The sequence below is a fragment of the Neomonachus schauinslandi genome, chromosome 7, assembly GCF_002201575.2.
Source record: "Neomonachus schauinslandi chromosome 7, ASM220157v2, whole genome shotgun sequence".
Lineage (NCBI taxonomy): Eukaryota > Metazoa > Chordata > Mammalia > Carnivora > Phocidae > Neomonachus > Neomonachus schauinslandi.
In genome coordinates this window covers 90,071,642-90,215,820 of record NC_058409.1, presented here as the reverse complement: position 1 = coordinate 90,215,820, position 144,179 = coordinate 90,071,642, and the positions used below count along the sequence as shown (strand labels likewise).

The 144,179-nt window shown below is 42.9% G+C and overlaps 3 protein-coding genes and 1 non-coding gene across 4 annotated transcripts in view; 2 read left to right on the top strand and 2 right to left on the bottom strand.

Annotated features, from left to right (window-relative positions):
- STK10 (serine/threonine kinase 10) overlaps positions 1–44,852 on the bottom strand; it is a 119,894-nt gene extending 75,042 nt beyond the window's left edge. Inside the window, exons 1-2 of the mRNA XM_021698333.1 lie at positions 44,572–44,852; positions 19,787–19,951 (exon numbers count right to left, since the gene is read on the bottom strand). Coding sequence (XP_021554008.1) covers positions 19,787–19,951; positions 44,572–44,727 — 321 coding nt within the window. The 5' untranslated portion in view covers positions 44,728–44,852. The remainder of the gene's footprint in view (positions 1–19,786; positions 19,952–44,571) is intronic.
- A 10,523-nt stretch (positions 44,853–55,375) lies between these two features.
- On the top strand, positions 55,376–60,669 carry EFCAB9 (EF-hand calcium binding domain 9). Its single transcript, XM_021698345.1, has 4 exons — positions 55,376–55,538; positions 57,853–58,001; positions 59,014–59,190; positions 60,451–60,669. The coding sequence occupies exons 1-4, from the start codon at positions 55,391–55,393 to the stop codon at positions 60,634–60,636; spliced, it is 660 nt and encodes a 219-aa protein (XP_021554020.1). The 5' UTR covers positions 55,376–55,390; the 3' UTR covers positions 60,637–60,669.
- Positions 60,670–67,394: 6,725 nt separating this feature from the next.
- Positions 67,395–127,260, bottom strand: UBTD2 (ubiquitin domain containing 2). Its single transcript, XM_021698355.2, has 3 exons — positions 127,004–127,260; positions 81,288–81,524; positions 67,395–68,240 (listed from the first exon to the last, which is right to left on the bottom strand). Exons 1-3 carry the CDS (start codon positions 127,071–127,073, stop codon positions 67,843–67,845), a joined length of 705 nt encoding a protein of 234 aa, XP_021554030.1. The 5' UTR covers positions 127,074–127,260; the 3' UTR covers positions 67,395–67,842.
- LOC123325354 lies at positions 87,361–87,464 on the top strand. The gene has a single exon (XR_006540373.1). It is a non-coding gene; the product is annotated as a U6 spliceosomal RNA (small nuclear RNA).
- Positions 127,261–144,179: the final 16,919 nt, after the last annotated feature.

The following is a 144,179-nucleotide window of genomic DNA, read 5'->3' as shown; positions in this document are numbered from 1 at the left end:
AACTATAAAACATTGCTGAAAGAAGTTAAAGAAGGCACAAGTAAATGGAAAGACATCCCATGTTGGTGGACTGGAAGACTTTTTTTTTAAAGATTTTATTTATTTATTCAAGAGAGAGCAAGAGAGAGAGAGAGCATGGGCAGGGGGAAGGGGCAAAGGGAGAGGGAGAAGCAGACTCCCCACGGGAGCCCAAAGCAGGACTCAAGGGATAATGACCTGAGTCAAAAGGCAGGCACTTAACCAACTGAGCCACCCAGGCACCCAGGAAGACTCAATATTGTTAAGATGTCAATATTACCCCATCTACAGATTCAGTGCAAGCCCTATCAAATCCTAATGGCATCTTTTGTAAAAATTGAAAAATCCATCCTAAAATTCATATGGAATCTCACACTTCCTGACTTCAAAACTTACTACAAAGCTACAGTAATCAAAACACCTTGGTACTGGAGAATGACTGACATATACATCAATGGAAAGATAGCCCAGAAATAAACCCTTACATATATGGACAAATGATTTTCAACAAGGATGTCAAGACCATTCAAGGGGGAAAGGACAGTCTTTTCAACAAATGGTGTTGGGAAAACTAAACATCCATATGCAAAAGAATGAAGATGGTAGACCCTTACACCTTATACCATATATAAAAATTCACTCAAAATGGATCAAAGACCAAAACATAAGAGCTGAAACTATAAAACTCTTACAAGAAAACACACGGAAAAAGCTTCCTGACATTGTATTTGACAATGATTTCTTGGATATGCTGAAAGCACTGGCAACAAAAGAAAAAATAAACGTATTGGACTTCATCCAAATTTAAAACTTTTGTGCATCAAAGGACACTATCAACAGACTGAAAAAGCAACCCACAGGATGGGAGAAACTATGTGTAAATCATGTGTCTGATAAGGGACTGATATCCATAATACAGAAAGAACTCCTACAACTACATAACGAAAAAGCAAACTAACAAAATTGGGCAAAGACTCGAATTGACATTTTTTCAAAAATATACAAATAGCCAATAAACACATAAAAAGATGCTTAACATCACTAACTAGGGAAATGCAAATCAAAATTACAATGAGATGTCACTTCACACCTAGTAAGGTGGCTATTTAAAAAAAAAAAAAGGAGGGGCGCCTGGGTGGCACAGGTGGTTATAGGCATCCGACTCTTGGTGTCGGCTCAGGTAGTGAGTGATCTTGGGGTTGTGAGACGGAGCCCTACAACGGGCTCCACCCTCAGTGGGGAGTCCGCTTATTTACCCTCTGCCCCTCCCACTTGTGCTTTCTCTCTCTCTCTCTCTCGAATAGATAAATCTTTAAAAAAAAGAACAAGTGTTGGCACAGATGTATAGAAATGGGAATGCTTGTGCATTTCTAGCGGGAATGTGAAATGGTGTAGCCATTGTGGAAGACAGTACAGCAGTTCCTCAAAAAATTAAAAATAGAATTTAAAGTATTAAAAATGGAAATGCTTTATGATCTGGCAACTCCACTTCTGGATATATACCCAAAAGTTGAAAGGAGGATATTCAACAGGTATTTGTATACCAATGTTCACAGCAGCATTATTCACGATAGCTAAAAGGTAGAAACCACCCAAACGTCCATCAACAGATGAATGGAAAAACAAAATACGGTATATACATACCACATGTATACAATGGAATATCATTCAGCCTTAAAAAGAAAAAAGGAAATTCTAACACGTGTTACAGCATGGATGAACCTCAAAGACAATATGCTAAGTAAAATAAGCCAGCCACAAAGTACAAGCATGATCCCTCTTATGTGAGGTAGCTTGAGTAGTCAAATTCACAGAAATAGAGAGTAGAAAGGTGACTGCCAGTGGATGGGGGGGGAGAGGAGAATGGGGAGTTGGTGTTTAATGGTACACAGTTTGGGGCACCTGAGTGGCTCAGTTGGTTAAGCACCTGACTCAGCTCAGGTCCTGATCTTAGGGTCATGAGTTCAAGGCCTACATTGGGCTCCACGCTGGGCATGGAGCCTACAAAATAATTAATTAATTAATTAAAAATAATGGTACACCGTGGGGCGCCTGGGTGGCTCAGTCATTAAGTGCCTGCCTTCGGCTCAGGTCATGATCCCGGGGTCCTGGGATCAAGCCCCGCATCGGGCTCCCTGCTCCGCGGGAGGCCTGCTTCTCCCCCTCCCACTCCCCCTGCTTGTGTTCCCTCTCTCGCTGTGTCTTCTCTCTGTCAAATAAGTAAATAAAATCTTTAAAAAATAATAAAATAAAAATAATGGTACACCGTTCCAGTTCAGGAAGATGAAAAAGTTCTGGAGATGGATGGTGGGGATGGTTGCACAACATTGTGAACTTAGGAATGCCACTGAATTGTACTCTTAAACATGATTAAAATGGCAAATTTTTTTTTTGAAGATTTTAATTATTTATTTGTCAGAGAGACAGAGAGAGAGAGCACAAGCAGGGGGAGTGGGAGAGGGAGAAGCAGGCTCCCCGCCGAGCAAGGAACCCAATGCAGGACTCGATCCCAGGACCCTGGGATCATGACCTGGGCGAAGGCAGACTCTTAACCAACTAAGCCACCCAGGCGTCCCGGCAAATGTTTTATTATACATATTTTACCATAATAAAAAACCATGAATCCACACCAAAACTTGTACACAAATGTCCACAGCAGCATTTTTCACAATAGCCAAAAAGTGGAAATGACTCACATAAATGTCTATCAACTAATGAACAGAGAAACAAAATGTGGCCCTTATCCACACAATGGAACATGATGCGGTCACACAAAGGCATGAAGCACTGACACATCCCACAATACGATGAACCTTGAAAACCTTACACCAAGTGAAAGAAGTCAGATTACAAAAGGCCACGTATTATAGGATTCCGTGTATATGGAATGCCCAGAACGGGCAAATCCATAGAGACAGAGATTAGTGGTTATGAGGGACTAGGGGGAGGGAGGGAGCACGTGCAGGGATAGGCTCCCAGACCAAGACACTGCATGGCTCTTAAAATGTGACCCAAGTGCGGGGCACCTGGGTGGCTCAGTCGGTTAAGCGTCCGACTCTTGGTTTCAGCTCAGGGTCCTGGGATCCAGCCCCGCGTCAGGCTCTGTGCTGGGCGTGGAGTCTGCTGCAGGATTCTCTCTCTCCCTCTCCCTCGGCCCCTCTCCCCGTTTGCGTGCTCTCTCTCTAAAATAAAATCTCTAAAAAAAAAAAAAACATAACCCAAGTGCCCTTCAGCTCAGGAAACTACAGACATTATGTCCTGTCCCAGGCCCTTCAGGGCTCTTATTCACAGTCTCTCATTTTACCCACACACGGGTCCGTAAGGTAAACACTGTTATTATTCCCATTCTACAGATCCAGGGTTAGCACACTTTCTCCGTAAAGGGCCAGACAATAAATGTTTTCAGGTTGCAGCCAGATGGTCTTTTGCAGCCGGGAGCAGCCAGAGGTACCTGAACAGAGGGCACAGCTGTGTGCCCACAAACCTTCATCTACAAACACAAGGGACAGGCCAGATTTGACACACAGGCTGTTGTTCGTCATCCCGTATTCCAGATGAGAAAACGGAGGCACAGAGAGAGTCGGTAACTTGCCACGGTCCCCAACCACTAAGAGATGAGGGCAGGATTTGAACCAGGTGTTTTGACTAAAGAGCTCATATCCCATTCCCTGGGCTCCGCTTTTTCCCCAACCTGCTGGGAAGGCCTACAATATATCAAACATCTTCCCTGCTGGCATCTGAGTCTCTTTTTTTTTTTTTTTAAAGATTTTATTTATTTGCGAGAGAGAAAATGAGAGACAGAGAGCATGAGAGGGAGGAGGGTCAGAGGGAGAAGCAGACTCCCCGCCGAGCAGGGAGCCCGATGCGGGACTCGATCCCGGGACTCCAGGATCATGACCTGAGCCGAAGGCAGTCGCTTAACCAACTGAGCCACCCAGGCGCCCCTGAGTCTCTTTATTTTAAGGTTTCAACTCAACCTGTAAGAAGGAAGCCCCTCCCGCCCCACCCTGGACCCCACGGCCGGTGCAGGCAGGGCTGGGCTTTGAACCTGGCCCACGGGAGCCAAGCTGCTCACAACAGCTGCCCTGTGTTAAGAAGGCGGCTCTGCCTGAGCTTGGATACAGGTAGCACATTCTGGTAAGAGAGGCGCTTGCTTTTTCCAGGCCCTCTTCCCAGAGGAGTACCCTCACCGTGACTATTCCCCCTCCTCAGCACTCAAGAGCTTCCTTTCCCTGGAGACGCCAGCCCATACACGTGCTCAGAGGGTGCCTGATGGGGGACAGCAGGCACTTGCTGGCTTCTTCTCTGGCTGAGGGCCAAAGGAAACTGGAAACCTGTGTTTGCCTCCCCATCAGTTTAGATTAAGCAGCTGTCAGGGAACAGCGTAAGGGTCATGGCCTTGTTACATGATCTTGGCAGGTCACATCACCTCTCCCGTCACTCATGCATTCATTGATTCGCCCATTCATGGATTCATCAGGCACCTACCCTGTCCCTCTACTATGTTAGCCACTGGGAATATGGCAGTGAAAAACAGGCCTTGTGCTCTCAGAGTTCTCATTCAGAAAACCAATCTCTGCATCTGGGAGACGAGGCCCCCTGGCAGGGGGTCCGGGCAGGTGTGCACCCAGGACTGTACCTGCACAGCTCAATTAATGAAGTATCTCCTCCTTTTTCAGCCTGGGGATGCTCACTGCATCAACTTCTTCAGAGCCATGCAAATGAATCAACTCAATACTCCTTAAGACCGACAGAGCCAGAATTTAAAATCTCTCCTCTCGGGGCGCCTGGGTGCTCAAGTCGGTTAAGCATCTGCCTTCGGCTCAGGTCATGATCCCAGAGTCCTGGGATCGAGCCCCTGCATCGGGCTCCCTGCTCAGCGGGAAGCCTGCTTCTCCCTCTCCCACTCTCCCTGCTTGTGTTCCCTCTCTCGCTGTGTCTCTCCCTGTCAAATAAATAAATTAAAAATCTAAAAAAAAAAATCTCTCCTCTCTACCAGATCCACCTTTCCCCAACCTGCTGGGAAGGCCTACAATATATCAAACATCTGGGCTAAACATCAACACCAAGGTGATTTCTGCCCTTGTAAGTAACACACCAAGAAAACCCCAGATATGGAGCCGTTTACCTACACGGTCTCACTCTGTGCCCTCAACCTCCTCAACAGGTAAGTGCCTGCCAGGTCAGTGACCTGGGGTCAGCCTCAGTTTCCCCATCCGTGACATTTAATTGGAATCAAGAGCTTATTCTGTGCCAGGCCCTGTGCCACGTGCTTTGCGTGGATTATCTTCCACTCACGATTTGAAGCAGATACCCTAAAAAATGCCTATACTTCCTGGGGCTTATTGTGAGGATAAAATAGGATAATGTATGCCAGGCCCTGAAAACATGACCTGGCACACAGTAAGTCAATGCTCAGTAAGTGTTACCAACTGTTATTAGCATTTAGTGATATTTTATTCCCATTTTACATATGGGGAAACTGAGGCTCAGAGAGATTAAGGTCTCTCTGATTCAGTGGGGTTTTTTTTTTCTTTTTTTAATAAAAGCAAACAAACTAAAACCGTAAGAAAAAACCCAGTAGAAGATTTTCATTGCGTCAACACTGAATGGAATTAAACCCAATTCCGAGTAAAGAGAAAGACAGGGAGGCTGCAGAAGAGGCCATGACAATCCATACCGGAAAGGGACTACCGAGTGCACAGAAGCTTTTGTGACAGCACAACTGGTCCCTTCCCAGCCAGGGAGGACCCGCCACACCTCTCAGGGCTGTGAACAGATGAAACGAGTAGTGGCAAAGCCCGGACCTGAACTGGGACCGACCTGGGTGCCAAGTCTGGGCTCTGCTCATCTCCCCAGTGGAAGAGACCTAGTGACCCCATCCTCCCTTCCTCATGCCTCAAGGAAGAAGCCACAAAAAACTTGAGTTCAGCCCCTGGGTGGGTAGGGGAAAGGGCCCCTCTCTCTCTTCCTGCTCCAGCCCTCACTGGGCCCCACCGGTCCGCTCACACATGCCAAGTGAGCTTGCTCACCGGGAGATAAAGGAGCTAGGATGTCCCAGCCCAGATAAGACAAAGCTTGGACCACCCACAGGGTTTAGACATTAACTTTTACAGCCCACAGGCAGCAGGCCGAGCAGCAGGATCCGGGGGCCGGCACCACCACAGCCCGGCAGTCCCCGCGGGACAACTGAGGCACTCGAAAGCCAGAGACGAGGCATCAACACTCTGCTCTGGGCCCAGGGCCCCTCACCTCCCTGGCCTTCCCTGAAGTCAATAAGAGCACTGAGTACACACAAGGTGCTCAAAAAATAAATGTTGGCAACATTCCTGGAACTAAAGTTAAGTAAGCCAGAGCCAGGAGGTCTCTGGACATAGTCCCAGTTCTGCCACTGTCCTTCCGGGGGGCTGACAAAACCCCTTTCCTTCTCTAGTCCTCAGTTTCCACACCTGGAAAATGAAGCTTTGAACAGCTGTAGGTCATTTGCAACACTGGCATTTTAGGGCTCAAGGCGAGGAACTAAAGTCACTTTATCATTGAATAAGTAGTTTATACTTGTAAAAGTCCATCCATATCATCCGTTAGCAGAGCCTCAAGCTCGCACTTGATCATTAAGTGTTTACCAGATACACGAATGAATGATTATAAGTGAAACATTTCAGTGGCCTTAAGATGCCCAGAAATCAGGGCAGAACAGCCAAAGGCTGACTAACCTAGCTGACAGCTAGATGCGGCAAAGCCAGCCAGAAGCCAGGCCCTCCCAATTCTGCCACCCAAGACAGGAGAGCTGATGGCTGCCATGAATGAGCACCTAATGCATACTGGCACGGTGCTAAGCACTCCTTTACTGGGAGCAGTTATACTTATCTTCTTTTACAGGTGGGGAAACAGGTTTGGTGAGGAAAGGGCTTCCCCAAAGCCACTCAGCACATAAGGGACAGAACCAGGACATAAACCCAGTCTGTCTGACTCCAAGACACAAAGGCGGCTGAAGCATGGAGCCCTGAGCAAGCCCTTTGCCTCTCTGGGCTTGTTTCTTCCTGGGGAAGCAGACAGGTACTACAGTCATCCAGGCCTCCCTGCCCCTGGGCAGGGGGACACCCCATCAGCATGCAAGGCAAGAGGCTTCTGGTTACTCAACAGAGGTCTGTGGAAGGAAGTCCACGGGGCAGCCACCAAACACAAAACAGTCGACATAAAAATGTCTCCCGCTTCTCAGCAGCCTTGTCCCTGTAGGTGGAGTCCCAAAACCTCGGCACCTCTGAGCTCCAGGCCAAACAATGTGGCCATTGAGTGGGGCAGCCCACGCCCACAAGGCCTCCCTGGAACGCTGTGCCTCCTTCCTCCACCCCCAGCTGCGCGCCTGCCACATCCACAGAAAGCCTGCGGGAGGAACCCTGTGAACTGAGTGGCCTCAATGGGCAGGAAGGGCACCCGGAGCACAGGGGGTGACCTTGGGGCTCAGGGGGTAGAGGGGCAGTTCTGCCAAAGCAGAGGGGAGAAGGGATGATCCGGCGAGCTTCTGGGCCTGTCTAGTACATTCTAAGGCCCCTTTGCCACAGTCCCTGGGGTGGGATCAACAGATGAGGAGACGGAGGTGGTGCCGCGTCCTAACGTGCTGACCCAAGTCCCTGGGCAGCTCTGGGGTGCTACTGAGGTGATTCGAATCCGGGAGTGCCTTACCCCTTCTGGTACTGTCCAGCCCAGAAGTCAGGAACATTGGATGCAGGACCAAAGTCCCCTGAGCCCGAGTCCAAAGGCTGCTGCTATTGGGTGACTGCAGGCCTCCATTTCCTCATCTGTAAAATGGGGCAACACATTCCTACCCTGATGCGGACTCGGGAGATTAAATGAGATCGCACACGTAAGAATAACAAACACAGTGCCTTGCACCTAGCCGGAACGTGACAAACGACAGTCCTTGTCATCATTAGGATGGTCATTGCCATTACCACTATCCTCATCACACCATCTTTCAGCAAAGGCCAAGTTCGGGCTTGGAATCGGACTCCGGGGCAGATGCAAACTGAACTCACAGTCCCTGGGGAGAGACACGGGAAGTTGTGTGTCTGCACAGACATTTTCGCTCTATCAGACCATCTGCCTGCCCAGCCCCCATTCCCTAAAGCCAGCTGTGCCAGGGCCCCTGCAGAGACAGAGAAGAAGGAGCCAGGGCTTGCCCCTGCCCTGTGGGAAGGGACCAGAGGGGAGGGGTCAGATGGCCTCACGAATCCTTAAGACGTGGAATGAGCAGGGTCATAGGCAATGGCTGCCTGGTAGGAGACACCATTTTCAACCAAATTTGTTAAACATCTGTGGCATTTTGAGATGGTCCTTAAGGGACACATAGCATTTGAAACAAAGGGGTAGGGGTGGCCATGTGGCCCAGTAGGCAGAGCCAGCAACACGGTGCGGGGTGGGCACGTGCGTCTTACTGCACCCCCAAGATAAGCCCCGGCCTTCCTCAACTCACTGCCCGAGGGACACAAGTCTCCAGGGAACCAACGCGCCTGCACAAACCAACATGAACACAGGGACTCAGCACTGGAGTCCCACTCAGCTGGGGGCTAGTGCCGGCTCGGACGCCGACTAACAGAACGACCCGGGGGGCAAGTTCAGGGATCGGAGCCTGGGTTGCTCATCTGTCAAGTTGGGGAACCTGGAGGAGCCGCCTCCTCGGTGGTGATGCACCAGGGGGCCGTGAGGAAGGCGTGCGATGCATTCGGCCAGTGCACAACCATCGTGACAGCAGAGGCTGATGCACAAATGTGCAGCCCGCCAGCGCGCGCCCTGCGACAGCGCCAAGGAGCCATTCCAGAGCAGCGGGGCGCAGGGAGAAAACAGGGGGTGTCCCAGGCAAGTCCAAGCGCCCATGCGTTCATGGCACACATCACCATCTGACACTCTGGGGGCCCACGCCACTGCCCCTAGAATGTAATTTCCCGAGGGCAGGGCTCTGTGTCCGTGCCCTCACCACCGCGACAGTGCCTGGCCCACAGCTGGTGCTCCATAAACATGCACTGGGAGCGGGGGGGGCAGGGGGGGTGCACAGGCAGACAGGGCAGCAGGTGCCCACCTACGGGCCAGCTACACTCAGGCGGCTCACAGACGCCACGCAGAAATACGGGCCCATGGAGCCAGAGCTGCTGATCCTTCCAGCAAAGCCAGATGCCCGGATTCTTAAGGGAAAGATGTCCATTATAAAGGTTCGTGCTATTTCAAAAAACTGGAAAAGCCTGCCCTCTATGCAGCCTGGGGGCTTGGTTTACGCACTTATCTGCCCATCTAGACCTTGAGCAACACCCCTGACCTATTAGCTAAGTGCCTGGCACAGGGCTCCTACTGTCCGCCAACTGGGATATGCTGGGTTTCTAACCCTGGACAAAGTGCTGTGAAGTCATCACCCTCCGTGTTCACATGAGGGAACTGAGCCTCTGAAGCGTGAAAAGACCTGTCTCGGGTCACAAGGCAGGAGAGGGGGCAGTCAGATTCCAACCCAGGTCTGGGTGACCCCACAGCCCATGCCTGATGGACGGAAGGGATGTGAGGGGTACGGGAGGGCCGAGGGGATGACAGCCGGCTGACGGGGTCAGATGGCAAACAAAACCCACGAGGACATGCTTGGGAACCAGGCAAATCTCTAGACCAGAGTCACCCTGGCTCCTGTGAACATGACACACAGAACCCCAGGCGGGCCATGCCAACAGAATTCCAGGCAGCCCCAGGTCACACCTCCTGTCCATCCACAGGTTCAGCTACAGGACTCCACCTGGGCCCAGCCAGGGGACACCAGCAGCGCCAGGAGGATCCACTGGGCCTGAGGTAGAAGCTGGGTGGATCCCCTGGCCACAGGCCCCCCTCTCCACCAGGCACTGTCAAGGAACACTCTGCTGGACAATGGGCTCCCCAGGTGGAGGGCACGGAGTCACACACTGCATTCTTTGATCTGCTCCCAGGGGTGCCCAGGGCTGGCACCCAGGCAGGGGCACTGCAAGGGAGAGGAGACAAGGTTCTGGAGCCCGGCTGATCTGGGTTGGAACCTGGCTGTGAGTCAAGACAAGTCACTCTCTCTCTCTCTGACCCTCGGTCTTCACATCTGTAAAATGGAAATGACTGCATCTCTACCCCATAGATTTGTGATAATTCGGTGAGATAATCATGAAAGAGCCCAGCGAAAGCCAGGTATTTTGCTGACTCTTCCTTCTCACCACCCCTCCCCACCACCTCTTGATTCACCCTCTAGTCCAAGAAGGTGCAAGCCTCCTCCCCTGCTCTCCCTCCCCAAGCTCAAGGCACCCCATCTGTATAAGGGGAATGGCAAAAAAGCAGTAACACATCTGCCTCAAAGGGCTGAGACGCCTGTGCAGACTTCCAGGGGTTTTAACAAAGCGCTACTGTGGACGTGTGTGTGTCCCAACAAGTGGGTGCTCCACAGCCCCAATCCAGAGGGAGAGGAGAGGCTTGGGAATGCCAGGCGGCCCCAGGGGGACCACGACCCTGCAGCCCATGGAAAGGGGGCCTGGCCCACATTACTGCTGCCCGTGGAGCAGAGAAACATGGGTCAGGACGAAATGAGCCAACTTAAGTGGAAAGACCTCCTTGAGATCAACCCTTCCAAGTCCCTCACATCGCAGACCAGGAAGCAGAGGCACGGTTATATGGCGCTCGGTTACAGTCACACGGCGAGTGGGTCTCAGATCCAGGAAGCTCTCAGGCTCCGGCCACACTGAGCGACCTTCTAGATGTACACAGAGCTGCTAGCTACTTTCTACCATCAACTTCTCTTTATAGCTCTGGCTTGTTTAAGGCCAGATATGCAATCTCTGTCAGCGACCAACAGTTGCCCTCCTAGCACAAGGCGACAAGCCGCAGAAACCCTGGCTGGGGAAATGTGGTCATATGGTCAAGTGTGGACAGGGGGCCCCTCCCATCCACACCCTGCTCTGTGACCCTGGGACCTGCACTTCCTCTTTGCAGAATGTTTACTTTCAGACGAGAAGCTACCCTCTAAAAAGCCCCAGTCACTCCTTCGGGGATGGACGGACGGATGGACGGACACACACACACACACACACACACACACACATCGGTATACACGTTCAGGAAGCTCACAGAGCCCTCACAAGCCTATTTTTAGACTCCCTAGGCCAGGAGTCCTGGCTTCAGAGCCCACCAGGTCTGGGTAGCTAACTTATGGGGCAAAGGAAGCTGCCTATATGAAAAAATATGCTCTCACACACTTTTCTAGGAGCACGATCCTCTTGGTTATCCTTACTCTCCTCAGTTTTGATAGAGATGTGAGATAAGAAATATTTCCTCTCAGTTCTACTTGAAGTTAAACAGTGGCACACTGCCATGACAAACAGGCCTCGGTACCGGGACTGCATCAGGGAGTGGTGAGGTCTGAGGCCCATGGGAGAGCATGTCCCTGTCGGTGGGGCCCCTCACACTTGCTGCCAGGCAGAAAGGCGGCCTATATAGCCACATCTCTAAGAATGTTCAAGGCCAGAATCTGACAAAATGCTAGCAACACGTCTCGCATGCCAAACAGAAAGTGTCTGGAGGCCCAATCTGGCCTGAGATCATCAGTCTGCAGCTTACTCCAAGGGCCAACACACAGGTGAGGGGCCATGGCTCAGAGCCTGTCTGGCATGGTTGATACCCTCTCACCCCAACAGCAAAAGGCTGAATGATAAAGGCCCGCAGTTTACAATGGGGGTGAGTCTGCAGGCCCCCAGGATATTTGGCAACATCTGGAGACATTTTTGGTTGTCAAACTGAGCAGGGAGGTGGGAGGTTCTACTGGCATCTAGTGGGTAGAGACAGGGATGTTGCTAAACATTCTACAATGTCCAGGGCAGCCCCCCTCCCCCAACACACACACAGAGAATGATCCAAACCCTGGTGTAGACCCTGGTGTCCACGGGGCTACTCGGGGGGCCACCTTGGCAGTGGGGAGTCAGTACTACTTTGCTGAAGAGGCCCACTGTGACAACTTCCTTTTAGCAAGGCTGAAGCCTGGCAGTGCCCAGACTGAAGGCTTTGGCAGGCAAAGGGACCGGGTTAGAATTTAACAGAACTGGTTTATTTTCTTTTATTTCTGCTTAGGGCAAGTGGGTCCTAGTTTTCCATTTAGGGCAGTGCGATGAAAGTTTCTTTTTAAATATGCGTACTCAATTTCTAGAAAGTGAGCCACTTTAAAAAAAGGAAAGGTTAACTATTATAGAGGTAGCAGAATGAATGAAGAGTGGAAGAGGCAGTCCAGCAAGAGTATCGTATCAATACTGCAGAGATTCAGCACTGAGAACAGTTAGTTCATACCCAGAGGAAACCCAGGAAGACTCCGTGATTCTGCAGACCTCCCATGCCAAGCAGGGGGTCACTGCTCTGATCAGTACTCAGCAAGGGGACTGCTGGGCAAATAAACTCACTGCAAAACTTTCCGAAAACCCGGGGGCACAGGGACTTCTGAACAGGATGGCCAGGCCTGCTGTGTGCACAGGAAGGCCTTTCCTCACTCTGCTGGTGTTGTCATCCACCCTCACGTTACCTTCCTTACTGTTCTGGGGGGACATGATCACATCAAAGCCTCAGGAAGTAGAAGGCAGAGAAGTCAGAAGAGAGAGAGATGCAGGAAACTCGGGGTAGAAGGAGCTGGAAGGCATCCAGGGAATGAGAATAAAGGGCTGGGAGAGGAGAGGAGAGAGGGACAATGGCATTAACTAAGCATCCACTTTGTGCCAGACGCTGCTGCCCACATCTGACCTGCACACTTAATCCTCATCACATGATAGGTTGTGTCACCATCATCTTCCCTTGTGCTGAAAAGACAGAACCCCAAAGGAAAAAGCCTGAGCAAGACCTGTGGTCAGGAACGGATCCGAAGAGGCTTCAGAATCCTCACCATGTGCAAAAGCAGGACCCCAGCCACCCTCACCTCCCTTTGATTCCACACAAGGAAAAGTTTAGAGGAATGAAGATTCCTTCCCTCCTTTCTACAGCTACCACTCGCTAGGAAACTGCTTCTTTCAAAAACAAGGCCAAAGTTGGCCTCAGGACATGCTCTGTGGGACTTCAGTCTCCCCGGAGCAGGGTGTGCCCCAAACAGCCTCAGCTCTCTAGAGGGGACCAGCCTGGACTTCCACTCCTTCCCTTGCACTGGACCAGCCCTGGCTGAGAATGGAGGCAGGGTCTAGTCTCCCAGAGGTGACACCAAGACTGGTAACTACTAAAATGTACGTGGTAGGAGAGAGAACAAATGGAGCAGAGAGGAAAGGAAAAGAAGGTAAATTCCACCTAGAGGTCTGGGGAAGTGAAAGGCCTCATGGAGGCAGTGATGCTCTTGTTGACTGCAGATGACATCGGAAGGGCAGGCCTGGGACAGGGCACTAGGTGAACAAACATCTGGAGGAGCTGCCTCCAAGCAGCTTAGAAGAACTGGAGAAGAGATCTGGGAAAGCATCCACAGATGGCAGACAGACAAGAGCCTGTGTCCTGGGTGTGGAATATATTCTGGGGAGCCAGGGAAGGGCTTTTTATAAGGCAGTGTAACATGAGTAGGTTCTCTCATCCACGGTCCTTGAAGACTTCTGCATGTCTGGCCTTGTGATTAATATGCTGTGTGACCTTGGGTAAATCCCAGACCCTCTCTGGTCTGCAGTTGTCTCATCTTCAAATGAGCAGATGGCTGTGTGACACCCAGCTGCAGTGCTCTGTGGTTTAGTCAACACACCTCTGGTCTGGCTCCCGTGGCGTGCTGGAGCTAGCTAGCGTTCACTGGCTTGGGAAACTGATGGTGAAATTTCCAGGAATTTCTGTAAGCCGGCTGTTAAACACAACCATGATTAAAAATCAAGTTACATAACTCTATAAATATTTTTTTAATGCTATTAAAAACAAAGATTACAAACACTCAAAACTCATCCTTTCCCTAATTCTTTTACCACATTCTACTGTCATCTATACTCTGGATGTCATTTACATCTACCGTATGGGTAAGGCATGAGTGCTACTGCAAACCTCTTTCCAGCGCTCTCAAGTGACACGGTGTTTTTAGCCTGAAATTAACCAAAGTGGGAATGTTTACACCACAGAAACTGGCAGATGCTATACACCAGGGCTGCTCTCCTCGGGGAGGTGACTTAAATATTTCCCACCGTCCCACTCGCTCCCACTCCCACAACGCCTGTTGGAAAACGGACCCAACCCCTGCAAGACCTTCCCAGAGACCAGAATCTGGCTCAGGGCTGGGGGTGGGGGCGGGAGGGATATTGGTGGGGAGGGGCCATTATAAACTAAAGAAAATTCAAGAGGGCAGCCCAGGGTTTCGTGCACTCATTTTTGGACCCTGGGTCTACATCCAGAGCTGCACCGTCTGTACTGTCCAATCCAGCAGCTACCGACCACACTTGAAATGTGCCTAGTGTAGAACTAAATTTATGACCTCATTCACTTTTAATTAATTTAAATTTAAAAACCGACACTCAATTCCGTTACTAGGAAACGTTTAAGAATGTTGAGACAACTTTGCATCTGCTTTGTCAACTGTAAATTTTATGACTTCTAAATATAGATTTCTGGTGAAAATTTAGCTCCTGAATTGAGATGTGCTCTCAGTGTAGAACACACGTTGGAGCTGAAGGCTTACAATGAAAAATGTAGTAAAATATCTCATTAATAATTTTTATATTGATTACATGTCAAAATACTACTTTTGATATAGTAGGTTTAAAAAAATTGTATTATTTAAATTAACGTCACCTGTTTCTTTTTTTTTTTTTTAAATACAGCTATTAGAAAATTTTAAGTCACATATGTGGCTTACATTACATTTCTACTGGACAGTGTTGGTCTAGAATATTCTGGGTTGTTTTTCCCCCACTTGCTCCATTTTATATTTAAAAGCAGAAGTGGGCCTAAGAAACTACGAAAGACTTTTGCTAAGATTACAAAATCTGGAAGAAAATGAGCTCATCTTGTCAGATTGTAGGTGGGGTGGTTTGGTGAATGTCCACCGCCCCAATCAGGGGGAAGGTCTGTCCCTGGATGCCATCGCTGGGGAAAGGGTCCAGAGCAGTTGCGCAGGAGCCAGTTTCTCATCCCAAAGCCCAAGCCCTGAGAGCAGACCCCAGGTCCAGTATGGGTTTTGTCAAAGACACCACCATGGAAAGATGGCCCCTGGAGCCACACGGGAGGCCTGGGTCCGAGACCCATCACGCAGCAGGAGACACCAAAAAGTCCGTGCACCTTCCAACCCTGTATCTCAGAACAAGACTTCTCTCTCCCATACTTTTGTGCATGCTGTCTCTCTCTCTTCCAACTGGTCTTCCTTCTCCCATCCCTCTGGAGAACTCCCATGCATCCTTTAAGATACAGCTCAAATGTCCCTCTGGCAGCCCTTGCTGACCCCATAATGTCCCCACCCCACAGCCTTTTCTTACTGCTTTCTGGTTGACCTCGAAGCTTTCACTCTTGCCCCCTCAAACCCTGACTTCTTTCTAAAACACAAAATGTCTCTCCCCTGTGGAAAACTGCCACTGAGTCCCCCTTACGTTAAACAGTTCTCAAAGCTAAACAAGCATCAGAGACACCTAGAAGGCTCCTTACAACAGACTGCTGGGCCCCACCCAGAGTTTCTGATTGAGCAGGTCTGTCTGGGCTGGGACCTGATAGCATTTCTCACAAGGTCCCAGGGGCTGCAGCTGCTGGTCTGAGGGCGGTACTCTGAGAACCGCTGATCTAAAACGTTAAGTGCAGGGAATGCCGGGTGGCTCAGTCGGTTAAGCGTCTGCTCAGGTCATCATCTCAGGGAGCATCGGGCTCCCAGCTCAGCAGGCTCCCAGCTCAGCAGGCGAGTCTGCTTCTCCCTCTCCCTCTGCCTCTGCCTCCTCCCCTGCTCATGCTCTCTCTCTCTCTCAAATTTTTTTTAAAAATAATAAAATGTTAAGTGCAAACTCTTCACCTTGGCACTGGAAGCCCTGCACACAACATGGCCTCCAGTTACTTACTGCCCTCCTCTTTCCACGTGCTGCCCTGATCCTCGACCACCCATTATCCAAATGCCACAACTTTCATGCTTCTGCACCACTGCCCCTTCTGCGGGAGACCCTTTGCCCATCACCCACCTAGTTCCAGCACCTTCTACCTTGATTTCACAATGTCTAAAACTCAAATCCTCAAAAATGAGGACATGGCACGTTTAAGAGTCTATAAAACAACAAATGCAGGCTGTAGGGGCAGCTACAGAAGAGGAGGGTGAGAAATGGTTTTGGCCACAGCAGCAGCCCTGGGTAAGAAAGTACCAGCCTACAGGCAACTCTGGGTCAGAACACTCTCATGTATCTATTTAAACAACCTCATGACAGTCACAGCCCAGTTACAAACTGTCCTTCTCTATCTGGTTTTCCAACTCTGCCACTTTCTAGCTGCGTGGCCTTGGGTGGGAACTTACTTAACCTCTTTGTTTCTTATTTTCATCTGTAAAATGGGGAAAAAGCAACTACCTCATAGAATGAAAAGTAAATGACATAATCCCAGTAAAACTCACAGCTAAAAGGCCTCGAACACAGTAAGCCCTCAGTAAATGTTAGCTGTGGCTGGTATTATCTTTGGACCTGGGAAAGTCATGAACTTTCTACCTGGCCACAATCAATAATGGGGACAGACATATAAAAGATGTTTTTCTTAATGAGTACATAATCAGCAGTCCAATAAAGGTTGTATGGATGGACAGATAAGCAGATGAATGTTGGGTAGGTGTCGTGCGTGGGCAGGTAGGTGGGAAAACTCCTTTGTATAATATGAAAAGTGGCTCTGTGAGGCTGGTTTAGCAACAGACACTTCAGATGCTTAAAAATTTTCCTAAAGAGGTTCACAGGCAAGCATACAAACATTCAAAGAGGTCCATCACACCTTTGTTTCTAAAAGAAAAAAAAGGAAGCGGTGTAAATGCCTAACAATAGAGAATGGCACAGTCAGAAGATGGAATTCTACTGAATAATCAAATATGAAGGTGCTTCCCCACTGACATGAAAAGTGGTTTGTTTTTTTTAAAAGATTTTTGTTTATTTATTTGGCACAGAGAGAGAGGGAACACAATAGGGGGAGTGGGAGAGGGAGAAACAGGCTTCCTGCCGAGCCGTGAGCCCAACATGGGGTCTATCCCAGGACCCTGGGTATCATGACCTGAGCCGAAGGCAGACGCCCAACGACTGAGCCACCCAGGCGCCCCATGAAAAGTGGTTCTTAACAGAATTAAGTAAATGGGGGATCTGGCTGGCTCAGTTGGCAGAGCATGCCACTCTTGATGTCAGGATGGTGAGTTCAAGCCCCACGCTGGGTGTAGAGATTATTTAAAAAAAAATAGATTTTAAATAAAAAGAGTAAAAAATAGTAAGTATGGCATCAATTCTTCTTTTTAAAAAACCTGTGGGTATGGGTATATATGTGTATATTTTTTTTTAAAAAAAAGCCTAGAAAAATATATCCTAAATGTGGTTATCTCTGGTACAAATATTTGAATGGTTTTAATCTTTTTTTCTTTTGTTTTTCCTTACACTCTCATTTTTCTATGTTAACTATATAAATAATATTTGTTCAATTTCTAAAAAGAGAGAGCTTTTTAAAAAGCAGCTCCAGGGGCGCCTGGGTGGCTCAGTCGTTAAGCGTCTGCCTTCGGCTCAGGTCATGATCCCAGGGTCCTGGGATCGAGTCCTGCATCAGGCTCCCTGCTCGGTGGGAAGCCTGCTTCTCCCTCTCCCACTCCCCCTGCTTGTGTTCCCTCTCTCGCTGTGTCTCTCTCTGTCAAATAAATAAAATCTTTTAAAAAATAAATAAATAAATAAATAATAAAAAGCAGCTCCATGAATCAGGACAGAGGAAACACGTAGGTGCAGGTGTGTGACCATGAGCAAGAGGGCGTGCCCTTTCTGTGCCTGGGTCCCTGTCCTGCTCACCACCTCCTGAAGCACCTGGAGCCAGTAGATGAGGAAGGGTTTTAGAATCTGCAGCTGGCAGTCAGGGGGTGGTTTTATCCCCTCAGTGACATCCCGGAGGCTCCCCAAGGAGATTCTCAGAGAGGCGAAGGAGAGTTGGCTTCTGTGCAGGACTGGAAGGGGAGGCAGGGTCAGCAGACAGAGCTCTGGGCGGGGCTGGGGGGCCCACATGCCTGCTCCCCTCAGATACCGGCTTCCTTCACCTCTGGGAAATGAGAGGATCAACTCTGACGGTGGTTTCTCAACTCTCCTTTGGTTTTCTTAAATAGCAGGATTCTTTTCACAAATGAAACACAGATTTCCCCATCAAGCATCAATAGTCTGCTCCTAAAAATCAGGCATCCTGTGCAAAAGTAAAAAATAAAGCCAACCTGGAACCTATTTCCCCTTATTTTAAAGATTTTTTTTTTTTAATTCATTTGAGACAGAGAGATACAGAGAGAGAGAGAGCATGAGCAAGGGGAGCGGGAGAGGGAGAAGCAGGCTCTCCGCTGAGCAGGGAGCCGATGTGGGGCTCAGTCCCCAGACTCTGGGATCATAACCTGAGCCGAAGGCAGAGGCTTAACCATCTGAGCCACCCAGGCGCCCTCCCCTTATTTTAAATGGGAAAAATCATAAAGCACTACTTGTCAACTCCTAACTTCCCATTAATTTCCTAAAATGTAACTAAAGCATAGTAATACTCTCTCTACACATAATAAACTACCATGATAAGGGGTTAAATGTTACAACACCCCCCCTGCTGACCACCATATCATGCTTAACCTTGCTGTGTGCAAGCAACATGGACCTGGGCCGGCTCTCCCAGCTCCAGCACCACCAGGGACGCCCAGGACTGCCGGCCCTCGGCTCCCTCTGCAAAACATCTACACGTGGTTCTGACAGTCTCCCAACTGCATCTATAATTCACGTGACACTTGTCCTGCACGTGATTTTGTGACAAATGTTGTACTGAGTTTTGGGGACATAAAAATGTTGCTTGACATATAAAACACTTGCCGAAAAATAGTCTGAAGAGACACATATGTTCTAGGAAGTCTGGGTTTTATAAACTGAGAGGCATTCATACTAGACGAGCGTCCACTGGACAAGCATTGTGCAGGGTGGACGCGCCCTGTGCAAACCGGGGGCACTGCGGAATTACTCTAGAGAAGCTGGGGGTGATGCTGGGTTTGGAAGGTGGGCTTGAAGATGCATCTGCAATGTGCACATCACGCTAAGGCTGCTGACGGAGAATGGGGGCTGCTAAGGGGCCCCCTTCTTTAGCGCCACCATTGAAAAGAATCCCCATGCAGAAGCTATGGCCAATAATGATGCCACTATTACAAATAATAAAAGAGCCACAGTCACTGAACTCTCACACCTGCCAGGTACACTTCTAAACACTGATCATGAATTAATTTCTTTAATCCTTGTAATAACCATATGAGCTAGGCACCATTATTACTCCCATCTTACAGCTGGAAAAACTGAGGCAGAGAGCTTAAGAACTTGCCCACGGTTCTCCAACTTGTGAGTGGCAGAGCTGGGATCTGAGGCCTGGCAGTAGAACTGTACACTTCTTCCTGCTCTAAACCAGTGTCCCCGCCCCCAAAAGCGGGGAGGCTCTGCAGAAAGGGAAGGATGGGGGACCTCGAGACCCCCTGCTTCACTTTCTTCTCACCCCAGCCCTTGCCCTCAAAGCAGACACTGAGAAAGAGCTGAGGACCTCTGAACCAGGCTAGTTCAGCCTGCCAGGCCACAAGGACCCAGAGGGGGCAGTAGGCGGCCCTTACCCACAGCTTCCCGTCATAGTAGTAGGCTCCCAGGAGCTTCACAATGTAGGGGTGGTCACAGGTGGCCAGGATGTCGATCTCCACTGTGTAGTCCTCAAGCTCCTCCTCACTCTTGGTCTCAATTACCTTGGCGGCAGCCAAAGCACCTGTCTCCTTGTTCTTGGCCTGCAAAGTGGAGACAAAGAAGGTCAACGAGGACTGCCTGGCAGGAAACGGAGCCCAGGAAGCCAGCTAGGAGAGGCCCACAGGAGTGGGCCAGCAGAGCCCGGGGGTCCGCATGGGAACAGTGAGGCCGGACCAGGAGATCCGCTGTTCTTAACAATGGCCAGTGCTGCTCAGTATGTCAGTGCAGGGGGCATGCATGAGAAACAACGTTTGGCATTTCATAATAACCGTATTTTTTAAAGTACAGCACACCCATACTATGAGATAAGTAAAAACACAAGAATGGCTTAGCTCTACAAATACCAACATGGAAAGACTGTTGTTCAGTAAGAGATCCAAGTCACTGAACAATAAAGTGGTACGACACTTTTTGTTTTTAAAGATTTTATTTATTTGACAGAGAGAGAGCACAAGCAGGGTGGGTAGGAGAAGGAGAAGCAGGCTCCCCACTGAGCAGGGAGCCCATCATGGGACTCGATCCCAGGACCCTGGAATCAGGACCTGAGCCGAAGGCAGAGGCTTAACTGACTGAGCCACCCGGGCACCCTGGTATGACACTTTTTATATAAAAAATGGAAAACTGGGGGCACCTGGGTGGCTCAGTCGGTTGGGCACTGACTTGGACTCGGGTTGTGATCTCGGTCAGGGTCCTGGGATTGAGCCCCACATCAGGCGCCCTGCTTCTCCCTCTCCCTACCACTCCCCACTTGTACTCTCTCGTGCTCTCTCTCTCTGTCAAATAAATATATAAAATCTTTTGAAAAATAAAAAATAAATAAAAATGAAAAATAAGCGTTGGTGAGAATGTGGAAAAATTGGAACCTTTGTGCATGGCTGGTGGGAAGGTAGAATGGTGTACTCACCAGGGACAAGAGTTTGGGGGTTTCTTAAAAGGTTAAACATAGAATTCCCACAGCCCGGCAGTTTCACTATGGGGGATAAATGCAAAAGAACTGAACACAGGGATCTGAGCAGGTATCTGTCCACCCACGTTCACAGCAGCACTATCCACAAAAGCCAAAAGGTGCGAACAAGCCAAACGTCCATCTGCAGGTGGATGGAGAAACGAAAAGGGGTACACGCGTTCAATGGAATATTATTCAGCCTTAAAAAGGAAGGAAATGCAGGGGCGCCTGGGTGGCTCAGTTGGTTAAGCGTCTGCCTTCAGCTCAGGTCACGATCCCAGGGTCCTGGGATTGAACCCCGTGACGAGCTGCTTCTCCCTCTCTTTCTAATAAGATAAAATCTTTAAAAAAAAAAAAAAAGGGAAGGAAATTCTGACACCTGCTACAATATGGATGACCCTTTGCTAAGTGAAAAAAAGCCAGTCACAAAAGAACAAATATCATATGCCCCCACTTATGTGAGATCCCTACAGGAGTGAAATTCAGAGACAGAAGGTCTAACAGAAGCCACTAGAGGGGATGGACAGATAGTGTTTAATGGGGACAGAGTTTCTGTTTGGGAGAATGAAAAAGTTCTGGACACGGATAGTGGGGAAGGCTGGACATTGTGAATGTACTTAAGGCCGCTAAATTGTACACTTAAGAAATGGCGAAAAATGGTCAGTTCTTTTTTTTTTTTAGATTTTATTTATTTATTTATTAGAGAGCGAGCGAGAGAGAAACAGCATGAGAGAGGAGAGGGTCAGAGGGAGAAGCAGGCTCCCCGCTGAGCCGGGAGCCCGATGTGGGACTCGATCCCAGGACCCTGGGATCATGACCTGAGCCGAAGGCAGTCGCTTAACCAACTGAGCCACCCAGGCGCCCAAAAAATGGTCAGTTCTATGTTATGCATATTTCACCACAATTTTAAGAAGTGAGAGCAAGAGAGAAATGACCACGTAAGTGGTACAAGCGACTGCAGGCACGAGGAGCCGGCGTCTAGGAGAAGGGAGCAGAACCCACACGCCCTCAGGCGGCCCGTGAGCCACGGGGCTGCCGCGGGGAGCACTCCCTCACTGTGTGCACAAGGGAGCACACTTGCCTACAACACGAGCCCAAAAAGCAAGCCACTGGGGTCTGGAGCCTCTGAATCGCGATGTGTGGGAAAGCATGGGGGGAACGAGCTGCCCTGGAGCCCACGAGCAGCCTGGTCGGTCTCCACTGTGGTGCCTTCCTGAGGACAGCGTCACACGCCATTCACCTCAGAGAACAGCTCTGCAACCCGACCCACTGCAAACGGTGATGGCCCAGCTGCTCCCACACGCCTAGCGCCCCAGGAAGGACAATGGGCATTCGTATCGCCTCACATGACACGACAGCACCCAGCAGCTCAGTGTCCCCACTCTACAGGCTTAGAGGGGGGACATGGCTGGGCCTAGGGTAGTGGCACCAGAATTTGAATCTGGGTCCTCTCACTTCCAAGACTCTGTGCACTTTCCACTACCAAACAGAGTCTCCCTATCATCCCCAGAACTCAGAAGCCTCTAAGACCAGATGACGACAGACACCTACGAGCACTCCCAGGCCAGCCCTGCACAGGGCACCCTCCATGCAGAGACTGAGCAGGGGCACCTGGGTGACTCAGTCGGTCACGCAGAGACACAGCAACGCTGCCCCTGGCCTCAAGGTCCTCTACCGCCAGTGACTAGACTGCATGTTATGGGGGGAGGGGAACCGAGAGGGGGTGTCGACCCTTGCCAGGGAACCTTCCAGAAGGGAGTGATGCCAGTAGGCAATTTTTATATTCATTTGTAAATTTATTCTGTTTAGGTAACTGTTTCTGTTAACTCAGCTGCAAAGTCCCCAGGCCCCCACACAGTGACAACGATGGTCTCCCACTGATCAAGGTCACTGGACTACACTTCAACATGTGCTAATTCACTTATCTCCTCAACCACCCTACGATGTTGGTGCTATTACTATCTCATGCACATGGACCCGGGCTCCCAAGTCTGCACTCTTTGGCAGGCTCACCCTTCCTCCGCATGGTCGCTTCCACATGTGGCCCAGGAGCCCGGTGCGGGGGAGGGAATTTCATGTGGGGTCATTCCCCAAGGTCAGTCCTGGTGCTGGAACTCACCTGCTCACTCGCCCTACCTGAGTGGGGGTCTCTCCCCTAAACTCCTCCTAAACTTGATAGCTTGTTGAGAACACCTGAGAAACTCATGAATTCAGCCATTGGGTGCTTGTGCTCTCGTGCTCTCTCTCTCTCACCTGATTGTGTACCCGCCCTTTCATTTCTGGTAATGCTGATTTTCAAGTGTCCCATGAGAGGACCACCAAAGTACCCTTACACATTGCACAACACTCACGCTCCTTCTCTCCAAACCCAGAAGAGGAGGTGAGGCCTGCAAAAGGAGAGCTCAGGGGGATGGCCAGAGCTACGGCCGGGTGAGCACAGCGACCACCTTGACCATGCTCTCCTAACCCCCAGCCAGAGCAGCATGGGGGAGAGCTGAGTGGGCATAAGCCGCCCCCCCCCACCCCGCAATCATTCACCTTTCACTCCTGAGAGGTGGTAAAAGGAGGCTGCATGTCATCTCTTCCTGGGTTTCCTGAAAAGAGTATTTTCTCCCTGAAGTGGGGGAGGCCCAGGCAGGGACTGTTTCCATGATGCACAAAACTTGCCTTGCCCATCACCCTGAAAGGCAGCATTGACCACGGGGCTGGGCCTCCAGCTGGGCGCCAGTGTCAACACGGAGGGACACCCGCTGCCCAGCACCTCGCTCAGATTACAGAGACCAGAGCCCGCCAGAAAGGGATTAGTTGGCAACAGTCGTGGCACCTAAAGTGACTTGGCCAAAATTAAATTCTTGAAAAGCCTGGTTGAGGCAGCAATCTGCTCACCCCGATGTCAGAGGACGGAATAATAATAGCTGATGATAAACACAGCTAACATTGCCTGAGTACTCACCGTGTGCCAGGACAGACCTTAAATGGAATTTCTCACTTCATCCTCCATCCAACCCTTGGAGACAAGTATTAGTAGTCCCAAATTACAGATGAGAAAACTGAGATTTCGAGAGGCACGGTGATTTGCCTCAGGTCACACAGCAAGTAAGGGGTAAAAGCAGATCCAAATGCAAGCCTGTCTTGCTCAAAGAGCCTAAATTCCAAAATCTCTTCCCAAGCAGCCCCTCTTGGCAAGTACCCAGGGTTCCCTGCTCCATCTACCATTGCTAAAGATAAAGGAAGACCACGTAGGAACAACCGTTAAGCCATTAAGGCAGGTGTTAGCCATCATGCCCATTTCCCAGATTAGCAGACTAAGGCTCAAAGGGGTATCAGGACCCACCCAAGACTGTGAGCTGTTGTGGTCTCCTGACCCCCAGGCCAGTGTTCTCTTCACCACACTAGACTGCCAGGAATCCACCTCTTCCCTCCCTATTCATTCATTCAACCATTATTTACTGAGCTCACGTTATAGGTGAGACACTTTTCTAGTGAACGAGACAGCTTCTGCCTAGACGGAGCATTGGTGGGAGGAATCACTGCCCTCCCGTGACATAATTCACCCTTCTTGATTTTTCTTCAGTGGAGCTAACCTGCCCACATTCCCAGTCCCCAAAATACAACGGAGCAGAATCCACCTCCATCTCTAGAAGTGGGTGTGTGACTCGTCCTGGTCAATCAGAACACGACTGGCTCAGGGAGAATAATGGGATCACGTTAGCCAGTGAGATGCAAGCTCGGAACACTAGCAGAGGCGGCTAAGGTTGCCCCACGCCCCGCTTCGCCCGAGCCTCCTTCACTGAGGCACCAGGCCTGGAGCTGCTGGGACATGTGCCTGTAAGCAGAGCTTAAAAATGAAACTAGCCGAAGCAACAGGGCCTAGAGAGGGCACAGAGGACACTGTTTGATCCCTGGGATTAATTTTTACACTGGGGAGGTACTATTGAGAGCCTCATTTTATATACAAGAAAACTGATGCTCAGAGAGGTGAAGTCACTTGCTCGAGGACACACAGCAGGTAAATAACAGGGCTGGGAGTTGAATTCAGGCCCATGTGGCTTCGGCGTCCATGTGCTGACCTCTTTGCTCGAGGTCAAATTCTGCAAGGGTGCTGTGTGGGCCTCAGTTTCCCCCTCGTAGAAGGGTGAGGAAATGATGCCCAAGCTCCCTCCGTGGTCAGACGTGAGGGCATCTTGGAGAGTGGGTGGGTCTTGGAAAGCTAAGGGTGGTCCAAGTGGATGGGGCACCTGTGGGAGTTGACAGGCAAGGAGTCACATAAAGAACAAGTGGATTCCTGTGGCCTCTGACGTCCGTCTCTCCCACTGGCTGAGCAAGGCTGGGGTCCAGCAAAGGATGGGGGAGCCCCCACCCAGCCCTCCACTGCTGGCTGGCAGTGACTAACGCCTCAGCCCACACCCTTGAGAGCAGACACACAGTGGCCACTTGTGTTTACTGGCCGGGGCACCTCCGTGGGAACAATCTTCCCTTGTGCAGCTCTCGGGGCCCAGCCTGCAGGAGGTGGGGACAACTCTCCCAGCAGGGAGCCCTGCCCCACCCAAGGGGCCCCGGCCAGTCCAGTCAGGGGCCGGGGGCTTCCTAAAAGTCAACCACAAAGCAGCAGCTGGTGGAGACAACCCACCCCCTTCCCTCCTGGCTGCAGGCTGATCACTGTGTCCCTCCCTCCTCCTCTAGGGAAAGAGCTGGTATCACAGAACTCAGATCAGAAAGAACGTTAACCACCACTCCCACACCCCAACTCCCCGACCTCCCCTGCAGAGGAAGAAACAGAGTCCACAAAAGTGAAGGCAGTGACCAAGGTCCGATCTGGGACAGCTGCCTTATCCCCCTTGCAGATTCACAACTCTCCTTTCCCTTGGCAACTGCTCTCCCTCTTGGTGCCAGGGGTTCATAAGCAGCTGAGCCCACCGGGTCCCAGGGCACAGCCCAGGCCCAGCCACTCATTCCTGGCCCTCTCAGCCATAGCCAGTGGTTCACACTTGCACAAGTGACCCAAGGCAGGCCAACAGGGTTGTATCTGGGTGGTTCTGGGTCAGTTTGGGGTTTTTTGGTTTTTTGGTTATCAGGAAAGCGGCTTTTTTCTTTCTCTGGAGTTGCTAAACTGGTAGAATGAAAGGCTGGAGAATCCATAGCCCATGTGGCCAATCCTTCAGAGAGCCTGCCTGGGGATGAAGCCCTGACAAAGGAAACAGGGCCCACAAATGGAGAAGGGCAGATGATGAGGCCTGTGGACACCTGGAGCCAGCTGTTCCTGAAGACGGGGTCTGCCCTTAGACTTTTCAGTTACATGAGCCGATCAACTCCCTTCTGGACTTCTGTCATTTGCCACCAAAGAGTAAGTAAGTTTGCCGTCTCTGGGGGTATTCCAGCAGAGATCACACATCCATGGAGGTACCTTACCACACCACACACGTGTAATAAGGGCCACCTTCAAAAGGGTCACCAAGACCTACCAAGTGACCTTCACTGAGGCCTCTCACAGGACCTAACTGATAATCCAGGACACAAAGACCCAAGTAGAAAACATGGTTACTAAGGGGCCACAGGCAACAGAAACCAGGGGATTCTTCTGCCGGAAGAATTTTCCTCCAAAAAAGTAGAGATGCATATTTATTAAATTACCAGAAACAAGGAATAATGGGAACCTCCAGTTGGCAACAAAACAGGTGGTAAAATGGGTATGCTCATTACTGACAAAAACAGATTCCATCTTCTAAAGACAACAACTGCAATAGGTTTTTAAAGCCTATTAACCCTCATTCCTAAGAATTTAAGGCCAGGAAGTTATTCAAATAACAACAACAAAAGAAAGGTACTAGGATCGGGCGCCTGGGTGGCTCAGTTGGTTAAGCCTCTGCCTTCGGCTCAGGTCACGATCCCAGGGTCCTGGGATCGAGTCCCGCATCGGGCTCCCTGCTCAGCGGGAAGCCTGCTTCTCCCTCTCCCACTCCCCCTGCTTGTGTTCCCTCTCTCACTGTGTCTCTCTCTGTCAAATAAATAAAATCTTAAAAAAAAAAAAAAGGTACTAGGATCATGTTCACAGTAGTCCATAAAGATGGCAAAAAAATGCAAATAAGCTAAATGTTCAACAGTAAGACAAGAGTTAACTTAGTGAGGTATTAAGCAAACCTTTAAAATGATAAATAAGAGGACAATACAGTAATGAGAGGAAATAATTAAGCCATAATAGTCAGTCAACAAGGCAGGATAATAAAGTTGTAGCTAAGGCAGAACTTTGGGGAAATTCTGGGCATCTACAAATGAGGAGGACCTGAAAACAGGGCATAAGGAATACAAGTGGTTTATGAAAATTAATTTCACTCAATGACATCTGACAATTATCCACAGGGGTCCCAGCAAGGACAGACTGGGGATGGTGCCCAGAAGTGACCACTTTATCTTGACCTTGTCTTGAATATATCCAGGGATGGGCACCCTCGTCCATCCAATATGGTGGCTACGAGCCACACGTGGCTGCCACGCTGAACAGAGCAGAAAACAGACTATTCCCATCACTGCAGAAAGTTCTAGTAGGCAGCTTTGCACATAAGGCTGCACTTGGCAGAAAATACTTTCTCACAAAGGTGAGGGGGCATCTAAAACTCACTTCCATGTTCCAGACCCAGCCTCAGAAACATGTATTTCTTTTTCTAGGAAGAAACGAAGGAAGTGCAAAGAGCGGGCAGAAGCAGCTCAGGTGGTGATCACTCGCTAGTGAGGTCTCCTAGCAACCTGGCTGGGCAGCAGGCGTGAGGGAAGGCTCCCAGCCGGCCTGTCGGATGAGCAGCCCGGGCGCGTGGGTCAGAGCCAAAGAGTGGAGTAGACAAGGCTAAAGCTTCTATTTTCCCCATCCTCTTGACTCCGGATGGCTGTGTCAAATACGGTTCAGGCCGCTGGAACCGGGGAGGGGCTTGGTCTGTGTCCTACAGTGTACAGCTGTGGAGTCCCTGCCCGAAAACATTTTCTCTGCACGGTGAGGTCTGTTACTCATCACAGGAAAGGCTTCGACTCTATTACCGAGGGAGGAAATCTAGGCCTGGAAGGTCACAGCAGGACCAGCTACGTGCAGGGGAAGGGCCCAACATAAAGGCAGGCAGGGTGTTCTGAGGGCACCAGACATAGAGCCAGGATAGGCAGCCAAGGTGGCCTTGGGTTCGGACTTCCACCCATGCCCCGGGCTGGCAGGCATGAGTCAGCTGAGGAGCGGAGCCTGAGCACCACAGCCCAGCCCTCCAGAGGCTTGGGTCTTGTGGGCCTCAGGAAGACGGCGGCCTGCCTAGGCCTCCTGTACGGTCTCTGGAGGCCGGATAAGCATCACCCCACCGGAATCCAGCATGGGTCCACGAGGTATGCAGAAGTACTGCTGCCCGCTCCTGTTAAGAGAAAAGGAAGGCCCCTGTCCCAGGTCACCCAGCTAGGAAGTGCCGTCAGGACTTGACGCAGGCCCAGCTTTCCCCTCAGAAGCCCCCTAGAGGAAACATCTCCAGGGGCTCCCACCCAGTTTCCCGGTGTGCCAGGCCTCCTTCCCCAGCTCTTCCCTCACAGCCTTCAGCCAGAAACCCTCTTTGGGCAAATGTCAATGGCTCCCTGCTGCCTGACCCAAAGCTTGGACACCCTGGCCTGGCACGAGGGGCCCTGGTGACCTGCCCCGTCTACTTTTCCAGGATTCCACCACCACCACCCCCATACACACCCCCCTGCTACGGCCAGTGCCCTCCTGCTTCCTTTCCTACTTTCATGCCTTTCCTTCTGCTCTTTCCTCCACCTGGAGCGCCTTCCCCATACTGTGCTTATCCCACAAAGTCTAACTCAACCACAGCCTGTTCCGTGAAATGCTCTGGGAACCCCAGCTCCCCGACTACTATTTCACACCTTATCAGGCCTTTCTCCACAGACCTCCTGGTTCCCCAGTCATTTGTGTTCAAAGATTCTCTCTCTAACTTGGCTGTGAGCTCTGAAAGGCTAAGTCCATGTCCGATTCATTTTAGTCTGCCCCATCGAGCCCAGCCCAAAACAGCCAGTGGATAAAGAGGAACATGGGAGCGGGGGTAAATGGGAAGATGGGAGAATGGGTGGGCGGGCACATGAACGGGAGGGAGAGTGGGTGGATGGATGAATGGAAGGGAGGGGGGTATGAAAGGACGGGTGTGTGGGAGGATGGACAGATGGGAGCGTGAGCGAGCAGGAGCATGAATGGGCAGATGGGAGAACAGGTAGATCTGAGAGAGGAACAAAGGAATGCAAAGTAGGGCTAGGCAGTAAACAATCATTAAGTCTTCTTCTTTCCCAAAAGGCACTTGAGCCTACCTTGTTGTTGACTTCTACGGACACCAGACTCTCTCCTTCCCTCAACACTATAGCCGAGAGTTATTTCTACAGGTACCTAACCTACTGCATCTCACCCATGTCCCCACCTTGTCCAACCTAGAAATGGGCAAATTTCCACCAAGTGATTTGTAGAATGGAAACAGCACAGGACCTAGGTTCAAATTCCTACTCTACGCCTTACCAGCTAAGTGCCCTTCAGGAAAGCAAGGAACCAGGCTGTCGTTTTCTGATAGCCAGGTGGACAATTCCAGAGACACAGGAGAAAGTTTGGAAGCCACCGTGGGTTAATCAGTCAACTACTGGCTGTTACAGTCCTCGCTTAGGACTGTGAGTTTTTGATTTTCAAAAGCCTCAGAGCATGTTTACCTTGTTCACCAATATTATCTACTATTATTATGTTCAGCCACAGGATACACCAAGTATTTTAAAATAATGGGTGGATGAACTGGTGTTCGTATCTGTGTGCAAACAGAAAGAAATGATGCCCTCCACATAAGGACAGAAAGGAAAGTGACAAGAAGTCCATTTTCTCCTCAATATATTTATATTCCTGAATCTCGCTGGTCTCTGGTTTTGAACGCAGTCTCCTCTCTAGCTCGGAGAAGCCAAAGCCTTTGACTAGGCAGGATATATGCAGCTACTGAGTCCTGCCAAGTGGAGAGAAACCACTTCCCTATCAATAATCACTGGGCCAAGTTTCAGCTCACGACAAATGAGACAGCCAAGTTTCAGAACAAGAGACACTTAAGGATGGCAAAGATTGTGAGGCGCAAAGCAGAGGAGGGGCACGGCTTCCAAAGCCAGCCATTTAATACCCTCTCCCTCGGGGAAGGGAAGCCTGGCGAGCCATCCCGGCCCAGCAGGGAAATGCTGAGCCTCCAAATCCTTCTGGGCTAGCAAATAAAAAAACCAAAACCCAACAGGATTGGCCTCAAAGATACCACGCCACGGCTTGACCAAAAACCCAGGCAACCTGTGCAACTTGGCCAGGGATGTGGGAGCCTTCAGATCTCAGCTCTTCAAAAGTGATGGGGATCCAACCCCACCTACTGCTGATGAAGGAGGTGAGAAGGTGATACAGGGCCACTGCCCCCACCTCTCCCAAGCTCCCTCTCGCTGGAGGAGGGCCCAGAGAGGAATGGGTGCTGAGTCACGGCAGGAGGGCAGCCTGGGGTCAAGAGCCGAGAGGAGGGAGAGAAGAGGGAAGGAGCTCTAGCCAGCACGTCTTCCGCGACCCACCTTCCTGCACACACCGTGCAGGGCTTACCTCCTCACTCCATCTTCACCACAACCTTGGGGGACGTGTGCTCTCTTACCAGCCCCACCTTCCAGGCAGTTCCAAACCTCAGAGGTGAAAACTGCTCCATGTTTTCAATCAACAGCACTTTTTGGGGTGCCTGGGTGGCTCAATTGGTTAAGCAGCTGCCTTCGGCTCAGGTCATAAGCCCAGGGTCCTGGGATCGAGCCCCGCATCGGGCTCCCTGCTCGGCGGGGAGCCTGCTTCTCCCTCTCCCTGCCTCTCTGCCTACTTGTTCTCTCTCTCTATCTCTCTGTCAAATAAATAAATAAAATCTAAAAAAAAAAAAAAAAAACAACCAGCACTTTTTGTGCTGTTTTTTATTATTTTAAAAATCAACACACACTCATTAAAGAGCATCTTCTAAATATAATATTACAAAGAAGACAAAGCACCCATAATCCCTTGAGCGGACCTAGAAGGTATTATGCTAAGTGAAACAAAGGAAACAGGAAGACAAATACCCTGTGATTTCAGTTATATGTGGAATCTAAAAAACAAACAAATGAACAAACAAACAAACAGACTCTTAAATACAGAGGACTGGTGGTTGCCAGAGGTGGGCGGGGGGGGGGAGGGGATTTGAAATAAAGGGGATTAAGAGGTACAAACTTGGGGCACCTGGGTGGCTTAGTCTGCCCTCAGCTCAGGTCATGATCTCGGGGCCTGGGATCGAGTCCCGTGTCAGGCTCCTTGCTCCTGGGGAGCCTGCTTCTCCCTCTGCCTGCCCCTCCTCCCTGCTTATGCTCTCTCTGTCAAATAAAAAACATCTTAAAAAAAAAAAAAAAAGAGGTATAAACTTCCAGTTATAAAATACGTAAGTCATGGAGATAACAATACAAAACAGTCAATAACACTGTAACAATGTTGTTCGGTGACAGATGGGGACTATACTTGTGGTGAGCCCGGAGTATCACCCAGGATTCCTGAATCATCACGTGGTACACCTGACGCATTCTGGAGCACCTCCAGGGTGCCGTGGTGGGGGCCATACCCACCTTAACACTTCCCAGCTGGGTGACCCCAGGGGACTTACGTGACCTCTCTGTCCCTCACTTTCCGCCTTCGTCCAATAAAGATGTTCTTAGTTCCTGCCTCCCAGGCTGTTGTGAGCATTCGGTGAGTTAATGTGTGAAAGACGCTGACTTAGAACAGAGCTGGGCCACAGGGAGCATCCCACAAACATTTGCTCCTTATTCTCCGCAAGTATATGCTTCCCCACTTTATAAAAGTGGGGTTCAACTGTGCACACTGATCGGTCGTTTCGCTGAACAGTATGCTTCTGCATTGTCTGCAGTGACTGTCATGCCATTTAACCATATGGCGTCACAAACAGCCCTCTGGATCACAGAACACTCTTCCACAGCCTCGCCTCCCAGAGCTACCGACTGTTCCAGCGACTGGCAGGGCCAGCACAGACCGGACATACTGTCAGGCCACCCGCCCCAACCCAGGGTGCTGCACCCAAAGGCCCGAGACTCGATTCCGGATGCCAGACGGCTCTCCAAGTGGCTGGGCCACCGCAGGCCTCGGGGTCGCACAGGCGGGCAGCCCGCCCCCGTGCCCTGGCTAGCTCTAGACCCAAAACGTGAGGAGCTGTGCTCAGGGCAGTCCTGCTGGCCCCTGGCTGTGTGTCCCCGGGGACTGGCCTCATAAGCCTGCAGGTATAAAGACAGAACTGCTGAGTCATTATGTGCCACAGCTGAAACTCACACGACACTGTACATTAATTACACTTCAATTTAAAAAAAAGCCACCTACAATCCCAGAGATAACTGCCGCTAGCACTGGGGAGTACCTCCTGCCAGTATCCCATGGCGCAGGACAAGAAGTATGTCGCACTTGTGAGAGAGCTGGTACCATGCCCATTTCTGCAGAAAAGGAAACTGAGGCAACGTCACTTGCCCCAAGTCACACAGTACAGGCAGTGGCCGAGCTGGGCCTTGCGAGGTGAAGGGCACCACCACATCAGGGGCCTCAGAGGCGGGGCTCGGGCGGGAGGCGTGGGGTGCTCCACAGGTCTTCTGGGGATCACCTTGCCGGCCTCGGCGGACAGCATGCAAACGGAGCAGAGGCTCGGCACCCAGCTGGCTCTGCCTCCTCACTAACGCAGCCCCCAGTCCCCCTCCCCTCCTTGGCCCACAGAAGCAGCAGGAGGTTTCCCGTCACCTCAGAGTGGGCTGGGCTGGAGGGCACTGGAGGAAGGAGGCTTGAAAAAGAGCTGGGGCACCAGAGCCCACCAAGACGCACAACAAAGGTAGAAAGACTCAAGACCAAACAGGGAAGCGGGCCAGCTCTGACGGGGTCATTGCCTCAGGGTGACAGAGCCAGCTTTGATGGTGGCAACAGCCTCCGAGGCCAAGAATTGGGCCTGGGCTCCCAGACAAAACAGGCTGGAGCTTTCCAGGAAGGAGGGCAAAGTCAGGCGCGCCCTTCAGGGCGTGAATGTTGCTCTTCCACCAAACGGGGTGGCCTCAGCCACCCCCGACCGACTGGCCACGGGCACGGAGCTGAGACTGTGAAGCCGGAGCCTCTTTATCACTGAATCGTGTTCATCGTCATAACACGGCAGGCGAGAGAGAAATAAGCTTTAGGCTGACCTCCAGGAACCCATCACACCAGCGTCTACGCAAGAAGCAGCCTCCTGCATGACAAACAAGGGGAGGTGGTCCAGGGAGTCTGCCCGTCAATCCTCAGGAAGCCAGTCTGGTCCATCAGCCTCAAGAATCCTCAGCATGCTGACGGCAGCCACCTTCCCTTCTCCCTCCATTCTGAGCACTGTGTGAAGGACTGGCCATGACTCAATCTTCACAAGTTCTCCCAGGGAAGCACTATTTTGATCCTCCAGTTTACAGCTCAAGATACTGAGGCTCAGAGAGGTGAGGTGACTTTCCCAAGGTCACAGAGCAAGTAGACAGGGAAACTAGGAGAAAGCTCAGCACTGATCCCCATGCCTACATTCACAGTCACAGTGCTGGGCCTGCCCACAGAGGGAGGAAGCGGGGGCTGGCATTTACTCATTCACTGTTCACTCATTCAGCAAAAATTTACTAAGCATCTGCCATGAGCATCTACTATGTTAGGCACAAAAAAAATCTCCCTGCCTTCAGGGACCTTACATCTTCCAGAGAGGAAAGAAAATAAACAAGGAGACACACAAAAGAAATCTAGTCTGTGACTGGAGCTCTGAAGGAAATCAGCAGAGAGCTGTCACCTTGGTCAGGGAGGGGTGGTCAGGGCAGGCCTCTCTGAGAGGGGACATGTGAATTGAGACCCAGAGGATGAGCAGGAGCCCTGGCTGCGCAGAGTAGTAGGAAGAGAGTGGGAGGCAGAGAGAACAGCGAGTGCAAAGGTCCTGAGACAGAAAAGGGATATACCTTCAACTCCTCTCAGTGGCTCCATCCCCCCACCCTCCAGACAGAGGCTGGCTAGAGTTAACTCTTCAGTCACCAGCATGTGGTTAAACCTCTTGAGTATCAGGGACTGAATTCTGGCTCTGGTATCGCCTGTTAGTAAGAAAACAAAATAAGCGGGCGCCTGAGTGGCTCAGTTGGTTAAGTGACTGCCTTCGGCTCAGGTCATGATCCTGGAGTCCCTGGATCGAGTCCGGCATCGGCCTCCCTGCTCGGCAAGGAGTCTGCTTCTCCCTCTGACCCTCCCCCCTCTCATGTGCTCTCATTCTCTCTCTCTCTCAAATAAATAAATAAAATCTTTAAAAAAAAAAAAGAAAACAAAATAAGCAAGCTATGGGGAAAGGAAGGAAAAAATGTAGCAAAGGGGAAAACAGGGGAAAAGGGGAAGAGGGAAAAGAATGAGTGAAGAGGAAGGGGAGTATGGTGGAGGGAGGGAGAAGGGGTGGGGAGAAAGGGGAAGGGGAGCACCCAGGAGCACCCCGAGCGAGCGTTAAGATGCTGTAGCACCAGCCGGCCCACACCCACCAGAGCGCTCCAGGAGGAGGCCAGGAGCACCCAGCTTCCCCACCCTGACGCTCGCCCACTTCCCCTGCCACTTCCTCTGTGAGCCGGAGCCCTGCCTACACCCGTCACCACTTCCTCTGTGTGAGAGGCCACCACCACCATCTCGGGGCTCAGACCCAGCTGAGGCTGAGGCAGGCCCAGGAAGGAGGGTGTAGAAACACGAAGGCCCCAGGGAGACCCCACACTGAAGGCACTCTGGGCCCTCTCCTCACGCCCCTCGTCTTTCCCTCCATACTGTCCAGGAGAAAAGGCATAGGCTCCTAGCCAGAGACATCCAGGGTCAAGTCCAGCCTGGCCATGGAAAATCCGTGTGAGCCTAAGCAAATCAACCAATGGGCCTCTGCTTCACCAGGTGTGGAGTGAGGATGCTAACCCCTGCCTTTCATGGGGCTAGCAGAAGCATAAATGATGAACAGATAAGAAGAGCAACTCCCCACTCACCTACCTTGTTCACCTTGGAACCCACAGTGCCTGGCACACAGAAGGTGCTCAGTTAATCATTCTAATGGCTAACACTTATTTGAGCTTTTCTGAGGTCCTGAGCCAAGTGGTTTCCATGGGTTATTTCACCCTCCAACCCCCCCCATGAGGTAGTCTCATTCCCAGCGCCACTTTGCAGCTGAAGACACAGAGGCACGCTTAAGTACCTTTCTCAGGATCCTACAACCCACAAGAGGTAGAGAGCCAGGCTTTAACTCCAGAAACTCCAGAAACTCATCCAAGTTCCTGTGCCAGCTCTGATCCCCGGCAATCATGAGCTTCCCTTCCCTCCTCACCCTCTCTGCTTTCTTGCCTCCTCCTCATGACCATCCCTTGCTCTCTAGAATCTTCCTGCCTCCCCTCCATGTACATCTCATTCTTGGGCTGGTTGCCTTCCATCAGTTACTTCCTCTCCCTGGGCTCTGACCGGGGCCCCAACCACAGTGCTGGCCTTCCCTCCTACCCCCACCTGCTGGAGCCACCAGGGTGTGGCCACTCTGTCCCAGCCTTCACTCATCGGTGGCCAGCCCGGCCTTGGGCAGCCAGGAAACCTGGCTCTGGCATCCCCTAACTCCCCTACTCTGGTGACCCTCCAAAAAGAGCTCCTCTCTAGGGGCGCCTGGGTGGCTCAGTCGTTGAGCGTCTGCCTTCAGCTCAGGTCATGATCCCAGGGTCCTGGGATCGAGTCCCGCATCGGGCTCCCTGCTCTGCGGGGAGCCTGCTTCTCCCTCTCCCACTCCCCCTGCTTGTGTTCCCTCTGTCGCTGTGTCTCTCTGTCAAATAAATAAATAAAATCTTAAAAAAAAGAGCTCCTCTCTAACACTGCACAAGGCTGACCCGGTCAGGCCCTAGGGACTCAGGGCAAGCAGGACATTAGCTGAGCTCAAAAGCATCACAACCAAGTTCCTCAGCTTGGCATTCAAGGCCTTCTTGACCTGGCCCCAAATAGTATTCTTGATCTGGCCCTGCCCTGGCCAGCCCCTCCAGCCAAGCCCAGCTCCCAAACCCACTGACCACCTGGACTCAAGGAGGCAACTGAAATGTATAGAAGGGGCCAAGAGGAGGACACAAGGTGGGGGTGAACATCAGAGGCCGGATCCACACTGTGCAGTATAACAGCCACATGTCGCCACTGGGCACCTAGAACATGGCTAGTCCAGACTGAGATGTGCTGTAAACACGAAACACAAACCCATTTCAAAGACCTAGTATGGAATAAGAGTATTAAAAATCTCTTTCGGGGCATCTGGCTACACGGTCAGTAGAGTGTGCAACTCCTGATCTTGGGGTTGCGAGTTCGAGCCCCACGTTGGGTGTAGAGATTACTTAAAAATAATTTTTTTTTAAAAAAACAAATCAGTAAGTAACTTTTTTACTCTATATTGATTATTGAATGCTGCAAATGATACTTTGGATATATTAGATTAAATAAAATATACTATTAAACAGGCGGCCAACAGACTCATGAAAAGATGCTCATCAACATTCATCATCAGGGAGATGCAAAGCAAAACCATAAAGAGATAATCACCTCACACCTGTCAGAATCTCTTATATCAAATACACAAGAATCTACAAGTATTGGTGAGGATGTGGAGAAAAGAGAAGCCTCGTGCACTGCTGGTGGGAATGTAAACCACTGCAGCCACTGTGGAGAAGAGTATGGAGGTTCCTCAAGCAATTAAAAACAGAGATACCGGGGGAGCCTGAGTGGCGCTGTCCATTAAGCGTCCCACTCTTGATTTCGGCTCAGGTCATGATCTCAGGGTTGTGAGATCGAGCCCCGCAGTGGGCTCCACGCTCAGAAGGGAGTCTGTTTGAGGTTCTCTCTCTCAGTCTTCCTCTGCCCTGTCCCCCCTTACCCTGCACGCACGCATGCACACACTCTCTCTAAATAAATATTTTTTTAAAAAAATAGAGATACCATACAACCCAGTATTTCCAATACTAGGTATTTTTACCCAAAGAAAGCGAAACACTCATTCAAAAACACCTCTGCACCCCTATGGTTACTGCAACATTATTTACAATAGCCAAAATATGGAAGCAACTCATGTGTCCACTAATGGATGAATGGATAAAGAAGATGCGGTGTAATGTATTACTATTAGTCAGTCATAAAAAAGGCTTAGATCTTGCCGTTTGAGACAACATGGATGGGCCTAACGGGTATCACGCTAAGTGAAGTCAGTCAGAGAAAGACAAATGCCATATGATTTCATTTATATGTGGAATCTAGAAAACAAAACAAACAACCAACCAAAAACAGACTCCTAAATACAGAGAATACACTGGTGGTAGCCAGAGGGAAGGGGGCTTTTATGTGAAATATGATTTCATAATGCTGGCCAGAACTTCAAATTTGGTTCAGCCACCGTGGGAGCCACACAAATCAGGCCACAGGCCACACGAGCCTCCAGGGCCACCGACTGGCAACCTCAGGCCTCACTATATGGCCTCTCTCCTGGGCCAGGCTGCTCTCCAGCTTGCCATTACCACTCCACCTGCCCTGCCTGGTGGCAGCCTTCCCCTTTTCCTAGGAGCCCTGCCTCTGTCCTGCAACAGCTCACTCAACCCAGCAGAACCCCCTCTTTCTCCCCCCACCCGGGCACCCAGCAGCAGGGGAGGCCGCTGGCCACATCGAGCACCTCCTAGGAGCCAAATGCTGTGCCCTTCCTGGGCGGCGACTCCTCGTCTCAGCCCCACCCTACACAGGAGGAAACAGGCTCAGAGACCAGCCACTCGCCTGAGATCACACAGCCGCTAAGTGGGAAGGCCAGGATTCAGACCCCGGTCCATCAGGCTGCAAGGCTTGAGTCTCTCATCATATACTCTGGGACTTGACACACAGACGTGAATTAATACTGTTTGCCAAACCGAATTGAGCCAGTTCACTTCCACGAGGCAGTGGTGCTCAGCTGGAGCAATTTTGCCCCCCAGGGGACATGTGGCAATGCCTGGAGACATTTCTGGCCGTCGCAACTAGGGGACAGAGGGGGAGGAAGTACCGGAACTGGGGATACTTCTAATGAATAGAAGCTAAGGATACTGCGAACGTCCTATCATGCGTGGGACAACCCCTCCCACAAAGAATTCCCACCCAAACGTCAACAGTGCCAAGGTGGGGAAGCCCTGGTAGAAGAGGCAAGCTACCTTCACCAGCTAGACCCCAAGACCTGACCTCTACTGCTCAGCTGCTTGCCCACGCCCACCTTTGTCCCTCCTTTTTCCTTAGGCTCTTCTTTCCAGCTTATCTCTTCCCTCCGGCAAAAGACACGGGGGACACAGCCTCCCGTGATGGGAACCGAAACATCAGCAATGATGACAGCCAGCACAAAGAGCTCCAGCGGCCCAGACCACCCAGACGAGTTGGAGCTCACCCCAACTCATACCTGTGCGGCTGGACCACCGAGGGACCCAGGGAGTGACGGACAGTGACCTTCCCCTCATTAGAATACGAAAATCTCCGCCCAAGGAAGAGCACAAGCCTCCTGAACACAACATACAACATATGTACAGGCTTGTTTCCTGGAGGTGCATGAGCAACCTTGCGTCCGTCTCTACATACAGAGACAAGGCTCCCCTTTCTCAATATTCATCCTAACCCTAGACGAAAGGAGCCCATTCACTCTTGCTCAGGGAGTCTCAGCCTTGGAAGTTAATCCCGAGATTTCCTTATTTGCTGCAAGTTTCCTTTGTGCAACAAGTTCACCTGGTGTAGTCTCTACCTTGTGACTCACCAAGAAGCCAACTCACACTGGTTGGGTCTCACGACAAATACTCTTTCTTCTTTGTCCCCTAGGAAGCGGCAGTTACTCGCCAGGACCTTCTCTTTTTGCTACCACAAGCGTCAACAATAACAAAGTATCTTCCTTTCTTGCCCATCTCCTGAGTGGGGATCAGGTGCCAAAGTGCATCATCACACCTCCTCAGCTCCTTCAGCCCTCCTCTCCTCCAAATTATCATGTCCCTTTACAGACAAGAGCCTGAAGCTCAGAGTGCGAGGTCACTGGTTCTGCTTGAAACCCAGACCCCACGGAGCCCCAAATTTCTTCCCTTACCCACCCTGTCCTACTGCCCTCGGGACCAGCCGAGAACCGGGAGTGACCATGCAGGACTGTTTTCTGGGGTCTGTGAGGCGGGCAGCCCCTGGAGTTGTCCCTGGCCTGGGTAATGTCAGGAGGCCAGAGGACCCCACATGGAAGTCCCCACTTGGGGATCTGCTTAGTTGTTGAGCTCACGTCGCCAGGGCCTGCTCTGGAGCCAGCCAGAAACAGTCCCAGTGTTAAATCAGCTGCTCAAGCGGACCCCCTGAGGTCGGCAACACCCCAGGAAGCTCGGGGCCCCTGGAGTTTAGGACCAAGCCAGGAACCCACTCACAATAGCATGGACTGCTATTTAAAAACACTAGGCTGAGCGGAAATAAGGTTACTGCCTGGGGGCAGATCTCTTTCCGGAGGAGGAGGGGAGGGGCACAGGCCGAGCCCGGGCAGCCCCAGAGGAAGCGGAAACCCAGGCCTTAAAACTATGGGCAGGAGAGGAGGTGAAAGCAGGGCCCCGGCCGGGAGGGGCGGAAGGCCTGACAGCTGGCTCCCACCTCACTGAACCTCTGCTTTGTCTGAACCGGCAACGCAGGGCAGGATGTGGCACTTGAAGGGTGAAGGTTAACAATGGATCTCTGGGCTGGAGGGCACCTGAGGTCCCCAAGGAGGGCAGACCCGTCCGGGGCCCCAAAGGACTCGGGGACTGGCCCTTGGCCAGAGTAAGGGAAGAAAGGGAGCCTCTACTAACTTCTCTCAATTTCTTTTAAAAATCCTCCCTCAAATAGGCATACCCTTCCACCCAGTAAATCCCTTCTGAGCATCGAGCCTAAAACAGGATTTAAAACACAAAAAGAACTTTACTAGCAAACCTGCTCATCAACATATAGCTCTGCTCTAAGGCTCACTTTGGAAACGCCAATGGCCCAACACCATTAATATATCACGGATCAATTTCATCAAAACACTAAATTCGCATTTGCTTGTGTGCAGTTTTCTGGACCAGAAACACTAGGTGAACACAGAACACCGCACCCAGCCGAACCAAGTGGCGAGGAAATGCCCACATTGCACAGGGATGCACCTCGAACATGTGTCAGGGGCCCGTGGCCCACACCACATCTGGGGTCCCACTTAGCACCCGTCTTCAGATAACCCTCCTCCCGCCGCTTCCCCTGCAGCCACAGGTCCTGCCCCCACGGCCACAGCGCCCAGCGCGTGGTTTTCACCTTATGGTGCTGTATTTAGTGTAAGATGTTTGTATTTCTTATCTATAAATTTGTGTACAACTACAACCGGTTTTTTAGGTTCCTCTTTTTTTTTTTTTTTTAATGGGCTCCTGCTGCAGGCTGCAGTTTTAGGTGTTCTGCTCTTAGCACCATGTCTTATAAGGTGCGGTTCTTACTGATTTTACTCAGCATCAAGATCTTTTGGGGAAGGCATATTTACATTACAGCAGAACTGACTATGTTATGTAAAGTGCTTAGCACAGCGCCTGGCACATAAATAATAAGCATTTAATCAACTGTGACTTGCTGGGAAAAAAAAAAAAGCTAGGGGCGCCTGAATAGCTTAGTCAGTTAAGCTTCTGACTCTTGGTTTCGGCTCAGGTCATGATCTCAGGTGGTGGGATCGAGTCCCACGTGGGGCTCCATGCTCAGCGCAGTCTGCTGGAGATTCTCTCTCTCCCTCTCCTTCTGCCCCTCCCTCCCCGCCCACACACAGTCTCTAAAATAAATAAAATCTTTTTTTAAAAAAGTGAAATATCCAATAAGATTAAGACCAAGGCAGCACTGAGCCATCCCAGAAAGTATGTAGGAAGCATTTAGAATAATACAGAAAGAGGTTTAAGAATGAAAGATGGTATAAAACACTGCAGGTATGTAAGATTACAACCCTGCGTTAAAACATTTTTTTTGCCATAAAAAAATGGTAAAGTCGGTAAGGAAATATATCAAAATGTCAAGAGCAATTGATGGGACTTAGGGTGATGTTTTCCCTTTTACCTAAAAAAAATTTTCTTTGTATATTCCCTATTTTGCAAAAGCATACACCTCTTAACAGCTTAAAGGTAACATAAGATCAAAACCAAAGTAATTTTCAAGAAGCAGAAAAATGGAGCACCTGGCTGGCTCCGTCGGTGGAGCGGGCAACTCTTGGTCTCAGGGTTGTGAATTCAAGCCCCATGTTGGGTGTAGAGATTACTTAAAAATAAAATCTTTAAGAAGGAGGGGAAAAAAGGCAGAAAAATAATCTCAGCCTGCTAACCCAACTCCTGATGTCTGCTCACTCTGTGCTTAGCACGTGAGTACCCACCCTGCCCCTGTAACAGAAAGCCCATCCTGCTTGAAGGCAACTTTGTTCCACTCAACATATCAAACACTTCTCTCCTTTCTACCTTGTCTTCAGAATAAAGAGGATTTTTAAGAAGCATTCTGAAATGATACAGGACAAGAATTTTGAAACCATATAAATACTGTAACATTTGCTTTGTATCAAGTAATGAGATAGAAATGATTTTCTTTTGAAGTCAATTTGCATGGCATAAGGATTAGGGGAGAATGACCTTGATTCTGCCCAGAATGAATCCTACCCTCCTTTTTCTCTCCTGAGGCCAACTGTTCATAGGTATATCAGGGAGAATAGGAGAAAGGGGACTCCTATCTTGAGGTTGCGATTGTTTTCGGTTTTGAGCTTCTGCAAGACGGTCGTCAGGAAATCTGTAGTCAGAGTCCTGTCCTAACAAGCATGTGACAAATTGAGATTTCTAAGGCTGCATACACCAGGGAAGTCCTCAGGGCTGACTTCCCCACGCCGGCTGCCAGGAGAACAGAGAGAAGAGATGGTGCTCCCCAGTTCACAGCCAGCTAGCTGCTCAGGCACTGTGTCAACATGTAAGTTCTGGTCCCAGCCATAAAATCTAGATGGAACTTCTGGCCTTTGCTGCCCCGGTGGCCATGCCAGGGGACAATGAAGTGGAAAGGAGTTATGGTCACTGATGAGTCTGTAGTAAAGTATTACCGGATTCAACTTCAAGGAGCTGAGCAAGCAGCTCTTCAGAGGAGGAGGCATGGGTGACAGGGATCTTCAATCCAGGGTGGGTCTTCCATAGTGGGTAACTAAGGAAAGTGTTAAAGTGAAGCTCAGAGCCTTGGGTTCTAGTCCCTTCTTCTCCAGGGGCCCCAGTATCCCCACATATAACATGAGGTTGAGTTGGATGAGCGGGTTACACCCCAAGGCCAGGCAACTGATGTAGTATGTCACTCAGGTGTATCAGCCATCGCACAGCTCTCTAGCTCTAGCTCCCTCGTCTTAACTATGAGAAAATCATGGATTCTGAGGTGGTGGGGAGGGAGCTGTGGTGCAGCCAGCTCACAGCTCTGGGAACTAGATTCACTTAAAAAGGGTGCACTTGCCCTGGACAACCGGGGGACAAAATAACTTGTGAATCAGATAGCTCCTTTGTATGAAACTTCCAGAGCAGCAGGGGGGTTTTACAGGGCTGGAGCCAGCGGAAATGACAAGTGAAACTGACAAGGGGAAATCTTACCAGCATAAAAGTAAAGTTCTGCATTTAGGCTTAAAAGAAAATGAGGGGCACCTGGGTGGCTCAGTGTTTTGAGTGACTGACTCTTGGTTTCAGCTCAGGTCATGATCTCAGGGTCGTGAGATTCAGCCCTGCTTGGGCTCTGTCCTCAGCACAGAGTCTCCTTGAGATTCTCTCCCTCCCCCTCTGCCAGCCCCCGCCCCGCCCCCCACCGCCAATGCTCCCGTGCTCTCTCTCGCTCTCTAAAATAAACAAATAAATAAAATCTTTAAAAAAGAAAGAGAAAATGAACCATTTGGAGCCAGGATACACTGGGAGAGAGGACAAGACTGCAAGTGAAAGCCAGCCCCTATCAGAGAAAAAATATTAGTGCGAGCCAACAATATGCACTGAAAACACCAACTGAACCTTCTGGAGGAAGTAGGATGTAGCAAGCTGACCAAGGGTCCAGCTGCCTTCATGATGGCCAGGGCACATCTGGAAGGACAGGGTCTGTCTGGAGAAGGCAAGGACCCTGGCCGCGTGTCCAGTGGGGGTGCGGCAAGCCTGAGGACAGTCTCCTAGGGCCGCTAGGAGGAAGAAGCCACCCTGAGAAGGGTAAAGAAAGATGTGCCGCCTGTCCTCAGACACATGCAGAGCCCTCAAGAAGAGAAGGGCAGCAAATCAAGGCAGCCAGAAAAGCGCAGGTGTGAGCAATACAGAGGCCTGCTTCTCCAACCACAGGACCTCTGCTCCAGCGGGGGTTCCACCCTGTAACAGGACGTGCGGGCTCCGAGGGGAGGTGGTAAGGTAACAAACAGGCACCCAGATGGGCCTCGTTGGCCTCCAAACTGCCTCTAGGAGCAGCACTTCTCAAAAGTTCTGTGCTTAGCCATCACCTGAGCATCTTGTTAAAAGGCAGACTCTAACCTAGCAGGGCTGGGGTGGACCCGCCATTCTGCATTTCTAAGGCACTCCCAGGTGATGCTAACGCTGATCCTCCAGGGACTACACTTGCGTAATTGGCTCTAGACCCCCTGCAAGGCGGAGAGCAAGTCCCAACCAGGTAGGCCTAGAGAAGCCTCCTCTGTGGTCCAGCACTCCTGAGGTGAGAGTGGTGTACAAGCTACGGGAGCCCCAAGGAGGGTGCCCGCGTCTTAGGAAGGAAAGATCCCTCCTGGAGTTACACAACAAAGTAACATGGGGCCATTCGCTCAGTAAATGTTGCCTGGGGGAGAGGAGAAAAGAGAAAGGGTGGCGTCAAGCCCTATGTGTTTGCGTCCCCAATACAACTCAGCATTGGTTCACAGGAGCAGGAACCAGACAATGACCTGCTGCAAACGTGTCTGGAATTAATCAGCTCTGCCCCACCCATGCCTCCACAAAAGCCCTCTGCCCCCTTATTCCTGCAGGGAAAGGTGATTGAGCACTGGAAGGCTCCCCGGCTGTGACTCACACACACACACACACACACAATCAAATCCGATCCCCGCAGCGCAATATTCCCAGGGCCCTGACCTCCCCTTGCTGCTGCCCAGTCCGAGCCCACCTTTCCAAGCCTAATCCCTCACTCTAGAGCCACCCTTTTTCCCGGCTCTGGCTCATTTTCAGGTGTGTCCCCAACTCCACCGATCCCAACCCTTCCAGACTCGGCCGAGTTTCTCTGTCTCCACGCCTCGGCATGCTCACAGCATCTGTGTGGCCTGTCTTAAAAAGTATGCCTAAGAATCAGTTTTACGGCGGATGTGTCGTCTCGAATGCCAAGGTCCTATAAGCGCCCCTTTGTCTCCCCCTGCGGCGCCGAGCGCGGTGCGGGACGCACAGGAAGTACTCAGAAACGGAGCTGGGGGCGGCGGCCGTGCCCAGAGGGGGTGCCCAGCACGCAGGGACCAGCCGAGCCGCGTGAGGGTCCCCAAGGCGGAGCGCGGGACCCCGAGTTCAAGCCCCACAGCCCGTCTGCGCCCTCCCGAGCCGTTGGCCAGGGCTGATCGGGGCCGGCGCCCCTTCCTTCCGGAGCTGTTCCACGCGCCCGGGGCCACCCACCCCCAGCGCCCTTACCTTGTAAACCTTTCCGAAGGCGCCGTCGCCCAGCTCGCCCACGATCTCCCACACCTCGTTGGGGTCCACGTCCCGGCGGACGTGCTCATATTCGCGGGACTTTCTCTTCTCGAAGGTAGACAGGCGCAGGATGCGGCGGAAATTGGCGAAAGCCATGGCTGGGGGCGCGCGAGCCGGGGGGCGAGGTGGCGCCGGCTCCGGCTCGGGCTCGGGCTGTGGCTCCGGCGGCCGCGAGGAGGAGGGGCTGGAGGACGCCGCGGCGCTCGGGGGTTCTCCCCAGACCCGCCCTTCCCCGCAGCCCGACCCCGGTCAAGTGCGCCCCGGGCTGCGCGCGGCGGGAGCACCCGGAACCGCGCAGGCGGCGAGCGGTCCCCGCCCCCGCTCGGTCCCGTCCCCGGGGCCGCCTCCCGCCTGCCCGCGCCGCTCACGCCGCACTCCGGCCCAGCCAGCGAGCCCCGGACGCGTTCCCGGGACCTGGCCCCGCGCCCACCCACGGCCCGGCTCCACCTGCCGCTCCCCGGCAGCACCCGGAGACCCCTTAATTGGCTGCGGGCGCTCCCCGGCTCCGCCCGTCGCCGCAGGGCACTCTGGAAACTGTAGTCCCCCGCGCGCCGCGCGTCCGCGAGCCACGGCAGGGCTTTAGGAGAGCTTAGGGCATCCCTCGGCGGCACCGGCCCGGGTCTGCGAGGCCGGCCGCGCCGCGTGGCTCGCTAAAGGTTTGTGGAAGCGAGGGGGGAAGCAGACTGGCTTTCGCGAACGCCCACTGATGGTCGCCCAAAGGCCAAGGAGGTGAAGGGCTTTAATCACTGAATCTGCCCCGCCACTACCCCGCAAGCCTGCTTTGCTCGCGCCTACTTTTCAGGTAGGGGACGCCCGGCGGGCAAAGGCTCCAGCCAGCCCCCAGGCTGCACATCCTGCTGGAGGATCCCGTGCGGTTTCCTCGGCGTGGTGCTGCCTCCTAGTGCACGAAATGCTGCGCCCCTTGCGGCCGCCGCCAGTCCCCGGAGGCCGGGGCTTCCCGGCTCGTTTCCTGCTTCCCAGGGGCTCTCCCGCACCAGGATCCACAAACTGGCCAGCATGAGAGGGCCGGGAGAAAGAGCTCCTTGGGGACTTTTTAATCACATGCTTCATGATGGATCTTAAGATATGTTTGCATATTTAGTAAAAACTTTCTTAGTCTTAATTTCCCAATTTTAAAAACTGAGCTCATTACAGACAGGAGTGAAGTTTTCTTTGACCTGCATCATCCTTGATCCTGGCTATTTGATTTGCTCCACTGCCCCTGTAGCAGCAACTGTTCACTGTCTATAGGACAATTATACTTTTATCTAACTCTACAAAGTGGTTCTGTGAAAATTGATAAAAAGGAAACCTCACTAAAGTGGAGTTCAGAGCTAAAAAGGGGAGTCGGGAGCACTTGATGTCAATTACAGGAAAATTGTCAATTGCAGACTCCAGCGTAAGAATACTCAACAGGAACATCATCAATTACAGGGCGCAACAGGGAAAGATGCACATTACAACTCCGGGAAGAAATCCACTACTCTGGTAACTCAGCCAATGGAAAACCATTATCACCCTGAACTCTTGCTTTTCTCCAGTACGGTTTCCTTCAAAACAATTCCTCCCAACTTCCTCCTTCTCCATAAAATAAAGTTCCTCTCCTTTGTTTGTTGGACTTGCCTATGGTTTTTCCTTGGCTTGCGTGTCCTGAATTGCAATTTTCTTTTATTCTCGTATAAACCCATTTTGCTGGTAAAATAACTGGCTGTTTTATTTTTTAGGTTACATTTCCAAGTAGAGCATGCTGAGGGGTGCGCAGCCTGAAAAGGTTATTATGGTTACTCTACCTAATAATCAAATGGAATGTCAGCGAATATCACACTCCAGGAATCGCCACCCCTATGGAGAATGTGAATGTTGAGATGTTTTCAGCCCTTCCTGAGCAGTGTGCAAATTCGAAATGTTACAGAAGCCTGGGATGCTGGTGGTGGTCTGCACAAAGGGTGCCCCGGGAGTAAAGGCTGCCAAGAGGTTTGAAAGGTCCCACACCTTACTGAGCAATTAGAATTGTAGAGGGTCTTTATCACTAAAAGAAGGAAAACTCTTCACTGAGTAAGCCCATGTTTAAACCTCCCCCAACTAGCTGAAAGGCAGGTCTTTTCAATAGTTTCCGTCAGTTTGACCAACTCGGTGAAGAGATGGGGTAACAAAGGGAAAGGCTTTCCCACTGGGAGGCAGAGGCTGTGGCTTCACAGAAACTGTAAGTCTGAGGGGACGCAGGTCAGAGCCTCAGCTCATCCCCAAGCCTGTGCCAAGCCACCCAGGGCTCTGTGACTGGCTCTGTGATCTCTCCAGAAAAAAAACGAGAAACAAAAATGGAGAGGTTCACTCAAAAACATTGTTAAGTGGAAGAAGCCAGACACAAAAGACTACGTATTATATGATTTCACTGATATGAAATGTCTAGAAGAGACAAAAGACCACATATTTTATGATTCCATTTTTATGAAATATCTAGAAAAGGGAAATCCATATAGACAGAAAGTAAATTAATGGTTGCCTGGGCTGTAAAATGGGAATTAGCTGTGAATAGACATGAGGAATCTTACTAGGGTGATGAAAATGTTCTTCATATAGATATAGATTTATTTAATTATTAGAGAGCATGCAGGGGGTAGGGGCAGAGGGAGAGAGAAACCCAAGCTGACTCTGTGCTCAGCACAGAGTCATGGGGCTCCATCTCATGACCCTGAGCCAAAACTAAGAGTCAGAAGCTTAACCTACTGTGCCACCCAGGTGCCCCTGATGAAAATGTTCTAAAGTTAGATTATGGTGATGATTTCACAACTCAGTAAATTTTCTGAAAATCACTGAATTATATACTTGAAATGGGTGAATTTTATGATATATAAACTATACTTCAATAAAGTTGTAAAAAATCAGAGAGGTTCAACAAATCTAAAGCTACATCTCAGAAATAGATAGTAGACAACAAGACTGGTCAAAGAAAAAAAAATTTAAAAGAGAGAAAGGAAAAATATGCACCAGAGACAATGAAAAGAGGGATATACTGTATTATAAAGATTTTTAAATCACAAAATGATATTTTAAACAAATTTACGTAAATACATTTTTAAAAAAAATTTTAAGTAATCTCTCCATCCAACATGGGGCTTGAACTCATGACCTCGAGATCAAGAGTCACATGCTGTACGACTGAATCAACCAGGCACCCCAATATGAGTAAATTTTAATCTACATGAAATGGGTAATCATTTGCAAGAAAATATAAATGATATAAATAAATAATATATAAATGATATATGGATACATAATTTTAATAAAAAACAAAAGCCTAAATAAACTAATAACCAATAAAGAAATGAATCAAGAATCAAAAGTCTGCTCCTACTGAAAGACATCAGGGATTCTACTTATTTTATGAGACGAGATTTACTGCAACTAGATAAAGATAGTAAAATAAAATTATAGACTAATTTCACTTATGAATTAAAGAGAGAAAAATAAATAAAATGCTAGCAAGAAGAAACCAGAGGTGAATAAAAAATCAGGACCAAGAAAGGTTTATTCAGGAATAAAAGAATGGTTTTACATCAGAAAAGCCATCAATGTAAGACATCGCATTGACAAAGGAAAGAAGAAAATCACAGTCACAATAGTCACAGAAAAAGCATTCTTAGGTTGGATTCCCCCAAAGGGAAGGATCAGGATTTGAGTGCAAGTACTTTATTTGGGAGGTGATGCTAGGAGGCACCAATAGGAAGTAGGAGGCATGAAGCAAGTAAAGGATGCACTTTTGAGCTGATAACTGCTGAGGCCACCTGGGGCTAAATCCTAGTGGGGAATTCTGGGGATCAGGATACACTTCAGAGTCAACCCACCTGAGAGGCAAGGAAATGGGAATTTTTCCTCCAAGTCCCATCTGTCCTTGGCCAAGGGCTGCTCCCTAAGGTAACACTTCCAGCCTGCTCTGCTTGAGGGACAAGAAAACACCCCTAACTTGAGAGATGTCACAAGGCTTTGTAGAACTACTAACAGTCCTTACATTTCTTATTTCTTTTCCTTTCCTATAGCATTTGCTAGAATCTCTAGCTATATGTTAAATAGCAACAGTGAAAATGGAAATTCTTGTCTTGGTCCAACATTTAATGGGAAAGGGTTTAAAGTTTCTCCTCTAGGTATGGTGTTTATGAAAGGATGGTGGCAAATGACCTGTACACAGAAAGAAGTTTCCTGATATTCCTAATTTGCTAATAACTGTTTATCATATCCTATCATATCATTGTTATACCATCTACTATAAAGTAGAACATCATAAAATATTTTTATGCATTTATCATATAAGTTAATCATAATATTAATCATATGATTTTTCTCCTCTAGCCTAAAAACATGGTGAATTTCACTGATTAAAATATTCTTGCATTCCTGGAAAGTAAATATTTTGCCTGGCAAATCTTACATTTAGGATTTTCATATCTATTCACAAGTCAAATGGGCCCATACTTTGTACTGTCTTTAACTGGTTTTAAAATCAGGATACTGTTAAAATAAAAAACAAATGCAGACCAGGCTTGAAAATTCCCCAGGCAGACAAAACAATTTTAGTCATACAAACAAAGCTTAATTTAGCTTATTTTGCAAGACTAACTTGACCTGGGTCATTTCTTGCATATGCCTCTTGAAATCACAAGCAAAACTTGAACTATTTCCCAAGGTTGATATAAGGTAACCACTAACCAGTTCCTTATCATTTAAGAAAATTCTGATAACCAACCACTGTGAGAAATAGACAGTCACTGCTTTCTCACTATATAAACTGTTTTATAACAATATACCCCTGAGCCTCATTCCAGGTTTCGGTTTGAGTGTTCTTGGTCTGCAAAATGTCTTCTTGGTGTGTATACCATAAACTTTTCTAATCACTACATAAGTGATTTGTTGGTTTTACTACTATTATTTCTGAACTTTTTTTTTTAAGATTTTACTTTTAAGTAATCTCTACACCCAATGTGGAACTTGAACTCACAACCCCAAGATCAAGAGTTACATGCTCTACCAATTGAGCCAGCCAGGTGCCCCTCCTGTCTCAATTTCTGATTGCAGTTGTTTTTGTTTTTGTTTTTTTAAGATTTTATTTATTTATTTGCCAGAGAGAGAGCACAAGCAGGGAGAGCATCAGGCAGAGGGAAAAGCAGGTTCCCTGCTGAGCAAGGAGCCAGACACAGGACTTGATCCCAAGACTCTAGGATCGTGACCTGAGCTGAAGGCAGACACTTAACCAACTGAGCCACCCAGGCATCCCTTGATTGCAGTTTCTTTTCTTTAATTTATTTTTTAAAAGATTTTATTTATTTATTTGAGAGAGAGAGAGCGAGCATGAGGGCGGGGAGGGACAGAGGGAGAAGCAGACTGCCTCCTGAGCAAGGAGCCTAATGTGGGACTTGATCCTGGGACTTCAGGATCATGACCTGAGCTGAAGGCAGTTGCTTAACCAACTGAGCCACCCAGGCACCCCTAATTGCAGTTTCTTATTGGGTTTAGATATTGCAAATATCTTTCTGATTTATCATCCCTCTGTTAACTTTGCAAACAGTGTCTTCTGTTGAACAAAAATGCTTAATTCTGATTTAATAGAACTATTTTTGTTTTATTTTTGTAAGTTTTAAAAATCAACTCAATTACTTTGAGGTTTAATTTACGTTCAGTAAAAATGCACCCAGTGAAAGCATACAGTTCAATGAGTTTTGACAAATGTAGATACACATGTAACCATCACCATAGTCCAGGTATAGAACTTTTCCAACATCTGAGAAACTTACTTCTGCTTCTTCACAAGTCAATCCCCATTGACACTCCTCGCCCCAAGCAACCAGTCATCTGCTTTCTGCCACCATGTATTGGAATTGTCTTTCCTAATTTACCATATAAGTGGAATCATACAGTATGTGCTCTTTTATTTTTTATTTTTTAAAAGATTTTATTTATTTGACAGAGAGAGCAAAAGCAGGGGGAGCGGCAAGCAGAGGGAGAGGGAGAAGCAGGCTCCCCCCTGAGCAGGGAGCCCAATGAGGAGCTCGATCCCAGGACCCTGGGACCATGACCTGAGCTGAAGGCAGATGCCTAACTGACTGAGCCACCCAGGTGCCCCAGTATGTGCTCTTTTAAATCTGGCTTCTTTTCATTCAGCATAATGTTTGTTGAGATTCATCATGTTGTTGCATATATTTGTGGTCCATTCTTTTGATTACTGAATAGTGTTCATTGTATGGATATACCATAATTTGTGATTCCATTCAGCTGTTAATGGACGTTTGAGATGTTTCCAGTCTTCAGTTATTAGGAATAAAGCTGCCATGAACATTTGTGTGTAAGTCTTTGCATAGACATACATTTTCATTTTTCTTGGGTGCCCCTAAGAGAGCAATTGCTGGATCCTATACTAAGTATATGATTAACTTTATGAGAAACTATCTGAGGGGTGCCTGGGTGGCTCAGTCGGTAAGTGTCTGCCTTCTGCTCAGGTCATGATCTCAGGGTCCCGGGATCGAGCCCCACATTGGGCTCACTGCTCAGTGGGAAGTCTGTTTCTCCTTCTGCCCCTCCCCCCACTCGTGCAAGCTCTCTCTCTCTCTCAAATAACTAAATAAATAAAATCTTTAAAAGAAAAAGAAACTATCCAAGTATTTTACACAGTGGTTGTTATCACTTTACATTCCCACAAGTGATATTACTCCAAACACATTATCATCATTAATTCTAGCCATTCTTGTAAGTACATGCATACTGGCTTTTGCCCTGAAGACATTTGCCCAAATCCTGAACTACAGAGCTTAGGGAAGGAAGACACAAAATACAAGAGAAAGCCAATAGGCTCACAGGCTAAAAAGCTAAGCTGAGCCCAGATGTGGTCTCCAAATACAATTTTCCATGAAATGAGTCTATGGCTCCTTGGGGAAGTGCTTTCTAGATCTAAGACAGGAAGTGTCTGTCCTCGCATCAATATCTGTGTCAAGGTTTGAAACAGAATAGAGAATGTATATAGATGGTAAATATGCACATGTAAAGATGCTCAATGTCGTCAGTCATCAGGGAAATGCATATAAAAACCACTGGATCAGTTTGGATAGTTTAGGTTATGCTACAATAAAAACAAAACCCCCAACGCCTTGATAGTTTACAACAAAGATTGATTTCTTACTGTTTAGTAAGCTACAAAGAATGTCGCATCTATCTTAGAAAAAAAATGGATGATCTACAAAATTATAACTTTTCTTGAGAATCTCAGAGAACTGAGGTCCCAAGGCAACCAAGTGACCTGAGTTCCAAAAAGGACAGATAGGGCACAACACAGTTCACTTTGGCAGAATGTGGCTGAAAATGGTGGCCACCATACAAGTGGTGGAGAGAAAAGCAACTAAGGTTTTGGCAAAGGATTAAAGGCAAAATGTGGGCTACCATGTCGGTGTGGAATAGCTGGAGTTCCCGGGCACAAGAGGTGGTCCCACGCCCTCATAAGCTCCTTCCCACAGGTGAGAGAAATCGGGGGTAGGGCAGCAGACTGAAGAGTGCCACTTCTTGCCAAGGCAGGAGTAAAGGAGGTGGTTGATGGCCGCCAGGAGATGAATATAAGGCCTCAACTACTTCCCTGGGGAAGTAGCAAAACCAACTGCCTTCAAAGCAGAAGCTTTGTGCTGTTGGGAGAGGGGAACAAAACCCCTCCCTCCCAGGGCCCGGGTAAAGATCTCCTGCTCCTACCCTAGGACAAGGACAGGAAAGATCCTTCGTCTTTCTGTGTAGTTACTCAGGGACTTAGGCTGACAGAGCACCAGCATCTTGAGTGTTACCAATTACCATGGCATTGGGAAAGAGAGTTCTGATATTCTGGGAGTTGTTACAGTAGTTAGCAGCACTCACTCTAACTGCTACACTGGGAAAATGCCCTTAAATAGGACAAGTGTTCTTCTCCCTCCCCTCAGCACCAGTGGATCTTTCCCTTTGTGGCTCCTGGTGAGTTCTGAGGGCACCTGCACCTAAATTCCTCATATGACATTATTTTTAATGTTGTATACAGTTAATACTCATTTAGGTTTACTCACACATTTTCAATTTCTGGTGCTCTTCTTTCCTTCCTGAATTTCTGTATTTCTGTATGGGATTGTTTTTCTGTGCCTGAAGAAGTCCCTTATGGGTGTTATTTTTCACAGTTTTTGTGTGTTTGGATTTAGTTTGCTAATGTTTTATTTAGAATTATTGCATTTATGTTCACGAGTGAGATTTGTAACTTGCCTTTCTTATACTGATCTTGCCATGTGTTGATATCAAGATTATGTTAGACACATAAAATGAGTTCGAGAGTTTCCTCTCTTTACGATTCTCTAGAAGAATAATAAAGCATGCTGTATACTTTTTTTTTCTAAGTAAACTGTATGCCCAACGTGGGACTGGAACTCACAACCCTAAGATCAAGAATCATGCACTTTACCGACTGAGCCAGCCAGGCACCATGCATGTTGTACATTTTAAATGTACATAATGTTGTATGTCAATTATATCTCAATAAAGCTGGAAAAAGAATTGTAAAATAACTAATTTAAAAAATATATTGATTACAAATTGAAATGATAACATTTCAGACACAGGGTTAAATGTTATCAAAATTAATTTCACTTCGGTGCACCTGAGTGGCTCAGTCAGTTAAGCATCATACTCTTGGTTTCAGCTCAGGTCATGATCTCGGGCTCATGAGATTTTGAGATCAAGCCACTCGATGGGCTCTGCGCTGGGCTCAGAGTCTGTTTGGGATTCTCTGCCTCTCCTCTGTCCCTCCCCTTGTGCATGTTCTCTAAACAAACAAATAGATAAAATCTTTAAAAATAATATTTTCACTTCTTTCTTTTCTTTTCTTCTTTCTTTAAGTAGGCTCCACTCTATGGAGCCCAACACCAGGCTTGAACTCATGACCCTGAGATCAAGACCTGAGCTGAAATCAAGAGTCCCACACTTAGCTGACTGAATCACCCAGGTGCCCCCCTTTTTACTTTTTTTTTTTAAATGTGGCTACTAGAAAATTTCAAATTACATATGTGACTCATATCTGTGGCTCACAGTGTATATTTATTGGACAGACCTAATTTAGCTTTTTTTTTTAAAGATTTTATTTTCAAGTAATTTCTACACCCAATGTGGGACCAAACCCACAATCCCAAGATCAAGAGTCACGTGCTCTGCCAACTGAGCCAGCCAGGCACCCAGAGAGTTGTGTATGGTACTCTTATATGTATTTTAATCTCTTCCCTATCAGTAATTGTCTCCTTCCTCGTTCTCAATTTTAAAACTCTTTCTCCCTTATCACACTTGCCAAAAGTTTTATCTGTTTTTTATTGGTCTTTTCCTAAAACCTGCTTTCACACTAGCTCTAACTACAAGTTTATAGAAAATATGGGAGACAGAGGGACGTGTTAACACATTGGAGATAAAATCTGCAAAAACCAGAATGTTTTCCTCTACATGACAATCTGGATTATTCAACAAATAAATTGCAAGAAAAAGAAAGAAAGGACGAACCTGAAGATATTAAGAAACAGTCTAAATGTAACACTTAGATCTGTTTGGTTTCCTGACAAATAATCTATTAAAAATTTAAAGAAACAATCAGGGAGGGCGCCTGGGTGGCTCAGTCGTTAAGTGTCTGCCTTTGGCTCAGGTCATGATCCCAGGATCCTGGGATCGAGCCCCACGTCGGGCTCCCTGCTCCACGGGAAGCCTGCTTCCCCCTCTCCCACTCCCCCTGCTTGTGTTCCCTCTCTCGCTGTGTCTCTCTCTGTCAAATAAATAAATAAAATCTTAAAAAAAAAAAAAGAAAGAAAAGAAAGAATCAGGGAAATTTGAATGCTGAGTGAATATTTAATGACATTAAGGCATGATATTGAGTTTTAGGTAAAGTATTGGTAGGTAATCATGTTAAAAAGGCTATTTTAGTACTTTTTCATATATTTTTCAATTTTTCTTGTTTTCTAATAAATGCATTTAGGTTATAAATACTTCTCTGAGAAGCACTTTGGCCACATAACACAGGTTTCATGTGTAAGGAGAGAGTGTTCTCACATTCATTTCTTTCTTTTTTTTTTTAAAGATTTTATTTATTTATTTGAGAGAGAGAGCATGAGCAGGGGGAAGAGACAGAGGGAGAGGGAGCAGCAGACTCCCCGCTGAGCAGGGAGCCCGACGCGGGACGCGATCCCAGGACCCTGAGACCACGACCTGAGCCGAAGGCAGACGCCCAACCGACCGAGCCACCCAGGCGCCCCTCACATTCATTTCTAAACGGTCTGTGAGTTCGGTTTAGAACTGGTTACATTGTAGCGGCAGGGGAATAATCAAGCTAACAAGAGACTTAAGACAACAAATCCTGATGGGGTGCCTAAGTGGCTCAGTTGGTTAAGCGTCTGACTCTTGGTTTCAGCTCAGCTCAGGATCTCAGTGTTGTGAGATGGAGTCCCATATTGGGCCCTGTGCTCAGCGGGGAGTCTGCTTGAGATTCTCTCTCTCCCTCTGGCCTACCCCTGCTCATGCATGCTCTCTCTCTCAGTAAATTAAAAAAAAAAAAAAAAAGACAACAGATCCTGACAGCAAGGCCAGAGGACTGGGAGGAAGCAATTTCAGTTTCTCACTGGCTACTTCCCATGATGTTGCTGCCTAGGGAGGCCTTTGCTACCTGAGCCTCTCTGTGTCCAACATTCTAGTTCCAAGGCAGAACTCTCTTCTGTTCCAGGTCGCCAGAGCCTTCAGCCTAATGAGCGCCACGATGAAACTGAAGCAAGGATCGTTTCTGTGGTACCTCTATCTGGACAAGCTGTACTGCCTGTTATCCGTGAGGAACGTGAAGGCCTTGCTGGAGTATTTTCACCTTCTTGACGTCCACCACAACAACACCTTGAATGGTCAGTGAGTTCAGCAGGGCTTCCTCTGAGTTGTTACCTGGCTTTTAACTAATGTGCAGGGAAACTCGCAGAACCAGAAACTGCCTTACTAACAAATATGTATTTTATCTTCTAAATGAAGCTAGAGAAATCGCGCAGTTGAGTGAGAAGGGGAAGGCCACTAGGCTCGGGGGGTGGGGGGGAGCCCTGCTGCCCTTTGGTGATTTGGAGAGTGTGTCATCATCCTCTTTAAGGGTCATTTTCCTCATCCATAAATGAAGCTTCTCATAATAGAGCCCACCTCATGGTTGGGGGGAAAAAAAAGATAATGAAATAAGATAATGTGTAGAAAATGGTTAACACAATGCCTGGCACATGGTAAGAACTTACTAGGTGTTTGTTATTATTATAATTATTTCTGGAGGCTGAGCCCCATTCAGGCATTAACCCTTGAAGACCCCCTAACAAGATTTCTCATCTGTCAAGTGGGAGGTTTGAATCAATGATCCACAGGATCCCTTCTAATTTTTGGTACTTGAGAGTAACCAAAAAGTGTTCATCATCTTGACTCTGCCTTTGAATGCACAAACTAATGGAAGACCAATTAAAATACTTTAGGCTTTTTTGGGTTTGTTTTGTTTTGAAGGACTGGGTATAAATAAAGAATCCTATCCATTCATTGTGATCTGAAGGAAATAAGTGTCATTTGTGAATAAGGTGTGTCTTCCATAAAGATTCTTTTTTAAAGATTTATTTGAGAGAGAGAGAGAGAAAGAAGGAGAGAAGGAGCGGGGAGGGGGGGCAGAGGGAGAGGGAGAGAGAGAATCTCAGGCAGAATCCCCGCTGAGCATGGAGCCAGATGTGGGGCTTGAGTGGGGCTTGATCACAAGACCCTGAGATCACGACCGGAGCCAAAATCAAGAGTTGGACACTCAACCGACTGCGCTCCCCAGGCACCCCTTCCGTAAAGATTTTTGAGAGCCTTTGCAATCTTTACAAAATGATAAAAGACACCTTTGTTTTCTCACAATTTCATGCCTCAGTTTTTCTCTTTACATATAGATTCACACACAATGTCACCAAATCTTTGCAATAGCACAGACCTAGATGAGGCAACTGTAAGGGCACCTGGCTGTTAACAGAAAAGCTGGGACAAACCCGGGGCTTCCTGACTCCAAAGCCTACACTCATGGTCTCACCAGAATGTTTGCTGAGAAGTCTGGTCTCCGTAGTAACTAAATCACGCTGCGATGATGCAAAGCCTGAGAGGTAAAGTCATGCTCCTGTGTTCTGGTCACCAAGGGACTGGGTAGTGCCATGAGAGAGTGAAGACACAGCCTTAAGTTTTGCCTTCAAGGAGGCAGTGACTTAAGGCTTTGGAAACTTGAGTGGGCCAGAACCAGCAGTATTTGCTAAGTAGCTACTAAGTCCCATACTGCAACATTTCTCAAGGAGCAACTACACAAAGGTCACTGTTATATATAATGTGTTGTTCCCACGTGTTCATAACTAGTGGGGCATAGGGAAGGAAAGACTGTGTCAGACGGACATCTGAATCCCAGCTCTGCCACTTCCAGTGGGGTCCACCAGCCAGCAGCAGCGATGTCCACAACATCGCAAGGAGCTTGTGAGAAATGTAGACTCAGTCTGACACCAGGTTTCATGAATCAGAATCTGTATTTTTACAAGATTCTCAAGTGAATGGTATGCCCATTACAGTCAGAGAAGCACTGAAATAGACCAGTTACTATCTGAGGCTTAGTATAAAAGGGTGTGATGCCACTTTCCCTGGAGGGGTGTCAGGGTTCAGTGAAACGCGGCAGCTAAAGCACCTAGCCCCTAAAGCGCTCCATGATTGCTCCTTTCCCCCATCGCCAAATGCATGTGCTTCACATAAGCATGAGGAATAGTGATACTTTTATAGGAATGATTTTTAAATTTCTCCTGTTTTCATGATCTCAAGTGAAAGACCCAGGTGAGATTCAGCTTCTCCAAGAAAGTGTCCAAGGTCCCCAGTGAGAACTCAGCTCTTCCATGTCTGAGGAGTACTCCGTGCCTGTTATTGCTTAAGGACACACCTCTGTGTCAATAACCGAGCCCAACCCACAGTCTCATCCTCCACAGATCTGGGCCCAGGGCCTTGTCACACGGCTCCAGGGCAAGTAAGGTTTGAGGAATTGTGGAAGGGATGGTGACGAAGTGAGAGACCAAGTGTTACCATGGCTATTTCGGCTCAGCAAGCTTCTGGCACTGCTGCCGTTGATGTGGCCCCTGCTTGTTCGGCATCTGGAACGGTCTCAGAATAATCCATCTCTTCGCCTCCCCACCTTAACAGATGTGCTGTTCTATCACTTCCTTCACCACGTGACCAGCTGGAAACGGACACAGATCATGACTGTGTTTAACATGCTGGACTGGAATGCTATGGGCGAGATCGGTTTTGACCAGTTCTACATGTTGGTCTGCATCCTGCTAGCACAACAGGCGAGTAACAAGTCAGGACCTGGGGCAGAGGAGGCAGAGTGTGGCTGCCGCCACCATCCTGCTAAAGGTAGCCGTGAACTAAGACAGCATCAGAGTTGTCTTCCTTTCACTCAAAACAGGAAGGAAAGAAAATGGGGAGAGAACTACCTGTGGCTCCTAAACGGTCTGTCTATAACCTAGAAATTTGCAGGCCACCCAGCCTCACTCCCCCTGCTGCCCATCTTCAGCCCTCCCGCATCCTCTTTCTGTAGATCTCACCCCATTGCTTTCCTCCTTGGCATGCCCTTCCTTGCCCTTCTTAAAGAGCCACCAGGAATCCCAAGTGCCTCCCTCTCTCAGTGATCACTTTTCTCAGAGAATTTTCTGAAGGGGATGGAGGATGGAGATGAGAAACTTTCCTCTTTGGGTTCCTACCTTACCCTATGCACACTTCATTGTGTATTTGCCTACTTCCCACTTGGAAAGGAAGCTTGTCTTCAGGATCTTATCACCTTACCATGATGTTTCACAAGTAGATTCTCACCAAATATAAGGAAATGTGTTCTAGTGACAGGGTTCTGTCTAGCAGAATTGATCACAACAGGTGGCTTAAGTTCCCCTCAAATACAGATGCTGAAGCAGGACTTGATACATTAACCATAGAAGGCTTTCAACCCTGAGCTTCTAGGATTTTGCCTTTTGCTTTTAGCTCTCTAGGAAATGGATGTGAATATACTAGTCTTGATGCAGCCCAAGTTTTTTAAATTTTTTTTCTTTAAAGATTTTATTTATTTATTTGACAGAGAGAGACACAGCGAGAGAGGGAACACAAGCAGGGGGAGTGGGAGAGGGAGAAGCAGGCTTCCCGCGGAGCAGGGAGCCCGATATGGGGTTCGATCCCAGGCCCTGGGATCATGACCTGAGCCAAAGGCAGACGCTTAACCGACTGAGCCACCCAGGTGTCCCATGCAGCCCAAGTTTAGAAAGTAGCACCAACAACACTGTTCCTTGTATGATGTATTTTTCTCAATAGAACCACTTGGAAGAGCAATTTATCTTCCGCCATTCCCGGCCTGTCTTTGAGCTGCTTGACCTGGAGGGGGAGCTGAGAATTGGTGCAGAGAACTTCCACATGTACAACTTTCTCTTCAATATTAAGAAACAGGACCTCAGAGAGCTCTACCATGACTTTGACATCACAGGTGACCGTGTAAGTGCAGATTCCTTAAGTGTGACCTGGCAGCCTCTCTGTCCAAAGGCAGAGATAATGTCCTACTCCCTACTGTAGACACGGGTGGGGAAAACCTGCTTGAGCATGTCATGGCACTGGGATCAGAAAAAACTGAAGAGATTTATAGGCCTGTGAAGAGAGGACTAAGCGTTATATCATATAATATGGATGCAAAATTACAGAAGCTTAGAGAAGAAAATTTTGTTTAGAAGTTTAGAGAAGGAAATATATTAATATGGCAGGAGTTGACATTGGGGGAAGGGTTTATAGATTTAAGTATAGAAAGGAGGAAAAGTCTAGATGGGAACACATGAGAAAATCCTAGGAGACAACAACTCTGGTGAAGACCCTGGATTCTGCCTATTTATTTATTAAGATTATTTATTTATTTATTTGAGAGAGAGAGAAACAGCATGAAAGGGGAGAGGGTCAGAGGGATAAGCAGGCTCCCCGCTGAGCTGGGATGCCAATGTGGGACTCAATCCCAAGACTCCGGGATCGCAACCTGAGCCAAAGGCAGTCGCTCAACCAACTGAGCCACCCAGGCGCCCTGGATTCTGCCTATTTAAAGAGGAAGTCGGGCGCCTGGGTGGCTCAGATGGTTAAGCGTCTGCCTTTGGCTCAGGTCATGATCCCAGCATCCTGGGATCGAGTCCCGCATCGGGCTCCCTGCTCAGCGGGGAGCCTGCTTCTCCCTCTGCCTCTCTCTCTCTCATGAATAAATAAAAATCTTTTTTTTTTAAAAAAAAAGAAGGTGCCTGGGTGGCTCAGTTGGTTAAAAAAAAAAAAGAGGAAGTCTATGGGGCACCTGGCTGGCTCAGGTGGTGGAGCACAGGACTCTTAATCTCAGGGTTGTGAGTTCAAGCCCCACATTGGGCATAGAGCCTACTTAAAAAAATTTTTTTTAATTAAAAAAAAAAGAGGAAGTCTATGTTGGGGAAGCAAGTGGGAGCTAAGGTTGAAAAAGATGGATCATACTATGTAGAACCTCAGGTGCCAGCCTGAAGCGTCTAGAGCAGGCGCAGAAGTAAGAAAGTGACCCATGGTTGCTTTAGAGTCTACAATAGACCCTCTGTTCCCAGCTCCTAGACTACAATCAGACTATAATTATGTCCTAATTACTGAGCCTCTTCAAGTTTCTAAGTTTTTAAATGGGAAATGATTACAATCCTGCTGTCATCTGAAACAAAGTATCAAATCCTTCCTGAAATAATTTTTCTTTCTTTCCCCCAACAAAAGCGTCTTAATTACAAGGAATTTAAGCTGTTTACTATCTTCACCATGGACAAATACCAGGAGAGGCAGAAAGCAGAGAAAGATAAAGATAAAGGGAAAAAGGATCTGCTCAAAAAGAAAAGGCTACATCACGTTAATGTGAGCCTCAAACAGTTTCTTGGAATAAATGTATCTGAAAGTAGACTATAAGTAATCACAACTGTTAACATGTCTAAAAATAAATTTAGAAAATCTAAGTGGATATTTTTACATTGGCTTTCACACATGAAAGGTTCAAGTAAGTGCTCTTCGATCAGCAGGTTCTTAACTTGAATAACTTACTGACCTCACGATAATATAATGTGAAGTAATCACTTTCTCTGTGGACATGTCTCAATTCTGCTGCTGCTTTTCAGATCAACACTATTCATAAGTATATCCAAATAATTACAAACACTGTCTGGAGCTAAACAGCTGAAAGACAGTGATGCTTTCCCACTATTTGTCACTAGTGGTCTAACACGCTCAGAATCCTGTCTATTCTCTCAATCCTTAAGCTAAAATCACCTGTATGCAAGACACTGCAAATTGGCAAATGGTGAAGTGCCTCTACCTATAAGGGAAACAGACTTTTAGGGATATGGGAGCTGTGTTCTTCCTAGGGCCTGAATTACAAAGTTAGGTGCTCAAGCAACTGTACAAATCTACTAGGGTAGAATAATTATTAATGCCCTTGTATAATTTCAATTTTGTGTAATTAATGTCTTGAATAATTTTCAAAGTTTTTAGCATGGGACTTGTGACTCCTCCCTACCTGTCTGTACTGTGATAGTAATGGTGGTAACTACCACTGAGTAAGTGCTTGCGATGGGTTAGGCAGGTGCTTTAGATGCATGATTATTTATACTCATAACCCTGTGAATCAAGTATTATCCAGAATTTACAGGTGAAGAAATTGAGGCGCAGAGAAATTAAGAACCTTTCCCTAAAATATATGGCATACCAGTGGTAGGACCATGATTCAAATTCAAGGTCAATTTGATTCCCAGGCTCAGAGCAAGTGATCTGAGTAACTCACTTCAGTTTTAGCAAATTCTGTTTAAGTTTCAAGCCAGTATTTTACTGGCTCAGAAATCCTTTCTGCATAATGCTGATTACCACATCTCCTTCTACCATAAACTTCTGAGGAACAAGTTTGGCAATTAAAGAGGTACAGCTCATTTACTATAAACCAAGAATTTCTTAAGGATCAGTTATGCAATATGACTGCCCAGAAGGCATTCAGAGTTCCAGGGTTACCTAAAAACCAACAAAAATCACTGTCAATGTGCAACAGAAAAGAATGCTGCTTATCTAAGATTGTTGTTCATAAGTCAAACTTGTAAGAACAGAAATCATGTTCATTACTATGAACACTCTATATTTAAGACACAAAGCACCTCAGAACAGTGCTCCTCTCCTCCTCTTATTTGGTGAAAAGTTTGCAGCCATTCTCTAAGGAGAATACCCTCTGGCAAACAAGTGTGGACACTACTACACCTACACAGAGTACTGAACTGAGAGACTAGTATTCTCTGGCTGGAAGATGACAGTTGGAAATCCATCATCCTTTCAAAGGGCGTCGCCATTAAGCTTATCTTGGGATAGGTTTCTGCCTCTTTTCTGGAATCCTAGATGGCTTTTGCTGGCAGACACCCTAAGATCTACACATAGTTCTGGGAGGAGAAACTATAACAAGGTCTTAGAAAGGCTTCTCTTTCCCATTTTCCAAGGGCAACACTACTGAGACATAAAAAGTAACCATGGCATGTATGTTTTTTACAGACACCGTCTCTAAAGCAATGAAGATACTGTACCTTTTATTGCTTCAGAATGGGGCGGCGGGGCGGGGAGGGAAAGTCGAAGATAATAAGTAGCATAGGTTATAATTCTGACTAAATTTTAAACTAAACTTTAAAATAATTTATTCAATTCGTTTATTTCAACTTAATTTAAAATGAACATCAAATGACTAAAGTTTTAGGAATGAGTTTCCCCTCCTCCCTGGAAATCATCAGGGTGACTATAAAAGGTATCGTGGTCCAACTATCAGATTTTTAAAAATCCTTTTAAGAGCATTTTCAGGGGCACCTGGCTGGCTCAGTCAGTTGAACATCTGACTCTTGATTTTGGCTGGGATCATGAGCTTCAGGTCCTGGGATTGAGCCCCCTGTCCTGTCAGGCTCCACGCTCAGCGGGGAGTATGCTTGAGGATTCTTTTTCCCTCCCTCTACCCTTCCCCCTGCTCTGCTCTCTCTCTCTCTAAAATAAATGGATTAAAAAAAAAAAAAGGAGCATTTTCATAAACTGGGCAGCTCTAGAATGGACTCAGGAAACTGAGCGTTTAGTTCGGATGGGCACAAACAAACTGTAAAAACTAAAATTCAATAGCATGTATAAAGTGACATTCTTTTGGGACTAGAAGTACAACAAAGAAAACAATGTCAATGTCTACGTCGGGACTTTTTTCCTCAATTACATTACGGGATTTAACGTTTTAAAAAATGTGTTTGTAGGTATGTGTGTAGATGTTTCAATTAAGTTTCATCATTTCAACAGTGAGTTAATCCACTGTGCTCTCAAGGTAGAGCTCAGTTAGACCAAGTACATTTAGGTGTTTTTTGGATGGTGGTAACACTCTATGGTATTACTATGTCATAGTTACATTAGAATGCCTTGGTCAGCAAAGCGCGCCCTTGTTCAGTGGCCGAAGCAATGGGCAGAGGGGCCGCACTTGCACAGCAGGTGACTAGCAGCCTGGGCTGAAGAGAGCACTAGAGGTTCAGGCCAGCACCACAATCTATATCAGCTATAAAGAGGAAAGAATTTTAGAGGAAGCAAAGCAAAGTGAAATCATTTCTCTTCCATTAGTCCTTAGCTCTCATGTATTATCATCACTTGCCTCATGCCAAAGGCCAAAACTAGAAAAGGCCAAATCAATTCTGCTGACACCTGCCGAAATGGGCAGTTGCCCACATGAACAGCCCCCACAGAGCCAGAGAACAGAAATCACAGGAGACAGTTACTGCAAGGGAGGTTATCAGCCACACTTCTCTTTTCTTCTTTTCTGTAAGTCAAAATACTAAATCATAGCATATGAGAATTTGAGATGGACACAGGTATATTTGCTAATTTGTTCAATTAATAAGAAAAGACCATTAAAAAAGTATAGTCTTAAAAGCCATCATAAAATAAGAGTGATTTTTCTACATCAATGGGAAAAAGACCAATGAAAATTATTCAAGAAGTAGTATCAGGAAAAGTGGGGTTAGCTAACTACGTACAAAAACAAAGGAATAAATAAATAAATAAATCTGGGCTGCTATTCTATCTTGCACCAAAATAACTCCAGACAATGAAGCCATAAAAGAAATACTAAAAACATGAGAAAAAAAATTTATAATCTGAAATGGTAAAACCTTTTGAAGAAGAAAACCCTGAAGCCATAAAATACAAATCTGATCAATCCAACCAAGCAAAACTTAAAAATTTGCACATGGTAAATTACACAAAACCAAAAACAAATGGTAACACATGATAGAAAAATGACTAATTTCCTTAATAGAGTATTCACAAATCAAGAGGATAAGGACCAAAGTGCCCCAGAAGTATGAGCAGACAATTCACAGAAAAAAAAAAAAAAAAAAGGCCTAAAATATACATTAAAATGCTAAACTACAAAGAAAATATATAAAGATAGGCCACAGGACACAGATTTTCACTTAGATTGTCAAAGAACAAAATGTTGGTTAGGATGTATAAGAAAATAAGAGCAATCATATTGCTATAGTATTAAGTTGGTAAAATCTATTTGGAGGGCAATTGTGCATCTACTCTCTCAATGTGTTTACTCATTGATCTAGCAATTCTCTCCTCAAGAGTGCATTCTATAGATGTACATAGACACAATGATGTAGCTATAGAAAAGGACATTTCCCGGCAGCATGGTTTAAGCAGCAAGATTCCAAGTAGCCAAACTGACCGAAGTGAAGTCTGAAATAACTGGTACTCCAGACAATGCAGGACTGGTGCAGCCGTAAAAGGAATTACGCAGATCCAAGATTCATCATTTTAAAGAGAAATCAAGGTGAATAGTGTATGTATTTATGGAAAACACAGGGTAGGGTGGATGAATATACTCAATGTACACCAGAACAGTGCTTCTCACTGTGTGATTCTGTACACCGGCCACAGCAGCACCTGGAACTGCTCAGAAATCCAAATTACTGGGGCCCACTCAGACCTACTAATGTGGAACCCCTGGGAGAAAAGTCTAGCAATCTGTGTTTTCAGATGCCTTCTAGGTAATTTTGATGCATGCTCAAGTTGAGGAACTGCTGGGCTGGAGTATCTTTCTTTCTTTTTTTTTTTTTTTTTAAAGATTTTATTTATTTATTTGACAGAGAGAGACACAGCGAGAGAGGGAACACAAGCAGGGGGAGTGGGAGAGGGAGAAGCAGGCCTCCCGCGGAGCAGGGAGCTCGATGTGGGGCTCGATCCCAGGACCCTGGGATCATGACCTGAGCTGAAGGCAGACGCTTAACGACTGAGCCACCCAGGCACCCCAGGAGTATCTTTCAAGATACCCAGAACACTGGTAACAGTTGTTACATCTGGGGCGTGGAGAGAGATTTTTCACTTTGGTGTTTTTGGATTTGCCCACCATACATATGTATCACCTATTTTATTTTTTTAAAGATTTTATTTATTTGACAGAGAGATAGCGAGAGAGGGAACACAAGCAGGGGGAGTGGGAGAGGGAGAAGCAGGCTTCCGGCAGAGCAGGGAGCCCGACGCGGGGCCCGATCCCAGGACCCTGGGATCATGACCTGAGCCGAAGGCAGACGCTAACAACTGAGCCACCCAGGTGCCCCTGTATCACCTATTTTAAATAAAAAATTATCAAAACCTGCCACTTTGATCCAAAATGGATAAGAAATGAGCTCAGTGTTTCTAGAAAACTGAATTATGAGTTCTGATTTATGGCATGACCCTTAAGAGAAAAAAACAATAGCCTACTTTAGACCAAGATTTCAATGTGGAAGATAAAGCATATCTAGAAATAACCATGTATGGTTTGGCACAGCTAGAGCCTAAGTCTGGTGATAATGAACTTGTTATTTATTGAAGTAAGTTTTTAAAGAGAAGTAAAACCTTTTTAGAGGTTTTATTAGAATGAGGCAGATTACCTTTATGTAGAGCGTAACAATTAAAAACCCAGAATAAAGGCCAAGACAAAGAGAAAAATTGAACATTTTTTTTTTAAAAAAGCACAAAAACCCTACATCCTAAAATTGTACACATCAAGTATTGGTCCAATCTTATATCAATCTATTTACATTAAACAGCACCATGGTTTTCTCACCCAGGTTAGTTAAACATGCCCAGAAAATCGTTATGCGAAGTATATGTACCTTTAAAACAAAATAAATTCTTAAGAGAGTTCAAATTCTACACAAACAAAAAAAGCTTCTTAGCAACCATAGGTTATTGATGATATCACCCAATTTAACTTAGGAAAAATAGGTTTGAACACTTTTCCAGTTGTCAAACTTTGAGAGCTGTTGCTGTTCAATGTGGCACACAAGTAACAAAGAAACTCTTTGATGACAAGGGCATTATATTCAAATACCCTCAAACCTCCACCTTCAAATATAAAAATACTCCTTTGGAATTAACGTTGCTGTCGTCTCTTGAATTTAGATTCAATTATCAGCAACCCTAAATTGAATATAGCCACAATCTTTAAAATGATTGCATAAAGAAAGGGAAGTAGTTAAAGCTCTGAGACAGGATAAGTTATAATTATAGGTATTATATCTAATCAGGCTATAGGAAATCTAATACCATTTTAAACTTTACATTTAAACTAATTAGCAGTTTCATTTTGCCATTAAAATTAATAGTGCTTCACATCCAAATAGGTGTGGAGGTCTGATTATTTCCCAACTGAGAGCAGTGTACGTACCTTCTTGTCTCTACTTTGCCACCTCAGAGTCTCAGGGCTACAATGATTGTGATAGTCCCCCTCTCCTTTCTGGAACTAACTTTTCAAAGGCCCCAAGTTAAATATAACCCTTGGCAGCTTTATTCCAGTCATAGTACGAGAGAATCAGGTACTCTCACCAGATTTTTCAATCCTCTCATCTAATCTGCAGATGGCTCTTCATTTGACTCTTTGCTAGCAAAGATGAGAGAGGAAAACTGTCATCCACCACAAGTAGAGGTAACAGTGAACTGGAAAGCTAACATATAAAGCAATGTTTCATCTTTTGGTCTCACTGCTGATGTTTAAGTGATGTCCATAAACATACCAGTAAATCAGGAGTTGAAATTTTCTCTAAAAGACTGAAAATAGGCACAGTTCTCCCATGCACAGATACGATGGGTTTTCCTTACACCCGTCCTGCAAACTGGGAGAGAAGAGAGAACTGACTGTATTATCTTAGGGTGGGAACACCTGTCCTTCATTCTTGCATTCCCTGGCCCAGTGCATTTGGGGGCATGCGCTGAAAAATCTCAAGCAGAGTAGGTAGATCAATGAAGGTATTATATAGTAGCGACCCTCTAAGCCTGGATATAAAAACAGCTTTGATATACAGACATTTCAAAATAGCTATGCAGCTAAAGGACAAGAGACTTTTCAACTGAGTATCAGCTGAAAATCAGAGATCTGACTGTACTGACTAAATTATTGCCTAGTGTTCCAGAAGGGTACCTGCCACCAATGTGTTGGAAGGCACCAAAATTTAGTGTGAATGTAAATAAGGAGCTCAAGATACGGGGACGGGGAAAGCAATACTGAAACACAATTTGCCAGTCTCTACTCCTTTATGGCTAAATATTAATTGAGCAAAGAATTCAGACCAGAATAGAAGTGAACCTCAAATACTGCTCTTCTCAGTTTCCATTTTCAAAAGCTCATTTTGTAACTGTTATTGATATTTTCGGGTATATATATATATATATATATACACATACGTATGTGTATATATATATGTATATTCAAATTCTGTATTGACAAGGTGCTTGGTGCTGTTCTTCATGGACGTAACATTCTATTTACAGTCCAAATCATTTAAATACAGTTGTTACATTGTTGTTGGGTGTTTTAAAATAAATGGTTATCTATTTTTTAACTGCCTTTCAAATTAGAAACTGTAATTACATGAGTCTCAAAGGCTGGCTCTTTGTGTTTTATTAATTATTTTTGTTGGTCTCCATCACAGATGGAATTTTTCACTGGTAATTCCTCAGAACTAAATCCATTCATATGGAATTCAGAGCAGTGAAAATAAATTTCACGCCATAGAGTAGGAAATGACAACGACAATAAAAAGGAGTGGGAGGGATCCTGGGACCAGCCAGTAGGATCAATCAGTTCTCAACTGGTGTTGGGTTTTGCAAAGGCTGGCTCATTATAACTTGTACAACATAGTCCTTTGGGATCTTCAGCTCTTCCAACTTCATTTTGTCGGTGAGAGGTCTGCCCGAAAAGAACCATCGCTGGCTACTCGGTTCCACTCCTTCTGCTGCATGTAGCCTCCTCTTCATGTGGTATACAGTGTCTGTGCTGCGGACCACAAGTTTGAGGTCTTTGCCTGTGGAAAGGCGCAAACGGAGCTGACATTCATATCCAGAATTAGGTGGTGGCTCAGGAATATCCAGAGTCTCTATGTCGCTCTTTTCCTCTATCATGTTAATTGGTGGTGCCAAGCAGTAGACTGGAAGCTGATACCGGTTGCCCAGTTCATCATAGCACTCTGTGAGTGCACCTTCAGAAAGAGAAGATATGAACAAGAGTTTCATCTAAATGAACACATTTTTTTTAGATTTTATTTATCTGTCAGAGACAGAGAGACAGCGCGTGAGCAAGCGAGCACAAGCAGGGGGAGTGGCAGGCAGAGGGAGAAGCAGGCTCGCCACTGAGCACGGAGCCCGATGCGGGACTGGATCCCAGGACCCTGGGATCATGACCTGAGGCGAAGGCAGACGCTTAACCAACTGAGCCACCCAGGTGCCCCTAAATGACACATTTTTATTTTCACTTTGCAAAATGCTCAAACCTCTTTCTAGCTTGCCACTATAGAGAAAAAAAATATAAGGTCAATCATTGCCAGCTGCTTTAGCAATGTCCATCATTAAGGCCCATAACCAACTGAGTGTTTATCTAACTTTAACTTAGCCAGGACCCTAGCTCCTTTCCCTCACCTTTTCTAAGTCATTTCATACCTCATTCACACTTTCATTAAATGATAAAGGAAAAGAAAGCACACAAAATTCTTATTTACTATTATTAATGCTTGGACCAAATTAAGGGGATATTCAAATTGCACTGGGATATCTTTTTAAAGAAATGAATCAGTAACCTTAACAACAACCACAAAAAACAGATCCCTTAGCTTAATTGACCACAACACGGTGTTCCAGAGCAGTTTCCTTAGTGCCTGGACTTCCTAAGTACTTAAGCCAAAAGTCCTTCGTCCAAAGAGACCACAGACTGGAGAATACAAGCCTACCAGCTGCTCTGGCTCCTGGCTTATAGATGAATCTCATTAGCACAATCACCACAAAAATGACTGAGGGGTTGTATTTAACCCCAATTAGTCAATCTATTACAGAGAAGCTATGGGTTAAAAAGGAAGAATAAAAGGGATATGAAGTTTATAACCAGATAGCTCAGGGGAGAGAAAAAGGCACTTATGGTTTAAAATAAGGTATTAATGGCTGATTTTTTTTTTTTATAAAGCATAAACTGCATTATAATTACCAGGACTTCCCTTGGGAAGCTTGAAAGGACACTTAATGAATGCTTTCTTACAAGGTTATTCATAATATGTCCTTTGCTCAAACTGGAACATTAATGTCAGCTGATTGATAAAAAACAAAACATATTCAAAACACTCATATATGGTCTAATAAGTATGGGGTTGGGACACTGAGAAATAGTTATCCATGAACCAATGAGTTAATGAACTGATCTTTGTGGTCACTATCAATAGGCTGAAAATACAAGTCACCCAAAATGAGACTGGAACAGTCACCAAGCATAATACACATGAATCTCCGCTTTCCTCTATGTTTAAAGATATCGTACAGCCTCTGTGTTGTTCACTAATTAACGTGAATGCTAGGACACTGCAGAAACAAATATACTTTAAGCACAGTTGTGATCACCAGCAGCTCCCTAACTAGCAACCATCTTGCTGCAGTACCAATGCTATTTATAAATAGGGGTATAGTCACTTGTGCTAACTTCACTATTTATATGGCCTAGTCCTGAGGCAAAGAAACCTATAGTGTCTTCCAGATGGGCTGGCCACCAGGAGAACTAGGAAAGAGAATGTGAAGAGTTCACTAGAGACACATCCCCTCTATTAAGAAAACACCTCAGATACATATCCCACTGACCCACTGATGGTATGGTCAGCCTGATAAGTACAAGAGCAACGTTCTGGCAATGTTCTGCTAGAAAAACATTCTTTTAGAGAAGCACCATTCTAAATCATTATCTTTGAAATCTCTAGACCAAGATGAAACTCCCAGCCTTGCTGTTAACTAGCTGCACAACCTTGAGCAATATTCTTTAACCTGAAATAACCTTCTCAATTAGCAAAATGAGACAGAAGAAAACCTCTAACGTGGTTACCAAGTTTGCATATGCTTCATCTTCAGTACCACGACAAATATAAAATAATAGGACTGTAAACAAAAACAGTAAAATGCAAGCAGAATGATGTCCGGACTGAAAGACAGCTGACATCTGCAGCCTCTCTAGAAAAGGACTAGAGATGTCATTGCAGCTTTTATGAGTGTGCTATAACATGAGTGCATACCAAAAACAAACATACAATCTAATAGGCACTTTGGCTCTTCCTAGATATGAATACCCACTCGTTCATCACAATGGAAAGTAGTCTTCTTTTCTTAAAACTAATTTTAGTCATCATCTGCCATTCATTCATTCATTCCTTTCTCTTTTTTTTAAGATAATACCCTAAAGGAAGAGATTTTGTTTATTTTTTTAAGTACACTCTGCCACCAACATGGGGCTCAAATTCATGATCCTGAGATCAAGAGTCTCATGCTCTACCAACTCAGCCAGCCAGGCCTCCCTGGAAAGCAGTCTTTGCCCTTCAGCCCAGCAAGTTAGGAATTTAGTTTTCAAATCTCAAATGGGTGAGAATAAAAATTCCATGGAAGAGGTGCCAGTAGATGGCTTATCTTCTTATTCCAGCTCAGGCAGTGCTCATGTCTATAATGCTGGAAATAAGCTACCCAGACTTCATATTGCTTAGCTCCCATACTTTAATATTTTGGGAAAAGGTAACTTGCATTTTATTTAACATGAAGTTTTCTGGCTTACTCTTTTCCTCACTTCTGTCAGATAATAATGAGTTATAAACATGCTCTGAATAACTAAATAGGGCAAAAGTCCAGACCATGATGTCAGATATGATTTAGTTACATTTCAAGCTATAGTTTTATGGGTTACTCTCTCCCCAAATTAAATATCTGGGATCATAAATTGACAACAAAAACAAACTTTGCTTACAATATAGCCCACAGTTGAATATTACCCCAGAATTACCTACTCAGAGCAGAATGACTCCTCTGTAGGCCCAGACCCTTTTGAACAATATACTCCCAATTCTCCACCATTTACTAGCCCCATATCTCTTCAGTAAAGACAAAACTACTCTGCTAATAGTGATCTCTAACACATAAGCTCTGTAGGACTTCAAAAGGACCACTCCACATACTCCATGGAGTTGCTGCATGAACATTTACTAAACACAGGGAAGAGAGTAAGGCATATCACTAGCTCTGGGGAGGAAAGGTTACAAGAGAGAGAACATTGTTCTTGATCCCCAGAAACTTCTAACTGAGGTAAGCAGATCTAGCACACCCACCAGAGCTTTTAAGTACAAACTGATACACTGAAAATCAAACACAAGCTGAGACATCACACAACAGAAGAGTGACTAACATTGGTAGAGCAAAAAAGGAGAAATTCTGTAGAAATAGTGTGTTCTGGCCATGACACAGAATAAAAATAAAGGGCATCTCAAGAGGGGTGCCTGGGTGGCTCAGTCGTTAAGCGTCTGCCTTCAGCTCAGGTCATGATCCCAGGGTTCTGGGATCGAGCCCCGCGTCAGGCTCCCTGCTCAGTGGGAAGCCTGCTACTTCCTCTCCCACTCCCCCTGCTTGTGTTCCCTCTCTCGCTGTGTCTCTGTCAAATAAATAAATAAAATCTTAAAAAAAAAAAAAAAAGGGCATCTCAAGAAATAGGAATGATAGGAGGACAAGAATTAGTACAAGGTAAACAGGAAATAGCAAGTGGTTTTGCTGAGGTGACTAGAGAATTGATGATGTGAAATTACTAGATTGACAGCAATAGTGAAAACGTGATAGAAGGGTTCAGGGGTTTAGATTTCATACTACAGTTAATTACTACAGGTGGCTGATAACAGTACATGAGTCATTCACCCAACAAATATTGAGTGCCTGTTACATGCCAAGCAATGTTCCAGGTGAACAAGAGACAAAGCCTGAAGATTATTTTATTATTTGCATAAAGGGAAAATGACTGGAATCAAGGGGACCTGCTAAAATGACTGCCTGACTGGAACAGAAAGGGATCTGAGAGACTGAGACCTAACGATAGGTTATGTATGATGGAAAACAAAAAGGAAAAAAGAATCACCTAAATCGGAAATGAGAGTGACAGAGAATTTAGGGTTAGAAGCTTTTTGCTTAGTTTTTAACTGCTTTAGGTTTGGTGAGATACTTCAACTGAATTATGGGCAGGTAACTTAAAAAGCCTATCGGGAAAAGGGTAAAAGCAGCTTGTAGAGTAATAATCTCAAATGTACAAGTCTGAACATAAAAGCAAACATTTAAGGGTGCTTACTAGTTCTGGCTCTGAGCACTTGGCATACATTGACATTTAATCCTCACAATAGCCCTCTATGGTCAGTCTATTATACTCATTTTGCAAATGAGAAAATTGAAGCAGAGAGAAATAACTTGTCCAGGGGCAGACACAAGTGAGAGTGAAATAATTGGATTCCTGAAGAAGTAAATGTACAGCATAGGGATAAAACCATAGGGCTTAGTTCCTGGGTTAGTGATATGGTGAATGGGAAAAAGAAAAATGAACACAGGGGGAAAAAAGGGCAGAGGACAAATATTAGAGGGATGAAAAGCCAAACAAGAATCACAAGGAGCAAGAACCCAACAGTCTAGGGACGCCTGGGTGGCTCAGTAGGTTAAGCGTCTGCCTTCCGCTCAGGTCATGATCCCAGGGTCCTGGGATCAAGTCCCGCATCGGGCTTCTGGCTCAGTGGAGAGCCTGCTTCTCCCTCTGCCTGCTGCTCCCCCTGCTTGTGCTTGCTCTGACAAATAAATAAATAAAATCTTAAAAAAACAAACAAAAAACCCAACAGTCTAAATGCAGTCCACCAACACAACTGCCAGTGATATGAACAATGTAAGGTCAAAGAAGGACCTGGAAGATGAGGCAAAAGGAAATGGCGACTAAGTTTCACTGCTGTGAGGCCATAAATGTAGTGACAAAATGGACATTTACTATCACTGTCTCATCTGCCATATTTGAGAGGAATATGTGAACAACAGGGCATAGTTATAAGATGGGAGAGTTATTCCGAAAGCAAGCCTGTGTGTTCAAACACAAAAGGGAAAGAACCACTTTAAAAGTTGATAAATATAGGTGCACCAAGGTGGCTCAGTTGGTTAAACCTCTGACTCTTCATTTTGGCTCAGGTCATGATCTCAGGGTGGTGAGATTAAGTTCCACATAGGGCTACACTGGGCATGGAGCCTGCTTAAGATTCTTTCTCCCTCTCCGCCCCCTCCCCCTGCCCCCATGTGCTCTCTCTTAAAAAAAAAAAAAGTTGATAATGTAGGCATTTTTCCAGAAGGTTTTTTTTTTTAAAAATATGTATTTTAGAGAGAGAGCACACAAACGTATGCACAGAGGGGAGAGGTGGGGGGGGAGAGAGAGAGAGAGAATCTCAAGCAGACTCCACATTCAGCATAGATACGGGGCTCCATCTCACGACCCTGAGATCATGACCTGAGCTGAAATCAAGAGTCTGACGCTTAACTGACTGAGCCACCAGGCACCCCTAGAAGGTTTTTACTGACCGCCCCCTGGACACTGAGGGTGTAGTTCATTTAGTAGTTCTTTACTAGCTCTAAAGAAGCTCTAGTCAGGCTTGCTCACACTTCTCACCAAGCGGCCTCTGTGGAAAGACATTCTTGTCTTTTTCCCTTCTCCTCATAAACCTACCATAGCCTTCAAGTCCTTGCAGAGACAGATGGCTACCGAGATAAACAATTGCCAGGGCACGGCCTCCCCAGGTCAGGAAGCCCTGACATCTCCCCGCGAGAGTAAGAAATCTGCCAAGACTCCACCTTCTGTTCTGATTTCATACATAATTTTCTAAGTTTTTATTTACCTTCTATCTAGATGACTGGCTCAGGTATTCTCTTTTCCTTGGTCAACTTGGTTTTCTATGGCTATTTTTAATTGGGCATCAAAATATTTCACAAGAAAATTATAAAGATAAAACTAGCTTATATTTCAAAAAAATAAGAATAGCTTTACTAAATGCCAGGAACTCTTTCTCAGACAATCTTTCAGGTTAAAAAAAGATGTCTTTTTAAGCATTCAAAGGCCTCACTGCTTATCCTTCTATGCTCACTCCTATAAGACTGCAGTCAGTCTTAATGTTTTTGCCACTTAATATGTTACTATACTATTAATTAATTTATGGTTAGTCACTTATCAGATCCTTTATTAAGGCCCTATTTCATTTCTAAACACAGCACTCCGGATAAAATCCTCTGTCTTCCATGTACATGTAATGTTTCATGCTTTCATTCCTAAGCCTTATGTTCATGACAAATTTATCAATTAAGTTTATTAAATGACAATTTCTTACAGGGAACTTTAAAGGAGCCAGAATTCATGGCCTGCTTCTTAATGGGCCTCTATCACGGAAATAGAAACAAGGTCTACATATATATGCATCCTGCCTATCCATGTCTTAGAGAATCCACTTGTTTCTCTTTAGTATTAATAGATGTCTTTTTTTTTTTTTTTTAAGATTTTATTTTTAAGTAATCTCTATACCCAACGTGAGGCTTGAATCCACAACCCCAAGATCAAGAGTCGCAGGCTCAGGGTGCCTGGATGGCCTCTGCACTCAGCAGGGAGTCTGCTTGTCCCTCTCCCTCTGCCCCACCCCCTTCTCGCTCTGTCTCTGTCTCTCTCTCTCTCAAATAAACAAACACAATCTTAAAAAAAAAAAAAAGAGTTGCAGGCTCCACTGACTGAGCCAGCCAGGTGCCCTAGAAGTATACAGTTTTACAGTATTCTATATAGTGTTGGAGGGTCTAAAAATGGAATTAACAGTGAAGATTACTTGTGCATCACTATAAAAAACAGAGATGAGGGGCGCCTGGGTGGTTCAGATGGTTAAGCATCTGCCTTCGGCTCAGGTCACGATCCCAGGGTCCTGGGATCGAGCCCCACATCGGGCTCCTGGCTCGGCGAGGAGCCCGCTTCTCCCTATCCCTCCGCCTCTCTCCCTGCTCATGCTTTCTCTCTCTCTCTCTGTATCTCTGTGTCTCAAATGAATAAATAAAATCTTTTAAAAAAAATAAGAAAAATAAAAAACAGAGATGAAATGACTTGACAGTGTCATTCAACTGCTTTGTTAATGTTAAATCCAGGATTTGAGTTCAAATCCCAATCCCAATTCCATGACTTATAAATTGGAAAAAGGATGTAACCACTCTGTATTTCAGTTTTCTCATCTATTTTTATTTTTTAAAAAGATTTTAAAATTTATTTTAGAGAGAATCTCAAGCCAACTCCACACTGAGTGTGGAGCCCAACTTGGGGCTCAATCCCAGGACCCTGAGATCTTGACCTGAGCTGAAACCAAGATTCGGGCGCTTAACTGACTGCACCACCCAGGCACTCCTTCTCATCTCTTTAAAATGGGCACTGTTGTAGGTGATTATTACAGGCATAAGGATTACGTAACATCAGTTCAAAACATGAGTTATGAGTATTTTATTACTCCTGATTCTCAGTCTAGGTGTTCTTTTCATCATGTTGGCTCCCTATACATAGAAATGATCTAAAAATAAATGCTCTATTTATGCTATTTGTAAGTGCCTTTATTTTTTTTTAATTTTAGAAAGATTTTATAGACTGGGGGAAGAGAGAGTGTGTGTGTGCACAAGAAGGGGGAGAGGGAGAGGGAACCCCAAGCAGACTCTGCACTGAGCACGAAGCCTGATGTGGGGCTCAATCCCACAACCCGAAGACTTGAGCTGAAGTCAAGAGTCAGATGCTCAACTGAGCCACCTGGGCATCCCTAAGTGCCCTGATTTTTAAAAACTTACATCACATTATACATAATTCAATTTATTCACATTTGATATATTTTAAGGTAAGTCCAGGAAAGAGGAAAACAAAATTCTGGGCAACTCTTTTCCCTCCTATATTTTGAAGGTGATTAAAAAAAGTTTAAAGAATTACCCTTTCTTACCTCCTATATCCCTAAGCATGAAAAAGGACAAAAGAAATGGACCTTCAAAAGCCTAACTGAACACCTGGCAATGTTTAGCCACAAGAAATAACAAGAGTAAAGTTGGAGTTAAGTCTGTAAGAAAGAGAAAAGCAAGTGTTTGAATAACAGTGAGCAGCTACTCCTAGACAAGAAAGGCTAAGAGGGGAGCTTTTACATTTGAATTGGGAGGGAGGTGGAAAACACATTAATTGTAGATGCTAAAGAAATAAACAACCACCTTTCTAAAAAATTAGAAAGTAGGGAGAGAAGGAGTAGCCAATTTTAAAAATCCTTTTTAATCTTCTATATAGTAATTCTATAAAGCATTAAATGCTCTCATCTTTATGAAATAGGTTATTGTTTCTGAACAAGTTTTAACTGAAAATTACTGAATAGTCACTATGGGCCAAGCTCTGAAAAATGAAAATAATAACCACCTTTTTTTTTTTTTGAAGATTTTAAGTAATCTCTACTTGGGACTTGAACTCACAACCCTGAAATCTACCTACTGAGCCAGCCAGGTGTACCCTACCTTAAAAAAAAAAAAAAACAGAAAAACAAAAAAATCCCTCTTTTTATGCTAACTTGGATAAACCACTTAATCTGTAACCTTAGTTTCATTGGCAAAATACTATATTAGGAATGTTTTTAGGATTTTTAGGTAATGGCAAAATAGCAATTAGAAAAAGGAGATAACTCTTTTTTAGAAATTTAGGACCATGAGAAAAAATGTGTAAATCATGAGAAATAAAGTTCTTATAGGATGGGGAGGCTGTGGAAAAGAGGTACCAGATACCAGAATCATCCTGGGAGATTTTTCCATAATACACATGTCCATATATATCCTCAATCTGAGTCACAATTTCCAGAGTGAAAACAGATGCGCACATATAAAATACCCAGGTAGAGGTGCCTGGGTGGCTCAGTCATTAAGCATCTGCCTTCGGCTCGGGTCATGATCCCAGGGTCCTGGGATCGAGCCCCACATCGGGCTCCCTGCTTGATGGGGAGCCTGCTTCTCCCTCTCCCACTCCCCCTGCTTGTGTTCCCTCTCTCACTGTGTGTCTCTCTGTCAAATAAACAAAATCTTTAAAAAAATTAAAAAATAAAATAAAATAAAATTCCCAGGTAGTTATGACACCATCTTCTCTCTAATTCTCCCTATTGCCATTTGAGAATAATGAACTAAAGACATCACTGATATTAATAAAGGAGGATAATTAAAAAGCATGGAATTATTTTGTGCTTGGACAAGACAGAAATATAATGAATACAACCTGTAGACTGGAACTGAGACAAGAACAGAATTATTCATGGAATCACTATATGAAAAAGAAACAAGGTGGAAACATGGGGCAAGGGCATTGGGTGATGGGAGGTATTTTGGTTGTTTCTCTGAAAAATAACTCAGGAAGTAAGGTAATTTTTTTTTTTTTTAAAGATTTTATTTATTTTTTGACAGTGAGAGAGGGAACACAAGCAGGGGGAGTGGGAGAGGGAGAAGCAGGCTTCCCACAGAGCAGGGAGCCCGACACGGGACTCGATCCCAGGACCCTGGGATCATGACCTGAGCTGAAGGCAGACACTTAACGACTGAGCCACCCAGGTGCCCCGGAAGTAAGGTAATTATTATTACACAGGAAAAAAGGCCACTGACAAATATGTAATTTTTGTACCCATAACACTGATACTAAATACAATTTAAACTGAAAAGGGTACAGTCCTTGCTAATTTTGCAGATACAATCTAAAATAACAGACAAGACCTATACAAATAACATTTACAAAGACATTTCCATATAGTTTTCAAACTTTAAAGAATCTTTTATAGTATTTAAATTGGGAAGATAATATGAATAGGTTGGGATAATAAGATTATGGGAAGAGAAAACAGAGGATGGGATGAAAACAAGAAAGGAGAGACATGGCTGAAGGAAGCTTAGAAAGGAATGTATACCCTGGATCTCTTCAGAATGTCAATCTAAGATCAGTTCAATACTCATGGGTAATACTGACAGATGTAGATGAAAGGAATAGGGATGGGCCTAAATAGGGATGATGCTAAACTATGTCATCAATGCTTTGGTGTCCAGTTAATAAATCTGTTATTACTGTTGCTATTGAATCAACACAATCTCAAAATTCGATTAGGCATATGCCCATGGGCAGAGTCCCCCAAAAGCCAGAAAAAGATGTTATCAGTAGATAATATATCCAGAAAAATGACCAAATTATATCAAAGAATTTGGTACAAGGAATTTACTTGTTAATGCTAGAGTTCAAGAAAAATAATCATTGGCACTACTACTTATCAAGTGCTTTTTGGACTATGGTTAAGTAATTTACATGTGTTATTATTATCACATTTAAGCAATACAACCACCCTATATGGTATGTAGTTATAATCCATATTTTATAGATGGCAGCATTGAAGCTTACAGAAAAGAAGTGATTTGCCCAAAGTTGCATAGCCATGAGTAATACAATAGAGGCAGAAAGTAAGGCTAGGTCTGATACTAAAGCCTGAGCTAAACAGCTAAAGCCTATATAATATTTTTAACTTAAAATATGAAGTATAAGATGTTTAGGGTCTAACACAGCAAAATGTGTCTAAAGTAAAATTTTCAAATATATAACTACACCAAAAAGATGGAAGAAATTTCAGTAACACCACTGAGTAGGTCTAGGTAAAAGCATGTAGCTAAATAGCTAAGTTATAAACTAATGGTGAGTTAGAGTACATGAGGGAACACAATTCAAAAGTCCATCCAAGAAATGCTGTTAAGGTTCAAATATGAACAAGGGAATTCAATCAAAGGTAGCAATGATAGTAATTCCCAGAAAGTTATTATAGAGCTTTGAACAGGGAGAGATTGGACATCAGTTTGATTCCTTTATGCTAAAGCAGAAAATAGACACAGAGGGGAAGCAGAAGCTCATCCTATCAAATTTCCAAGAATAATTCTCCCTAATCTGTTGGTTGGTGAGGCTGCCAGCAACATTACTTTTCTTGGCAGTTCACATAGATAAGCAAAAACGGGGGACTTAAGTATATAGAGATCTGAGCCCATATCCAATAAAATATACATAGGCCCCTGCCTTACATAAAACAGAGCTACTTTGCCTCCATGAACTTGTAAACAAGGCCATAATTTATAATACAATCAGATATTCCTATAGGTAACTATGATAAGTACAAAGTAAGGAAATCAAAGTTCTAAGGTTCTGGATCTCAGGCTTCTAAATTAAGACAGTCACAGATAAATTAATTCTTTCCCACTCCCCACCCCTACTCCCAACTTGCAAACCTATACAAACAAACGAACAATAAATACTGCTTTAAAAATATGGGAAATAAGCATTAAAAAGAGGATGATAAAAATAACTGTAAAGGAAGGTTCTTTCCTTTGTATTATATAAAGGTAGTATTTAAAGACAAAATATAGACCTAAAAGAGGTAATGGAGCAAGAGGATATGTACCCCCAGTCATAACGAGGTAAAGAATTCAGAGACCATCCATGAAAATCAGTACTAAAAAATCATACTGAAATGGCATTCAATTACACATTTTTTCAAATGTAGGAGGCATCATTTTCATACCTGTGCAGAAAAAGTCATCTATATACAGTGGGTGAACTCAATAAATGTTATTAACACAAGCATATGTTAATAAGCTTTCATAATAAAAAACAGAACAGCTAAGGAGTATGTATTTTTAAAAGTTTCTTGGAAGCACAGTTATTCAGAAAATTAACAGAGATTTAGAAAATTGTGAAGAATACTAAGTTAAATATCTTTATTTGAAAAGGAGTCAGGGGAGCCTGGCTAGCTCAGTTGGAACAAACATGTGAGTGACTCTTGATCTCTGGGTCGTGAGTTTGAGCCCCACATCAGGTGTGGAGTTACCTACATAAATAAAACTAAAAAAAAAGAAAAAAAGGAGTCAAAGGACATAAAGCAGATGATTAAACAGTGAAAAGCAGTGTTCTGAAAATGCTGACAAATGGAGATATTGAAAAAGAAACAATGAAGGTATAAAGGAATAGAGAACAATGCAAAGGAATGCAGGTGATTACACAGGGAGCTAAACAGACAACTTGGAAAAATATTAATTTGAAAAACTAAAGAGAAAAATCTATAAATACAGTTATCAGGGGCGCCTGGGTGTCTCAGTTGTTAAGTGTCTGCCTTCGGCTCAAGTCATGATCCCAGGGTCCTGGGATCGAGCCCCGCATTGGGCTCCTTGCTCTGCGGGAAGCCTGCTTCTCCCTCTCCCACTCCCCCTCTTGTGTTCCCTCTCTCGCTGTGTCTTTCTCTGTCAAATACATTTAAAAAAAAAAACTTAATAAAAATAGAAATAAATACAGTTATCAAAAGAGCAAAGAATGTAATATAAAATTAACACTTAAATCTCAGTATACCATGAAAAATTTTGAAGTGTTTCTAATCAAGGAGACCAAGCAAGAGGATATGCATGGGTCCAGCAGATATATGTCCCTGGAAATGCTCAAAGCTAATGGTGGTCCTTAGAGTCACATTCCTAAGCAAAAGAGAGAGAGGTTCTTAATAATGCTCAGGGCTGCAATCATAGAAAACTGTCCTTCAGAACATGTGACTTCTAAGTTTAGGTTTGCTCATTATGCTAAAAATAGGCTTGATGAGAAGGTATAATGACTAAAAGAGCATCCACTGAGTCTCCACTGCTTCTGAAATCTAAATTTGAGACTACTTCTCTAGTGCTCATAGAAAACAAGTGAAGTAGAAGCTCTAGAAGCCTGAGACAGCAGGTGGAGGACCCTTGATGAAGAACTAGGAAATTTCTGAGTATGGAAGTTGGAAAATACAGGTTATCAAATGTTCTCTTTCTTGAGATTAAAAATATTTATAAAACATAAAAAATAATGGGGCACCTGGCTGGCTCAGTTGGTGAAGCATGCAACTCTTGATCTTGGGATTGTGCGTTCAAGCCCCATGTTGGGTGTAGGGCTTACTTAAAAATAAATATATAAACAAATAAATAAATAAATAAATAACACACCGAGTAAATCTTTCTTAAGCTGAAAGACATAAAAAGAAGCAAAGAGGAATGTTCCAATTTGGAAAAAAAAAAAAAATACACAGCAAGAAAAATGAACACTTCCCATTTGGTTTCTTGCTATTAGAAAGGAGCTGATTATGTTCCCCATTGTCCTTGAGGACCACCAAACCTACCATGTGGTAATGTTATGTTTGCACCATCAATGATTGCTTGTGCCAGTTCATGATCATTGCTTTCAAAAGCATGTGCGGCAGCCTTCAAGGCATCCCAAATCTCTTTACGGCCTTCAAAAGCTGGTGCAGTATCCCAAAATTCATCCCTCTTGCTGCGCAGTTGTCCATCTGTCATGGGATAATCGCTTTTCCATTTGGGTTTCTCCTTTTTCAAAGGCTGGTTACGACCTAAAGCGACTGAAAAGAAAAATAAAAAGCTGTCGTCAAAACCAAAATTTACAAATGAGGTATTAAAAGTTATCTGGTCATTCCTCTTTGATTCATTCATCAAAATTATAGCTAGAAGTTTGCCTAATTGCATTCTGAAATTTCCCCTATTTTAGAACTATAAGAGCAAATGGAGACATTAGATGGCTCTATCCAAAATGTCCAGTGACAAGTTAGTAACTCTTTTCAACTCCATATGCCTTCTCCAAAGGATTTTAAGAATTACTTAGAAAAACAGCAATAAGTGTTTCATCAGACAGTAACGGCAGGATTTAAAAAAAGTCAAAGGATGCCATACAAGAGAAGTAAGATACTAGGAAAAATCAAGTAGCAACATTAGCTTGAAGCTTAGAACTCTGGACATATAAAGCCAGAAAGCAGGAACTGAGAAATCCTTAGCAGGGGAAATACTGCTCTGCGGTGTCCAAAGGAACAGTCAAACCACCATTCCATGAGGAAACCCTACTCTGAACTTCAGTCAAGGAACTGTAAATGCCTCTCTCTGAAACCTATATAGGAGTTAACTTTGAAAAGGGTGAGAAAGAAGGTCAGAAATCATGGCTTCACTCTTTGGAGAAAATAGGACTGAACAGGTGATCCTTGATACTGGACCACGGGAGAAGTTCCTAACTACAAGAAACAAAAACTACAACACCCTACTCAAGTTTCAAACCTAGAGGAGAAGAAAAAAAGAGGACAAGAGTCTACTCCTTGTTTGCTGTAAAAGGCAGCAGAGCTCCTTAGAGAATGTTACATAGTGGTAGGGCTAGAACAAGTCTGATGAAGCTTCTTTCACCCAGATACTTACCTGGGCTATGATCACTGATCTCACACTGACATAGAGAGCCATTCTTAATCTTATACGGTGCCATAGATAAGAAATAGTTTGACAGATGGAAAAATTGCTAAAAAGAAATTTGAAGCTTGATGGAGTCCTGGGTAAGAGTGGGTGGGAAGTAAATGACAGAGTGGTGGGAAGGAGAGGGTGTGCATCAAAATTCAATGTTCTATATTTAACTGCAGAAAGAATACTAATTTAAAAGAAATTACTCTCAAAATCATTCTAAAGAAGCCATGAAGTTATCTGCTCCCTGACTGGCCCAGAACCAAATGAAATTTGGGTTATTCATAACAGAAATAAACAACATTACTCCAGTTCCTGGGCAAGCTCTATACCCTACACAAGGCTATGTTCCCCATGACAGAACAAACTAATGCTGCAAGCAAAGTGTATCTGGATTGACACCTGGATTAAACCATGCTCTTTCCACCTCATCTGGCCATTTTATCTCAAGGCAGCACACATCAGGTTTCATCCTCTACCTTCGGAGTGGCACACCATGCCATTGCAAGCTCTTTTTCTCTTAAAACATTCAGTGTTTTGATTCCTCGTACTTTCTGGCCCTGTAACTTATCCTAGTGAAATGCCAACCAGCTGAATTCTAAAAGGGTAGGGACAGCAAAGTAGGAGAATGGTCTATTTAGTAGCAGAGCTAGAAAAAGAACCCAAGTATCCTTATTTAACAAATATGTACTGAACATCCACTAAGGTAACACTATAGATGTGTGTAACAAGTTTAATTCAAATGTGAGAAACACAGTCTATACTAATGACTTTCCCCTGTATTTTCCAAATAACAAATAAATGTATACAGCACATTATTCTCTAAAAGATGTTCAGAATATGTCAGGTAATCACAATCCACCCCCTACTGATTCTACCAACAAGGTAAAATGAAAGGCAAATTTATTTTCTGTTATAGTAACCTTTTTTTTTTTTTAAAGATTTTATTTGTTTATTTGACAGAGAGAGACACAGTGAGAGAGGCAACACAAGCAGGGGGAGTGGGAGAGGGAGAAGCAGGCTTCCCACTGAGCAGGGAGCCCGATGCGGGGCTCGATCCCAGAACCCTGGGATCATGACCTGAGCCGAAGGCAGACGCTTAACGACTGAGCCACCCAGGCGCCCCGGTTATATTAACCTTTAGATAATTCAGTAATAGTTTAGGGACGACATTCAATATTAGTTTACTGAATAGGGAGTAGAAGACAGGACACAAAAGGTAAATACCTATCTGAATAGGTATCTATTTAATAGTCAAATGAATATCTACTACACAAATTTATCTATCCAATATTCAAATAAGATACCTATTTGAATAGTTTCAGGTTTTCCTGAGTTGTTCCAGAGAACTGTCTAGCCTCACATATATTAAATGTACCTGAGAGATAACTTGTTATAATTCTGTAACTGTGAGAGAATCACAAAGCAAAGGCAAAAACAACAAAACCGCTACCATCTCAGTACTTAAACCTAAGAGACCAAAAGAGGCCCTCAAACAGAGGGATTCAACAGAAAAACAATCTCATAATAAAGGTAGAAAACAGGGGCACCTAAGTGTCTGACTTTGGCTAAGGTTGTGATCTTGGGGCGCTGGGATCAAGCCCTGCATTATTATTGTTGTTGTTGTTGTTGTTGCTGTCCTTGTCAGGGCTCTGCGCTCAGTGGGGAGTCTGCTTCTCCCTCTCCCTTTGCCCTTCCCCCTGCTCGTGCTCTCTTTCTTTCTCATATAAATGGATAAAATCTTAAAAAAAAAAAAAAAGGGTAGAAAATACTTTGGAAAAAGTAAAAGCCCCTTCCTTATGAATATGAGGTAGCTTTGTTTTACCTCTCCCACCTATAGAAGGCATAAGAACAAAGTCCCATAAAAAGGACAGATGATACATTATGCTTAAGGATAATCATTCCAAATCCATTTCAAATCTATATGCTGGAAAGTTCCAAAGTCATTACTTTATGTAAAAGTAAATAAGACAAACTAAATGCTTGTGACATCAAGCAAGCTTCCTTTTCTGTCTCAGTCTCTACTTTTCTCTATGTCACAAACATGTAATAGAGAATGTCTACTGAATGTCCATTACTAAAATACTTAAGTGTTTACAACATAAAATTTTATTTTAGCAAAACCGCTGAGCAGTGCAAAATTTTCATTACAAAATATGAGGTTAAAGGCTTCATTTTAGGGGGTGCCCACGTGGCTCATTCTGAGAATTCTCATTCTGAGAATTTAACATAAAGTACCTTCCTTAATCTTAAAAAGAACTGTTTTATGATTGTCATGCACATCCTATGCGTTTATGAGTGTATTTTCTAGGAATTGGTCACCAAATGTTGTGCTTTGATTTTAGCTATCATAAACCTGAATTTCTGAAAATACCTGGACATACAAATCAGTATAGCAGCTAAGAAGCTATGTTTTTTTGCACCAAGTCAACCATTCTCAATTATGAAGAAAAAGATGTAAACTATGTATACTCAACTAGATTAAATCTTATGCTCTGAAACTTTCAGATTTATCTGTTTCATACATCATTTACTGCTGATACCAAGAGAGATGCTCAGTACCATTCATATATCTGGGACTAAGTATAGTATTTCGCTCTAACAATGGATTTAAAGACAGGTAACAGTTCTTATTCCCCAAACTTCTGTTTTAAATCTTTAAATTGCAGGCAACCAACCACACTAAGTTTTTCTATTCATGGTTTAACATGTAACAAAAGATTAAGAAAGAAACCTAATTTTATTATTTCGGAAAATACCCTTCTTTCCCCCATCAATCCAGTTATTTTCTAAAACTGCCAAAGACTCACCATCTCAGAAGCCTCTTAATCACATTCATCTACTCATCTTATCCTTCCTTATAAATGGTCAGCACTTCTTCCCCTTCTGACAAATAAGTAGATCTAACATGCAGAAAACCCAAGAACGGTTTGCTTTTCAGATTCAAATAGCAACATAATCTTAAATATTTATTTTTACTCCACAATTGAATGAATTTGCAAAAAAATTTACTTTGACATTTTATTGATAAAATACATGGGGTGCCTGGGTGGCTCAGCTGGTTAAGCGTCTGCCTTTGACTAAAGGTCATGATCACAGGGTTCCTGGGTCGAGCCCGCATCGGGCTCTCTGCTCAGGGGGGAGTCTGCTTCTCCCTCTGCTTCTCCCCCTGGCTTGTGCTCTCTCTCCCTCTCTCTCTGTCAAATAAAATAAAATCTTAAAACAAACAAACAAAACAAAAAAACCCGATCTCTAAAATGAAGTATGTTTGCAATTGTTTTCCTGCTTTTGGTTCCCGTTTTGGTTTCCTGCCCTTTGGTTCCCTGATTTAATATTGGCACTCTTCAAATGAATAAAGGAGAAGCCATAATGTATAAGTAAGGTAAATATCAAGATATGACTCACGTAATAATAGCTGTAACAGATTGAAAACCAGAGCATTCCGTTTCGATAAGACAACAGCCTAAGGGAAAAGACTGAATATTTAAAGAGCTCACCAACAAAGGACAAAACGTTGTTGCACAGAATTCTGAAAACTTGAAAGCAGCAAGGAATAGGATTGGGATAATGTTCCCATATTTAGACTGATTAAAGTCTGAAGATCATGAAAACGAAAGGGAAATTTTTGTCACTCCCAAGAGTTAAGAATAGATCCCACAGAACTCTTCCATAACAGATGGTGCTGGCCTAAAACTATACTTGTATTTTATTCTCATGTAAATTTAGAATGCACTACACAAACACATACATACTACATATATTCCCTTTACCTAAAGTCACTTACTGCCAAAATAAAAATAGGGATATGGGGATTAAAATGCTTAAACTAAGAGCATCAACATGCCAACAGTCAAAACCATACCCGTAACTTCTCTAATATCTGAGAATTTTTTTTTTTTTTAATAATATCTGAGAATTTAGATGTGGAAGCGATCTTTGATGGTACCGGCCAACCTTACTATTTGATGGGAAGGTAAGGAAGACCTAACGAAGATAAATGATTTGCTCAAGATCAAAAAGAGCCAGGACCATAACCCAGATGACTAGATTCAAAGTCCAGAGCTCATTCTCCATTATAGCACTCCATGTCTTACCAGGGCTGAGAAATGTGTTTTCTTTTACATATCAAATCAATTACAAGCTTCATTCAAAATAAAGCATGTTTTGTTTTTCTAGTAGCACTGATCCACCTTTCACAGGCTTTGTTAGGACCAATGGAATGTCTCTGATTGGGAAAAGCTAATTGAGCAGCACCAGATCCCCAACCTATCTAATCTACCATCTAATTCATTTCTTCGGAGATATCATGCTCACTAAAGAGGTATCCTATAATAAGGGAGGAGGTAATGCAGTTTTCTGGTCAGCTTCAACTCAGAAGTACTCAGCACCTATAACAGATTAGGCACTAAAGATCATATATATGGGGGCGCCTGGGTGGCTCAGTCGTTAAGCGGCTGCTTTCGGCTCAGGTCATGATCCCAGGGTCCTGGGATCGAGCCCCGCATCGGGCTCCCTGCTTGGCGGAAAGCCTGCCTCTCCCTCTACCACTCCCCCTGCTTGTGTTCCCTCTCTCGCTGTCTCTCTCTCCATCAAATAAATAAATAAATAAAATCTTAAAAAAAAAAATCATATATATGTATATTTATCTAAGTTAAATACACCATTTTTTATGCTACTATTTTATTAAAAATAGAAACAAGAACTTTGACCATGCTCCCATCCTACAGTTCATAAAAATTAAGCAGTTAAAATACAATTTTAAAGACATACATATAATTTCTAATGTTGTCTGAGTTAGCTTTATTGAGGGGAAGAAAATAAACATAATGATTTCCTGGGCCTGTTTTTCAGAATATAAATCTAATTACCAATGGCCTGAGCATATAAACAGGCAAGAGGAAAGCCAACCTACAACATCATATGTCCAAGGCCGGGTGAGTCTCATTAAAAATGTTACACAAGGTGCTCGCTTAGGCAGCACACATACTAAAATTGGAACAATACAGAGATTAGCATGGCCCCTGTGCAAGGATGGCATGCAAATTCGTGAAGCATTCCATATTTAAAAAAAGTTACAAAAGCATACAGTTAAATCCAACAAATGCATACGAAAAAGCCCCAACTTCATTTGGAAGGCTGAAATTACAGAAAATTGGAACTAAGAATATGGTCACTTAACCGGAGCCCACTGTACCTTCCCAGTAGTATATGATATTTTCAGATGGTTCATTCTACTGGTTTGGGGGAATGGTTTTATCTAGAATTACATTCTTTGCATTGCAAGGACCTTTACTTCTATTAATTTATGGGTTGTTCAAGGGATGGGAAGCACACACAAGCCAAGGATGCCCACCATCCCCACAACCATTTAACCTTGTTTTGAAAGTGTTAGCCAGCAAATCAGACAGAACAAAACAATCAGAAGTGTAAGAACCAGAAGGGAAGAAGTAAACCACCTCTAATTGCAGATGATATGATAGTATGACTGGAAAATACAAGAAATTCAGTGCTAAAATTGAATGATTAAAAAAAATCAATATGGTAATGGGATATAAAATGGAAGCCTTATAGATATATATAAAATACCCAGCTAAAAGATACAGTGGAAGAAAAGGTCCCATGTATAACAGTGACAGAAAAAATACAATACCTGGAATGCAACACCTATTATCAGGATATATTTTTTAAACTCCTGGAAGTCCCAAAAGTAGACTAGACTTGAAGAAGATGAGGACATCTCTTGTACTTGGACATCAACATGTCCAAGCTGTCAGTTCTTTCTAAGTGAATATCTACATTTAACATGTTTCCACTGAAAATAATTTTTAAAAAACTTTCTGGGAGTGTGCCTGGGTGGTTCAGTCGGTTAAGTGTCTGCCTTCAGCTCAGGTCATGATCCCAGGGTCCTGGGATTGAGTCCCTCATCGGGCTCCCTGCTCAGCGGGGAACCTGCTTCTCCCTCTCTATCTGCTGCTCCCCCTGCTTGTGCTCTCTCTCTCTGTGTGTCTCAAATAAATAAATAAATAAAAATTTTTAAAATTTAAAAAATTAAAAAAATTAAAAACTTTCTGAAGCCAGATGAGTTGTTTTTTTTTTTAAATTTTTTTTTTACATGTTTTATTTATTTATTCATGAGAGTCAGAGAGAGAGAGAGAGAGGCAGAGGCAGAGGGAGAAGCAGGCTCCCCGCCTAGCAGGGAGCCCGATGCGGGACTCGATCCCAGGACCCAAGGATCATGACCTGAGCCGAAGGCAGACGCTTAACCATCTGAGCCACCCAGGTGCCCCAGATGAGTTGATTCTAATATGTAAAAACAAAGGGGCAAGAACAGCTAGGGGAATCCTGAAAAAGCAGCACAACAAGGGAGCTGGCCCTATGAATATTAAAACATAAAACCACTACAATTAAAAGTGTGTAAGGCATACGAACACTTAGAATATAATGAAGTTCAGAAAAAATCCATATATACACGGATATTTAGTACATGATAGAGATTTTATCTTAAACTGCTCCAACTTAAACTGTTGGAGAAAAACGGGCATTTTAAGTAACAGTGTTGGAACTGGATAGCCTCTTGGAAAAAGATAAATTTGGGTCAATACTTTAAACTGTACACCATAATAAATTCTACACGAATGAATCAAAGGTCTAAATGTAAAAACTAAAACAATATATGCACTACAAAAAAATATAAATTTCTCTGTAATAAATAGCAAATGCTTTTCCAGAAGCAATGAGAAAAGACTTAATTTTCATGTGGGGGCAGGAGAGTCAAAATACAAATGACAAGCTTGGAGAAAATATCTGTAACTTGTATCATAAGAGGCTAATCTCCCTGGTATAAAAAACTAAAAATGGAGAAGACAAAAAGCAAAAACTCTGTAACAGAAAATGGGCAATGGATATGAACATCCAGGTCAAAGAACAAAAAAGGTAAATGACATATGAAACAATTTCCAATCTCCCTCATAAGAGAAAAGCAAGTGAAAACTATGCTGGAATTCACTCTTTTGCTCTTAGGCAAAAATTGACAAATCTGACACTGGTAAGTTGTGGAGAGATAAGATATTCCCCTACATTTGAGGTAGGAGTCTAAGATCCCATGGGATTATTATCCAAAGGATTCCCAATGGAGAGGGAATTTGACATCTAATATAATCAGTTATTCACCCAACCATTGAGTCAGCAATCCCAGTTTTAGGACTCTACTTTCAAGATATACTCCACGTAGGGGCACCTGGGTGGCTCAGTTGGTTAAGCGTCTACCTTCGGCTCAGGTCAAGATCCCAGGGTCCTGGGATGGAGCCCCAAGTTGGGCTCCCTGATCAGCTGGGAGTCTACTTTTCCCTCCCCCTCTGCCCCAACCCCCCACTCATGCTCTCTCTCTAACAAATAAATAAAGAAAATCTTAAAAAAAAAAAAAAAAGAAGATATACTCCATGTAAATATGAAAAGTTATTTCCTGCAGGTTTATTTGTATTAGAAGCAATCTAGTGGATATATACAGTACAACCATATGATGAAATATAATGCAACTATAAAGAATAAAGGAGAACTGCAGAAACTCAAATTAGAGAAATTTCCAGAATAATTAAGTAAAAGAAACAGAACAATACATACATAGTGATACATTTTGTTTAAGAAAATAGGAGAAACAACTACCTCTCTCTATATATTTGGTTTTGTAAAAAACAAAAACAAAAGCACACACATTAGAAGGATAAACCAGAAATTAATGAAAATGGTTATCTACAAGGGCTATGGGATAGAAGGGATAGAGATGGGAGCAAGACTTCTGAGTACAGCTTTTTATATATATTTGACTTTTGAAAAATTGTAAATGTTTTACATATTCAAAACAAAATCAAGCCAAAAAAGCAAACTCTAACACTGAACACAGAAATAAATGAATGTAACTGTATATCAAATGTTAACATAACCATATAAAGAAAATAATTATTTCAAGTCAATTTTGAACATGATACTCTGATTATACATCTTCAGTGGGGTAAATTTTAAGGAACAAAAAACGAACTACAAAAGACATCTTTAACTTCACTCAGCAGGTTAAAGTGCTAAGAATTCATGTAGAATACTAATTACTATAATTCTGCAACATTGGATATTTCCTGTAGGATAAAGCAAATAAAGAACTACATTATTATCAATAGGAACTGAATTTTTTAAAATTTATTTATTTGACAAAGAGAGAGAGAGAGAGAGAGCACGCACAAGTAGGCATAGTGGCAGGCAGAGGGAGAGGGAGAAACAAGCTCTCCATTGAGCAGAGAGTCTGATGTGGGGCTTGATCCTGGGACCTTGGGATCATGACCTGAGCCAAAGGCAGATGCTTAACCAACTGAGCCACCCAGGTGCCCCAGGAACTGAAATTTTTAAAAAATATTTTATTTATTTGAGAAAGAGAGAGCACAAGTGGTAGAGGGGTTGGGGGTGGGTGGACAGAGGGAGAGGGAGAAGCAGGCTCCCCTCTGAGCAGGGAGCCTGATGTGAGCTCCATCCCAGGATCCTGAGATCATTACCTGAGCCGAAGGCAGATGCTTAACTGACTGAGCCACCCAGGCTGAAACCGAAATTTTTAATAAAAAATAAAAATATATAAAATATAAAGAAAAAAACTTAGGTTAATTTTGAATTGTACATATCAATATGAACTCATAATTTAAAAAGTATTTTATAGCTCTGTTGACTAAAAGGGCTTAGAAATAATGACAACCCAGTAGTAATAAGCATACCTCACTCCCAGACTTCAGTGCTAAATACCACACCAACTAAAAGGTCCTAGGGCATTTGGAGAAATGGCTAGTTCTATGACTAGGGCTGGAAAAATTAAAAACAAGCCTGACATGTAGTTGAGCTGAGAAAACAAGAAAGTGCTCGAATGATTAATGAGATCACCTCAAAGGCACAAAGGAGACAGTCTGAAGGAGACAACACCTGCATAAATTTTGGAGCATAAAAAATAATAACTAGAATTGACTTCAATATATTGAATAAGTAAAAATTCATGAATCTTTACTACTACTAAAAGGGGGAGATGAGAGAAGAAAGGCTCTTTCTTACTGAAGAATGCCGGTAATAAAGAATGACATCTTTAAAAGAATCATTCTTTACAACCCCATAACTGATTAGGGTAAGGATCATCAATAGATATACTAAAACATCCTGGGTAACAGGACATGCAAGCTGTCAAAGAATCACAGAGGAAAAATTACACTGTAGATATCTGACACTCATTATTTGAACCAAATAGCCAGACTTAACCTCTTGATGCACTGCAATATGAAGTATAAAAAACAAAGATGCATTAAACTTCAAATCTGAACTTCTTACTTATAGGAAATACAAAGGATAAAGGAAAAAGTTAAAATGGCGTTAGACATGGCCAATTACCCCCTGGAGGGCAAGACTGTTCCCAGTTAGCTAGTGGTCTACACCAAATAAGACAAAACATGAACTATGTTTGGAACCTGCTTTGAAAAAAGTTACAAGAGACATTTTAGAACAGCTGGATAAATCTGAATAAGACTAAATAACAGATGCCAATAAGAAAGTACTTTTTAATTTTCTTAGGTATGATAATAGTATCATATTCATAAAGGAAAAGCATGCTGAAGTTTTTAGAAGTGTCATGATGTCTAGAACTTTCAAATGGTTCAGCTGTTAAAAGGGAGTGTGTGTTGGGGTGCCTGGGTGTCTTAGTTGGTTAAGCATCTGACTCTTGGTTTCAGCTCAGGAAATAACCTCAGGGTTGTGAGACTGAGCCCTGAGTGGGGGGCTCTGCCCTCAGCACAGAGTCTGCTTGAGATTCTCTCCCTCTTCTACCACCCCTCTCCTGCTCATGCACAAACACACACTCTCTAAAATAAGTAAATAAATAAAATCTTTAAAAAAGAGAGAAAAATGTAAATATAGCAAAATGTTAACTACTAAATCTACAAGGGTACACATGTGTTTATTGTACTATTTTTTTCATGTTTGAATATTTTCACAATTTTTTTTTTTTTAAGAAAACCCAAACACTGAGAAGCAATTAAGATTTGAATACAATATTTGAGGCACTTCAGTTCTGACCCTGATATCTCATCACTTCTGGATACTCATATGTTTACATAATTGTTGAAGTTACCCATGTTTGATTATAATAAAGGATCAGGGAACCATAAGTGTATGATACCAAGCACATAATTCAGAAGCTAAATCTGTGCTACTCAAACTCCCAGTTTCTAAGTTCTATTTACATATGTATGGCTTTTAGGCACATGCCTAATTCTCTCCTATATTCCCATGCCCACATTCTAGTGCCTATCCTTGAGCACTGAAGCTAGCCTGGACCATCTATAATTTAGAATCCAACCAGCAAAGGGAGAGCTGGAAAACTCAAAGGGTCAAAACAAAAGCAACAAAAGCATCTAACATTATTACTTAAATCCTCATCTATGGGCTAGAGATTATTTGGAACAAGGAGTTAATACATCAGCAACAGTATCTAAAAGAACACTAAATAATAAAATAATCAATTCACCAAGAATATATAATAATCATAAATATGTATGCAGCTAACAATAGGACTTCAAAGTATATGAAGCCAAAACTGACTGAATTAAAGGAGAAATAAGACCATCCCACAATTATACCTGGCTACCTCAACATTCTTCAATCAGTAACTAATAGAGTAAGAAGACATAAAATAAGCAAGAATACAGAAGACAGCAAGAACATTATTTATTTTTTTTTTTTTAAAGGTTTTATTTATTTTTTTGACAGAGAGAGACATAGCGAGAGCAGGAACACAAGCAGGGGGAGTGGGAGAGGAGAAGCAGGCTTCCCGCGGAGCAGGGAGCCCGATGCGGGGCTCGATCCCAGGACTCCGGGATCATGACCTGAGCCGAAGGCAGACGCTTAACGACTGAGCCACCCAGGCGCCCCGACAGCAAGAACATTATTAATCAACTTGCATAAATGACATTGATAGGACATTCCACCCAACAAGAAAAGAATATATATTCTTATCAAGGGCACATATACCATTCACACCAAGATAGACAATACAAAACTTAAGAGAAATGACACAAAATATGCTCTACAATCATAATGGAATTAAATTATAAATTGATAACATAAAAGTTATTTGGAAAAATCCCCAAGTAATTAGAGATTAAATAATACACAACATCCAAATAAGTCATGGGTAAAAGGGAAGTTAGAAAATACTTTGAAGGGCACCTGGGTGGCTCAGTCGGTTAAGCGTCTGCCTTCGGCTCAGGTCATGATCCCAGGGTCCTGGGATCGAGTCCCACATCGGGCTCTTTGCTCAGTGGGGAGCCAGCTTCTCCCTCTCCCTGCAGCTCCCCCTGCTTGTACTCTCTCTCTCTGTCAAATAAATCAATAAAATCTTAAAAAAAAAAAAAAGAAAATACTTTGAATGGAATGAAAATGAAAATATATCAAAATTTTAGAATGCTGCCAAAAAGCACTGCTTAGACAAAAATTTATAGCATTAAAATGCTTCTATTAGAAAGTCTCAAATCAACCATGTAAGCTTCTACCTTAAAATGCTAAAAGAACAAATTAAACTCAAAGTTTAAGAAAGAAAATAATAAAAAGCAGAAACCAAAGAAATTGAAAACAGAAAAAAAGACAAAACTTATAATGGCAAAAGCCTTAAAAAAAAAAAAATCAATAAACTGATAAACCTCTAGCCAGACTGACCAAGAAAAAAAAAGACAAAAATGATCAACATCGGGCACCTGGGTGGCTCAGGTCATGATCTCAGGGTCTTGGGATGGAGTCCCTGCATCGGGCTTTGTGCTCAGTGGGGAGCCGGCTTCCTCCTCTCCCTCTGCCCCTCCCCCAGCTTGTGCTCTAGCTGTCTCTCATAAATCTTAAAAAAAAAAATTACCAACATCAGGAATGAAAGAGGGAACATCACTAAAGATCCAGCAGATGTTTAAAGGATAATAAAGTAATATTCACTCAGGAAAAAAGGGATAACTTGACTACCTCCATATATACAAAAGACATTGAGTTTGTCTTTAAAAACTTTCCAACAAAGAAAACTCCAGGTCCAGATGGGATTATTGAATTCTATCAATATAAAGAAGAAATGATGTGATTACTCTCCCTTTCAGAAAACAAAAGAGAAAGGAATACTCCTCGATTCAATTTTTGGGGCCACAACTGCACTGATAACAAAATAAGACAAAATAAAAAAACTACAAATATGCCTCATGAACATAGATGCAAAGATGAAATAAAGACCTTATCAGGCATATAAAGACTGAAAGAATTTATCACCTGTATACCTGCACCACAGGAAATATTATACAGTCCTTGGGCAGAAAGAAAATGGCAACAGATGGAAATCTGAATCTATACAAAGGAATGGGGATCATCAAAAATGGTTAACTCCATGGATAAATATAGAAGATATTTTAAATTATTATTCAACTCTCCTTACAAAATAATTGAGTGCTATCACCAGGAAAGGTAGAGTAAGGACTTCTGAAAATCTTCTCTATAAATACAATGAGAATATTGGCAAAAACTGTCAAAATAAACTTCAGAACTCTGGCAATTAACCAAAGACCTCCTACAAACCAGGGAGCATGTACTCTTTCTTATTCAAGAAAAAGTGCTATTTTGGTAAAAACCACGAGTATTGTGGTGGTATTTTAACATGCCCTCGACCAATCCCCCTCTTCCCAGCTCCAAGGTAACCTTGAAAACCAACGGACAGCAATCACAGTAAAAGCCACCAGCACCACAGCCACAGGAGGGGTCAGAACAGGGCTGGAGCTCTTTAAAAGCCCCATTTGCAAAAAAACAAAAAACAAAAAACAAAACTGTCATGTTTTGGCCTATGTGGAAGTTCTCTAGGAAATACTACTCATAGAGCTTGTCTTTATTTTACCTAACTTACAGCTCTCCCAGAATAAACAGCCTATTCCCGGGGGCATTTGTAAAAAACAATAAGCAGAAATTGTTTAACACTGCACCTGCAAGAGGTAGTGAAACATTTGGGGCAAGCAAGAAAAGCTAATCAAAGCTGGGGAATGAGATGTCCAGAAAAACCCTGACATATTTCTGGGAATCTAAAAGGCTGCACATGCATAGGACTGTGCATATCCAGGGCTGTGTACATGTTCAGGGAAGACCAAGAATGTACTAAGGTCTCACTTCTAACTGACAGACTCTGTACAAACAGGAAGTAAGAGCTAAGGCACAGCAGTAAACTACCTGAATTTTAAAGGTGAGTCCCAATATGAACACAGAGCCATGCAGCAAAGAATGGGAGAGTTACTGGTTCTGCACTTTTACGGAAATATATCCAATCATTAGCTCACCACTAAGCTAACTAAGCAGAGACTTCAATGGCCACACCTAATTAAGAATACAAACTTTATAGAATTAGTTCAGTAAAGTCAGCAAAAAAACCCAAAAAGCAACAATAACAAACCGTGAAGGAGGAGAATCTGACTTGAAGGGTTGTCATATATTATATTAAATGTTCAGGTTTAACAAAAAAATTATGAGACATGCAAGGAAAGTATGACCCATACACAGGGAGGGAAAAAAGCAGATAATAGAAACTCACTGAGAAAGTCCAGACACTGGACTTACTAGAGTTTAAGTCAGCTATCTTAAATATGTTCAACGAACTAAAGGAAACCATGTGTAAAGAACTAAACGAATGAGAACTAAGTCTTTGTTTTTTTAGAAGTAGGCTTCATACCCAATGTGAGGTTAAAACTCATGACTCCAAGATCAAGAGTCATATGCTCTACTGACTGAGCCAGTTAGGCACCCCTGAGAACTAAGTCTTAGTAAAGATATAGAAAGTATTATTTTTTAAATATGAGTATAGTTGCCACACAATGTTACATTAGTTCCAGGTGTACAATAGTGATTTGATATCTCTATTTGTTATAGTCTGCTCACCCCTAGTGTAGCTACCATCCGTCATCACACATCAGTATCATTGACTATATTCCACAATATCATTGACTATATTCCCTATGCTGTGCCTTTTATTTGTGACTTATTCATTCCATAACTGGAAGCCTGTATCTCCCACTTCCCTTTACCCATTTTACTTCCTCTACCCAAGAGATAGAAATTATTTTTAAACTCATGGAGTTGAAAAGTGCAGTAACAAATGAAAAATTCACTAGAAAGACTCAACAGCAGATTTGAGCAGGCAGAAGAAAGAATCAGTGAACATGAAGATAGGTCCATTGAGATGATCTTGTCTGAGGAACATAAAAAAAAAAAAAACTGAAGGAAAATGAACAAAGCCTCAAGAGACCTTGACAATGGTGTAACCAATTAAGATTACCAATATACATACACATAACGTGAGTCCTAGAAGGGAGAGAAAAGGTAGAAAGAGTATTGGAAAAAGTAGTGGCACAAAACTTCTTATAACTGATGAAAAACATCGATCTACACAGCAAGTAGATCAACAAACTCAGAAATCCCTACCCAGACATATCATAATTAAGCTGATAAAAGCCCAATATAAAGAGATCTTGAAAGAAAAAGAAGGAACTCATCACATACAAGACATTCTCAAAAAAGTTCAACAGCTGATTTCTCATCAGCAGCCATGGAGGACAGAAGGCAGTGAGATAGCAAATTCAAAATAATAAAGAGTGTGTCAACTAAGAATTCTATACCCAGCAAAAAGTAGATTTTGAAAATTAGGGAGAAAGTAAAACATTCCCAGATAAACAAATACTGAGAGGATTTGTTGCTAGCAGACTAGCTTTGCAAAATACCAGGAAGTCCTTCAGGCTGAAATAAAGGGATCCTTGACAGTAACTTGAACATACATGAATAAAAAATGTCAGCGAAGGCAAATTTACATATGCAAATATATAATTTACATTTATGTATTTACACATGTGAATTTATACAGGTCAATATAAAAGCCAGTAAATATATATTTTTGACTTGAAATTGTTTCCTATTTGATTTTTTTCTTTTAAGTAGGCCCCATAGCCATCATGAAGCCCAATGTGAGGCTTGAACTCACAAGCCTGAGATCAAGACCTCAGCTAAGATCAAGAGCTGGACACTTTAACCAACTGAGTTACCCAGGTGCCCCTCCTCCTATTTGATTTAAAAGACAATTGTATTAAGCAATAATTATAAATCTATGTTGATGAACATACAATGTATAAACATGTAATTTATATGTCAATAACAGCACAAAGAGGGAGGGGAAGGGGCTATATAAAAGTTTTTATATGCTATTGAAATTAGATTGGTTTCAATTAGAACTAGATTGTTAGAAATTAAGATGTTAATTATAATCTCCAGAGCAACCACTAGAAAATGATTTAAAAATATAGAGTGAAAGAAATGACAAGGGAATTAAAATGATACACTAGAAAATACCTATTTAACACAAAATAAAGCATTAATACAGGGATAGGAGAAAAACGGAATAAGACATATAGCAAAAAAAATAGCAAAATGGCAGGTATAAATCCTATCTTACTAGTTATTTCATAAAATATAAATATTAGGCATTCTAATCAAATGTTGAAATTTACAGAGGTGCCTGGCTGGCTCAGTCAATAGAGGATGTGACTCTTGATCTTGGGGCTGTAAGTCTGCCCCACTTGGGTACACAGATTACTTAAAAAAATTTTTTTTTAATCTTAAAAACAGATGTTGAAAATTACAGAATGCACAAAAACCCATCATCCAACTATATGCTGTCCATAACAGACACTTTAGATTGAACACATTTAAGTTGAAAGCAAAAAATCGAAAAAGATATATCATGCAAGCAGTCACCAAAAGAGAGCTGGAGTGGCTAGATTTATACCAGACAAAGAGACTTTAACACAAACATTTTTACTAAAGACAAAGAAGGACATTTTATAATAAATAGGTCAATTCATCAGGAAGATACAGCAATTATAAACATATATGCACTTAACAACAGAGTCCCAGAATGTATGAAGGAAATACTGACAGAATTGAAGGGAGAAAGTTCTACAATAATAGTTAGAAATCAGAATACTCCATTTTCAATAACAGATAAAATATCTAGACAGAACATCAATAAAGAAACAAAAGACCTGAACAATACTATAAACCAACTAAAGCTTACAGATATATAGAACATACCCAACAATAGTAAAATAGTAAAATACATAGTCTTCTTTTTTTTTTTTTAAATACATAGTCTTCTTAAGTGCACATTGAAATTGGCCAGGATAGACTAATAAGTTAGGCGCCAAAGCAAATCTCAATAAACTTAAGACTGAAATCATACAACATATATTCTCTGACCATAATGGAATGAAGGTAGAAACCAATAAGAAGTTAACTAGAAAAGTCATAAATATATGGAAATTAAACAATACACTCATACCCAATGGATCAAATAAAAAATCACAAGGAAATGAGAAAAGACAAATGAAAACAAAAAGCAAAATACAAAAACTCATGGGATACAGAAAAGCAATGCTCAGAGGGAAAGATCTCAATCAATAACCTAACTATACACCTTAAGGAACTAAAAAAAGAAGAGCAAAGTAAACCTAAAGCTAGCAGAAGGTAGGTAATAATAAAGATTAGAGCAGATATAAACAAAATAGAGAACAGAGAAACAACAGAGGTTCAATAAAGCCAAAAGTTAGTCCTTTGAAAGATCAACAAAATTGTCAAAACTTTTAAGTTCAACTAAGAATAAGAGAGAAGACAGAAATAATTAAAATCAGAAACCAAAGTGCAGATATTCTTACTGACTTTACAGAAATAAAAAAAGGATAATACTAGAACACTATGAACAATTAGTTATACACCAACAAATTAAATGACCTAGGTGAAACAGACAAGTTCCCAGAAACAAATTATCAAAATTGACTTAGGGAGAAAGAGGGTCGCCTGGTTGACTTCAGTCAGTGGAGCATACCACTCTTGATCTCAGGGTTGTGAGTCTAAGCTCCACATTGGGTGTAGAGATTACTGAAAAAGAAAAAAATTGAAGAAGAAAAAGAAAAGGAGGAAAGGAAGAGGAGGAGGAGGAGGTGGAGGAAGAAAAAGAAGAACAAGAGACCTGTAAACAAGAGACTGAATCAATAATAAAAAAAAACCTCCCAACAAAGAAAAGCCCAAGACCAGATGACTTCACTGGTGAATCCTACTAAACATTTAAAGAATTAACACCAGTCCTTTTCAAATGCTTCCAAAAAATAGAAGAGTAAAGAACACTTCCTAACTCATTCTATGAGGCCAGCATTACCCTAACCAAAGCCAAAGATAACTGCAAAACAAACAAACAAAAAACCCAAAACAACAACAAAAAACCCCAAAACAATAAACCCATATCCCTTAAGAGGATAAATGCAAAAATTCTCAACATAGTATTAGCAAACCAAATCCAACAGCCTATTAAAAAGATTATAATACCATGACCAAGTAGAATTTGTCCCAGTAATGTGACTGGTTCAACATAAGAAAATTAATGTAATTAATATGCCACATTAATAGAATGAAGAAAAAAACATGCAATCATCTCTATGAATACAAAAAAAAAAAAAAAAGGCACCCGATAAAACCCAATATTCTTTCACAATAAGAACACTCATACAGCTAAGAACAGAAGGGCACTTCCACAAAATGGTAAAGGGTCTTCATAAAAAAACCCACAGCTAACATCATACTCAATAAAGAAACACTGAAAGCTTTCCCTCTAAGATCAAGAAGATGACAAGGTAAGAGCTAAGAAACTTATTGTTGCTTAAACAGAACAGGGAGGGAGATTCTATAGCAGTAACATTCAATAACTAAAATATACATTCTAGTACCTGTGTGCTGCAATGTACAATTACACACAAAAAAATCACTATTCATTGGGAACTCAAAACTTTTTAGTTCAGACATGTTTGAACTACATAAAAGAATATATAAAAAATCACTTAAATATCAGCATTAATGTAAAAAGGCACTACATATAATGGAAAGAAACTAACCTCACTTCAAACAAGGAGTTACATGAGACACTGGAAATCTTAGAGCATATATACCACTATGCATGATGGTATAACTTATAAAGTAATGAGACTGTATACAAAATGTCAAACGTAAAACTAGTTACATTTAATCACTATGTATTTATACAGATGTATCCTGAGTAGGTACAAGTTGATGAGGCATCTTAAGGCCAAGAAATGCACTGAGGGGTATAATACCCCTATGGGAGAACTAAATTTTCACTATTCAAAAGAAGTCCTATAATGAAAAAAGAAAAAGAAAAGGAAAATAAGAAAAAGAAAAAGGAAAGGAAAGAAAGAAGAAAAGGAAAAGAAAAAGCAGACAGATACTCATTTATGCAAAAAGAAACAGAAGGATAAACCAGAAACCAATAATACTGGTTACTTACAGAGGGTGGGTAGAAACAAGAAAAGAAATAATGAGAGGATGGGTAAGAGGTAGAAATGGGTAAAGTAACACTTTTCTGAGTGTATCTTTTTGCCCAATCTAACAATCTAACTTTTTTTTTTTAAGATTTGTATTTATTTATTTGATAGAGAGAGACAGAGCCAGAGAGGGAACACAAGCAGGGGCAGTGGGAGAAGGAGAAGCAGGCTTCCCGCCGAGCAGGGAGCCTGATGTGGGGCTGAGCCAAAACAGACACTTAACAACTGAGCCCCCCAGGCGCACCCCTTGCCGAGTCTAATTTTTAAAACTAGTTAACATTACACATATTCAAATAAATAAATAAAATCAACACAGAAAGGGAAAACTAAAAATGGAACACTATACAAACAAATGAATCTACCGTATTTCTAATAATTAATATAGCTATATTAAAAGGATGTGTACCTAACCTAAACTCCAGAGGACAGTAATTTTGTTAGTAATTTTACCCTTAAGCTAAAGACGTAAAGAACTATAAACAACTCTGGTTGGTAGTTTTGCTTTTCACAATAAAATGAATTAGCAATTCCAGAACTATGTCATGTGTATTCTCAGACTGAGTAAATAACTATATTGTGGAAACTGAGAGCCAAGTTTTTTCACTGTTGAGAGAAAATTATGAATACAGGCAGGCGAATGCTAGATATCACTATGAGCTCACTGTTCTAAATACATAAAAAGACAGAGATGTGTGTTATACATTATATACATATATGTATATATGTGTGTGTATATATGTATTCAATGTACATATATGTATGCAATATATATATATTCCCTAAGATATATAGGATATACATGTCCTATAATACATCGTGTGTATATATATCCTATATATTATACAAACATGCATATCTTATATATCCTAGGGATGTATCTATATCTATAACTATATATCTACATATCTGTATCTATCCTAGCTCTTTTCACTGAGAGAATCTAGAGGCAATGACACTCCAATAGCACCAAATACACCTGGAGTCTAGATCCTGGCTTCCAAATGTCGTTCTCCACTAAAAGGAACCAGGGATCCCTGGCTGATTTCTGGACTCTGGCAAGTAAAAATACAAGATGAGCCTGAAACATCTTGTTAAGCCAGAAAACAAAGAAGTGCTCAATAAATAATGAAGGCATGTCGAGAGAACACAGAGACCAGCTTGGAGAAGCTCCCAATGGCCATTTTGGTACAATTTAAGCATCAGAATAAATAACAATAGCAACAGATTATACCTCACAGAATAAAACAGAAAACTCTAAGTCCATACTAATATAATAAATAAATAAATGGGGGAGACAAGAGGGTTCTTTTTTATTAAATTTAATAATTATAAAATTATTGGGGTGCCTGGGTGGCTCAGTCTGTTAAGCCTCTGCCTTCGGCTCAGGTCATGATCTTAGGGTCCTGGAATGGAGCCCCAAGTCAGGCTCCCTGCTCAGCAGGGGAGTCTGCTTCTCCCTCTGCCCTGCTCATGAGCTCTCTCTCACGCACTCTCTCTCTCAAATAAATAAAATCTTTTTAAAAATATGTAAAATTATTAATAATTATAAAAGTGATGAAATTTAAAAAATCACCATTTGGCAACCACCATAATTATTTGAGGCAAGAATTATCAATGGATAAAACTGGTACCTGTTGGATAAGAAACAAAATACTTACATAAATTCAATCTTCCTACTAGATACTTATTATTTGCACAGGGAAAATACTAACCTTACAGTGAAGAAACTTGGCTGGCACCAAAGTGATCAAAATTAACAACACCAATAATGGAAAAACAGACATCATGTGACTCCTGACATCATATACTGGGAAGGACACAATTTCTGTGGTATTCTTGCCCTGACTACATAATCATGAGGAAGCCAAGCATGATGAAACATCAGACAAATTCAAATAATGAACACTCTGCAAAATAACTGGCCTGTACACTTCAAAATAACAAAATCATGAAAGATTAAAAAGTCTCCAGAACAGCTCCAGATTAAAGTAGACTAAAGAGATATGACAACTGGGGCGCCTGAGTGGCTCAGTCATTAAGCGTCTGCCTTCGGCTCAGGTCATGATCCCAGAGCCCTGGGAGAGAGCCCCGCATCGGGCCCCCTGCTCCGCAGGGAGTCTGCTTATCCCACTCCCACTCCCCTTGCTTGTATTCCCTCTCTCGCTGTGTCTCTCTGTCAAATAAATATTAAAAAAAAAGAGAGAGATATGACAACTAAACACAATGCATGATCCTGGGAGATTTTCTTTGAATATTGGTGAAGACAATGATGAAATTGCATAAAGTCCACAGAGCAAATATTAGCATTATATCAATATTAACGTCTTGATTTTGATAATTGTATTGTGATTATATAAAAGAATGTCCTTGCTCTTAGGAAATACACACTAAAGTATTTTGGAGTAAAAAGGTTTCCTGTCTGTCTGCAACTTATCAGATGGTTCGAGAACACATAAGTGTTTACACATATGTGCATATATATAAAGAAAGATTATAAAGCATATGTGATAAAATGTAACATTTGGGGAAATCTGAATGAAGGGTATACAGAACTACTTCCTACCATTTCTGCAACTTTAAGTTTGACATTATTTTAAAATAAAGTAAAACAAACAAAAAAGACTTGTGGCCCTTTGATAATCCCTTGGATATAGATTTGGATTTGGGAAAGCAACCATGCTATTAACCTAGATCTCACTAGGCCCCAAAGACCCAGGGCACTATAAAGATGCAGACTGTGTCTGGTGGAATTAGATAATTTTTGAGACTTTCCTTGACCAACTCAAAATTCTTAAGGAATCTGCAGGAATATTCCCGTAAGCATTTAGAAGACCCTGCAGGGAATGACCCCTATCACTCTGACTATAACATCATGGGTATAGAAGGTAGCAGTTTGCCACAAAATATTGCTTTTCTCAGAAACAGTAAGTCAGCAGAGAATGATACTATGGCCCAGCCACTGTGAAGAGTGCTATCTATATACTGTCCTACTGAATACTCTCAACTCCAGTATAATCTCCATCTTAAAATGAGAAAGCAAACTTAAAAAGCAAAATACCTAAGTGGGGAGGAGGATAAGGGAGATGACAATAATAAAATAAGTTTAATTGGATTGTTACAAAAATTTAATGAGGTAATATTTCTCACACACACAATTAGAACATTGCCTAGCAAATACAAAAAAACAATACCTAAATGTCTGTTAAATTAATAAAAATAAAAAATCTCCCAAAGAGGGCGCCTGGGTGGCTCAGTTGGTTAAGCGACTGCCTTCTGCTCAGGTCATGATCCTGGAGTCTCTGGATCGAGTCCCGCTTCTGCCTCTGACCCTCCCCCCTCTCATGTGCTCTCTCTCTCTCATTCTCTCTGTCTCAAATAAATAAATAAATAAAATCTTTAAAAAAAAATCTCCCAAAGATCATAAAGCTAACTGATATGGCTGGGATCAAACCCAGATTGACTGACTCCAAGGTTCATATTCTCAGCCACTAGGCCTTTACTGCCTCATGGCTTTAAGAGTTACTGGATTAAATGTTCAACTTTCACCTACCCTCCCAAAGTGAACCTACATGATGATCAATCTATCTGTCAGGTTACAGAGATCTCCGAGCTTAAAGGTGTGAACCAGTGCTTAGGATGGCATAGCAAGTTGGCATGGATCTTAAGTGCCCAAACTACACAATATTTCCCAGACAGCATTCACCAGTTACCAAAAGCATGTTGATGCCTGTCCCAAGCCACTGCGAAGAAAAGTACAAAGTGTTTCCTAAGCCACCAGTGATCCGTAAGACTCTTTATTTAAGGGGGTCTCCATTTTCAATCTGCAAAGTTTCCTTTGCTTTGAGTTAGCTTTGAGAAATTGGCCAAAATGTGGGTAAATGCACTTTACTTGAATTATACTCATTTGCCAAGTCCTTTTCTTTTAATGGGTTTCTAAGTGTAGTCAAAGCCCTCTTACTTTTAACAACAGGTCAGAATCAAAGAGTATGTTCAACAGACCCGTAGAACATAATGGTATTTTGGCTTGTACAAGATTTTGCCACAAAATCTGTAAAGCAGAATTAGGACTCAATCATCAAATTCTCTCTCTCCACCAAGTTATAAGAAAGTGATATTTGAGGCAAACAATCAACAGAAAAACTACTAGAAATTGTATCGCCTTGGCGTTAGATTCACAGGAAAAGAGACAGATCTTTTTTTTTTTTTTTTTAAAGATTTTATTTATTTGACAGAGAGAGACACAGCGAGAGAGGGAACACAAGCAGGGGGAGTGGGAGAGGGAGAAGCAGGCTTCCTGCTGAGCAGGGAGCCCGATGCGGGGCTCAATCTCAGGACCCTGGGATCATGACCTGAGCCAAAGGCAGATGCGTAACGACTGAGCCACCCAGGTGCCCCAAAAAGAGACAGATCTTGAATGTCACTTAATTTTTTTAAATTGCATCTATGGCTATTACCATTACAAAACTCCAAGCTTCACTTTTAGCTTATTTAACTGCACTGTTCAGAAGGAAGTAATGTCATAAGGAATACATATTCTCACAAACTGCCCACATAAATGCCTTGGGAAACTTGCTCAATTATAGCAAGGTATTTCTTTTGCTCTAGTTTACATTGCATTTCCTCAGATTAAGTCCCAGGAAGTGCATCTCTCACTTCATTGTGGTGATTCTACTAATTCTTAACTTTCAAAACAGACAGCCAGGTCAATTTTAGAAGAAATACTGATAATCCCTCCCAAAATGAAAAGTTAACAATGACATTTCCATTATATCCCAGAACATCAGTAAAGTCAAACTCAAGAAGCCATAACTGCTCTAGAAGCATAGCTACAATGACTTCAAAAAGCACTTCACATTTCTCTGAACGTATGATTTTTGCTCTTTTATACATACAGTATACAACGGGAGCATGAAAGAATGCACCCCAAAATGTTTATGTTAGGTGGTAGGGTAAATGTGATTTACTTTTTCTTAAATATGCTTCTTGACTTTTAGAAATTTTTTTACAGGGCGCCTGGGTGGCTCAGTTGGTTGGGAGTCTGCGTTTGGCCCGGGTCGTGATCCCACGGCCCGGGTCGGGCTCCTTGCTTGGCGGGGAGCCTGCTTCTTCCTCTCCCTCTGCCTGCTGCTCCCCTGCTTGTGCTCTCTCTCTCTCTGTCAAATGAATGAATAAAATCTTTAAAAAAAAATTTTTTTTAATTAATATTTTTTTACAGAAAGTTCTTTAAAAGTTTTTTAAATGACCATAAATATATACAGTAAGAAAAGATTAGTCCTAAATAAGTTCTCACGTAAGAGACAGTATATAAGAATGAATATACAAAAAAATAATACAAACATACATAATATATATTTGTATATGTATATATTTTTATATATACTATATACGTAATGAACATGTGTGTGTCTGCACACACACATAGGAATCAAAAGCTTCAACTACTCTCCCTTCGTATCCAGAAAGCAAAGTAATCTTACAAATGTTTCAGCATGAACTTTTGACAGGGTGATTTAGTTCAGCAATGTTATAAGTAGCTTTTAGACTGTATCAGGAATAAATGCAAAGACATCATTAGTCAATACTTCCCTACTCATTAAAACTGTAAAGCATTTTCCCCCCCGACACTTCAGTACAAAAATAACTTGCCAATGTTTTTTATACTACCTATTATTAAAGCAGAACTATTTCTCAATGGAAACTGAATATTCTACATCTTAATTTTCTTTAATCTCCCTCAATGTTTCATCAGAAAACTTCTTTTTCCTCCCTCTTTAATAAATGGTAGAACTTCTCACACTTTTAGTATTTAGGCTTTTAGGATTCATCCTTATTCCAAACTGAAAAACCTATCTTTACTATTGAAATGTAGTTCTGTCCCTGTTTATTATTCCCGTCTTAAAATGCTTAAGGATCCATCATTACAGAAAAAAAAGTTACATGTTTTTCGGTCATTTCTTTGCCCTACGTAGTTACGTTGTAATTTCTAGTCAGTATATTCAGTATTGGTATACAGAAAACAAAAATAAAAACACAAGAACCTATTTTCTACCCCATGACAGATCCAATACAAAAAGATAGTCTCCCTGCTTCCAAGGGTAGCTTGCTTCAGTAACAGATTAGCAATTCTCCCCATTCTCAGAGCTCTTGTTACAGCTGAAGCATCTTATTCAATGTTCATTCCAGAAGTACTGGGATCATTTTATTGTTTCTCAAGTTCCTTTTCATTATGTCCTACTTATATGTGGTGGCACAGATCTCAATTTTTCACTTCAAAATTATGAGACTTTAAAGAACGTATAAACAACTTGAGTCATTTAGTAAGAAATAGGTATCTACAACATGATGCAACCATCACAAACCCAGAGCAGCAAAATTCAAATTCACAGAAGGGTGTGTTCAATAGGCCCTATGTGTTAATTTTTGGCAATACAATAATGATTAAAGGCCCAAAAGCTTTTTAATCATCAAATTAAAATTAGTATTTCCAGGGTAACTAAAGTTCAAGGCACAAATATATTGGTGACTGCCAGAAAAAGCATAAGCTACCATAATAAAACTATATTAGGGGACCACCATAGATTTCCCCTCCACCTTCTGAGCAAGATACATTCAAGAGATAGGTGGTCTCTGTTCCTTTTATCAACTATAAAACCAGAAGGTGGTTCCAAATGTTCATATGTTGACATTTTAAGTACAAATACTCATTCACTTCTGGGTTCTAATCCCCATCCTTTAAGTGCTGGATATAATAATCAGAAAGAACTTTCATGTAATTTCCTTCAACTCACCCCTTGGGGCGATCACTACTTTATGATCTGAGACAGATTTTCTAATACTCTATACTAAGGGTGATTTCAGAGCATAGGCCTAGAAAAACTTTATTAAGCTTTCTTCAGATTAGACAAATCCTTCTTTTCTTATACTTCAAGGACCTTAAGGAAACTTGTTTCCCCACACAGTTCAACTGCTAAATTCAAGTCAAGTTTGAATAAACGGAGTTTTAAGCTGAAAACATTCAGTCTGGATTAAGAAGTAGAGGTAAAGTGGAAAAGATAACCAAGTAAAGGGGCGCAAAAGATGAATGAGATTAACACGTTTTTCCATTTAATCCAATTTTAGATAATGTAAGATCTTAGATCAGAATTTCTATCTTGTGAAAAGCAATATAACTTATTGACTAAGACTGAAGACAATTACCGACCTCATTTTTTACTGCTGCCATTTCCATTTTGGACACAAGAGTGAACATAAGAGTCCTTAAGAAATACATTCCATTAATTTCAACTCAACTATACTTATTGCCACAAAGGAAAAACACACACACTTCGGCTGCAAGGAAAGAAAAGTCAACCCAAACCCCTCATCATCTGTGGAGTGAATACTGAATTAGAAAACAGAAGACGGAGCTTACAGTTTGGGATACTCTTTTCACTCCTTACTCAGATCAAAACTTCTCTGTGCCTGAGGTTCCTCCCTTGTGGAACAGCGATAATAACATCATCTTTCCTTAAAGTCAAAGGGTCATTGTAAGAATCAAGAAAATGTGAAGATTTTTTTTTTAATAAAAAATTCCAACAAGGACAAAGATTATGTATTACAGTCATGGCTCTTCTTACATATTTGTTAATTATATCTGTCAAGCTTAAACAGTTGAAAAGCCATTACTTTACAGACTTTAAGCTCTCATTCAACAAGTATTTCCTATGTATACTGTTACTTACAAGCCACTTACTGGCCCTGTTGAAATATTACATACAAGTTTAAATATATCACACAGGTATACTCAATGTGTTTGTTGTGCAAACAACATAGCCAGGAAGGGAGATTTTGATAAGTAAAAGTAGAATGAAAGTGTGAAATATATTTGCATTACTAAGTATCTTATAACACAAGGCATATGTTACAAAGTTACACATTATATAACATTGTACTTGCATAATTTAATGAATTTCTCCCCAAACACAAGCTCCTTATACTTTTTACATGGAGAAGTGTGGTGTAGACCCCCAAAGTGCACTTAGTCTTTAGTAAAATACCTCAAATATCAGTTTCATCCTACCACTTGTCCCTGGATTTTGCCCTCCTCCAACATCCCCCTAAATGTCTGCTGAAAATAACCCACAAAATAAACAAACAAAAACCCCTAAATTCAGAGAATTCATAAAGGGTGCCTTCATTACTCCCTGTTAATATAATACTTTATAGACTGTATGTGAAAACTGGATTTCTGCCGCATTCAATGTAAGCAAAGATTCAGCTCAAGGGCAGCCTAACAATTCTACTGGGCTGGGTGGGCAATACATATAATTAACTCTTTTCATATGCAAAGCAATTCAAATCATGACTAGGCTTACTAAGGATGACAGAAGAAAATAATACACAAATAAATACAAAATAAGCAGGGAGACCTTAAGCAAATTAGATTACTGCCTCCTTTCATTAAATGGGCAAATAAGAATCTATCCCAGAGTTAATTATCGTGAGGAATCCCTAAAGATAATGGGCTTTAGTATTACTAAGGAACTAGTAAAATAATTTCATTCAAAAATCAAATTAAATAATTAAAGCCAAACAGTAAACTTTTCATTCTCCAAGTGATAAAACAGTCACAACTATTCATTATTTCACTTATTTATTCCATCAGGAACTATTTAATGCATACATATCATGAATTATACTAGATTCTAAGGATACAATAAGGAAGAAATCAGACAAGGCCCCTGACTTCACAGAGCTTACAATGTTATGAGGTAAGACAGGAAATAAACAAGTAAATAAATAATTTCTAAAAGCAATTTTTAAAAAACAGGGGGAAGGGCCACACTATTTTTAAGAACTGTAATAAAAAAGCACTTCACAGCAAATACTTACATTCCAAGTAAATAGGTCAAAGGCCCTGAAAAGGAAAGAAGCCAAGCTCTCTCTGCTCACTAGATGCAAAGACCTTCCATTGACATTCCTGCTATGTTTCATCTCAATCTAGTCCAGAAAAGTCAGACTAGAAATATGACAGACACCAGACCTCACCTACTAGCATCGCATCTGATTCTGGTTCTTCCTTCATAATCCACAGTCAAATCTTTCAAACCCAAGTAAATAAATCTTTAAAAAATAAAAAAAAAGAATAAAAATAAATGGTGTAAAATTAAATATAGTACTATTTTTTCAGTAACTGTTTGCAACTTCAAATATCTAATACAATGCCCGCAACAGTGTATCTATCCTGACAGTAGAGAAAAACTGATTGAAATTATGTGCTAAAGATTTTTCCTAGGATCAAGTCACCTAATTTTAAAAACTGGTTCCAAAGAACTCAAGGGAACAAAACACCTGCTGCTTCAGAGTTCTACAAACATAATTAAAATTATATGTAAAATAAATATATATATATATATATATTAAGATTTTATGTACTTATGGGACACCTGGGTGGCTCAGTTAAACATCTGCCCTCAGCTTGGGTCATGATCTCGGGGTCCTGGGATCGAGCTCCAGATCAAGTTCCCTGCTCAGTGGGAAGTCTGCTTCTCCCTCTTGGTGCTCTCTCTCGCTTTCTCTGAAATAAATAAATCTTTAAAAAAAAAAAAGAGTTTTTTTCAGAGAGAGAGAGAGAGAGGGAGAGAGCACAAGCAGGGGGTGGGACAGAGGGAGAAGGAGAAACAGACTGCCCGCTGAGTAGGGAGCCCAACGTGGAGTTCACAAGGGGCTCAATCCCAAGACCCTGAGATCACGAAACCAAGAGTTAGATGCCTTAACCAACAGATGTCCCATTTGTTTTTTGGGGTTTTTAAAAAGATTTTATTTATTTATTTGACACAGAGAGAGACAGCGAGGGAGGGAACACAAGCAGGGGGAGTGGGAGAGGGAGAAGCAGGCTCCCCGCTGAGCAGGGAGCCCGATGCGGGGCTCAATCCCAGAACCCTGGGATCATGACCTGAGCCAAAGGCAGACGCTTAATGACTGAGCTACCCAGGCACCCCCCCATTTGTTATTTTTAAGAACCATAATAATAAGCACCCACACATCAAATGTTAAATTTCAAACACAGAAGCCATCATGAAACATGTTCATCATGAAACTGAACATGGAGATACTGGAATGAAGCTTCTCTTACCATTTCTATGCGCATATGAAACTTAGGGAACTTCTTGAAATGTGTCACTGACTGGAAAAACCAGAGCTCTGCACAGCGCATTTTGTTAATACAGGCACATACATGTCCACTCATGTAACACTGTACCAGTGAACACACTAATAGAGTACCATGCATGTCTGGCTCCATTAAATGTCACAACAAGCTCAGGTGCACCTGCTCAGTATATTCTCTCATTACAAAAAGTAACTCAACAATGCTCAGCAAAAATATAACATAAGTCGTAATACTGCAAGACATAATCTAGTGTTTTTGAGTACAGCTGATAGTGATTCAAACTTCAAAAAAATCTCCTATAGAACTTTATAAGACTAAATAATTTACTTTTATTTTTTAGTGACTGTACAATCAAAATAAAAGAAAATGAAATGCTGAGGCTGACACATTAGTGTTTGATGTAAGGTATACCTATAAAATGATTCAACTGTTAAAAAAGTTTGGGTACACTGATCTCATCCAACATGCTCATTTTACAGACAAGAAAAAAACTAAGAAATGGGGAAGTCAGGTGACTTACTTATGGTCATAGATATAGAGAGACAGAGGTGGAACCAGAATTTTCATTACACTATATGGTCCTATTTAACAAAGTTCTTGTTCTAGAATTAAGTAAGGCTTCTATTAGGGGAACTTTACTTTCTCCCTAACACCTTACAAACTCAAAGATGTATTTCACACAATTGTTAATTGAGCCTAAGGTCTTATGAAGCCTCAAGTATTATGAAGTCTGTATCAGGTCCAATGTAGCTTACATTCCAAGAAGATAAGTAATGTTGAAAAATTACCATGATAGAAGATTCTTGTAAAAATGGGAGAAAGGGATACAAAGGGTAGAACTTTCAGTTATAAGAAGAATAAGCTCTGAAGATCTAATAATGTACAGCATAGTGACTATAGTTAATAGTAGGGTATTGTAGACTTGAACGTTGCTGAAAGTAGATCTTAAGCTTTCTTACCCCCCTCCCCACAAAGTTAACTATGTGAGGTAATAAATGTGTCAGTTTTCTATGTTGATTTTGGTAATAGTTCCATAATGTATATCAAATCATGACACTGTATAGCTTAAATTTATACAATTAAAGAGAATCCAGAAATGGACCCTCAACTCTATGGTCAACTAATCTTTAACAAAGCAGGAAAGAATGTCCAATGGAAAAAAGATAGTTTCTTCAATAAATGGTGTTGGGAAAATTGGACAGCCACATGCAGAAGAATGAAACTGGACCATTTTCTTACACCATACTCAAAATGGATGAAAAACCTAAGAGACAGGAATCATTCAAAATCCTACAGGAGAACAGAGGCAGCAACCTCTCTGACCTCGGCCACAGCAACTTCTTGCTATACACGTCTCCACAGGCAAGGGAAACAAAGGCAAAAATGAACTATTGGGACTTCATCAAGATACAAAGCTTTTGCACAGCAAAGGAAACAGTCAACAAAACCAAAAGACAACTGACAGAATGGGAGAAGATATTTACAAATGTCTTATCAGATAAAGGGCTAATATCCAAAATCTATAAAGAACTTATCAAACTCAAAACCCAAAGAACAAATAATCCAAGAAATGGGCAGAAGACATGAACAGGCATTTCTCCAAAGACGTACAAATGGCCAAAAGACACATGAAAAAAGTCTGAACATCACTCAGCATCAGGGAAAGAGAAATCAAAACCACAATGAGGGGTGCCTGGGTGGCTCAGTCGTTAAGTGTCTGCCTTCGGCTCAGGTCATGATCCCAGGGTCCTGGGATCGAGCCCCGCATCAGGCTCTCTGCTCTGAGGGAAGCCTGCTCCTCCCTCTCCCAGTCCCCCTACTTGTGTTCTGCTGTCGCTGTGTGTCTCTCTCTGTCAAATAAATAAATAAAATCTTAAAAAAAAAAAAACAAACACAATGAGATACCACCTCACACCAGTCAGAATGGCTAAAACTAACAAGTCAAAAATGACAGATGTTGGCAAGGATGTGGAGAAAGGGAAACCCTCTTACACTGCTGGTTGGAATGCAAGCTAGTACAGCCACTCTGGAATGAGGTTCTTCAAAAAGTTAAAATAGAGCTACCCTACGACCCAGCAATTGCACTACCAGGTATTTACCCAAAGATACAAATGTAGCAATCTGAAGGGGCACCTGCACCCCAATGTTTACAGCAGCAATACCCACAACAGCTAAACTATGGAAAGAGCCCAGATGTCCATTGACAGATGAATGGATAAAGTGATATATATATACAATGGAATGTTACTCAGCCATCAAAAAATGAAATCTTGCCATTTGCAACGACATGGATGGAACTATAGGGTTTATGCTAAGTGAAATAAGTCAATCAGAGAAAGAATTACCATATGATTTCACTCATATGTGGGATTTAAGAAACAAAACAAAGTAGCATAGAGGAAGGGAGGGAAAAATAAAACAACACGAAATTAGAGAAGGAGACAAACCATAAGAGACTTTTTTTTTTTAAGATTTTATTTATTCATTTGAGAGAGAGAGCACGAGGAGCGGGGGAGAGGCAGAGGGAGAAGCAGACTCCCTGCTGGGCCAGAAGCCTGATGTGGGGCTCGACCCCAGGACCTGGAGATCACAACCTGAGCCAAAGGAAGAGGCTTAACCATCTGAGCCACCCAGGCGCCCCAACCAACCCTTAATCATAGGGAACAAACTGAGGGTTGCTGGAGGGGGGCGGGATGGAGTAACTGGGTGATGGGCATTAAGGAGGGCACATGATGTAATGAGCACTGGGTGTTATATACAACTGATGAATCACTGAACTCTACCTCTGAAACTAATAATATACTATATATTAATTGAATTTAAATTCAAACATAAATAAATAGAGGGGGAAATAAATAAATATATACAATTATATTTGTCAATTATTCCCCAATAAAGTTAGAGGAAAAATGATGGGCGGTGGGTAGGGAGACCAAAAAACAGAAGGGGAATAAGTACTATAAGAATAGTACTGTGGACAAACAATGAATCATGGAACACTACATCTAAAACTAATGATGTAATGTATGGTGATTAACAACAATAAAAAAATTAAAATAAAAAAGAACAGTACTGTGGAAGTTCAGAGGATGGCAGGATTATTTCTGGTTGGGGAAAGGAAAAAAAGGTTCAGATTTATTCAGTAATAAAAGATTACTCCAGTGTTGGAAATTAGCAGAAAAGAACTGGGAAAAGTTTGGATTTTGGATCTAGTATAGCCTAGGAAATAAAGAATCACATTCTGTTAGTATGACATCTACCTAATTATCAGTTTAAAGAAAATACAGAGGCTAGAAAAAAACACTAAATGACACCATAGGGAAATAATCAGACAAATCCAGAATGTGGTACATTCTACAACACTCCTCATTTTTTTTTTTTTAAGATTTTATTTATTTGTCAGAGAAAGAGAGCAAGCACAAGCGGGGGGGGGGCGGCAGGCAGAGGGAGAAGCAGGCTCCCCACTGAGCAGGGAGCCCAACGTGGGACTCAATCCCAGGACCCTGGGATCATGACCTGAGCCGAAGGCAGAGGCTTAACTGACTGAGCCACCCCGGCATCCCTCTACAATACTCTTCAAAAAAATCAAATGTTAGGGCGCCTGGGTGGCTCAGTCGTTAAGCCTCTGCCTTCAGCTCAGGTCATGATCCCAGGGTCCTGGGATCAAGCCCCACATCGGGCTCCCTGCTCCGCAGAAAGCCTGCTTCTCCCTCTCCCACTCCCCCTGCTTGTGTTCCTGCTCTCGCTATCTTTCTGTCAAATAAATAAAAATTAAAAAAAAAAAAAATCTTAAAAAAAAATCAAATGTTATAGGGAAGAAAAGGGGAGGAGCTGTTCAAGATTTTAAAAGATTAGAGACAAAAACAAATGTAGCGTCTAAATGCTGAATAGATCCTAATTTGAAAAAAAATAGGTATAAAAGGGGCACCTGGGTGGCTCAGTTGGTTAAGCATCTGCCTTCGGCTCAGGTCATGATCCCAGGTTCCTGGGATCTAGCCTCACATCAGGCTCCCTGCTCAGTGGGGAGCCTGCTTCTCCCTCTCCCTCTGCCCACTCATGCACGCTCTAATAAGTAATAAATAAAATTTTTAAAAATAGCTATAAAAGACATTTTGGGGACAATTGGTGGATTCTGATTATGGACTAGATCTTAGGAGTGATAATGGTATTTGCATGTTGAAGTGTCAGGATGTCTATACTCTCAGTTAAGCAAATATTTAAACACACATACATACAATTAATGGGTATTAAAATGTTTGTTGTATCAGAGTCTTTCAATTTTTCAATATGCTTGAAAATTGTCATTAAAAATGTTTAAAAAAAAAAAAGGGCGCCTGGGTGGCTCAGATGGTTAAGCATCTGCCTTCGGCTCAGGTCATGATCCCAGGGTTCTGGGATAGAGTCCCGCATCGGGCTTCCTGCTAGGCAGGGAGTCTGCTTCTCCCTCTGCCTCTCTCTCTCTCTCTGACTCTCATGAATAAATAAATAAAACATTAAAAAAAAAATGTTTAGGTGGCGCCTAGGTGGCTCAGTCGTTAAGCGTCTGCCTTCGGCTCAGGTCATGATCCCAGGGTTCTGGGATCGAGTCCCGCATCGGGCTTCCTGCTAGGCAGGGAGCCTGCTTCTCCCTCTGCCTCTCTCTCATGAATAAATAAATAAAACATTAAAAGAAAAAATGTTTAGGTGGTGCCTGGGTGGCTCAGTGGTTAAGTGTCTGCCTTCGGCTCAGGTCATGATCCCAGGGTCCTGGAATCGAGCCCCGCATTGGGCTCCTTGCTCTGCGGGAAGCCTGCTTCTCCCTCTCCCACTCCCCCTGCTTGTGTTCTCTCTCTCGCTGTGTATCTCTCTCTGTCAAATAAATAAACAAAATCTTTAAAAAAAAAAAATTGTTTTAAAAAAAGAATTAGATATAATCTTGACAATGATCTAATCCATTTTCTTCTTTGAACTATGTAAGAAACTGAGCCCAAAGTACCACAGCTAATGCAGGCCTATTCTCAAGACATTAAAATTCAGGCAGGTCTGCAGAATCTTAGCACAAACTCTTTCCATGTGCCAAAAAACTAGGACCCGAGAGACAAAAACTGATCTGGGACAAACACACATATACGTGTGCAGTAAAAAAAGTTGTGTGTGTGTGTGTGTGTGTGTGTTTTAAAGTAATCTTTACAAACAACGTGGGGCTCAAATTCATGATCCCAAGATCAAGAGCTGCATGCTGTTCTGACTGAGGCAGCCAGGTGCCCCTTGTGCATGTGAAAAAGTTAAACACATTTCTCACGCTCAATATATGACAATATGGTTAGAAATTACGAAAGAATAAAAATCTGTTAAAGACTGTAACAACTTAGTACATCAGAATTTTGAATAAAATATCCTCAGAATGCAGCATTAAATGGGAATGAGTTTGTTAGATGCACAAAAAAAACAAAAAAACCCTACTTAAATAGTATTACCTACATACTATCTCCCAACTTGGTCTATTAATTGTGGCAATTATGCCTTCTAAAAATCTGACAACATAACTTAATAACTTCACATTTCATCTACCCTGTCCACAAACTTCTTGCCAGTCCCCCAAAATGCCATGTTTTTTCATATTTCTTTACAAGTAATTTCCTCTACATACAGGATGACCTTCTGCTTTTCCTCCAGCTACTCCTCTTTCAAGACCAACTACTTACACCACCTCGTCAGTGAAGTTTTCTGACCCTGCTCCCCACTACTCCCTGAACTTTCGCAATACTTTTTTCATTGTTATAGAGGCTTTTAAAACTTTTCCTGATTAAATATATGATTCTTCCATTAGACCATAAGCCACTTGATATCACAGAGCAGGCCTTATCTATATCTGTTATATCTATTTATGGTTAGCTTCTTTTTTTTTTTTTAAAGATTTTATTTATGTATTTGACAGAGAGAGACACAGTATTTATGGTTAGCTTCAAGTGCTGGCAGTTAGAAATAATAGGGGCTGGCTATTTTTAAGAGTTTCAGAAAGGATCATCAACTCACCTAAAAGATAGTGTTCACCCTGAGTTAAAAGTGATAGTTTATCATAAAGCATAACTGAGTGATCTGGACTATCTATTACTCTGCCCCTTTGATACTCTTGTCACATAGTCCAAAGCATGGAAACTATCTGAACTGATGCAAATAGGTCTGCTTTTGCTTATATCTAGGAGCCAATTACAATAAATGCAAAAAATTATCTGAAGGGTTTCCTGTGAGGACTTAATCAGAAAGGGCCAAAAGTCACTAACTCATTATTTAGTCAAGTCTTGGACAAATGTATATCAAGACCTCACTCACACTCAAGTAAAATTCACTTAAGATGGCTCTGACATGTTAAGATATCTTTTTTCTTCAGACATCTAACTTCAAAAGATGTTAAAAGTTTTATTGCAAACATGCAAAAAAATGGCATTATAACACCCAATGTATACTCAGCAATATTTAACCTCTCAGCTCAATATATGGAATATATTCAAAAACAAACTTGATTCTTGCTGACTGCAAGTCAAAGTAGCTGATGCAAGGTGAAAACATGCTGATTGTTCTTGGCCAACACACATGCATCTTTAAGTACATACGTGTTAGTAAAGTCTCAACCTATGGTCCTTGAACTACCAGTGAATCATGAGGAGCTTGCTGGTAGCCTAGTATGCCCGATAAGCAGAAGCAGAAAGCTGGGTAGGGATGGTGAGGGGCGGCGGGAAGAATCAGGTGCAATGGTCCACCAAATGAAGATAAACCATTCAGGTGGTCTGCAGTAAGGAAAAATGAGAGAATCACTAAATCAGCAAATTGATCATCAGGCCCAATTAATATGATCATGTTGCCTAACGAAGTCAACCTAATGCTTTCTTGCAACAAGAGAAGAATGTGTTTTGGGCAAAAACCGCAAGAGAGATAGCTGATTCATAACGGCAAAAGTTCCTTATTACAAGTGATTAACACTCAATAATATTCTTATCAGAAGACTCACCTGAGTATAGTACCAAGAGCAAGGTACTGCCAAAGCTTTGCACTTACAGTAAAAAATCAGATAAATTTAAAAATAAAATCCATCTATTAAAATTTTTCCATAAGAAAGAGAGGTGTTATAGACTAGGGCTAATAAAATCAGAAGAATGAAGATCCTCATTTCTTTTTTTTTTTAAGATATTATTTATTTATTTGACGAGAGAGACAGCGAGAGAGGGAACACAAGCAGGGGGAGTGGGAGAGGGAGAAGCAGGCCTCCTGCCGAACAGGGAGCCCAATGCGGGGCTCGATCCCAGGACCCTGGGATCATGACCTGAGCCGAAGGCAGACGCTTAATGACTGAGCCACCCAGGCGCCCCAAGATCCTCATTTCTAATAGCTTAATGATTCTATTCATAGTATACAGTACTAGCAAATGATTCCTAAATAAAGTCAGAGATGAAAAAAACAGCCCATTTAATATCCATAGGAATAATCTTTAAAAATGCCGTTCCAACATAAATTCCAAGATAATCTTGACTGGGAAGAAACATCAACCCTTAATTTGCTAGAAAATTGAAAACAAAAGGGGACTAGCCCAACAGAAGGTAACTTATTAGATAGGGGCTACAACATCCCATGTCATTTTTTAATATAAACTCGAGTGCTTAAATCTCTTCCCAAAGAGGATTCTCCATATCTCAGTATTTTCCAACTGTAGCATCCCTGACCTAAATTCAGTTCTCATAACCTACCAAACCTACCTACCCAGCCCTCTATTTTACATCAAGTAAATGCCTCCTGGGGTGCTTGGGTGTCTCAGTCGGTTAAGGGTCAGACTTTTTTTTTTTTTTAAGATTTTATTTATTTATTTGAGACAGAAAGAATGAGAGAGACAGAGAGCACATGAGAGGGGGGAGGGTCAGAGGGAGAAGCAGGCTCCCTGCCGAGCAGGGAGCCCGATGCGGGACTCGATCCAGGGACTCCAGGATCATGACCTGAGCCGAAGGCAGTCGCTTAACCAACTGAGCCACCCAGGCGCCCCAGACTTTTTTTTTTAAGATTTTATTTATTTATTCAACAGATAGAGAGAGAGCACAAGTAGGCAGAGTGGCAGGCAGAGGGAGAGGGAGGAGCAGGCTCTCTGCTGAGCAGGGAGCCGGACGTGGGGCTCGATCCCAGGACCCCAGGATCATGACCTGAGCCGAAGGCAGCCGCTTAACCGACTGAGCCACTCAGGCGCTCTGGGGGTCAGACTTTCGATTTCAGCTCAGGTCATGATCTCAGGGTCTTAGGATTGAGCCCTGGATCGGGATCCTTGCTCAGCGGGGAATCTGTTAGAGATTCTCTCTCTCTCTCTCTCTCCCCATTCCCTTCTCTCTCTCAAATCTTTAAAAAAAAAAAAAGTAAATGCTTCCTATTTCACAGTACGTATGTCTCTCTCCAACTGGTATAAAATTTTATGCATTCTGCTTATAAAGCCTCAGAGCTACCAATGCAGAAAATATGAAAAATTTTTACTTCCACTGTCACATTTGGTATAAGCACAGACTAAATCTTCAGTCCTCCTCATGCTCAATTCCGCTTCATTTTTAATTATAGACACAGCCTTAAGAGTAGAAGCATAAGAAAATTCAGTAAACAACCTTGTTAGATGATGTGTAGAAATACAGGACACTGAAAATACATAAAGAAGAGGAGATAACTAATGATATTCTTGGTGAAGAACGAAAACAAGCTTCTGTAGAGAAATGTGTTTGCTCTAACATACACTAACCTCAAAAGGGCTACTGGAATATTCTGGGGTTGAACGCTCAAGAAGTCTATCTTGAGTTTGGACGTGAGTAACAAACTACAGGTAGAATTTCTTCAGACACCACACTAGAATGAGAAGTTAACAAACCAAATTATTTTCTGAAATTATAAGAATGGTCTGTTCAAACACAATCAGATCTATAAGTTTCACAGGCAGACCTGATTTCCTATGTTTCCCAATAATTCAACAAAATTCAGTATACTAAGCACCTACTATGGTCAGGCCCTGATTAGAGGTAATCACCTCATTTCTCCATCTTCTGTGAAATTTTGATGACTCAATTCTTAGTACTTTCCTCCCCTTTTCACTTACTTATAGCAGTCATTTTTTTTTTTAAGATTTTATTTATTTATTTGACAGAGAGAGACATGGCGAGAGAGGGAACACAAGGAGGGGGAGTGGGAGAGGGAGAAGCAGGCTTCCTGCTGAGCAGGGAACCCAATGCGGGGCTCGATCCCAGGACCCCAGGACCATGACCTGAGCCGAAGGCAGACGCTTAACGACTGAGCCACCCAGGTGCCCCAGCAGTCATTTATTTTTACACCTTCAGTCAACCTCCCACAGCTGACTCCAAAATCCACATTCATAACCCGAACATCTAGGAATTCCATATCTAAACTTCTTCACCATCCTACATGATGTCCCAACTTAAAAATTCTGTCAGCTAAACCTTAACGTACTGAAAGGCAAACAACAGCTTGCCCCAGATAGCTCTTTCTTATTCCCCAAAACCTGCAAAGCCACCTCAATATTCCTGGTTACCCAGGTTCACAAATATGGGATTACAGATCTTCCCCAACTTATGATGGTGTTACATCCCAAAATAAACCCATCATAAATTGAAAACTATGAATCCTAAGTTGAAAATGCATTTAAGGGGCGCCTGGGTGGCTCAGTCAGTTAATTGTCTGCCTTCAGCTCAGGTTATGATCCCAGGGTCCTGGGATCCAGCCCCGTGTCGGGATCCCTGCTCAGCAGGGAGTCTGATTCTCCCTCCCTCTTGCTGTCTCTCCCTCTCTTATAAATAAAATCTTAAAAAAAAAAAAAGAAACTACATTTAATACAACTAACCTACAGAACATCCTTAGCCTAGCCTACCTTAAATGTGCTCAGAACACTTACATTAGCCTACAGTTGGGCAAAATTATCTAACATAAAGTCTATTTTATAATAAAGTGTCGAATATCATAAAACTTATTGAATACTATACTGAAAAACAGAATGGTAATTATATTGGTTGCTTACCCTCATGACCCTGACCCCGTGGCTGACTGGGAGCTGCAGCTTGCTGCCACTGCCCAGCATCACAAGAGAGTATCATGCCACCTATCACCAGCCACAGAAAAGATCTAAATTTAAACTCTGAAGTATGGTTTCTACTGAATGTGTATGTATCACTTTGCACCATCATAAAATTGTAAGATCGGAAAATCCTAAGTTGAGCCATCGTAAGTCAGGGACTGTCTATACTTTACTTTCTTTTATGTATCCCTATATCCAATAAATTACCAACTCATGCCATTTTTTTCCTATTGGGTTCCTCCCTTTAGTCTCTTCCCACTGTAAGCAATTCTGTGCCAGTGCTTCTCAAACCTTAATACGCATAGGAACCATTGGACAATCTTGTTAAAATGCAGATTCTGATTTACGAGGTCATGTGTGGGGGGGCCTGAGGTTCTATACTTCTAAGATACTCCCAGGTTATTGCAAAGCTGCTGGTCCAGGGACCGTACTTTTGAGCAGCTCAGATCACTTTCTTTTATTCCCTCAGCACTTGCACAGTTTATCTTATGGTATATTTATTTGTTTACATAGTATTTTATACTTATTTCATATATGCATATTTTATTATGCTTTCCTAAAAAAGGATTTTGACATATTCAAGAAATAAGATCAAGATTCCTTTTTTTGGAAAAACAGCAACCAACCCAATGTTGGGCATATTGTGGATACTCAATGCCTATTGATTGTAAAATGCTTCTGCAGAAAATATAACAATCATCTCTTAAGAAGTTGAAGTAGGTTTATGGACTACTTTTGTCAACTTTTTAAAAAGCATTTCACTGCTAATCAACCTTTTCACCATATAAGACAGAAAAGAAACTTAAAACAGCTTTCTATTCATAGTTAAGAAAGCAAATAGTTAAGTTAGACTTGTGAATTATTGGTTATAGATTTATTCTTTCTTCATCAGTAAAGGATTAAATATACATTTATTTATTTTTTTTTAAGATTTTATTTATTTATTTGACAGAGAGAGACACAGTGAGAGAGGGAACGCAAGCAGGGGGAGTGGGAGAGGGAGAAGCAGGCTTCCCGCTGAGCAGGGAGCCCGATGTGGGACTCGATCCCAGGACCCTGGGATCATGACCTGAGCCGAAGGCAGACGCTTAACGACTGAGCCACCCAGGCGCCCCTAGTTAAATATACATTTTAAAACAAAAACTAGAAGCCCAGGCAGCAAAAGAAAAAATAAACTGGACTTCATTAAAATTAAAAACTTTTATGTATCAAAGGACATCATCAATAGAGTGTAAAGGCGGGGGCGGGGGGAACGCAGGGGGAGGAGCATAGCGAGAGGGACAAGCAGACTCTGTGCTGAGCACAGAGCTAGATGCAGGACTCGATCTCAGGACCCTGAAATAATGACCTAAGCTGAAATAAAGAGTCAGATGTTTATTGATTTGAGCCACCCAGGTGCCCCCTGGGGGGGGGGGGGAGTGAAAAGACAACCCAAAAATGGGAGAAAATATTTGCAAATCATCAATGTGATATGGGTTTAATATACAGAATATATAAAGACCTCCCACAACACAACAAAACCCCCCCAAAACAACCCAATTAAAAAATAGGCAAAGGATTTAAACAGACATTTCTCCAAAGAAGATAAACAAATGTCCAAGAAGCACTTTAATTAAAAGATGCTCAACATCACTAGTCATTAGGGAAATGCAAACCAAAACCACAGCGAGATACCACTTCATACCAACTACAATGGCTATAATTTTAAAAATGGGAGAGAAGTGTTGGTGAACATATGGAGAAACTGAAACCCTTATATACTGCTGCTGGAATGTAAAACAATGCAGCTACTATGGTAAAGTAAAGCAGTTCCTCAAAAAGGTAAACCATATAACCTAGCAAGAATTACCATATAACCTAACAATTCCACTCTTAGGTATATTATAACCAAAGAATAAAAAACAGGGACTCGGGGCGCCTGGGAGGCTCAGTCGTTAAGCGTTTGCCTTCGGCTCAGGTCATGATCCCAGGGTCCTGGGATAGAGCCTCGCATCAGGCTCCCTGCTCTGCGGGAGGCCTGCTTCTCCCTCTCCCACTCCTCCTGCTTGTGTTCCCTCTCTCACTGTGTCTCTCTCTGTCAAATAAATAAATGGAATCTTTAAAAAAACAAAAACAAAAAACAGGGACTCAACAGCTCTTTGTACACCAAAGTTCATAGCCACTTACAATAACCAAAAAGTGGGAACAGCCCAAATGTCCATCAATAGAAGAATGGATAAATATGTGGTATATACATACAATGGAATATTATTCCAGTCATAAAAAGAATGAGGTACTGATACTTGCTACCACAGGATTAACCTGAAGACATTACTGCTAACTGAAATATACTACAAACAAAAGGATAAATATTGTATTATTCCACTAACATGAAATATCTAGACTTGATAAATTCACAGAGACAAAACCTAGATTTAGAAGTTAACAGGGGTTGGGAGAGAGGACCAGCAGTACTGCTTAATGGATCCAGAGTTTCTGCTGGGAGAGATGAAAAATTCTGGAAATACATAGTGGTGATGGTTGCACACTGTGAGTGTAATTAATGCCACCGAACTGTAGATTTAAAAATGGTTAAAATGGCAAATTTTGTATGTATTTTATCACAAGTTAAAAAATGAAACTAGAAAAAAACTTTTTATTACAGCCCTGAGTTCAAGTTTGACTGCCATTTGTAAGCTATTTGACGTTAAGCAAGTTATTTAATTTCTTCCAGCTTCAATCCATCCATAAAATAGAGATATTATCCACCTCCCAGAGTTGTTGAAGACTAAATGAGAAAACAATCACTTAGCACAACACTTGTTACATAATAAATACTGGATAAATGGTAGTTATTATTCAAAAACCACTGTTACTCATCAAGTAGGTAGTCTATAAGGCTACTATAAATGGATATCCAAAAGAATTCCATGATATTCTCAAGACATCCTGAAATAAAGAAATGAATGCCCAGCAGTCAGTTATCCTGCGTAAACCTGGAAACTTATGAACACCAAGGATTAGACCTCTTGGGGTATCACTGAACGTAAGAATAAATGATACACCCAGAAAGTGAGAACCTATTTTGTACATCATTACGTTCATTAAAGAGGTAAACAAAGTAAGAAAAGAAGCTAGTTGGCTCTCTTCAACTAATTTCATTTTACTGTTTTTCCCCACATATTTATTTTTAAAAATCATGAGATTTAATTCCTTAGCCAATGCCATGGACTAAAATAAAGCTTTGTCTAGAGGTCCTGAGTTCCAACCCCAGCATCACAATATCATTTATAAAAAGGCAGAGAACCATAAAGAATATGCTGTCTAAAAAATGTTCTAGGAGCATGGAAACTTGGAGTGAACTGTTAAATAATCTTGTATAATGTATATAATATGCTTGTCTTGATGAAAATTAGGCATTTAAAAAATAGTCAAACTAGCTGAAACTCAAAAACAATTCTAGGCAAGGTATGCCAGAGGGAAGACACTACAAATGATTCCAAAATAACATGTAACACAAATCTTATAATGTGAATTAAGCAATTTCCGTATTCTACGGTCTTTTGCAAAAATTTCCCAAATTCCTTCAGAGAAGTAAATCACCAGGTAAGGAAGCTTTTCTCCTGTACTGCGATTAACTTGCATACATAAGAGACTTAGATCCAGAGGGAAAGGGAAAGTACAGTATCTCAAATGGCCAAAAAGGTTTTTTAAAGTCGTTTCAAATCAATCTAAAATGGTGAGATTCAACATTACATTCAACAACATTGGTGAATGTAATTAAAACAGTCATGAAAAGCATCAGAAGACTTTATTTTACTTCATGTTGATAAAAGAATTTTTCATAACCCAAACGTCCTGATTAAAACTATGAACCATTATGTTTGAAAAGCGAATGATCTATGCCAACACCCTTAGGAAAAATAGTTTTTCTCTTCTCAACAAAAACCTACTATAATAAGCAAAAACTAATGTGTTAACGTGAAACACTCACCTGAGCTAATTCCTTTAAACCACAATTAACTCTTAACTACCATGACAATAATGACAAATAAAGGCTTCCATAATTAAATTCCAGAAACAATCCTTTTATCCCACACAGCTCCTTCCTCCATCCAGTTACACGAGGCCCATACTTCCTCTTCAGGAGAAAATAAAGAGGTTTGGTAGTTGGTGTTCCTTTTTTCTAAACTTTACTTTGGAAAGGTATAGCGCAGCTTAAGGTCCAGAGAACTCAGTTCTCAAGGAAACTGATACTAGGGCTATCTAACTAGACACCACTGGTAATAAATTACCAGAAGCTAAGACTTCATGCTTTTAAAAGCCCTTGCTAATAATGCCTGGCTGTCATAACTCACATTACCAAAAGGCTTAAATAAATTGGTTCAAGTTCATTACCGAGACGAGAAAAATGTTTATTAAAAATTTTGAGTGCAAAAAAATTAAATTTAATTGAAACTAAACACTACCTATAGCACGGACTAATATATTTTGGTACCATTAATGATCACCTCAATTGCAGGAAGAATCACTGTGACCCCCAATTTGACCTTACCCCAGAGCTGTTTTAAAATTATGCCCTTTTTATCTCCTGCTTTGTTGTCACTGAGGATCTCACTGTTAATGTGCCACCAAGTAATAATGCTATGACATGAAATGCACTATTAAACAGCGTTTTCATGGACAAGTTTTTTTCAAGACACACTTCACTGAACTCTCAAAATACCTGCCCAGGATTAATCATACAGGAAACCCACAGATTTTAATGAGGTGGCATGGCAAAATATCATGTAATTCAGGAAATTCATCAGTCAAATGTTAGGTGTACACAGTTTATAAATGGAGCTCAAGTGAGAGGGCAAGCAACTGGTCTAAAGAAAAAGTTGTAAACCCTCTCATCCCCAAACGACTTATCTTAGGAACTTATAAATATGCCCCACATTCTGAGACATCTAACAGAAGGTTGGAACAAAACCTACACTGTCAGCTTTGCTATTCCTAGCTGTTTCTTCTTTCACTAAAACATTCTGCCCTCTACACAAGCTATAGAGTGGACTCTGCCAAAGATCATTTAAGTAAAGGCAGATTATTATACCGCTATACCACAATGCCGATTGAATTAAAAAGCTCTCCCCAGCAAACTATTTACAATAAATTAGAAGTGCGTCCCGTGTCAGAAAACTTTTAAAGTACTGATCCTACGGGGCTGAGTCGGACTCCTGTATTTGTACTTTTATCCTACACATTTTCCTTTACGTAAGGCCGATAGGAATTTGACTAGTCCACCCCGACAGCAAACTGGCCCAACACCCGCATGCCGTAGCAAGAAGCCACGTTTTCCTCGGGCGGACTGTTTCCCCATCCCTCCTTAAAATAATGCGTGTGGCCACTTGAGACTTCCCCAGCCAAGCTCCAGAAACTTGCAGGTTTAAATGGCCAAACTGGAACCAACCAGGGCAGCTGTCATCTGAAACTCAGGAAAGCTGAGACCAGCCAACTCTGCCGAACGAGGAAGGGTGCGGAGAGATGTGGCGGGGCCCGTCGGAGGGAATGCATTAGGCTCCCCTCCCCAACCCCCCATCAATTCGCTTTTCTGCAACCCCAGCGCCGCCATCCTGTTCCTGAATAATTAAACGGGCTGGGGAGGGAGTGAGGTGGCCAAGGAAGGCAGTTTCTAGTCCGAGTTTCCCAAGCCGAGGCGGTGGGGTCGAGAGGCCAAGGGCTACATCCCCGGCGTGCGAAGGACTTTCCTCAGGGGCCGGGAGGGCAGGGGGCGGCCGGAAGCGGAGCGCGGGGAGTGACGTGGAGGAGGGGATGACAAAGGGGCGCGGGGGCCCCGGCCGCGCAGCCCGCGGGCCCGCAGGGGCCGGGACAGGTGGCTGGGCCTGGCCGGGAACAATGGGGGGCCGAGGCTGCCCCCTGGCGCTCACCTACCTCCGGTGCCCTCCGAGTTCTCGTTGAGGCTGCCCGAGGAGTCGTGCTGGGCGCCCACACACCCGCCCATGGGGGCCCCCGGCGCCTCGTCCGCCACCTCCGGGCGCTCGTCCGGCCCGCCGCCGCCTCTGCCTCCTCAAGCGCCGCCGCCGCCGCCACCGAGCCCCGGACAGGCGCGCCGCTCCGCTCGCCCGCCGCGGCCCAGCCTCCGCCCCCCTCGCCGCTCCACCCACCGCCTTGGCTCGGCCCCTTCCTCCGCGCCCACTTCTACCTCAGCCCCCGGGCCGCCCGCCCGGCAGGCCTGACCCGCGCGCCGCCCTCGCCTCCGGCTCGGCCCCGCCAGGCCAGGGCTGGCCCATCCCGGGCGGGCCGCAGCGCCCGCCTCGCCCCCTCACAGCCCCGCACACCCGCGTCCAGGCGAGCCCCGCACCGGCGCCGCCCGTCCGCCAGGCCCCATCGGCCCCCGCCCCGCGGCGCCGCCCTCCGCACCCGCGGCCTGGGCTCCGCGGGGCCCGCCCGGAACGGCCGGCGGGGGCGGGGCCGCGGGAGGCCGCGCGCTGATTGGCTGCGGGATGGGGCCGGAGAGCTAGGGCGGTGGGGAGGAGAGGGGAGGGGAGCGGAGCTCTGATGCTGAGGAGCGGAGGCGAAGCGGGGATCGGTCCGGGGGAAGAGGCAGGGAAAGGAGGCGAGAAGGGATAGGAAAAGAAAGGAAAGGAAAGGGAAAAAGGGAGAGGCAGTAGGAAAGGAGGAACAAAAGTGAGAAAGGAGAAGTGGAGAGGGGTGAAATCGAGTTTCTGGCTCCTCCTCGGACGTCAGCTCTTTTTCTTTCTCGTGGAAGCGGGTCGGAGGGGGCACAGAGAAGTAGTAAAAGAAGCCTCGCAGACGGGGACGAGGCTGGTTCCCAAATCACTGGCAGAGGTGGGTGGGGGGTCCTACCTGAAGGTTGAGGTCCGAGAACCTTTGAGGTTTGTATCGAATTCAGTGGATTGGTACGCGGAGTCTGGGCTTCCCCTTGTCTGCCCCGCTCCCAAGCCCCCCCACCCAAATCACTGTGCCCCATTATTAGACGTAGAGGCGGTCATTGTGGTTGCAAGCTGGACTCAGATTACAGAGGCGAGGCATTCCGTGTAGGAGAGATAAGCGCTGACAGTAGTTTTGAGGGCGTGGGTTCATTTCATCTTCACGGGATTGATTATTCAGACACAATGCTACGTCTCAAGATCCTCCCTTTAGGTATCTTAAATCGTCTTTAGAACAAAATGAAGTATAAGAAAAATAAAATACCCTGCTTTTTCTAAACTGCAATTTGGTACATGGGCCACGCCCGACATTCTTGGCGGTCGCTAACCTAATCTAAGCCAAATTGTTAATGGTCCCTTCAGAATTGTGTCCTGCTATGATGCCTTAAAATTTTTATCAGCCTGCTTGGGCCTTTATAAAGCTTATTTCTGCCCAAGCTGTTTTAACTATCTGCTCCATTTTTATATCAGACTTTCTTTTTTTAACATCCTGGGTCGGCTTTTGCTTAGCATTAAAAAAATTTTTTTAAGTGAAATACCTAAGAAAGAGACTCTGCAGCTTGGAATTTGCATATAAATATATTTTCATACACTGCTGGTGGGAGTATAAATTGGTTCAGTCTTTTTGCAAAGTAATTTGGAAACAAGGATCAAGAACCTTAAAAATGTTCATACACTTTGATTTGGGATTATCCCACACACAGGTATCTAGCTCATAGAAATAGTCCAAAATGCAGAGAAAGATTTCTGTCCTTGTGTTTATTTGATAATCAGATAAAAATGAGGGTTTGACAAACAAAATCTTATACTTACATAAAAGCACAGAAATGTCTGGTGAGAAATAGAAATCTGCTGTATTAAATTTATACTGACAAATTAGTGTTGTCCTGGGTAGTCATGAAAATTCAAAAAAGCTTATATACCATCATGTTTTTATGAGTTTTCAGAGGTTGCTCTGACATTCAGGTACTGTGTCACAAAGCCCTCTTCTATCTGATCATTCTCAGCTGAGTATTCACATTGGCAGACAGACATCACTTCATCGCTTCCCTGAAGGAGAGAAGCTGCGTGTTGAATATCTTCAAAGGGGTTGCTTTGTCCTGAATTTTGCTCTAGAAATTGCAGAAACCAAGACTTCCACAATGTCTATTAAACAGATGATAGGCACCCAAGTGATGAGTGTTTCTGACGAGCACTGAGGAGTTGCTCTAGGAAGAGAGAGCCATGTCATTGAGAGGTTTTCGGTTATGGGTATTCTCCACCTTGCTTTTATCTTAGAGCACAATCACAAGTTCCCAGGAGACAGAGTCATGTGGCAGTTAAGGGCCCCGGCTCTGCTATCAACTTCCTGGGTTGGAATCTGGCTTCCATTCTGTACTAGCTACATGACCTTAAATTTCTATACAGCTCAGTTTCCTCACCTCTAAAACTGGGCCAGTAACAATGCTCTAAACTCTGTGGGGGCTCTTTATTAACTCTCCTCTTCTTCATGTCTAGCATCACCTATTTAAACTTACTGCATGGCTCAATCCACTTAAGATCTTCTATAGAAACAGAGCCTTCCGGGTGGCTGGATGGTGGACACTGGGGAGCGTATGTGCTCTGGTGAGCTCTGTGAATTGTGGAAGACTGATGAATCACAGACCTGTACCCCTGAAACAAATAATACATTATATGTTAATTAAAAAAATTAAAATAAAAAAAACAAAACAGAGCCTTCTTTGTGCACCTGTGTATGTGCTTCTCTATTTTTTATAATGTCTTTATTGAGATAGAATTCATATACCATGTATTTCACCAATTTAAAGTGTATGATTCAAAAAAAAATAATAAAGTGTATGATTCAAATTGGTATAGCCACTATGGACAACAGTATGGAGGTTCCTCAAAAAGTTAAAAATAGAGCTACCATATGATCCAGCAATTCCAGTTCTGGGTATTTAACCGAAGAAAATGAAAACATTTGGGGCACCTGGGTAGCTCAGTCGGTTAAGCATCTGCCTTCAGCTCAGGTCATGATCCCGGGGTCCTGGGGTCAGGCCCCATGTTGGGCTCCCTGCTCAGCTGGGAGTCTGCTTCCCCCTCTTCCTCTGTGTGTGCTCTCTCTCGCTCTCTCTCTCAAATAAATAAATAAATAAATCTTTGAAAAAGAAAAGGAAAAAAAAAGAAAATGAAAGCATTAACTCAAAAAGATGTATGCACCCCCGTGTTTATTGCAGCATTATTTACAATAGCCAAGACATGGAAACAAACTTAAGTGCCCATCAATAGTTGAATGGATAAAGAAAATGTGAGATATGCATACAAACACATATTCACACAATGGAATATTATGCAGTCATGAAAAAGAATGAAATCTTGCTATTTGTGACAACACGGATGGACCCTGAGGGCATTATGCTAAGTGAAATAAGTCAAACAGAGAAAGAGAAATACCTTATGATCTCACTTATATGTGGGACTTAAAACAACAATAAAAACAAAACCACTCCAAGCCCGCAGATACAGAAACTGACTGGGGTTGCCAGAGGTGTGTGTGTGGGGGGGTGGTGGCAGAAGAATGGGTGGAGGGGTCAAAATGTACAAACTTCCAGTTATGAAATACATAAGTCATGGGGATGTAATGTACAGCATGGTGACTGTAGTAAACACTACATTGTATATTTGAAAGTTGCTAAGGGAGTAAATCTTGAAAGTTCTCATCACAAGAAAAAAATTTTATAACCATGTATGGTGATGGATGTTTATTAGACTTATTGTGGTGATCATTTTGAAATATATACAAATATTGAATAATCAGGTTACACACCCAAAACTAGTATGTTACATGACAATTATACCTTGATTAAAATAATAAAAAATAAAGTATACAATTCAATGGTTTCTAGTATATTTACAATCAATTTTAGAATATTTTCATCACCTCAAAGAGAAAGTCACCGTCTTCGCAGTTGCTCCCCATTTGCTCCCAGCTCCCAGCTCCAGCCCAGGCAACACTAATCAATTTCTTGTCTCTATATTTTGTCTATTCTGGACATTTCATATAAATGCAATCATATTTGGTCTTTTGTCGCTGATTTCTTTTATGTAGCATAATGTTTTCAAGGTTCATCCATATTGTATAATGTATCAGTACTTCATTCCTATTTATGGCTGATTAATTTTCTATTGTGTGGATAAGCACATTGTGTTTATTCATCACTTGATGAGCATTTGGGTTGTTTCCACTTTTGGGGTATTATGAATAAAGCTGTTATGAACACTCATGTACAAGTTTTTGTGTGGACATATGTTTCCTGTTGTTCTGGGCATATACCTAGGAGTGGAATTGCTTGGGCCTATGGTAACTCTGTGTTTAACTTTCTGAGGAATTGGCAAAGTATTTTCCAAAATGTCTGCACCATTTTATATTCCCACCAGTAATTTATAAAGAAATGTGAAATGGTACAGCTGTTTTTGATATGTAGGGTATCTCGCTGTAGTTTTGACTTGTACTTCCCAATGATTAATAACGTTGAATGCCTTTTCATGTACTTACTGACCATTTCCAAACATTTTTGGAAAAATGTTTACTCACTTTGCACATTTTTATTTTTATTTTTTTTAAAGATTTTATTTATTTATTTGAGACAGAGAGAATGAGAGACAGAGAGCATGAGAGGGAGGAGGGTCAGAGGGAGAAGCAGACTCCCTGCCGAGCAGGGAGCCCGATGTGGGACTCGATCCCGGGACTCCAGGATCATGACCTGAGCCGAAGGCAGTCGCTTAACCAACTGAGCCACCCAGGCGCCCCATCACTTTGCACATTTTTAAATAGTTTTGTCTTTTTATATTGAGTTGTAAGGGTTCTTTCTGTATTCTGACTACAAATCCCTTAGCAGATATATGATTTACAAATATTTTCTCCCATATTTCCATAATTTTCTTGATAGTGTCCTTTGAAGCATGAAAGTTTTCAATTTTCATAAAGTTCATTTTTCCAATTTTTTCTTTGGTTACTTGTGCTTTGGGGCTCATGTCTAAGAAACCACTGTCTAACACAAAGTCATGAAGATCTACACCTCTTTTCCTCTAAGAGTTTTATAGTTTTACCTCTGACATTTAGGTCTTTAACCCACTTTGAATTAATTTTTTAGTTTGGTGTGAGGTAGGGGTCCAACTTCATTCTTTTGCATGTGGATTTCCAGCGTTCCACAATTTGTTGAAAAGACCATTCTATTCTCCCCTGAATTGTCTTCGCATTCCTGTTAAAAACCAATTAACCATAAATGTATCAGTTTATTTCTAGACTCAATTCTGTTCCATTAGTCTCTCTTTTTTTTTTAAAGATTTTATTTTTTTATTTATTTGAGAGAGAGAGAATGAGAGACAGAGAGCACGAGAGGGAAGAGGGCAGAGGGAGAAGCAGACTCCCCGCCGAGCAGGGAGCCCGATGCGGGACTCGATCCCGGGACTCCAGGATCATGACCTGAGCTGAAGGCAGTCGCCTAACCAACTGAGCCACCCAGGCGCCCAGTCTCTTTTTTTTAAAGGTTGGGTTTGTTTGTAAGAAAGCACTATGCCCAACGTGGGGCTTGAACTCACCACCCTGTTATCAGGAGTCACAGGCCCTACCGACTGAGCCAGGCAGGTGCCCCTATTCCATTGGTCCTTATGCCAGTACTACACTGTCTTGAGTACTGTAGTTTCAGAGCAAGTATTGAAGTTAGGAATTATGAGTCTCCCGACTTTGTTCTCCCTTTTAAGATTGTTGTGGCTATTCTGGGTGCCTTATTTTTCCACATGAATTTTATCAGCTTGTCCATTTCTGGAAAAAAAAAAGGAGCTGGAATTTTGATGGGAAATGTGTTGAATCTATAGATCAATTTGGTGACAATTGCCATCTTAACAATATTAAGCCTTCCATTTTAAGAATATGGATATCTTTCCACTTATTTATGTCTCAAATTCCTTTCAATGACATTTTGTAGTTTTCAGTGTACAACACTTGTACTTCTTAAATTTATTCCTAAGTATTTTTATTTTTTTCATACTATTGTAAATTCTATGATTTGCTATTTACAAATGGATTATTGTCCTAATTTCCTTTTCAGGTTGTTCATTACAAGTGCATAGAAATACAAGTGATTTTTGTATATTGATCAGGTATTCTGCAACCTTGCTGAGCTCATTTATTGGTTTATTGATTTTCCCTTCTTGTATTTTGGAGCTTTGTTGTTTGGTGTTATGTGTTTATAATTGTTATATCTCCAGTGCCTTCTATACTTAGCTAATTCTTCAAGGAGAATTGGCAAGGGAGAAAGAAAAAGGGGAAGTATGAGGAGGGAAAAAGGGAAGGGAGAAATGAAGTCCAATAGCTGTCAAACTTTAGTATGGATTTCAGTGACCTGGGGAGATTTTTAATATCATGATTTCCCAGAGATTCTGATTTGGTTTGGGATGGAGTCTGGCAACCAGCATTCTGAACTCGCATATCAGGCATTTCCTGATGCAGTTTAGACCACAGATGGGATTTTAAAGAACACACCTCCTTGAAAAACTCAATTCTCCCCACTCTGCCAAACTGTTTTTTAGTCTTTTTCATCCTCCACAAATGGCATCATAATCCATCCAATTGCTCAAGCCCCAAACCCAAGAGTTATTGGTGATTCCTCCATCTTCTTTACTCTCACACCTATTCCATTATCAAGTCCTCTTTATTCTATCCATTAAATATATTCTGAGTCTTTAGGCACCTGGGTGGCTCAGTTGGTTAAGCTTCTGCCTTTGGCTTGGGTCGTGATCCCAAGGTCCTGGGATTGAGCCCCATGGTGGGCTCCCTGCTCAGTAGGGAGTCTGCTTCTCTCTCTCCCTCTGCTCCTCCCCACTGCTCATGCTCTCTCTCTCCCTCTCTCTATCTCTAGCTCTCTCTCTCAAATAAATAAAACAAAATCTTAAAAATATATGTATATATTCTGAGTCTCTCCACTTTTTCTCTTTCTCTAGCCACCTCCAAATCTCACCTTGGCTACTGCAAAACCCTTTTAACTGGCCTTTCTGTGTCCTTTCTTGCCTCATCTTACAATACATTCTCCAGCCAGCATGATTTTTAAAAAATTTAATACACTACACTGCACATCTTAAAGGGTACATTTTTATAAGTTTGACATGTGTATACACCTGTGAAACCATCACCATAATCAAGATAATATGTCCATTATTCCAAAAACTTTCCTTATGTCCCTTGGTAATCCCTTTCTATTGTCCCTCCCCCAGTCACCTGTCCCCAGGCAACCACTGATCTGCTTTATGTCACTACAGATTACTTTGCATTTTCAAAAAATTTCTGTAAGTGAGTATATACAGTATGTACTCTTTTTGGTAGGGCTGCTTTCACTCAGCATAATTATTTTGAGATTCATCCATATTATAAGGTTTATTCCTTTTAATTAATGAATAGTTTTCCATCGTACAGATATACCAGTTTGTCGATTGTGTGGATATACCATGTTTTCACGATTACAGGTAAAGTTGCTATGAATATTCATATACATATCTATGTAGGGGCACATGTTTTCCTTTCTCCTGGGTAAATGGCTAGTAGGAGAATGGATGGAACATATGGTAGTTTGTTGTTGTTGTTGTTGTTTGTTGTTTTTAAGAAACTGCCAAACTATTTTCCAAAGTGGTCTTACCATTTACATTCCTACCAGTATTGTATGAAAACTATTTCCTTCACATCCTCACCAACACTTGTTTTGGGCCAGTTTTAAATATTAGCCGTTCTGATAGATACATAATGGATATCTTATTGTAGTTTTAATTTCCATTTCCCTAATAAGTAATGATGCTAGACATTTTTTTCATGTGATTATTTACCATTTGTATATCTTCTTTGGTAAAGTATAAGTTCAAATCTTTTGCCCATTTGTAAATTGTGTTGTTTGTTTTCTTATTATTGAAAGTTCTTTCTTATTATTGAAAGTTCTTTGAGAGTTCTTTATATTTTCTGGATGCAACTCTTTTATCTAATATATGACTTGCAGATACAGACTCCCAGTCCTTGCCTTGTCTTTTTATTCTCTTAACAGTGTCTTGTGAAAAAGCAGAATTTTAAATTTTTTATAAAGTCCAATTTATTAATGTGTTCTTTTATGGATCATGCTTTTGGTGTCATATATAAGAAATCCTTGCCTAAACCAAAGTCAAAAAGGCTTTCTCCTAGGTTCTCTTCTTGAAGATTTAGAGTTTGGGGGTTTACATTTAGGTCTATAATCCACACTGGGTTAATTTTTGTATATGGTGTGAGGTATGGGTCAAAGTTTGTTTTTTGTTTTTAAAAAAAGATATCCATTTGTTCAGCAACATTTTGTTTTGTTTTGTTTCCATTTTTTTTTTTTTTAGAGAGAGAGAGAGAGTGGGAAGGAGGGGCAAAGGGAGAGAGAGAGAATCTTAAGCAGGCTCCTCACCCAGCATGGAGCCCATGGCGGGGCTCAATCTCACAACCTTGAGATCATGACCTGAGCCAAAATCAAGAGTCAAACGCTTAACCGACTGAGCCATCCAGGCACACCTTTTCAGCAACATTTGTTGAATGATGTCCTTTCTCCACTCAACTGTCTTTGCATCTTCGTAAAAAAGAGAGTTGTCCATATACATGTGGGCATCTATTTCTGAACTTTCTACCCTGCTTCATTGATCTATTTGTCTTTCTTGATGCCAATACCATATTGTCTTGATTACTGTAACTTTATAATAAGTCTTGATATCAGGTTGTATTAATCCTCCAATGTTGTTCTTTCTTTTCAAAGTAATTTTGACTATTCTAGGCTCTTTGCATTTCCATATGAATTTTAGAACTGTCCTTTCAATTTCTACCAAAAAGAAAACCTGTTGGGACTTTGCTGAGATAACATAGAATATATAGGTAAATGTGGGGAGGATTGACATACTAACGATATTGAATCTTCCGACCCATGAATATGGTATATCTCTATTTTTTATTTTTTAAAAAAGATTTTATTTCTTTGACACAGAAAGAGAACACAAGTAGGGGGAGCAGGAGACAGAGGGAGAGGGAGAAAGAGGCTCCTCGCCAAGCAGGGAGCCTGATGCAGGGCTCGATCCCAGAAACCCAGGATCATGACCTGAGCCAAAGGCAGCCACTTAACCAACGGAGCCACTCAGGCACCCCTGGTATATCTCTTTTTATATACATCTTTAATTTCTCTCAGCAATACTTTATGGTTTTGAGTGCACAGGTCTTGCACAGCTTTTGTCAGATGCATTCCTAAGGACTTCAGCTTTTGATAGTATTGAAAATAGTATATTTTAAAGATTTATTTATTTATTTGAGGGGGGGCAGAGGGAGAGAATCTTCAAGCAGACTCCCCACCGAGTGTGGAGCCTGATGTGGGGCTTGATCTCACAACCCACGAGATCATGACCTGAGCTGAAACCAAGAGTCAGATGCTTAACCAACTAAGCTACCCAGATGCCCTGAAAATCATATTGGTTTTATAATTCCAGTTACTGCTTGTTGGTTGCTAATACATAGATATACAATTGATTTTTGTATGTTGATATTATATCCCACAGACTTGCTAAGTCATTTATTAGTTCTAGTAGTTCTTTTAGAGATTCCACTGGATTTTCTAAATAGATGATTATGTTGCCTGTGAATAAAGAGAATTTTGCTTTTTCTTTTCCAATTTTTTTCCTTGCCTAATTTCACTAATTAGTAGGCATTACAATATTGAATGGAAATGGTGAGAGCAGGCATCTTTACTTGTTCTTTATCTTAGGGAAAAAGCATTCATTCTTCACCATCAAGTATGAGGCTAGCTGTAGGCTTATTTTTAAATATTGTGGCAACATATACATCACATGAAATTTTGGTATTAGATATTTTAGTTTTACGGAAGGCAGAAAGGAACTCTAAAGAACACAGGAATGGCCAACTGAGAAGCAGCCATGCCCCCTAGGGCAGAGATTGTGTGTTTAAGGAAGAAGCCCCTGTAGGGTGAAGAGCCAGACCTTCTTAGAAAGGACATGGACCTGGATCTATCGATGGCAGAGAGGTTATTATTAGGCCACACTAGTGAAGTTGCTGGGAACTCCTCTCCAGGAATGGCTAGAAATTTATCCTGTAGGGTGCTGGGAACTGTTCAGAGGAGGTATCTCACCATAGCCATGAAACTAGGTGATGGGCCGTGCCTGTGGAGGCTGCAACTTGCTAGGTGTTGTTAGCTCCTGTGTATTGCAGGAGCCGGGCCTTGGGAGAACTGCTACAGCTTCAGGAGCATGGAGTTGGAGCAGCCATGGATCCTGAAGGGGTTGCATTAGAGAAGCTCTCTGTACTGCAGGAACTAGACAAGGGACAGGCTCACGTATCTCAGAGGCCCGGCTCTGGAGAAGCCACCCACACTGAGGGAGCCTACTGAGTGAGGGAATGGGAATTCTTCTTGCAATATCTCTCCAGTGCCCTCTACTGTCAAAGTTAAACATGTGCCAACTGATAAAGGCACAATATTTAAAGGGCCCATATCCATTTTCACAGAGCAGGCAATGAAGAGTGAATTTGGATCTGAGATGCAATAATTTAATAACTGCCATAATTTTCCACCTGAAAATTTAAAAATCTTATATTTAACAATGATTGGGTATAAGGGAATTACTGAAGTTACAGAATTGCTGCATATCAGAATCCATGGGATGTATGTAAAACATATATCCCAAAGAAAATTCATATATCTAAGAAAAATTCATATCCCTAAAGCCTATATTGATAAAATTAAACAATAAATTGAATTAAATTGAAATTAATTAAATTCCCAATTCAAGTTAGAGAAAGAACAAAAGAAACCACAAGGAAGGGGTGCCTGGGTGGTGCAGTTGATTGAACATCTGACTTGGTTTTCAGCTCAGGTCGTGATCTCGGGGTTGTGAAATCAAGCCCCACATGAGGCTCTGCACTCAGCACAGAGTTTGCTTGAGTTTCTCTCCCCCTCTGCCCCCCCACCCCCATGCACACTCTCTCTCTCAAATAAATAAATCTTTAAAAAAAAAAAGAGAAAGAAACCACGAGGAAGGAAATAATAAAGAACTAGAAAACAGTAGATCAAAATAAATAAAAATTCTGGTTCTTTGAATAAAGTCAGAAAATAGACAAACCACTAGCTAATTTAAATTAGAAGTGTATGCAGAGGAGAAAGCAGAAATATGTGGAATAAGAAATGACAAGAGGAAAGTAGCTATTAATACAGAGGAAGCCAGAAAGTCATAAAAGGGTCCTTTACATACATAGCCCTATGCAAAGAAATTTATAAACCTAATGCAATGGATAATGTCTTAGAAAAATACAGTTGACCAAAACTGACTTTCCCAAAATAAAAAGTTAAACAAACCAATCTCAAGGAAGAAATACAGAATGTTATCAAAGAACTATCCCACATCAAAACACCAAGCTCAGATAGTTTCACAAGAGAATTCTACCAAATCTTAGAAAATAGCCCCACTGCTACATAAATCGTTCTGGAGTAGAGAAAATAAAGGTGAACTTCTAAATTCTTTATATGAAGTAGGTTAGCATTGATATTTCAAGCTGATAAAGATATCCCACACATGATAAAATTATAAACCAATACCATTTACAAATATTCTTTTTAAAAATCTGAAATAAGGGGCACCTGGGTGGCTCAGTTGGTTAAGCGACTGCCTTCAGCTCAGGTCATGATCCCAGGGTCCTGGGATCGAGTCCCGCATCAGGCTCCCTGCCCTGCGGGGAGCCTGCTTCTCCCTCTCCCACTCCCCCTGCTTGTGTTCCCTCTCTCGCTGTGTCTCTCTCTGTCAAATAAATAAATAAAATCTTTAAAAAAAAAATCTGAAATAAAATGTTAGCAAACAGACTCAAACACCACATTAAGAAAATAATAAACCATGACCAAATGGGGTTTATAATAGAAATGCAAGGATGGTTCAATATTAGGATATATATTAATATAATTCAACATATTTATAGATCCAAGAAGAAAAATCATGTGATTATTCCCATATGTGCTTTAAAAACATTGACAAAATTCAACATCCATTCCAAAAAATGAACAGATAAAAACTAACCAAAACCAAAAACAAAAATTCTTGAGGAAACAGGAATGGGTGAATACTTCCTTAACATGATGAAATATATTACCTTAGTCCTAAAGCCAGTATCTTATTTAAGGGGAAAATACTAAAGATCAGGAATAAAGCAAGAATACCCACTAACCCTACTATTATTTGAGATTGTCCTGGGAGCGTAGGCCAATGCAGTTAGACAAGGAATATGGAAGCAGTGACTTTCTTTCACCATACTTTTTTTGTGTGGTTTTTCTTTGGGAAGCATATTAATGTTTTAAATACTCAAAAAATAACATTAAGTCGACAAGAATGAGGAGACCGCAAACATCTAAAACTGAAAGCAAACCAAAACAAATGAAATCAGCAGCATTTCCAATGAATAAGATAATCACATAAAAAGGAAGAGAAGAACTGATCCAAGTAACTTATGTATACACCATTTGTGTATTTGTTCTCAGTTTTGGTCAGGGTTGGGGTTGTGGGAGAAACAGCAAACAAATCCTGAATTCTTTTTTATTATATTTGATTTTTATACTGATATAAGCGAAATAATTCTGAAACTGCTTTAGATATATTTTAGGATTAAGCAAATGAGTAGATGTTTTGATATTTTTGGGAGCTGGGGTTCTCATTGTAGATAGAGATAAAATTAGGATGGGGGAGACAGAATGGAATTGAAGGTGTTGGTATGAGATCATGATTTCTAAAATAGGTATAAGAGTGTGTAGGGGCGGGGCACCTGGGTGGCTCAGTTGGTTAAGTGACTGCCTTCGGCTCAGGTCATGATCCTGGAGTCCCGGGATCGAGTCCCGCATCGGGCTCCCTGCTCGGCAGGGAGTCTGCTTCTCCCTCTGACCCTCCTCCCTCTCATGCTCTCTGTCTCTCATTCTCTCTCCCTCAAAAAAAAAAAAAAAAAAAAAAAAGAGTGTGTAGGGGCTCCTGGGTGGCTCAGTTGGTTAAGTGTCTGCCTTCAGCTCAGGTCATGATCCCAGGGTCCTGGGATCGAGCCCCGCACTGGGTTCCCTGCTCAACGGGGAGTCTGCTTCCCCCTCTCCCTCTTCTTCCCCCCACCCCCCGGCTTGTGTGCTCTTTCTCACTCACTCACTCTCTCTCTCTCTTTCAAATAAATAAATAAATAAATAAAATTAAAAAAAAAAAAGAATGTGTATATATGTATTTTGTACTATTCATGGTTCTCCAGAAACAAAAACAGTATATCTGATATATGATTATCTGTCTATATCTATATATAATTATTATGAGGAATTGGCTCTTATGATTAGGGAGGCTGAGAAGTCCCTCAATCTATGGTCTGTAAGATGGAGATTCAGGAAAGTTGATTCAGTTCAAGTCCAAAGGCCTGGGACGCAGAGGTGCTGATGGTGTAAACCCCAGTCTGAAGGCCAGAGAAAATGAGATGAGATGTCCCAGTGAGGCCGACAAAGGGGGCAAATTCCTCCTTCCTCTACCTTTTGTGCTATTGAGGCCTTCAGTGGATTTTATGATGTCCACCCACATTGGAGAGGGTCATCTACATTACTGAGTCCACTGATTCAAATGCTAATCTCATTCAGATAAACCCTTCACAGACACCCCCAGAAATAATGTTTAATCTGGTCACCCTGTGACCAGTCAAATTGACACATAAAGTTAACCATCACATATGTTTACATATGTATGTTTATATGTGTATGCACATATTTTATATGTTTGTGTGCATGTGATTATGTATGTGTGTGTAGCTAGAAGCAAAATAGTTATTAGCATGTCTCATACACAGATCTTGGGTTCTAATACCATTCCACATTATCAGGAAGCAGGACTCCTTGTAGAAATGGCACATTCCAGGGCTGAAGGAGAAAAAGTACAAAATGAGCTCAAAACATCTTGTTTTGCCATAGGATTAAAAAATGCCAAAAAAAGAATGATGGAGACATGTCACAAGGACACAAGACCCAACCTGAAGGGGCTGTCATTTGCCAGATCTAGGACAATTTGAGCACCAAAACAATTCAGGACAATAATGAAGTATAAATCCTTGAAGAGAATAGAAATCCATTAATATATACACATAATAAATAGATAAATAGATGAGACCCAGAGAGGGCTCTTGCTTATAGTAGAATGAGGAGTGCTGACTGGTGAATATGAAGGAAGTGCTGGGGCTGGCAAGTCATCATTGTTCAAGTGCAATCGTTGTAATGGACTAAATGTTTGTGTCCCCCCCAAATTCGTATGTCAGAGCTCTAATGTGATGGTCTTCGGAAGTAGGACTGTTGGGAAGTGATTAGGTCATGAGAGTGGAGTCCCCATGATGGGCCTAGTGTCCTTATCAGAAGAGGAAGAGAGGTAGCCCTCTCTCTGTCTCTGTCAGCTGAGGATACAGCTTTGAATTTGTTTGCCATCTGCAAACCAGGAAGCGGGTCTTCACCGGAACCTGACCATGCTGGCGACTGATCTCAAACTTCCAGCCTCCAGAACTGTGAGAAAGAAATGTTTCTGGTATTCTGTTATAGCAGCCTGAGCTAAGACAGCAGCAAAGATTGGTTCAGGCAAAAATCATCAATGGATGCTAAATATCTGGAGAAAAATTTGATGAAGAGCTGGATATTTGCATTGTCTTAAAATATCTCCCCACAGATTGCTTATTCATTGCAAGTGGAAAGCCAGTAATGATATGGAAGTAAAAAAATACACAATACCTTGACCAAATGATTAAATGGACATCATGTGCCTCCAAATGGGATTCCCTGAGAATGACAATATCACTTCTTTGGTATTCCAACTGGAGATGTATAGCCTGAATGGAACTATGAGAAAGTACTAAACACAAAACGAAGACATTCTATAATAGAAAGAAGGGAGAGGGGTGCCTGGGTGGCTCAGATGGTTGAGCGTCTGCCTTCAGCTCGGGTCATGATCCCAGGGTCCTGAGAGCGAGCCCCGCATCGGGCTCCTTGCTCAGTGGGGAGCCTGCTTCTCCCTCTCTTTCTCCTGCTCCCTCTGCTTGTGCTCTCTCTGTCAAATAAATAAATAAAATCTTTAAAAAAAAAAAAAAGGGAGAGGTTGTATTTTTTTAAAATGTCAATGTTATTACAGTCCAAGAACAGCTAAGAAACTGTTCAGATTACAGAAGACTAAAGAGACATGATTCTATAGAGGACATTATTGGCTCAATTGATAAAATTGGAATATGAATGGTAGAGTAAGTAAAAATGTATCAATGTGAAATTTCCTGCAGTTAACGATTGCTCTGTGGCTATGAAAGAGAACGTTCTTATTCTTAAGCAAACCACACTGATGGATTTAGGGGTGAAAACGTATGATATATATAGCTTACTCTCAAATGTTCCAGAAAAAAAATTATATAGAAGGAGAGCAAATGATAAAGCAAATGGGACAAAATGTTAATGACTAGTATATCCAGATTTAAAAAAAAAAATGTTCTTTGGATTATTCTTGCAACTTTTTGATATGTTTGAAATTATTTCCAAATAAGTTATACCCTCCCATGGGTCTTCAGTTCAGTAGAGACCAGCTAATATCAGTCGGGGTCAACTGGACTGTGTTTCAGGTTGAGGGTGGAGTCAAGGCCAGCCTCAGGTGTCTGTCATTACCCTTGGAGCAATGTGTTAGGGTATGTTCTTCTCATGGCTAAGGCAGTGGTGCAAGAAGGCACAGCCAACTGCCCAAACACAGGTTGAGATCTCTGCTTGTGGTGCATTTACCAACATCCCATTGGTCAAGGCAAGTCACATGACCAAGCCCAAAGTCAAGGGGTAGAAAAGTCCACTCTGTCCCTAGTGAAAGAAAGTGAAAAATTCCAGGCAAAAGGAGTGGATACAGGGAAGGGTGAAAACTTGGGGCCAAAAATAATTTAAACTTTCACAGGTGGCCAACATGAAGACGTGGTAACTAGTCAGAAAAATACTTGTTAAAGTATAGCAAGCCAGGATGCTAATTGGTAGGGATAAAAATATTGCTTTTTCCTGTGATTTTGCCTCTGAAAAGGGCAATGTGGCAGCTAACAAGCAGCAAAGAGAGAGGCTGATTGCTTCAGCCTGCTTTACTGACTCATCATCTCCACTTGTGGAGGCTTCCCTAGTTTAAGTACCTGATTTTTATCTTTTCATCAAGGGAGAAAGCACAGGGAAATGACAAGGAATAGATGCATACAGTGGAATGCCATACCTTCATCTATGTCTGGAAAGACACAACTATTGGTTATTTGTGCCAGAGTCTCTTAGGGTGGCAGGTAGGACCTTTCAAGAAACCAAGTTCAGAAAGTTGCTTGTTAAGCAAATAATTTGAGCAGATGGAGTTGGATCTTCCTAAGGAATGTTTTTCTTACCTTATGCCTTTTCTTTTTCTAGTCTGCAAATAAGCAGATGTTCTTTTCTCTGGATAACTGTAGTAAGCCTGAAAACCAGAGTATTCTCTCTATGTTGAAGAGACCCCACAAAGTCTTGCTCTCCAACAATTTTCTGGACCCCATACAGAACACTGTATTATGACAAGACAATGGACTTATTGCAACAGCTGAATGAAGGTTAGATTTTAGTTTGTGTACTTTGTGCTTTCCCAGTATTCATTCATCCTTCCTCTAGTAATAGTGCCCGGAATTCCCTTTGAAGACCCAATTCCCCCCACTCATGACTCAATCCATATGGTTCTCATGGAGCCCATTCCATCCGCTACTCCAGGGTGGTCCTGACACCCAGACTTGAGCCAATCAGTGTATTCCAAATCCATGATTGGTTTATGAGGGGCCTATGACTCACTTTGGGAGACAATAAGAGTCAGATCCAGGACTTTTTTTTTTTTAAAAAAACAACTGTTTAGAAGAAAGAATCTCCTTTTTTCTGAACATGAATTTGGGATGAGGTAAACTTGGAGCTGCTTGGAGTCCCCATTAAGGGACAAATTGGGGCCACTTTCCAATAGGGGAGAGCCTACCCAAGAGGGAAGCCAACATAGAGGGAAATACAGCTGAGAAGAGAAGAAAAAACCAAATCCTGAAAATCATCTGAGCTGGATCCAGTGATACCTACATTTACTCC

Bases quoted from the DNA above. Each gene is read 5' to 3' on its own strand.
- EFCAB9 (XM_021698345.1), top strand. From the start codon at position 55,391: ATGAGCGCCACGATGAAACTGAAGCAAGGATCGTTTCTGTGGTACCTC. The intron at 55,539-57,852 runs GTCAGTGAGTTC...CCACCTTAACAG, and splicing joins CCACAACAACACCTTGAATG to ATGTGCTGTTCTATCACTTC. The intron at 59,191-60,450 runs GTAAGTGCAGAT...CCCCAACAAAAG, and splicing joins TTGACATCACAGGTGACCGT to CGTCTTAATTACAAGGAATT.
- UBTD2 (XM_021698355.2), bottom strand. From the start codon at position 127,073: ATGGGCGGGTGTGTGGGCGCCCAGCACGACTCCTCGGGCAGCCTCAAC. The intron at 81,525-127,003 runs GTAGGTGAGCGC...TTTTCTTTTCAG, and splicing joins GAACTCGGAGGGCACCGGAG to TCGCTTTAGGTCGTAACCAG. The intron at 68,241-81,287 runs GTAGGTTTGGTG...CTCTTTCTGAAG, and splicing joins AAACATAACATTACCACATG to GTGCACTCACAGAGTGCTAT.